We start from the raw sequence: 103,379 nt of genomic DNA, 5'->3' as shown, positions 1-103,379 counted from the left end.
ACTGAGAGTGAAGAGTCAGGAGTAGGAGGAATGATGGCTCGCCAGTACTTCACCTGTCTGGAAGGTCTGGGTCCAGGTCTGCTCAAGATCAGCACCAGGCACTCTTATGGGGGTGTCCTGTCTACAACAGTGCACAGAGGCCTGAAAATGGAATTGTAGAGCCTCACAACCAGGCAGGAATAGACATCATGGTCAGAGGGAGGCACTGGGCTATAAAGCAAGTCTTAGATAATAATAATAGTAATGATTAATAATAATAATAAACCGCCTGTCTTGTGCTAGCAGCAGAAGGAGGTCTCAATCCAGCACTGGAAGGGTAGTGGGAAGACAGAGGAGGTGGATAGGAGAAGCAGTTCACACCAGGCCACAGGCTTCTGAGGAAACTGAGTCTAGGTAGCTTTGCCCTTGACTTGAGCAGCTCAGGGACAGAGAACCAAAGCCCAGCATCACACAGCTTCATGGGGATGCTCAGAGCATCTGTGGATATCCGTCCTTTGTGTGACAACCATCGTACACAGAGCACCCCTCACCACTGGCTTCCCACAGCGAAGTGATCTGTGACTTCCTGTGACTGCTTGACTCCCGAACCACTCATACTATTTTATGAATTGGCAAATTTCCCTTATCCCATTTTGGTGGACAGTCACATACGGCACTGGCAGGATAGAATCTTGCCAACCCATTTAATAGAAAAGTAGGTCAAGGCTTTCAGCCTTGGGGAGGAAGCCAACCAAGACCCTTAATCCAGGCTTATGGAAGTGCGAGTCTTAGATCCAACAAATAAGAAAGTTCAGAGAGGAGAGGTGTGTGGGGTCAGGCTGATGAGAAGGAAAAACCAAGCAGATAAGAGAGTGGAACACCCAATCACTCCTGGCCATTCTCGAAGCCTTGGCAAGACTGAACTTCGAACCAAGAAGAGGCTTCTAAAGCACCCCCCTAAGCCTCCCAGGATAGAGACTACACACAGATGTTTTCTAAATAGGGCGACTAGGCCTAGGTCAGAGGTAGAGCCACATATGATGTTTAGAAGTCCTGATTATCAGAGCAAGCTGTGTGAAGATGGTAGGACTTCCTGGGCGGGTGTTCAGGGGAAGTTACTCCGTGGTGCGCGTTATGTGGCAGAGTGCTTGATGTGCGGGGCCCTTCTAGGCATTGGAGAATGCCTAGGGTACCATTTGGCACCCTAACTTCTACCAAGATACGGCCTCTTCTCTAGTCACGACAGCTACATGTTCCCAGTGTGGACAAATGTCCACTCGGTCCTTTACAAGGTGGGTTTGATGTCATCTCAAGGGAACCACTGTGCGTATAGCTGGATGGCACAGACCATCACCTGACGCTGTGTACACCTCTGAGCACATTCTCACCATGCCATGTGTAGAGGCCACAGTCTCCATGGCATGCTTTGCATTCAGACGCACATACTTTCTGCAGCCTACTCTCTGCCTCCAGTTGCGGTGGTGCCCAGATTGTACCAGATATTAGAGTGCAGCAGTAGGTCTAGCATGACCCTACCTGAGGACTCTATGGTCCAGGTCTGCACCCTCCATCCTTTCAGACAGGTGGGTTCCCAGCCTGTGTTCTTCCCAGTTCTCTTGGTAGACGGCAGACATTTTGTTTCTCGTGCCTACAGGTCATTGAGTCTTGGCTATAGCCTGTCTGAGGTTCTTTAGGGTTCACTCTCTGGGGCCAGAGGGGTGTTCCTATTCACAGGAGAGCAGACATGAGCAGTGGACTCTTCCTGACATGCACTGTGGCTCAGGGGTGGCTGGGACCCCAGGCCGTCTTTCAGCTGTTTAGAACTTGCCTCCCTGTCTCCAGAGCAGGGCTATGCCACATCAAATTTCTGGGTCACCCCAATCTCCTGACCCGGAGCTCACCTGCTCTGGGTACAAGGAAGGGCAGGTAGAGCTTAGACACCAGACAGTCACACATCTCATCTGCCTCACAGTGTGACTTTAAATGTTCAGCCCAGGCACATGCTTGGTTTCATCAATCTTGTAGTACACATTTGCTCTCACAGAATCTCACACATTGCTGCATGGTGAGCCACAGGCCTGGGCCTCCCGGGGTCCCAGGGCAGAGCTAGAACTTTAAGCACAAGTATTGAGATCACCACCAGTTCGGTGTAGAGTGGGGCCCACACCAGCCAAGGGGGTGATTCCGTGAATGAATATGGACTCAAGACCAGAGCAAAGTAAGCAAGGTGAGGCCAGTCACTTCTGAGAGTTCACTGGCTGTCAGACAGCACAACTGGCTACAGAGGAAGTTTTCAGCCTGGACCCATTTCCTCTGAATTCTGGAGGGATCAAAGGGAGAAGCATGTGCAACTTTTCAGGTTCAGGAAGCGAAGACCTTACAGGTTCCAAGGTACTCCCCGAGGTTATATAAGCAATAGCAGTTGCTGGGTTGAGGAGACTTTCACATGGAGCTCTCTGCAAGCTGTGCAGTGAACTCTCTGGATGCAGCACTCATGAGTCTTCATGCTGAAGGGGTAGCTTTCAGTAATGTAGCTGCATTTGAATCACCCTGGTCCTGTAAACAGCCCCTCACTTATGCTTCTGTAAGCAATTCCAATAAACCCACTTGTTCATTAAGACTTGGATGGCGTAGTTTCTTTGGTCTATGGTCTATGCTTTATCTGGGGTTAATAAATGCTTGCCCACATGCCCTTAGAAAAATTCATTCAGTCTCTAGGACATCAGAACTCCCTGCAGCAGCAGAAGAGCCCATGCCTGAAGTTTAACAGCATGAAGGGGGGAGACTATTCTTTGTGGCCACATACCTGGCTTTCTGAGACCCTCGCCATAGGATCCCAAGGCCATGGATCTGACTGGGATATCTTGGGACCTCATCTTTAGTATCAGAAATTCATGGATCAAAGAGTAGAACAAAGCAGAGGCAAGCGAGACTGATGTTTTTCTCACAAGCTTTCAAGCATTAGTTTCACTAAACAAACTAGAAAAACTCAGAGATCAAAAGCCAGCTGCACGCCCCACTGGATCCCTCTTCCCGAGACTAGCAGCTGCTCCTCCTTCACTGCATCCTAGGCACGCTCCCTCTTCCCCCTACTTTCTGTTTCTTCCTGTTAGTCTGTCTCTCACAATGGAGCTTATAACACGATTCCTAAATGTCAACAAGAAACCAAAGTTTGAGACAAAAAGACCTGAGCTAGATAGTTTATAAAGAACAGAAACTTACTCTCCACAGTTCAGGAAGTTGGAAGTCTAAGATCTAGCTTCACCACTATGCTTCCAAGCTGGCCCTGTATTGAAACTTTGCGTAGGGGCAGATGGCAAGACAAGAGAGTCTTTCAACCTGGAGCCCCTTTACAGGAATCCCATTTCCCAGGTCAGAGCCTTCTAATTCAGCCATCTGTCTATGAGCACACCTTAAAAGCTCTTGCCCTGAGGTTTCAGGCTTAGCATGAATTCTAGAGGAGACTCCAGCATTAAATCATAGCAGGAGGCACTCAGGAGGATGTAGAAATGATCCTTTCAGCCAGCAAACTCAGCTTCAAAATCACAATGGGCATTTCAGCCAGCAAACTCAGCTTCAAAATCACAATGTGGACCTAACTTTAATTTTGCAGGACAAAACACAGAGTACTTTTCCCAGGCTGTCTGTGTTGTCTCTCTGTGCAGGGCACCCCATTCTGGAAAGTACCCACCCCAGCAGCAACAATAGTAGTGGTCCCCACAGCCCCTGCCATCCTGCCAGCTCCTTTAATATCATAAAAGCCCTTGTGGGGCCAGGCATGGTGGCTTATGGCTTCAATCCCAGAGGGAGGCAGAAGCAGATGGATCTCTGTGAGTTTAAGGCCAGCCTGATCTATAGAGAGAGTTCTAGGACAGCTAGGGCTACACAGAGAAACCCTGTCTTGAAAACCAAAAGGGAAAAAAAGCCCTTGTGGGTTATTGTTGTATCTTCTTCCACATATAAGTTAGAAAAAGGAAGCTTCATCCTAAATGACCTTCCCAGAGCCTGCAGAAGACTGAGGCAGGATTTGATGCCAGGTTTCTTCAACTTCATAGTTGGACATAGATTTTAATTTTATACCAAAGAGATCATCTCAAGGCCCTAGTGGGCAGGACTGGGACAAAGAGTAGCCAGGAGGTGTCATGAGCAGCCTAGCGCATATCCAGAGAGAGGTGCACAGCCTATACTCTGCCTTAGGGACAGATCACACTTGTCTGGGCCTATCACCTTGCAGGCCTTCCGCTGGTCAGCACCACTATAGGTGCCAGCCTTGGTTAAATGGTTTTATGTGGACCTCCAATAGCCTAATCTCTACCCACTGATCCTGTTGGCCTTGGGGTAAATTTGAGTCCATTGCTGACTATCCCAATTTTCATCCAGCCCCATTGAGTCCTTTCTCAACGTCCCTGTGGGCACCAACTTCTCTACCCACTGACTCTACAAAGGCTCCAGGGTTCTGTCCCGTGGGGCCTCTACCCCTTCACAGATATTACAGTGCTCCTCTATTTTCTATGCAAACCAGCCCCGGGCTCATGGGTTTGGTGTTGGGATCTAGGTCTGGATATAAGTCATGGCTTCTACATTCAGTCAACTAGTCTTCCTGATTCTCCTGGCCTCCAGCAAGCTTTCCCCTGACTTCAGCAGGGATCTGACACCCTGTTTCTCTCTCAGGTCTTGGACGTGACAAGGTACAGCCACCACACCTCAGCCATCCCTCCTCCCAGGCTCTCTGGGACAGGGAGATTGAGAGACCCTTCCCTGGGCTTTCACACTGAGACTCTGGTACACATGCAGGGCAGTCCATGTATGTATATGTGTGTGTATGAACTGTTAGTGTTCTATGGATCTGCAAACTCCTAGCTGCTAGAGTCCATCACATGTCCTTCCGTGTCTGGCCCTGAAGGGATAGCCTACTCTAAGAAACCTGTAGAGAATAGAAAAGACCAACAAAGTCCCACTAGTCTGTCATCAGCATTTTCCTCAGGAAAGCTCTTAGCCTTACTGGAGCTGAGGACACAAAGAGTTAAAATTTCCCTTACCATGCAGGGAAAGTGTTGTTTCCCTATCCAAGGAGGACAGAGGAAGCTAGGTCTATACTGCGGGTCCTGGACTGTCTGCTCTCCATTGTCCAGCTTTCACCTGAATTAATACATTCTCTTCATTGTGTCCACCATTTAAGATTCTAGCAACTAGAATTAAGAAAGACTCCCATCTAAGACAGGAAAGGGGGGGGGCAAGGCACAGGGAATATTTGGGTCTTGACCATCACAGCCCACAGATCTGAACCGTTACAACTGCAATCTGAGGAGTTAGCCAGTCCTGGCATATTCTTAGCTACTGTGATCAAATGTGACCCAACACAGCTGCAAGTTCCTGGGAGGGTTGGGTTGGAAGGATGGTCCAAGACTACTGTCCAAGGACAGTTGTACTTCTGAAGCCTGCATGGCTTCTTGACCTTGGAGTGTTGCCCGCCCTGGCATTCCTCTAGTTCCCTCTGTCCCAGCTACATGCCCTCCTGTACATTACAGGCCTATGGTGGGGAGTTGACAAACTGGACTCTGCCAGGCCTTTCTCCATCAGGGCCACTCCCACCACCCAGGGGTCAGAGGCCACACTGCAGCAGCCTTATCTGGGTGGACCTGAGCCGACTCACATTCTTCTCTCCTGATTCAGGAAGGATCCGGAGGTGGTATGGTATCAACAGATTAAAAAAAGGAAAGCAAAGCAAAGCAAAGAAAGGCAAAGTCTTCAGTGGGGTACACACTGGGAGGTGGCACAGCAAAGACGGAAGCTTGCTGACATCCAGCAGAGGGGGACTGGTAAATAAGTGCAACTACGCTAGGCACTGGAACAATCCAAATTTCAAGGGGATGTAGGAGGCCCCTGGGAGAACGGAGGGTGTGATGCAGTAGGTATGTTGTCAGCTGGAGATCAGCCTCAGCTGACTCAACCCTGCTCACCATTGGGGGAGCGGATGCTTGGGCTGTTGGCTAAGGTCTGGTATGTGTTCTCCTCAGACCATATGTCTCCTCTTTGGAGAGAGGTGCTGTATGTCATGGGCACCAGGAAGGCCATGCTAAGTAAATTACAGAGGATGGAGGAACAGTTGGGCCCGCAAAGGCCTTGTGCTTTCTGTTCTGTCTATTTCAGGGTGTTAACTGTATAGTACACTTGCAACTGGGGATAAATAACAGGTCTAGTAGTGAGGACTCAGGATCGCCCACGATTTTACTTTTGTGAACTCTGAATTCCTCAGTGGGCCTGATACCGGAGGGCTTAGTTCTGTCCTCAAGCTGGAAGGGTTCCAGGCCAAGCAGGCTCCTTACTATGGCCTCTCGACACCAGGAACTTCGTAGTCACAGTTTATTCCAGTTGTTACACAGGGCAAGAGTCTTCCAGGTCTGGGCTCCAGGCAACTTGCACCCAGTCCATTCACCTTGCACCCACTCTTTGCATTCTAAACCTGGATGGTCTGCCAGAACTACCTAGACCTTCCATGGCAATGTTTTCTCCATAGACTTTCAGGATACTGGGAGGAGGGACTGTTGCTGATGAAACCCCAAATGGGCTGGCCTGCCCCCTGGAGGCCAGTCAGGGCTACTTAGTGCTTAGTGAATGCTGGTGGGAAACATCCTAGGTCAGGGAGCTGAGTCCACTGTGGAGAATATTTTCAGGGGAAGCTTAACACTCAAGGGCACTCACATCTGAGCCGGTTGATACAAACAAACAGTGGTGCTTCCTGGAGCACAATGACCAAAACCAATTTGGGTAGAAAAGGGTTTATTTGGCTTATGCTTCCACATCACTGTTCATCATTAAAGGAAATCAGGACAAGAACTCAAACAGGGCAGGAACATGGAGGCAGGAGCTGATGCAGAAGCCACGGAGAGGTGCTGCTTACTGGCTTGTTCCTAGTAGTTTCCTCAGCCTGCTTTCTTATAGAACCCAGAACCACCACCCACAATGGGCCAGGCCCTTCCATATCAATCATTAACTAAGAAAATGCTCTACAGGCTTGCCTGATTTACAACCTAGGGCAGCAGTTCTCAGTCTGAGATTCCAGTGGGGGGGGGGGGTCACATATCAGATATTTACGTTACAATTCACAACAGTAGCAAAATTACAGTTATGAAGCAGCAAATAATAATAATAATAATAATAATAATAATAATAATTTTATGGTTGGAGTTCACCACAGCATGAGGAACTGTATTAAAGGGTTATGGCATTAGGAAAGTTGAGAACCACTGTTCTAGAGGCATTTTTGTAGTTGAGGTTCCCTTCTCTTGGATGGCTACAGTTTATGTCAAGCTGACATAAAATTAGCAAATACAAACAGGGAGAAATGTCTTGATCAAGATGGGTATAGCCTGCAAAACACAGTCTACACTGGCGAAGATACTGCTGGATCTCCTATAGGCCAGGTCTGTCTGCTCTTGCCTGCCAAGCAGCAGTTTAGCCAACATGACCTGAAACCATGGGTAGGAGCAGCTCAAATCTGCACCTACGCTTTTGTCTGCCATAGAACCCTGGCATGTTAGTCCTAAGCCCTAGGTTGTATCCTTGGTAGCTGCACAATCTATACATAGCATAACCTGTTTTACAGTGGTCCTGAATAGGCACCTGCCCTCAGCACAACCAGTAATCATACCCATTGTCTCTATGCAGATGAAGGATGGTGAACCAGAGGCCTATGAGTCTGGAGGTGAGATCCTAGACATACAGCACCCACACACCACACACACGTAACACACCATTGGCTTCACACCAAGTGCATACACACACATACATGTACATATGTATGAACAAGTACATACATTTACAAGCTCACATGTACAAAATGTACACCAACACACCTCACCAGCCCTGTTTAGCTCTGGCTATTTTCTCCGTTACCCTTGCTGGGAGCCACAGGACCCTTTGGGTCATGCTGGTCCACATCATTGAGGGCCTGCGCTCAAGGCCTTTCCTACTTTTCTGTTATTTATTTTGCAGTGTCATCTGGGCATGACATGATCATCATGATCGTGAAGCAGAGCCATCTTGGTTGCCCTTAGCCAGTACCAAAATCAGCAGAGCAGCCCAAAGATGGCTAGGTCTGTGGTATGTTAATGGTGGTGAGGCCATTAACATATCCTCATAGGACCAGTGGAGTCAGAAGACCCTTACCAGAGGTTCCATCCACCATTTTCTTATGCCCAGGCTGTACATGGTTGTGTGTGTCTAAGTTTGTAAGTATATAAGAAGTGGAAGGTTGAGCCATCATATCTGGCTTTTTTGTTTGTTTGTTTACTTGTTATTAAAGGGAGGGAGTCTCTGTGTAGGCCCAGATGTCTCTGTAGACCAGGCTGGCCTTGAACTCAATGTGTCTGCCTCTGCCAACGAGCACTGGGACTAAAGACATGCACCACTATTGCCTGACTAGATCTTGTTAAAGAGCTTCCCGCCTGCATAGGGCAGATAAAGTTCTGAGACATCCTGGTCTCCGGAGTAAGAGCCTGTCTCACAAAAACAAAAACGTCATGTTATGAAGCAAGCCGGGGTGACTCATGTCCTTAATTCCAGAACGCTGGGGGCTGAGACCTACCTCCGGTTCCAGACTAAACTGGGCTACAGTGTGAGAGCCTATCTCAAACAACAAAATCAGGCTGTGGATAAGTCATCTAAGACTGTATTGTTACTCTATCTATACAAACCCCAACAGTCAATGGAAAAATGGGTCCAATTTTCCCTGAGTGATACAGGTCCCAGCTGTATGTATTTGACAAAACGCCTCATGGTAAGTTTCGAAGCAGATGGGTTTGATTTGACCTCAATAAAACATTAACTTCTGGTTAATTGGAAAGTCAAATGAACCGGTCTGTGGTGGCGCACGCCTATAATCCCAGCACCTGGGAGGCAGAAGCAGGCGGATCTCAAGAATTCTAGGCCAGCCTGTCTACAGAGAGAGCTCCAGAATAGCCAACGTTTCACAAAGAAACCCTGTCTCGAAAAACAAAAACAAAAAGACCAACTAAACAAACAAAGCAAAGCAAAACAGCCGATGATGAAATTCGTGGTACAGAGAGGCCCAAATTCAACACAAAACTAAAAATCACCAGCAGCTAACGCCACTGATTTGACCAGAACTGCTGGCCCAGGTAGCTACAGGAAGTTCCTTGCTCCCCTCCGGCCTTGGTCTGCACAGTGGATTTCCTAGAATCCCGGCCGGAGCGAGCGCAGCCCGGATCCACAGGCTCTGCGTCGGCAAACCGCACAGCCTAGGCTGCAGCGACCGAGAATCCTGCACGGAAGGCCGGGACAGACCACAAGAGGAACCGCGCTTCTGCACTAGCGCTCTGAGGCGGAAGTACCGCCTGGGAGGCCTCCCATGAGTCCTTGCATAGCGCGACGTAGCCGGAAGCTGCTGGCGGCTGATGGGGCCAGGATCTGAGCGCCCAGTCCAGCTTGGCAACTCGGCCGGACCCGACCCCCTGAGGGCAGCAGGTGAGCTCGCACCCAGGACACCGGGGACCCGCGGACCCCCAATTCCTTTATTTCCGGTTCTCAGATTATCCGTTTTCTGGAACTCTAAGCCTGGAGACTGAAGCCCTAGGCCCTAGGTCCCCTAATAACCAGACCGTCCGACGCCCCCGGTCTTCAGCCCTGACTTAACTCCCCGACTCATGGTTCCTCCCGCACCCTCTACTTCCCGTTCCCCAGCTTTCTGGCCCCGGACCTTCTACTCTTCCGACCCGTGAGGTCCCTGTTCCTCGGACCCTAAACTCCAGGGTCCCTGTGCGGCCGCCGTCCAGATCCCTCGGCCTCTGAGCCTGTCGCTCTTCAGTCTAGCGGTTATGCGGATCTACTGGCCCCTCAGGACTCTGATCCCGAGCGCTCTCAGACCCAGACTGGTCTGCACAGCCCAGTTGGCCCGGAACGATCTTTACTTAGAAAGAACATTCTCTTCAGAGGTTCTGGGAAGCCAGGTTTTCTAGCCTCTGTTTGTTCGTTTTACCTCTTGGCCTTTGAAGTGAGTGCTCCGCCGAAGGAGAAAAAAAAAACAAAACAGAACAACAGCAAACCCCCCCCCCCCGCCCCCAGGACGAGGCTTTTAAACTTTTTCGCAGTTTTACCTGCGTTTCGAAGAATGTGCTATGTTTGCCTCTTAAGGCACTCAGAAGTCGGAAATACTCTACCCTGTTTCAGTCTTCATGTTTCTGCCGTGCTGTGTTTGCAGCCATGGAGCCCTAACTATGGCTTTGGACAAGGTGATGTTCTGAAATCACCTGTTGTTCAGATTTAGGAAGCATAACTTAGACATGGGGTTTTGTGTGCTCGGAGAAGTTCTGAGAAAGGGAGTATTTCTCCTTGTTACCCATTCTGTAGCCGTAGGGCCGGGCTATGTCCCCAGAGGTTCATCATGTTCCAGATTAAGAACCAAGTGCTCTCTAGTGTGACATGTCATCCTTATTTGCCTCAGTATTTACTGGTTATTTGTGCTTGAAGGAAGACTGTTTTGTCATTTTTGTTTCAGCCATTAGGAATTCTTAGGGGTGGGTGAGATGCATTGCCAGGTAAGAGTACTTGCCACCAAGCCTGACCACCTGAGTTTGATCCCTGGAACTCACATGGTGGAAGGAGATAGCCAGCTCCCACCTCCAAACTTCCAGGCATGCACTTGTGAGCACATCATGGGCACACCCAAGAAACAAATGTTAACAACAGAAGAATTTTTGAACCTCTTTTGAGCCATATTTAGACTTTTGAGGAGATACATTTTATATTATTAAACAACATTTAAGATAACTAATTTCTTTTGAGTACCAAAAGGTTGCCACACAGGAGAATTTCTTAAAACCAAACCAAGCCAGGGATGGTGGTACCACCTTTAATCCTAGCACTTGGGAGGCAGAAGCAGGCAGGCTGATCTCTGTGAGTTTGAGGCCAGCCTGCTCTCTATAGTGAGTTCCATGACAGCTAAAGCTATGGCGAAAGACCCTGTCTCAAAAACAAACAAAAAACAAGCCAAGTCTTCTACTTGGCCACATTTACTCCTATAGCTGTGAATGTCCTTTACTTCACAGTTGGAAATTCAGAGTAGTCTTAGGAGATGCTGACTTGTTGCCTTGTTTGCCTCCATTTTGTCATTGTAAGCCTCTGAGGACAGGCACAGTGCCTTGGCCGTTGAGATCGAGTACAGAAAACCTGCATTGGTCTTGGTGACAGCTGTTCATGTGGCACCTAGAAGAGAATGCAGAGAGCTTTGGAAACTCAGCTCTCCCAGTGTCTCCCCAAATGCTCTGAACTGTCTGGGGGTGTGCATGAGTAGATGCCTGGGGTGCTAACTGTTCTGCCTTAATGAGTCATGCAGTGCCTGAGTCCTACATATAGGAGTCTGCATTTGTGTGTTCATGGTTTTAGAATGCCATTCTAACATAGTTAATATAGTAAAAGGAAGCTAGACTGAAGTAGGATTTGGTTTTAAAAGCTACAGAAAACAACTTTTTATCCTAACATCAGACGTAGAGAACCTCTGTCAGACTGCCTTCACACCATTGCCAGGGATGCTTCCTTGCCCTTTCCTGCAGCCCGAGGAGAGATGGCAGAGAGGGAGGAAGTGCAGAGGACTCTATTCCATCAGGTGTTGCCCTTTCAGGTGGGGAGACAGCTTAAGCAGCGACATTTCATGTTTTTTGTAAGGTTACTCCTTGTGAGTTTTACCACCAATGCCAGGGCTTTTTATCAGTTAGGCTGACTGGTGTCACATAGTGGCTGAATTTGTACTTCATGGCATTCCTGACTGCTTACTGCAGGTTGTGACCTGAGGCCTTCCTCATCCCCACCCCCAACCTCCCCCTCCCTTGTAAAGACCCTCCTTGGTAAGTCGCTCCAGTACTGTGCAGGACTACCACTATCAAATCATAGCAATTTGGTGCAGATCTTATGAAGTCAATACTACATAATGTTTTTGCACAATTCATTTTCTCTCTTGCGTAGTAAGCCATTGTAAGAGTTGTTTTCCTCCTTGCAGCACCATGGCCAGCCCAAGAACCAGAAAAGTTCTTAAAGAAGTCCGGGCACAAAATGAGAACAATGTGAGTGTGAACCTTGGGCTGGGCCGGGTGGGCTGGTAAATGTCTTGGTGTCAGATGCAGGTATGACTGTGTTCCTCCTTTGAGAGGCTGGGCCTGTCGTAGGGGAGCAGCCAGTACTTCCTGGTGCTAACTAGTGTGGCTGTAGGGAATGGGATTTCTGTCAGACTGCTCTGGTTGTGCGGAGGATGCCTGGTCTCCCTTCTGAGGAGTTTTCTCATGAGAGGTTCTTTATCTTCATACCAGTTTCTGCCGCCTTCATTTTTGTCCTGAACCTACATCCTTTGACCAACTTGTGCAGCCCTATTGGGCTTATTGGTACTTGCACGTGTGGCCTGCTCCTCTTCTGCATCCTTTTGGGGCATCTGTTGGGTGTTTAGGGTCCTCACCCTGCCCTGAGCTGCCTGGTGAGTTGCGTGTGCCTCCCCTTCGCAGGTTTGCTTTGAGTGTGGTGCATTCAATCCTCAGTGGGTCAGCGTGACTTATGGCATCTGGATCTGCCTGGAATGCTCTGGGAGACACCGTGGGCTTGGGGTGCACCTCAGGTCAGTGTCCTGCCACTTGCTGCTGCACACCCTGCATCTGTCCTACTTCCCATGTTCTGGGGCCTGCTGCCCAAACTGCTGCCTGACAGGATGTTAGGGGGCTGTTCTCCACCTTTTTAGGTGGTCTTCACTCCACTAACACTGGCCAAGAATAGCAGCTGCTGTCCAGCTTGCCTCTATGAAGCTTCTGGCTTTTGCCTCGATACAGGAAGCACCTATATCTAGCTCAGGATGTGATCTTGGGTTGGGAGGCTCCTTGGGTCCCCTCATACTTGGTCATCAGATCAGACATCTGGCTTCTAGCTTTGTGCGCTCTGTAACAATGGACAAATGGAAGGACATTGAGCTTGAGAAGATGAAGGCTGGTGGCAACGCTAAGTTCCGAGAATTCCTGGAGGCACAGGAGGACTATGAGCCTAGCTGGTCCTTGCAGGACAAGTACAGCAGCAGAGCTGCAGCACTCTTCAGGGATAAGGTAAGGACTCACCTGGCTTGCATCACACACAGAGTTGAACCAAACATAGTACACACCTTCAAGGTGGCCAGGATGTGGCTTCAGTGGCTTTGGGAGGCAGGTTTCTTTTCTCACTGTAAACGTGTGGAGACCATGCACTGTCTTAAGGACAGATGAGAACAAGTGGCCCTTACTAACCCTAGGGCAGGCTCTTCCTGCCCAGAGGGAATGCAGATTAAAGGGAGGAAAGGAACAGTGATGATCATAGTACCTTGGGATGGCTTAGCTGCAGACGCTCTGAAAATTTGGCCTTCCTTAGATTGGGGGTCAAATTAATGAATCCTTGTGCATTTGAAGTTGGAGCCACAGGGCCAGTAGCTCACTGGCACTTACATGGTCATGCAAGCCCTAGTTGTTGGTGTGGTGTGCTGGCTTGTGAAGTTAGACGTGATTGAGTAGATGGCATGTCTCCTCATTTCTTGTGTCATTTTGTTAGGTGGCTACTTTGGCAGAAGGTAGAGAATGGTCTCTGGAGTCTTCACCTGCGCAGAACTGGACCCCACCTCAGCCCAAGACGCTGCAACTCACTGCCCACCGGTAGCTCCTCTGGCCTGCTAGTCAGACCTCAGCTTGACCCTCAATGTTAGTGGAAGCTCAGGATCCCCATAGAAACCTCATTTCCTCCACATGTGGAAACAGCTCCAGTTGTGAGCTAATCCCAGAAGTCAGAGTAAAAAGTAGCTTTTTAGCATTTCTGAAAGGTAAAACCTTACCCCAATTAAGAAGTCTAATCTTGCCCTGATCTGTAGAGGGGTTGGTTCCTCTTTGTGCAGGTGTGTCATACAACCGGGTAAAGAGTGCTGTGGGGTGTTTTTGCCACGTGTGGGTCAGTCTTCTGCAAGCTGTTGGTCACAGCATAGTTCAGTCCCCAAGATGGTGCAGGTTCCTGTTGTACACACCAAGGTCCACTGTGAGGACTGTCCCCCGTGCAGGCAATGTGCCAAGTGACAGCACATCTGCCTCCAGGCCCTAGAGAACCTCACCAGAATGTCCTAGCCCCACTTCAGCGCTTCACTTCATATGCGTCGGTGTATTTCCTGCCTCTGAACCCTCGGCAGGTGTTAGGTTGGGGCAGAGAACCACTGGACTTTCAGCTGTGCCTGAGCTTCCTATGGGTCAGAGTTGGTACCTGTTTGGCCCCATATATGATATCAAGGTCCTTGTCACAAAGACTGTGGTTTCATATGGTGGTGTTGAGGTCTTACTGGCCTTTAACTTTCTGTTTTAGATCCTCTGGCCAGCCACAGAATGTGACTGCCTCTGGGGACAAAGCTTTTGAAGACTGGCTGAATGATGACCTCGGCTCCTATCAGGGGTAAGGCCTCTCAAACCAGGGATGGCAAACCCCAGGGATAACAGCAAGCAGTTGGGAGCATCTTTGACAGACCACCCTGCAGGGGTTCACTCCATTGGGTTGGGCTTCTTTCCTTTAGGGTAAGGTGGGCCCACTCCTTTTGTATGTGTCCACAGTGTGTGTAACCCGGGGTCCACTTGTGGCAAGCTCCAAAATGGCCTGTGTTTGAATGGAGGTTTTGAATGTAGAGAACATCCAATATTAAAGATGATGCATTTTCTTCCTAGAATCTGACTGGCCTGTAAATGATGCTTGATGTTTCCAGTTACCCTACTTACCAGGGTTTAGGTCTTGCTGGGAGCCTCAGGTCATGTGGTAGAAAGTATCTATATAGCTGCTATGCCCATTTTCCAGAATGCAGTGTGTCCTGTGAGGGGGAAGGGTACCTCTCTTGGTGCCCAGTGTCTCACTGTTGAGGAGTGGCAAGGTTCATGACTGTGGCTATGGCTGTGACTGGTGATGTCTTTTGTTTATTCTCAGGGCTCAGGAGAATCGCTATGTGGGGTTTGGAAACACAGTGCCACCTCAGAAGAGAGAAGACGACTTCCTCAACAATGCCATGTCATCCCTATACTCGGTAGGAAGGCCTAGGACCTGCAGAGTGCCTCCTGTGATAGACATAGCCAGGGTGGTTTCCCAGTGCCAAGATAGGGAGGCCCCTTCATGACCAGTGTGGGCACATACCCTTTGATCTGATTTAAGGCCCTATCTTGTTTACCTTCTTTTAAAAATGACCTTTTGTTCATATCCCAAATGTATTCAGCCACTTACTTACTGTGGCCATAAAACATGCATGTCAAATTTACCAAGGTAGACTTCCTCAAAGAACTAAAAGTTCTTTGGAGCCTGTATTCTTCTTATCTTCAGGGCATATCCTATGCCCAGCAGAGTGCTGACGTAGCCTCCTGGCCTATGCTGGGTAGGCTGACTCAGGAAACGAGGCCCTAAGCAAAGGCTGCCCAAGGCTTTGGCATTCTACTGGGTTGTGGTGCTTGGCTTTGAGGACATCTGTCTGATTTCAAGTTGGAAGCTCCAGATCAGAAGCTCAGGGTGTGACACCTTAGACTTGCTTTTCCAAGGAAATTAACCTTTAAGCTACTTTGTTCATTGCGGTGTTGTATTCTGTAGTGATCATAAATGCAAGCACCTGAAGGCCTGGCAGGGATTGCTGTTAAGTGGTCTGGATGCTGAAATTGAAAAGAGAAAGAGATAGGCCAGACATGATAGGGATACACCTTAAGTTCCAGCGCTTGGGAGGCAGAGGCAGACAGATCTCTGAGTTCAAGACTAACCTGGTCTACACAGAATAGTCAGGGCTACACAGAGAAACTGTGTCTCAAAAACAAATAAAAAAGGGGAAAGGCTTTTTATACTGGTAACAGATCTTTAACTAAGTGTAAATAAGCAGGGTGCATAGATACTGTGAAAGGGGCAGAATGCAAAAATCACGTGCACTAGTCGCTGACTTACTGACACAGATGGAACACTGACACCACCGTCGTCTTTTGTATCAAGAATGTTTATTCCTTAATGAATTTTTTACCTTACCTTTGTAGCTCTGTGTAGCCTCCTTGAGCTCATATGTAGAACAGGCTGGTGTTGAATTTTCAGTGGTTCTCCTGCTTCTGCATATCGGAATTACAAGCATGAGCCACCATGCCTGGCTCAAAATTGTTTTAAAACTGAAGTTGAATATTGTAATGTGCCTATAGCCCTGGCACTGGGGAAGCTGAAGCAAGCATGAAGATTGTAGTGCATCTGAAACCAGCTTGGGCTACATAGTGAGGGCCTATCTCAGAAACCAAAGATTAGCTTAAAATTGTCCTTTGCCCCCAAGGAATGTCACTGTTGTAGGACTATAGGAGCAGCAGTCATTCTCATGCTTTCACACTGGGTCTTCTTTAGGGCAGAAAAGCAGGCTTTTATCGTAAAGCCTGTTGCTGGTGTATAGTTCGTTCGTTCTTTTGGTTTTCTGGCAGCTCATTTTGTAGACAGACCTCAAACTCAGAGATCAATCTCCTGCCTCCCAAGTGCTGGGATTAAAGGCGTGCACCACTATATCAGGCCCTATAGAGTTGTATTTAAAGCCTCTCATCATTTGACATCTGCATTCCTGTCTTCTGCTGATGACATTTTCTAAGGAAGAACACTGAATATAGATGTCTCCTGAAGTGTAGTGGTTTCTCTGCATTATCTTGTGGGTGAAGAAAGCCATCTGTGGTTTAAACGGGATGTTTTTATGTTGAAGTAGTGTTAATTTGCTTTGGAAGGTACTGGTGAGGAAATAACTTTGAATTTAGAGGAAGGCCTGTGACCTCTGTCCACCACTGCCTGCTCCTCTGGGAGGCAGGAAGCAGTAAGGAAAGAAGTGAGCACAAGCTCAGTCAGCTCCCTTTTAGGTCTGCCCAAGAGGCCTGGTACCCATCCTGTGCTTCGGTTGGTGTTTGAGTTCTTGCTCCCAGGAAGGACAATGCTGAAGTGTGCTGTGTGCCGCAGCTGGCAAGGGAGTGTGGCTGTTGCAGCATTTGGCTTCTTTGGCAGGTCACAAGAGCTATAGAGGCATTTGAGGTACCTTCTATAGAGCCTTCCTGTGCTGAAGTGTCAAGAATGTGGCATGGACAGGATCTAGAAAAGTCATAGCTCATCATTATCTGTTGTTTTGTCAGGGCTGGAGCAGTTTTACCACGGGGGCGAGCAAGTTTGCTTCTGCAGCGAAGGAAGGCGTAAGTGACTATGGGATGCATGCTGTCCACCACTGGCCCACGGTCCTGGGAAACGGGTCCTGGGGTCCTTTCACATATTGATCTTCACCCTTCTAGCAGTGAAGCAGGGACCCTTGTCCACTGCAGGATGACCCAGGAACCCTTACTATAACAGAAGATGTTCCTTTTTGTGTCAGGGACAAACTCCTTGCAAAGGCTGACTTGATTTCATATGGGTGGAGACAGATGCAATCCCTAACGAACAGCTGATAGGTCTTCAGAGTAGTGTTGAAACAGTCTAGCTCCTCACCCTCACCTTTACTTAAAATGAGAAAAGAACTTGAGGGTTCTAGTTGGAACAGACCATGCTGTATGGGGAACATGTCTGGCTCTGGCAATGCCCTGGCAAGCAGAGATAGGAAGAAGCCCGAAGGTATAGACTTTTGGCTAGGGTTGGGCTGTGTAGCCATGATAATAAGAGGAACAGTGGTAGAGGTAAGGGGGCCCACTGGTCCAGAGGAACCAGAGCGGCAGTGCTCACAGTCACCCAAACAAGCTGGAAGCCATTATATCTGCCCTTCGTGCCCATTTGTCATGGAGCAGTTGCTGTCGACAAGATGTGTTTCCGCATCTCTAGAAAGGCTGGTGCCAGAGGAGGGCTAGCTGCCTTCTAGCTTGGGCATCTGTAGACAGGCCTACCTTTTCTCAAGTGTCAGCAGTTCTTTATGTCTAGATAAGCTAGCTACTGTACTGCACACATGTTGGAGAAGTAGTTTGGCTGCTGGGCCCAAACATTTCATATCCTCAATAGTTTGTGGGCTTGGTACAGCATCTGGTAAGCCAAACTCCCTACAGTAACCTTCCCTGTGAGCTGTTGTCAGGTTGGTGCTCACTACCTAGGTGCTTTCCCAGAGTTCTGGAACTAGCTCCATCGTATAAGTAAAGGCCTATGATCAGGGTCAAGACATTTGACTACAACGTGCTGCTTTTGTTTTCCTTTTAGGCTACAAAATTTGGATCCCAAGCAAGTCAAAAGGTAAAAAGGAGAAGCTCTTACTCTCTTAGTCTTGCTGGGTGGTGGTAGCAGATGCCTTTAATCCCAGCCCTCAGGAGGCAAAAGCAGGCAGATTTCTGAGTTCCAGGACAGCCAGGGCTACACAGAGAAACTCCATCTCGAAAAACCAAAAAAGTAAAGAACAAAACCCTCTTCAGTCTTATATGCAGTGTCTGGAAGCATCCTGGGCTCCTCATCTGAGGTCGTAGTGAAGAAGGTCCTCTTCTGTCTTCATGTGTCAGTTTCCTCACTTCAGTGCCTCCAGTTGCTGAGAGCAGGAGGCTTCCCCTGTTCCAGGCTTCCTCAGCCCTGTCTACCACAGCCACTGGTAGACATGAAGCCACTGTGCCATATCTGCCTCATAGGGAAAAGATTGTCTAGGCCATGGCTCTCAGCCTCAGTCTGTTGACCTGGAAAGGTATCCCCACGTCCCCACTTGGTGGCCTGGTTTGTGTGTCCAGCAGTGGCAGTCTTATGCTTGGCAGTTTATTTTTCTTTCAAGCTGAGTATAATAACTACCATGTCTAGAGCTCTGGTCAGCTCTTCTCCAGGGTGAGATGAGCAGAATTTTAGGCCTTTGTGACCTGCAGTACTCTATTCATGTGCACTTCTGCCTCCCAGCCCTGTACCCCTAGTGACCCACCTTGAAGAAGCCTACCTGGTTTGCCTCAGAGCTTCTAAGCTAGGATCAGACTCTTCAGGTATATGATGGAGTCTGGACAGTGATAGGTTTGGAACAGAGAAATAATGATGCCAGGGCCCAGAGCAGACTGGTGTGGGTCTGGTATAGGTAATAAAGTAGTTCAGGCTGGGCATGGTAGGGCACCACTGTAATCCAGCAGTCAGGAAGCTGAGGATTGTTCAAGGATTGCACCTTGAGACCCTTGAAAAAAAAAGTTAAGGTGAAGGGTGTGTTCTCTGGCACTTCTGGGCATTGCTAATGTGACTCCCACTACCTGCTCTTTCTCTGTAACTGCCTTCATGCCAACTGGGTCAAGTTTTGGGGTTACAAGCAGCAGTCAGAGCCGGTAAAACCCCGTTTCTACTGGTGCATGCTGCCCTATGGCTGCTGAGCATGTGCTTTGCTCCTGGTTGCCTCTCCCTTTGTGCTTGGGTCATCTGTGTGTTGTACTCACACCTTTTTTGGCCTTCTGGTGCTGGAAGCTCATCTCCCCCAAGATCCACAGCCCAGGTGTTCCCTGAGGAAGGTCATCTGGGCCCAGTGAGCTCTGGAGAGAAAGGCTGCTTAATTCAGTTTTCATGTCATGGCTTAATTATCCCAAACCAGATAACTCCTGGAATCATATCCTGCTGGAAAGGAGCCTTCTATGTTAATAAATTATCCCCCTTCAAGCCTTTTACCTAATCTTGCCTTGAGGTTATGGTCTAGGCAAGTCACATTCCTAAGGTGGCTCAAAGCTTCATGGCCATTACCATGGTGGCACCAGGAGAGCCTGTACCCCCTTCTGCTACTTCTCTTCTCCAACTTTTTCTCCATCCCTCCACTTAGCCTCCCACATAGGCTTTTCTCCCATCCAAGATTCAGTGCCTGCTTCAGGAAGTGGATGAAGTGGTGCCTGCAGTCAGATCCGTGTCTATCCTCCTGACTTGTGGACGAGAGCCAGAGCTGTTTCCAGCACTGTGAGGGAGCTCCCTTCATATCTTGGTTATTCCGTTCTGGTGTCACTTCTGTGACCATATGTATCCATATCTCACTGCCCTCCTTTCTGTTGGCAAAGCTTATGCTGCCCTTTGCTTACTGACTGGCAACTAATGCTGCTATATGTAAGGCCTACATGGTAACTCTTTCCACAGGCCTCGGAGTTGGGCCACAGCCTGAATGAGAATGTTCTCAAGCCTGCACAGGAAAAGGTATGGATGGCACAGACAGTTAAAGCTCTTGTGTGTCCCACTGAGGCATGGCTGTGTTGTGACAGCCAAATCTTGCGTATAATTTTCTGTGGTCCAGGTGGCCTTGGGCTCCTCCTTCATAGTCCTCCTAGTCTGTTTGCAAGGATACCCCAAGGGTATTGCACTTCCTTCTCTTTTACTTCAGTAGCCTGGCCACAGTCAGTTATCTTCAGAAGGTTATCAGTCCTGGGAGGAGTCAGTAGTCCCCAACCTTCCTCTTAATAGGAGTCTGGTCAGCAGTTGGCTTTGCCAAGAAGGCACAGGTCTTTTGGTAGTGATGAGGTTTATGAAGTTAAAGCCAGATGGGCTCCTGGTTAAACTTGGGGAACTTAATGTGACAGGTGTCTCTGCATTCTGAAGCTTCAGTCTTCCTAACAATTCCCTTTAAATTGAACAGGTGAAGGAGGGAAGGATTTTTGATGATGTGTCCAGTGGGGTCTCTCAGTTGGCATCCAAGGTAGGGCCACCCTGCTGACTTGCAGCACAGCCAAAGCCAGTCTCCATATTCCAGGCATGGAGCCCCGTAGGGCCTTGGGGCAGCAGCAGTGGCTGCTGCCCTCTGATTTCTGAGGGCATGAGGAATATGGAAACAGCTTGGTTGTTGGGGACTTGCCAGCCACTAACATGTGTTTCTTCTCTGTCTTGCTGCCATTGGCCTGTCCCTTGGTAAGTGTAGATGCCCTTGTTAGCTATTGCTGTTCTTGTGACTTCCTGAGAGCCTGGTGTAATGGGGGTGGGGCTGTCAGCTTTCCCAACACGATGACAATGGAGGATGCTTCCTGAAGACTTCCACTGCACTGTGGTAAAGACGAGGCTTGTGGTGGCTCACAGCTCTGAACACCTCCAGAGTGTTGAGTGTGAAATTGGGAAGGACATGCCTTTTACTATTGAGGTATTGACCCACCCACCACAGGAACTCCTTTTGCATAGAAGGGAGTGATGCTCACAGCAAACTAAGCCACCGACAGCCAGTGTTGTTTCAGCGCTGCTGCTCTGTTACTGCGCACGTGTGTGTGTGTGTGTGTGTGTGTGTGTGTGTGTGTGTATGTGTGTGTATGTGTGTGTCTGTATGTGACTCCCATGCAAATTTTGTCTTTAGCAGGGAAACATCTATTTTTGTTCATGTTTTAGAGTCAGAAGTACTATGTAGAATGGGGCCCCAACTTACTTTCATTATCTCCTTCCAGGTCCAGGGAGTTGGCAGTAAGGGATGGCGTGATGTCACTACTTTTTTTTCCGGAAAAGCTGAAGACACTTCAGACAGGTAGTCCATGTTCCCTCCCCAGGCCCTGGGTCCCTTGGGCTCCCTGAGAGAAAGCTGGTTACCTGGCGTAGCACCCTCTGCCTGGTGTTGTGTCATTGTAACAGTTCTTTACTAGAGACACAGTGACTATCCTCTTACCCGCACCATCAGGGCCCCTGGCTCATGGACAGAAGGCTATCTTTTCTTTCCCAGTGCCCTAGTAAATACCCTAATACTCTCCCCCCCGCCTTTTTTTTTTTTCTTGAGACAGGGTTTCTTTGTGTAGTCCTGGCTGCCTTGGACTAGCTGTGTAGACCATGCTGGCCTCAAAAAAGAGATCCACCTGCCTCTGCCTGCCAAGTGCTGGAACTAAAGGCATGCCTGGAAGCACCCTACAGTTTGAGTGATGGATAGGAATGGTAGATTGAGGTAGTGGGAGGCACTCAATCCCTTCTGAAAGGTCCATGTCCTTGGGTCCAGGTTGGAATCTTACCAAGGCCAAGGTAACTCTCTCAGAGAAAAAGGCCCCTCACTTAGTAGGCTGTTCTGACTCTACAAGGGTGGCTAGGGAGCACCTGAAAGGGCAGCAGCCTCTGTTAAGCCAGGAAGACCGCATGGAGCTCTTACGGGCATTGGCCACACCTTGGTCACATAGGCTGGATCTTGTCCTAGAGAGCCCCTGAGACTTGAGCAGGTTGGGCAGCTTGAGGGATGCAGGCAGCACAAGTGTCTTTCTGTGACAATTATTGAGATTTTGTCCCTCTCTGTAATAGACCCGTGGAAGGCCACAGCTACCAAAACAACAGCGGAGACAACTCCCAGAACAGCACCATAGACCAGAGCTTCTGGGAGACCTTCGGGAGTGCTGAGCCCCCCAAGGCCAAGTCCCCGAGCAGTGACAGCTGGACCTACGCAGATGCCTCAACAGGGAGGAGGAGCTCGGACAGCTGGGATGTTTGGGGCTCAGGTTCCGCATCCAACAACAAGAACAGCAATAGCGATGGCTGGGAGAGCTGGGAGGGAGCCAGTGGGGAGGGCAGGGCAAAGGCCACCAAGAAGGCAGCCCCATCCACGGCCATCGATGAGGGCTGGGACAACCAGAACTGGTAGGAGCCTTGCTGCACCTTGACCCCGGCCCTTCTGGGAGACTGCCGTGTTTGCACTTTACCCTCTTGTTCCTCCTTCATTTGACCTCAGTGTGAAGACAGTGGCTCAGGCGGGACTTGAGTTGGTGCTGCCTGCCTGGTGTGGGGTGGCTTTCTCTTAGGCCTCAGCAGACATGTCATCCACCTGCCTCTCAGGTCCTCTGAGCAGCTTCCCTGGACTCTGGGTTCTTGGGAACCAGGTACTTTCTCTGCAGCCCTAAGACTGCAGTCCTGTGTAATGTCAGCCAAGCCAGACATCTGATTTCCTTGAAATGTCTTTTAAGACTTGAAAGGTTTGCTCCAGTTCTTTCTTGAAGAAAATGCCTGGAGTCCTAGAGCTGGAAATGAAGTGACAAAAGCAATACTGGAGCTCACACTGCCACCGACACGCTCACCTAAGTCCACATCATGTGGTCTGTGCTGTGAAACTCACTTTGTGACCCTCTGCCTTTCCTGCATCAGCCTGTCCAACTCTCCACAGATGCTCAACACAAAGCAGATTGGGCTCTTGTCCTCCTGGACACCTGACTTGAACTTGGCCAGCCCTGGACAGCTCAGTAATAAGGAAAAGAGAGGAAAGGGCTGGGAGCATTTTTCAGCCTATCTGTGGCTCCTACCCGGTACCGGACAGCCTGAGCGTGGAAGGTGGGCTGCGGGGCCAACTGCCACTGCCAGGGTCAGGCATCTTGATGGGAACCCTCCATCCAGGCAGAGCACTTGTTAGTATTTTGCCGTGTACTGTGTCTGTGACAGCTCAGGCCGCCTCCCAGCCTGCTCAGGGTCAGAGCACACTTGGTCAAGTCTCCTCAGCATGCAGCTGTCTTTCTAGATTACCCCATTTCCCACCCTGTGGACTTTGTGGAACACCGCGGTTGAGACCCATGTGCTATCAATGGTTGGTGTGACAGCCTTTCCCTCCCAGGATTCCATGACCGCTGTGTGCTGTGGCTGGAGAGACCAGCTGCATCTCTTGTCTCCTTAAACCCACTCCTGTCTGACCCTCAGTTTGACCAGCAGTGCATGACCTGAAGTTCTGTGGTCTGTGTGTTTCGTGTTTGCTCCTACTTTCTGGTTTTGAGCTCTCTGGGCCCTAAAGTCCCAATGTTTGTCCCACCTTGGGGATTCATGGTTCTCTGCAGAACTGATAGGCTTTAGGGTTGGGCAGCTCTTCTGGGTGCTTTGTCCTCAAGTCGACAACACTACTTGGTAGTCAGGTCACAGGACATCTCTGAGCTAGGAAAGCAAGGGGAGATACTCAGGAAAGCAACCACAGGTAGGTAAGATCAGAGGTTAGAAACTTGGAATGAGAAGCCACAGTTTGTGGGAGCACACAGAAAGTCAACCTAAAGCCAAGGAAGTCTGAGCATGGAGGAAGGACCTTCATGGAATACGGGAACATTCCCAGAGCAGAGACCTTGATTCAGTGGACATAAAGTGCTATCAGTGGAATGGAACCTGCATTTGGTTCTGGTCTAGGAAGCTGCCTGCCCCAGGTCACTTAGGAGTGGGAAATCTACCTACAGTTTCTGAATATGGTGCTATGTTCAATAAATAGAGGGACTGTATGTTTTGAGGCTTTTTAACATAATCCAAGGTTCTCCATACCACTTTTACAACCCCTCAAAGGAAAGGGTGAGTAAGGCCCAGGGCAAGTTACTATGGCCTTTGGCTGTTTTTTGAAGCCTGTATATAGGGAACTTGCCAGACAGGCTCCAGGGAGGCCCAGTTAGACTTAAGTCAGACAATCTGGGCCTAGGTGACCTAGCAAGAGACTGAGCAGCCCTGGCTGCCTCTCTAGTTGGTCAGGTAGCTTGGAGAGGAGGTCTTGGACAGGCTCTCAGCCTGTGGCTTGGGTGGACAGCCATTCCTGGATCATGTTAGTAGCCTGGGTGGTGGACTCCTCCGGAAACTCCACGTTCTTGGGGCAGGTGGGGAGGTGGCCTCTGTCCTCCATCCTCTTGACTTTGGGTGGGAGATGGCCAGTGGGAAAGTATGGAGCCCCTGTGTGTGGCCTGCAGAGGGAGATTTGTGAGCCAAGGAGTTCTGATGCAGGGTCTCCCTCCAAGTGTCCTGCACGGAGTTAGTACTTGGTTTGCTGAGATTGATCTTAGCTACTGGCCAGCTGTGGGGGATGCATCAGTCTCTCGAGTCAGGCTTTGCTCCAGACTTCCTGCCCAAAACACCAGCCAGACCAGAGGGGCACTTTCTGTCAACCCTGGTCTTTTGAAACCACCAAGACAGTATTCTGAGTGCCTGCTAGCCATGTCATCACAGTCGCCTTGTTCACTTGTATTGTCACTCCCTCCCTACTGTGGTCCAGGAGGAAGATGAGCAAGCTTGAGGGCACTCCATTTTGGGTTTAGTATGCATGGGTTATGGTATGGATCCCCGAGCATGGGCATTGGGTGTACTCATGACATTGCTAGGTATAGGGGAAGCAGGACCACTGGGCTGGTACAAGGGCTTTCATGGCATTTCCAAGTAGCATGAGGTAGAAAATACAGTGTAGCCCACCTGAGGATCACAGTGCAGAGGAGTGCCAGGTGATTCTCAATGCACGTAGGTATTTCAAGGCTCCTGTGTGTTGTAGGCACACATGCATGTACCCAGAGATTGCTGGGATGACCTTTATCCAACCATGTGAGGGTCTGCAGAGACTGAGCCTAGATTCCAGATTGTGGGGTTTGTTGGGAGCCTTAGGAACAGAGCTAGGATCCCTTCCATGTGCCCCTTGCTTGGTTTTTTGTTATTGGCCAGAGTTGCCTGGGGCCATCTATAGCTCTGGTTGTCTCCTAGCAAGGGTGGTATTGCACAAGGGGCTACTGTGAACAATTGGCAGCCATGCATAGCTTGCAGGTGAGCAAATTCAGCTCAGAGAAGAATATATAAGAAGGAGATAACTGGTAATTGCTGTTCACACAGACATGAATGACCTCTGACCAGGTGGAACATAAGTCATCCAGCCTCAAGAAACATCCCAAGATCTGAGCAACTCAGCAGGGAGACCCACAGGGTCCTTCAAGACAGGAAAGGTTCTAGATCCCCTAATCAAGCTGGGCTGTTGGGCTAAGGGTGGGTAAGGATGAGGATGCCAGGACTTTGATCAGGCTAAGCTAGGGTGGGATGGAGCCAGTGTGTAGTTGAAAACAGCTGAGGCAGCACTGGACTCCCATGGGAACCATAGAGCTGGGGCAGGGGTTCTTTAATCCCAGGCCTGGTCTGCTGAGCCAGCTTGCCTAGAGTTGTAGGAGCTGAGCCCTGGGGTTTCAAAGTATATCAGGAGAGCTTTGCTGAGGGCAGAACTTTCCTAACCCAGGCAGGCTAGAGTGGCTCATGAAAGGAGACAGTGCAGGGGTATCCCAGGTAGGAGTAGTGTGGGCATGGCCCTGCTCCTAGTAAACACTTGTCGGGTTCTTGGGTAAACAGGAAGGAAGGGAACAGAGGTCATGGACCCCATCCCCAACTCTTAAGTGGTTCAAGGTCCTTTCCCCAGATGGGCTGCTGGCAGACTCCTAATGCTGCGTACTCAGGGCCGCACACACTGGCCTTTATTCTCAGGAAGCCTGTTGGACAATCTTGCTGTTCCCTACTGCCTCTGGTGAGACTCCCAGTGTGATGTGCAATGGGTCCTTTGTGCTGGGATCATCATCTCATTTTTGGATACACAATGCAGGCAGCAGCATATAGAGGGGAGGGGAAAAGACTTAAGGGCGGGCAGAGTGGTGACGTCAGGGAAGAGAGCCTTTCTTAAGCCCCAGCCTTGTCACAGCAAGACCGAGAAGTATTGGGACGTGAGGAACACTATTCTTGGAGCAGGAGGTTAGTGATTCATGTATGGCCCTGGGGTGGGGTGTATGAGGGACCACCAGAGAACCCGCTCGGGAAAGACTGGGGAAGTGCTAAGACCCCGGAAGCAGAGGAGCCAAATACGGTCTGGAGACCTAAGCAGGTTCTTCGGATCCTGTGAGGGTCTCAGGTGACATTTGGAATTGTGGGTATAAAAAAAGGGCTAGTGTCCAGCAGAGGGAATCTTATGTTCATTAACTGTGACCACCTTGGCTGTGAGGTAAGAAGGGGTCTGGCTTCAGAATGAGTCTAGGAGGCAGGGCCATTTGTTTGACGCTTTGTAGTAAGGGGACAGTAGGCCATAGCACTGAGAACCTGATGGATGTGCGCGCGCACGCACACACACACACACACACACACACACATATATATATATACTCTAGAGCAATGGTCCCTAACGCTGCAACCCTGTAATGCAGTTCATGTGGTGACCTCCAACCATAAAATTATTTTTGTTATTACTTTATCACTAATTTTGCTACTGCTATGAATCATAATATAAATAACTGTTTTCTGACTGACTTAGGCAATCCCTGTGAAAGGGTCGTTCGACAACCCTCCCTGCCCCCAAGCTCACAGGTGCACTGCTGCTCTTCCGTGTATCAGCCTGCAGCCTTCCTGCTGGTCTAAGCCCTGCTCACCGAGAGCTGGATTTGCTGCAGAGGGTACCCTTGAGCAAAGAGAGAAGTTGTGCAGCTGCAGGTCCTTTGCTCAGTGGGGGTGGCGATCTGGGTTCCTCAGGACTGACTCCTGCCACCTCAGGCTCATGAATTCCAGACTGGGTCACATTTGTGTTCCCTCCTTCAAAGTGCCGCCCCTAGGCAGTGGACTCTTGGTCTCTCTTTCAAGCATTGTCTCCCAACTTCTGAGAGGTCTCAAGGGTTCCCCAGTACTCACCATCCCTACTCAGTGTCTCCTGGTATGCCTGCTTCTGCTCTAATCAGAATTTGGTCTCTCCTATCCCTTTTGCTTAAGGGCAAGCCACCCAATCTGAGGACCTTGATGTTAAGATTCTCTCTACGCCAATCCCAGACATTGTGTGGGGCTGCTGGGGCCTCAGGATCTTATCACTTTTGCTGATCCCCACTGTGTATATCTGTTGTGGATGTAAACACCAGAAGGGGCATGGGCAGGTGTGCTGGACTGAACCTTGCTCAGGGAGAATTGTTTCCTGTAGAGGGTACCTGGAGTACACAGGAGGTTGTGCAGCTCAGGGTCCTGTGTTCAGCAGCACCCCTCAGCATGGCTCCAGTGCTTGTCTTAGATCCTGTCTTCATCAACATCCCATAATGACAAGCCATAGGCCTCTGGACACCATATGTGTCTGTGGGGATATCCTGCTGGTCTGTGGGAATGAGTGGGGAACTAGCTTTCTGGTTGGGGGGGCAGATGGATGGATAAATGGTGAAGGGCTGTGGCCTCTCCTCCCACAGGCTGCTCATTATGAGCCTCCAAGGCTCCCACCTCCACTTCTGCCTCTGGCTGCTGTTGGGCACCACCTTGGCACTGGGGCAGGGACAAGGTAAGGAAGACAATGCTCCCACTGCCTGCAGGAGGAACCCTGCTGCAAGCCTTTGGCCTTCCCTGTAGATTAAACGCCTACTTAAGACCTGTTACAGCAACAGACATGCTGGCAGAACAGAGGTGGAGAGTCCTCATTCTCAGCTTTTGCCTTGACCTTTGGCTCAGTGGTCTTTCAGTCTTGCTTAAGGAGTCTTTTTTTTTTTGTCTCAGCTTTCCCAAGATTACTGGCATACTCCAAATTTTATTCCTGTATCAGTGCTTTGCTTAGTTATTCTGTATTCTTTTCAGTGTGGTTTGAGACAGCACACACAGCCTAGTGGAGAGCAAGACTCCTGCCTCCTCCTTCCTAGGAAGAGAAAGCTTTCCTACACTGTCTTAGACAGTTGGTGCATCCCCCTTCTCTGTACAAGTCTTGGGACAAGAGTTTCCATCTGGTCTCTTCCTATTTGGCCACTCCAGTTACTTCCACTGGGAAGATCTCCCCTAGTATCTTCTCTGGCTTCCAAGGAATATGCACAGGGCTTGGGAAAGGTCTGTGTTGTAGACTCCTTCCTGTGGAGCTGCTGGATCATGTGGGTCCCTGGAAGGCGTGTTTCTGTGTTCACCACAGTATCCACACTCATGACTACATCTAGCTCCCAGGAGCAATATGTATGTTTCTCACGACACCGGACTGGTTTGAATCTATTTCTGGGGTTACACCAAGGTCTAGCCTCCTCCAGATTAAAAACATCTCTTCCACTACTAGAAGTGGTTCCAACTCAGGTTAGCCTGGAGACTTCAATTCCTAGCATGTCCTCTTGCCCAGGGAGGTGACTGACTGCCACTTGGCAGGTTCCTGCAACTCCCTTTGTTTAGACAGAGGAATCCCCAAGGTGGGGCTTCTGGGCTAGGGTTTCAACTAGAAGGAAGCTTTTGCTATATGACCAACTTAGAGTGATTCTGCAAGACCCACCATCGCGCTGTTCCCTCCACTTAGGTCTCAGCATGACAGGCCACCATTGCATGGCTGGGATGGCCTGGGGCCTCAGACTCCAAGTGTGGAGGCAGGACCCGCATGTTCAACCACCAGCTGGGAGGTGCAGCTGAGGTTAGGGAGGGAAGCGTGCCTGTGCTGTCTCTGAGAGGGAAGTTCTAAAAGCCCCTAAACATTGCAGAGAGGGGAAAAACAGAAGGCTCTTCATGACCAAGAGTGGGGGACGCTGCTCACAGCTGGCCTGTCAGAGCCCCCACCTCATCCTGACACATTCTTGCCTTTCAATAGGTCGCTGTCAGAGCAGCCAAGCCCATCCGGAAATAGTTCATTCTGAATGGGTCATTGTTTGATCCCAGACACCCTCAGTCTTTGCCTATCTCTCCCGTGCCCCAAGAGACTAGAAGGGTCTTCTGTCCGAGTTTTCCAAAAATAGCTGCCCGCACACAGAGTCCGGAAGCTTCCTGCGAGGTTAGCACAGACCCTACTTGGCCCTACCTTCTTAGGGATCATGGGTCCCCCTCCCCACCCTCACACCCCACTCCACGACAGAATTATCTTGTCTTTGTTGCTTTTCCTTTTGCTGTGGCAAAGTGCTGACAAAAGCAACTTAAGGGAAAAGGGTTTATTTTAGCTCTTGGGTCAAGGAATCATCAAGGTGCGAAAGTCAAGGTACGGCCACCTTGTATCATCCACCGTCAGAAAGCACAGACGAGTGAATGTACGCTAGTGCTCAACTCACTCTCTCAGTGATAGTCTGGGATCCCCTGACAGAGAAATAGCCTCATCTACAGTTAAGATGTGTCTCCCCCACATTGTTAACAAAACCTAGCTAATCCCCACAGGCATACTCAAGAGTCTGATATCCCAGGTGATTTTAGATTCCGCCAAGCTGACAGCATTAGCCGTCATACCGCTGTTCCCATTATGAGGGCTGGAGCACAGTGTGCATCCTCCACGTGCCCACATAGAGGCACAGGTGTACACAGACACACCGTGTGCACAGAAGCAGACAGCCATTACTACATTCCCAGCTGAGGTCCTTTGTCCAATCTGCCCACAAGGGATGCATCAACCTAGCATGACTTTGGCAGCTGGGGCAGGGATGGGGGAGGAGCGTATGGCTGCTTCTACATCCTTCTTGAAACTGTGAGACCCAAGACAGCTGTCAGGGCCCTTGGCAAAGGGCCGGCAGCTGCTGTTCCTCTCTGCAACTCCAGTCATCACAAGGTGTACGCTTCCCTCCCGGGTGCTGACGTGAAGCTCCTTTGCAGTGGGGGCTCCCCCTTGAGTGGAATTAGACTGCCTCCTCCTGACGCTATCAGTGTGGCCTTGTCTTCAAAGATCCCAAGGATGTGGGAGTTTCCCCCACAGATCTTCTTGGAGACAACAGGTGGGGCTGTGTCTCTCCAGACATCTTAGGGGAGGCCTCTCCCTGGAAGTAGGAGGTAGTCCGTTGGTTTCTGATGAGTCTGTCTTACTCCGATCCCGTTCTTACAGTAAGTGGCCGTCTGAGGCTGGCGGTACTGCCTGAAGACCAGCTGCAGATGAAGTGGAGGGAAACGGAGGGAAGTGGCCTTGGCTACTTGGTGCAGGTGACGCCTATGGCAGGTATGGCGCTCACATCTCCCTACTAGGCTTTCTCTTCTCTTCCCCCTGTTAGGACTGTTAGAAATGGGTCCAGGAGCTCAAGCAAATGACCACACAATCGAAAGTATTTTGGCAAAGCACAGTTTTACTTCTGCAGAACGGTGCGTAGCCAAGCTTAAGCAAGTGAGCACACCCAGCCAGAGGTCTCACTGCTTTTGTTTCTGACCAAAGAAATCTTGTACTTGACCCTGAGTGATCAGAGCTGGCTCTTACATTCTTACAGATTGGCTAACTTAAAGCAACATAGTTGATAAGCAAAGAGCAACTTTTGAGAGCAGGATGCAACCTTGAGCACAAACTTAGAAAACTGCTGAAGGCATGGACAGGAACTTTTTTCCCACATGCCTTTTTAAAAACAAAAACATTTCTTTAAAGATGGAATCTTTTAGCTGGGTGGTGGTGGCTCCTGCCTTTAATCCTAGCACTTGGGAGGCAGAGGCAGTCATATCTCTGAGTTTGAGGCAGCTGGGTCTACAGAGCGAGTTCCAGGACAGCAAGGTACACAGAGAAACAGGACAAAACAAAACAAGACAAAAAGATGGAATCTCCTTTGTCTCATTTAATGATTTGATATAAAAGACAGTGCATTTCAGTTACATCTCCTTCAGGACCAAGGCTTTCCACTTGAAAAAAGCAGTGGGAATGACACTTCAGATGGTTAGTAGGCAGTCGCTGAGCCTGCCCCAGTCGGCAGCTCCCCACATCATCTGTGGCTCCCACCCTCTGGCAGGGCTACATCTATCATTTCTGTGTTCCTTTCCTTTGTCAGCCATGATCACATGGAGCAGGTGCAGTTGGAAAGGCCTCTGTATTCTCCTGTATCTATCATGAGAACACAGAAAGTGCCTAGGACATAGGCTTTGAAAAAGTGACACTTTGCCTTCAGAATGAGTCCTAGAGCTTTAAGAGGCTTTAGGACCGCCTGGATCCTGCATGCAGTGAACATGTGAGAAGGAAGCCTGCCCGAACCCCAGTTAGTCCTCCAGTTACTGGGACAAGGTCATGATGACACAGGAAAGGCGTAAAACAAGCTGGGTGTTGTAAGGTTACAACTATATTCTAATACTTCAGAGGCTGAGTCAAGAGGAACCCCGTTCAAGGACAACTGGAGCTACATGGATGCTGTTTCTTTTTTCCTCCTGCGGCTTAGAGGAAGATTAATAGCTTTACCTCCATAAGTTACAAAAGAAAAATTATAGAGATGGAGATGGAGCTAAGTGCTAACATCTGTCTAGCATGAGGCCTGGTGTAAATGAAAAAAGGAAAAAAAAAGCTTAAGAATTTAAGTATCCATAGTAAGTTATATAGAAAAGTAAATTTAGGTAGACTAGAAGGAAATGATAGAAAAGAGAATACGTTATTAAAAAAAACATTAAAAAAGTGAATCAATAAAGCTAAAAGATATCTTTCTCTTTTTTGTTGTTTCTGAGACAGGGTTTCTCCGTGTAGCCTTGGCTTTCCTGGACTTGCTTTGTAGACCAGGTTGGCCTTAAATTCACAGTGATCTGCCTGCCTCTGCCTCCCTGAGTGCTGAGATTAAAAAAGGCATGTGCCACCACTCCCAGCTGCTAAAAGATATCTTATAAAATGCTAATAAAATAGAAACGCTTTGGAATGAATATTGACCCGGAGCATTCTTTTCAGTCAATGTGGCAAACTGTCTTTTTAAAAAATTGTGTACACACACACATACACACACACACAGAGAGAGAGAGAGAGAGAGAGAGAGAGAGAGAGAGAGAGAGAGAGTACAGGTGTCCTCGTAGGCCAGAAGAGATGGATGCTGCTGGATCTGAAGTTACAGGCAGCTGTGAGCCTCCTAGATTGGGTTTCGGTTCTCTACAAGAGTAGTTCATGCTCTTAAATGCTGAGCCATCTTTCCAACCTCAATCTTTGTCTTTGAGTTGAAACATTTTATCTATTTTTCATTAACAAAGTAATTTATTTACTTAAGTTTAAAAAAATGTTTAATTATTTTATGTGCATTAGTGTCAGGTGTCAAGATCCCTTAGAATTGGCATTACAGACAGTTGTGAGCTGATGTGGGTGCTGGGAATTGAACCCTGGTCCTTTAGGAAGAGCAGACAGTGCTCTTAACCACTGAACCATCTCTCCAGCCCCCTATTTACTTGAGTTTAAATCTACAATCTTTCAATTTATTTTCTTTTGATATACTTGTATTACATTTTTATTCTCTTCTTGGCTTCTTTGGGTCTAATATTTTTATGGAAAAATGTAAACATCTGGAAGGCAGCACAGTGTGATGGAGCCTGACGTTGGGCACTAAACCCCATGGGTAACATGTGGCCAGTACAACTTTGTTTTCCTCCTTGTCACCCTTCTGTGCTGCATTACCTTAAAGCAAATCTGAAACATGGCACAATTCTGACTGTAAATATTTTATTATGTTTACCTAGAAGAAGAAAGAACTCAAAACAAATGCCATCAATATCCCTCCAAATAAAACTACAACTCTTCAGCTCATACAATAATTGGAAAGTCTTAATTAGGACCCCAAACGATGCTACACATCCTCCTGCCCCCAAAATGGGGTCTTTCTGTGTAGCCCTGGTTATCCTTGAGCTCGCAACCCTCTTGCCTTAGCCCCTGAGTACTAAAATTGCCAGGTGTGGCCTGAAGCACCACATTCCTGGTGAAGCATACATCTTTCTTATTGTTGTTTTGTGTTTTGAGACAGGGTTTCTCTGTGTAACCTTGGCTGTCCTGGACTCGTTTTGCAGACCAGGCTGGCCTCAAACTCACAGCAACCTATCTGTGTCTGCCTCCCTGAGTGCTGGGATTAGAGGCAGGCACCACCATGCCCAGCTGAAGCATGTATCTTGCTGGTTCCTGTGCCTCTCATAATTTTCATCTCTCCCTTTCCCTTCGTATTTACTTGTAGGAGAAGCCAGATACCCATGTCCTTGTCTAGCAGTGGCATCTTTAGATGCAGTATGACTTGACCCTCTCTCTACCCTGTGTTTCCTGAAGATTGGTAGTTGGAACCTAGAGTTTGGTCAGGTTCGAGGTGGCCTATATTTGCTAGTGGGATGGGTCTTTCTACTGCACCACAGATGGCTGCCACAGTGTTCTACTCTTACTGTAAAGTTAGGATTGGCTAGCAGGTATAGGGTGAGGAGTTCATGTCTTCATGAGCTTGGTAGTTACTTATCTCCTCCTCTCCTGGTGCCCACCTTGGAGACAGCAGCAGACATCCTTATATATGTGTGGCAAGCCTAGCAGCTGTACCACCTTTCCTGGGTGGTGCTGCAACCACCAAGCATCACGCCTCTATCTGTGCTGCTTCATGAGTCCTGAGTCTGCAGATATATTGATTCATAACATGTTTTCAATGTGGTAGTTGATCATTAGCCTATATCTGTGAAGGTGGCTTCAGTCCTAGAAGCCTCATTTCATTTCTTTCTGTCTCTCTCTCTCTCTCTCTCTCTCTCTCTCTTTCTTTTTCTTCTTCTTCTTCTTGAGACAGAATCTCACTGCATAGCTCAGGTTAGACTTAAACTCAATAATTCTCCTGCCGTGCTCCCTGAGTGCTTGGATTTCACCCAGCTTGAGTTTATCTTCTGCTGCTAAAACGTATTATTATAAACAACAGAAACATGTTGGCCTGTGCCTCCTTGCATGGCTATGGCCTATTGTGGGACCTGGTGCAGGTCTGGGGACCGCCCACTGTGTGAAACAGTGTTCTGTTCTTCCCAGGTAGGAAGTGCTTTTATTCCCCATTGTTTGAGACACGGAAGCTTTGTGAGTATGTCCATAAGTCTAGGCATCTTTTGAGACTCCACTGCAAGGACATTTAGCTGCACCCTGCCTGCCCCTAGATAGAACAGGGTCCTTTTGGAATTATGTGATTTTTGTTTTGTTTTATTTTGAGACAGGGTTTCATTGGATAGCCATGGCCAGCCTGGACAAGACTAGTCTTGAACTCACAGAAATCTGCCTGCCTCTGCCTCTGCCTCTGCCTCTGCCTCTGCCTCTGCCTCTGCCTCTCAAGTGATTGAACTAAAGGAGAGTACCACTATGATTGGTTTTTAATGCTGAAATCCATCCCTATCTTTAGATGACAGCATTCCAAAGAAGGAACAGTAGATGCTCTCCCACAAGGCAGGTTCTTTTGCAGAACTTCTTTCCTTTTCCCATCCCTTACTCTCCTATCTGACCCTCATCCCCTTCTCTTCCCTGACTTCAAGAGGGATTAGTCTCGATGATTTCTTGTGCTGTGTATGTAATCCATGCACACATGTGCGCACATATGTGCATACATACTATATATACACTCAAGGCACCTAACGCACGTACCCATATGCACACACATTCATGTACACGTATACCCATATAGCACACATGCATGAAGGACACATAACTCCTATGTACCCACACACATTTGTGTACCTACATGCATGCAAAGCACACATGTGGTGCACACACTCACCTATCCACATGAACATGCATACATGAATACCACCTTAAGATACATACACAGCACATACATTCATACTTTCCATCTGTATATTTGTAATGTATATATGTATGGAAACACACACAGCACACAAACACAAACATTCACTCACATCCACATGTACACACATGCATGCCCCACACAGTACATCTGCAGATGTACATGCACAAACATGTGCAGCACACACACGTTAGCATGCACGCACACCAACCCACATATGTGCACTCATGTGTAGAAAAGTTAACAGCCTCAACAACTCTCCACACCCACCTAGGGGACTTGGAGCAGGAGCTGATACTGACCACCAAGACCCCCAAGGCCACGGTGGGTGGCCTCAGCCCTTCCAAGGGCTATACCTTGCAGATCTTCGAGCTCACTGACTCTGGGCCTGTCCTACTGGCACGAAGGGAGTTTGTGAGTAAGTCCTCCTACACCCAGAGAGGGGTGGACGTGGGTGGAAGGCCTCCGGGTTGAGAGTCTGTGGCCTGGGCTTGTGGCCTGAAGCGCTTTGCCTGTGAAGTGCTTGGGTCCTGTCCCTGACACTGCCACTCACCTCCTGTGAGGTGGACAGGTCTACGGATTGGCCTTCCAGGAAGCACACACACTCCCAAGCCCCTGCTCCCGCTCACAGTCCCCTTCTCCCCTTCTCCCCTTCCCCTCTCCGCAGTTGAGGATCTGAAGAGCCACTCCTTGGGCAGAGGCAGCCGGAGGCTGGTGGTACCCACCCTGGAGCCTACCTCCTTCCCTCTGGTGGTCCCAAACCCCGAGAAAACATCTGCTCCCAGCATCCCTTCCACCTCAAGCAGGGACCTGCCCATTCTTGGTGGGTCAGAGTAGAGTGAGAATAAATCCTGGGGGAGGGGAGAGCCCTCTGAAGCTTCTTGCATCCTTGTCACGTGGCCAGAAGTTCTTTTTTGTATTTGACCACATGTTCTAGCTTTAATTTAGGCTTACCCATCATGTTCCTGGACTTCTAATCTCATGTACGGGGGCCAGGTGGTCTTTGCTCCAGAGCCCTAGCTTAGATCTGAGAGGTAGCAGCTGTGACCCCTCACCCTACCTCCAGGAGTGGCCAGTAAGGATCTGAGGAAACTCAAGCAGGGCCTTGATGTACAAGATCCTACTCAGCCAACCACAGACCTGGAGAGGAAGAGCCATACTATAGACTCGGTGGGAAAGCAAGGGAAGCTAGGTAAGCTCCGTACTGTGAGGCAGGGTGGAGGGAGGCTCTCCACCTGTCTGCCACTGTATCAGGAAGATGCTTCCTTCTACATCAGAGACCAAACTTCTGTCCTCAGACTAGGGTGTTACCCCATCATGTCTAGTCCCTGTTCCCTGTTATGTTGCTATGGATAGAGTCTTCTAGTACAACGGTACCCACCACTGAGGTCCTTACAGTCAGGCCTGCACCTCCCTTTAGAACTGAGGATCAGAAGCCACAGAGGAATTACCTGGCTGGGTTCAGAAATCTCTTGAGGCCTAACCTGATGTCATCTTTGTCAAATTATAGAGGGCCTCACATAGGGGCACTTTATCTACAAAGAACTCTAGGGTGATGGAAGAGTCTGCGGCCACAAAAGTAGTCCTACCAGATAGGTAGGGCTCTACCTGATCTTCCTCCCAGTTTGCCCAGGTTGGACTGTCTGTGGTTCTGACACTCCCTGGCCACCTACAGGCATCTAGGCCTGGAAATGTAGGTGCTGAAGCCTGCTCAGCCCAGGAACTAAATTGCCAGGTTGAGACATAGTGCTGCCAGGGCCTTAGAAGGCAGAGGTGACTCCTAGACCTGAGACTCTGATCAGTCCTTTTTGAAGGGATTTAGAGGAGCTGAAACCCCAAACTGGGATGCACGAGGACTTTTCTAAGTCTGGTGGGACACAAAGTCCTTGGAAACCCTGACACCCCACCCCCACCCCAAGATCCCAGGGAAGGATATTTTGAGGGCTGCAGTCAGGTCTCTAATACCTCAGGTATCCTGGGGGAGGTCTGTGGCCTCCCCTAGTACCTCACCCCTTATTGCCTGCCTCAGCTGACCCTAAGTTCCACTGCACACCTCCAACACCTGCTGATATAATCTTCCTGGTGGATGGGTCCTGGAGCATCGGCCACAGACACTTCCAGCAGGTCAAAGACTTCCTGGCCAGCATCATCACACCCTTTGAAATAGGACCTGATAAAGTCCAAGTAGGTGGGTACCACCTCCTTTGCTCTGCTCTTGAGGGAGATTGGACTTCTTAAGTCCTCAGCAGCAGAAAGGTGGTAGTTGCTCTCAGAAAAGGATAAGGCATGCTACGGCCTCCCAAGGTCCATCAACCTGTCTGACAGAAGCCCACTTGATCTGGGTCAGCTCGTGGGACTGGCTCGCTTTCCCTGTGAACCAGTGTTGTTGTTATGGTCTGCAAGAATGGCTGGCTCCCAGTCAGAGCCTCTGATGATACCACTTGGAGAGACCTTGGGCCCAGAAAGTATGTCTTTTCCCGAGAGTGGGACTCCCAAAGGCTGTACCCAGAGCAGGCACTTCTGTGGATCTGGTTTTCAGAACTGAGCCCTGGCACTGAGGACGCAGTAGTGCAGCACTTGCCTAACACTCTTGCTCCACCCCCAGTGATGCAAAGCTTGGAGAACGACCCCTCCCCCCCCCAAAAAAAAAAAACCCTCAGCCCAGCAACCAGAGCCTATCCCCAGGTCTGACTCAGTACAGTGGAGATCCCCAGACCGAGTGGGACCTGAACTCCTTCCACACCAAGGAGCAAGTGCTGGCAGCAGTACACAGCCTAAGCTACAAGGGAGGAAACACGTTCACAGGTACGTCCCTGGCCTTGAGGTTTGGCTGTTCTGAAGCCTCTTGCTAACCTCCCTTTATGACCCTCCTACCCCTAAAAATTTGTGTGATGGGTGGGTGAGCCCACTTCACACTTTAGAGGGCAAAATCTGCCACCACCACACACCCCACCCTTTGGCAAAAGTGTGGAACTTTGGGCACCTTGTTGAGAGCAAGGGTCTGTGCTGACCATAGGCAGCTTCTGTCTGGCCCCACTCAGCTGCACTGCCAGCCTTCCAGGTGGCTTAGAAGACATAGCCATGGCCTTGCTGAACCATGGGTACCCATCACAGGAGGAGCTCTCCCTGATCCCAAGTGCTTTTAGCCAGGCAAGGCAGGACAGATAAGACATGTGAGCAGAGAGCCCAGGGATCAAGCGCCGGGATCAGCTATGGTTGAGAGGGCACCTGAGGAGGAGACACCACTATCATTTTGTCCCTTATGTTCCTAAGGCCTCGCCCTAACCCATGTGCTGGGGCAGAATCTGAAGCCAGCAGCAGGTGTGCGTCCAGAGGCTGCCAAGGTGTTGATTCTGGTGACCGATGGCAAGTCTCAGGATGATGTGCATACAGCTGCCCGCATCCTTAAGGATCAGGACATTGATGTCTTTGCCGTGGGTGAGCCTGGGTAGTGCCTGGGCCCTGGGCTGGAATGTTCATGGCTGGGGTGGGCTCTGGGTCACAGACACATGCACTCTGGCTTTACCATCTCTGCTGAAGAATTGGGTGCCTACAGCTTCCACCCATGGAGCCCAGAGGGTAAGTCCTGCTCCACAGAGGTGCACAGCTACACCACGCAGCACCATCCGCCCCTTCCCCCCTTGCTGTGACACTCCCAACTCCCTACCACCATCCAACTCACACTGCAAATAGCCCTCAAATGGGTCCGCTGCCTGGCAGCTGTCCTTGTGCCTGACAATCCTTCCTTATCTGCTTATACAGCAAAAATTGCTCCAGGCGCTCTCTGGAGTGCTAACCACACTCCCCGCACTCTCTTTGATGGGAAGGAAACGTCACATGTGTCACCAGCATGCACATAGCCTGGCCTGCCCCCCAGAGCTCCCAGAGCTAAGCACACTGGCTTCCCCTGGTCTAGTCCTGTGTTCCATCGAGACTCCATGGGATCTAGGACATAGGGCTTCAGTTTGTGCCCTTGAAAGTCTCAGAGCGGCCCGTTCCTGTTGCCACACACTTCCCCAAAGCAGGCGTGAAGAATGCCGATGAGTCTGAACTGAAGATCCTGGCATCCCAGCCACTGGACATCACTGTCCACAATGTGCTGGACTTCCCTCAGCTAGCCACCTTAGCTGCCCTGCTCAGCCGTCTCATCTGCCAAAAAATCCAGGGCAGGAGCCCAGGTAAGGACACAGCACCACAGTGACTGAGGGACAGGAGGGCTAAAGCTATATCGAGCCAATTTCATGGCCCATGAGGGTGTGTAACCTAAACCAGGGGCTTTTCTGTCCTTGGATATGTTGGGTGTGGGTATAGGGAGATCTCCCTGTATCTCCTTACATGGCCACCAGGGGAGGGGTAGATGGATGTGCTTGCTTGGTCCCTAACTACCTTTCCTCGTAGTCAAACCAGCAGCAGCTACTCCAGTCCTGGAGCCCCTCCCCATGCCCACCGGACTGATTCTGACCCACATCACCTCATCCAGTGTCCACCTGTCTTGGACTCCAGCCTTATACCCACCCCTCAAGTATCTAATTGTATGGCAGCCTTCTAGGGGTGGTGCCGCCCAGGAGGTAAGAGGGGGTCCCCTGGTTCAGCCTCTGCTAAGACCATCCTTGGGAGTTGGGGTAGCTGACAGGACTCTACCAGCATGGTTCAGGTGAGTGCTTCTGAGCTGTGGATGAGCAGTAGAATGAAGGCCTACAGATGATTAATGAAGGCCTACACATGAGGAAGGGGAGCCAAGGAGGGTGGGGTCAGGTGGGGTTGGGAGTAGGTAGCTACACACAGATGCGCCTCATCAGACAGAGTCAGAGTGGGGAGTGCTGGGCAGTGACTGCAGACACCAGATATGATTTTGATGACACATTGATAGATAAATGGATAGTTTCACAGTCTCACCTGTCTCCATGGTGACTGGTGCTGCTCTGCTCCGTGTGGGGACTCAGTCTCTCAGGATGACAGTATCATGTCTCCCAAGTCTACACCCTGTTGATGGGGTTTTTCTGCCCAGATGGTGGTAGAGGGGCCTGTCTCATCCATGGAGCTTCGAAACCTGACCTCCAACACAGAATACTTGGTCTCTGTGCTTCCTGTCTATGAGAGTGGGATTGGCAAGAGCCTGCAAGGCCGGGCAACCACAGGTAGAGGGGTAACCTTTGTCTAGTCCTACCCCTTAGGGATGTTACTAGCAGGGCATGACCATGGGTAACTATGGGTCTGAAGTGTTTCCACAAGCCAAAGGAGGCTTGAGGTCAAGCCTCTATTGCCCTGGTGTCCTCTTTTGAACACCATGGTGTCGCATCATGGCTCATCATTACTGCTGCTTATGATGTCCTAAGGCTCCCATCCTGACTGCCAACAGTACATGGTTGATGCCACTGACTTTCAGCTCCTGCTGGAACTGCAATGATTCCTGGTTAACAGCTCCACTGAGATAGAACTCATGTATCCACACTCACCCACTTACAGGGGACAATGGATGGCTGTTAGTCTATTCAGGACTTAGCACACAATTTTAATCACAGCCCTATGGGAGCAGGTAGATCTCTACGAGTTCAAGGCCAGCTTGGTCTACACAGTGACCTCCAGAACAGCCAGGGTTACATAGAGAAGCCCTGTCTTAAAAGACAGAAACATAAACTGGGTATGATGGCACATGCCTATAATCCCAGCACTCAGGGAGGCAGAGGCAAATGGATCACTGTGAGTTCAAGGCCAGCCTGGTCTAGAAATTGAGTCCAGGACAGCCAAAGCTACACAGAGAAACCCTGTCTTGAAAAACCAAAGAGAGAGAAAGAGGGAGGGAGGAAGGGAGAGAGAGAGATAGGAGAGAGAGAGAAAAACAAACAAAAAAGAACAGTATATTAAGGCTATTTACACCAAGGCCATCATTCCCAAAAGGAAACTGCACACTTCATTGACACTTCAGGTCCCTCTTCCAGCCCTTGCAACTCTCTGCTTCTAGATTTTTGTGTGAGGCTCTTTCAACCTACGGGCCACATCCCTCACCACCTTTGTAGCAAATTGCCTTAGGCCAACAGGGTGATCTGGCTCCCTGGGAACTGTGAGCTGAAAAGCACAGCCCACTGACATTTGGGACATGTGACTTAGAATCCTGTGCTCTGACTGGGGTTGCCTACCTGGCTGTGCCCCATCTGTGTAACCCTACCTGCTCAAAGTTTTATCACTGGAAATAGGCCTCCTTTGTCCATGTCTATGAGTTCTGCATGTGCCACAACTCCCCTGAGATTCCCCTGATGGTCATCCCCTCCTCAGCACCCCTGCCCCCTCCTGAGGCACTGACTCTAGCTGCAGTGGCACCTAGAACGCTACGCCTCACCTGGCAGCCCTCTGCGGGGGCCACTCAATACCTGGTGCGGTACTCACTGGCTGCCTCCGCTGGGGAGGAGCGAAAGAGAGAGGTAAGAGGTGAGGAAAGGGAGGCTGGGCTGGGGCAGGTGGTGGGGCTTAGTGCTAAGAGCAGACTTTGTCACCATGTCCCTCACAGGTACATGTGGGACAGCCTGAAGTACTGCTGGATGGCCTGGAGCCAGGCCAGGAATATGAGGTTTCAGTGCAGAGCCTTTGGGGACCAGAGGCCAGTGAGGCCCGGAGCATCCGTGCCAGGACCTGTGAGTGTCCGTCTGTTCCCATAGCACAGTGGTTCTCAACCTTCCAAATAATATGGCCCTTTAACACAGTCCCTCATGTTGTGTGACGCCAACCACAGAATTATTTTTGTTTCTACTTCATAACTGTAATTTTGCTACTGTTATGAATAGTAATGCAAATACCTGTGTTTTCAGTTGGTTTTAGGCTACCCCTGTGAAAAGGGTCATTCAACCCCCACAGGGTCTGGGACCCACAGGCAGTCACCCTGCTCTGTTCTTTAACTTTCTCCAGGGTAGGAGACCACAGATAACTCTGAACGACCCATATGCCCCTCAGGCCCAGTACTTTTCATCCTTTTCCTAGTCTCAAGGGTAGGGATGCCAGCTCCTGAGACCTCATGTGCTCTGCAGCTGTCCTGGGACCCCCAAGGCACCTGAGTTTCTCAGATGTGAACTACAACTCAACCCGTGTGTCTTGGGAAGCCCAGAGGCCTGTGCGCTTGGTCAAGGTCAGCTATGTCTCTGGTGATGGCAGCCACTCTGGGCAGGTAAGAGCTGGGGCCCAAAAGTTTCAAGAGTTCCTGGGGGACAAAGAATTCTAGATAGATCCAGCATTCACATAGGCACGGGGAGACTAGTCTCCTTAGGCTCTCACTCCACATCATCTTCCTCCCTCTTGCTCACACCTTAAGTCCATATCTGTTTAGCCTTCTTATCCATAGCCTTTGGGATGGTACAAGGGACACAGTGTTGATAGTGTCCCAGTCCTCTAGAAGCTGTGTCTGGTGGGAATTGGAGGGAGACCTAAAGTAAAGAAACATATACATCCATGGCACACACACATACACAGTGATGTCATGCTAAGACTGTGGCCACACCTGATTTAGAAGCAGAATGGTTGTGGGGTGAAAATGTGAGTCAGGGAGAGGAGTCCCCATTCATGGGCCATTCTGCGGATCCATGGCTGATGGCGTTTTTCCTACTTTGGGAGTCATAGGCTAGCCCTGGCTATATATAGGTCTTGAACCTGGGCCTCCACCCTGGTAGGTGCCTGACGGGTCTGCCTGTATACCTCCCACAGGTTCAGGTTCCTGGGAATGCCACCTCTGCCACCCTGGGCCCACTTTCTTCCTCTACCATGTACAATGTCCGAGTCACCTGTTTTTACTACGGGGGCGGTTCCTCCATGCTGACTGGCCATGTGACCACAAGTGAGTCAGTGAGGTCAAGTTTGGGGTGGAGCTGGACTGTGTCTTACTGAAGGGCCTGTGTTGGGTGTCTGTTCTGGATGTGCTAGGCCAGGTGGGAACAAGTGTCTGGACAGATATGATAGAAGGTCTGCAGAGAGACAAGAGCAGGGATATTCCTCCATTTGGCTGACCCTTGTCTGAAAGCAATAGCTTAGGTCAGTGCTCTATACTCCATTTATACAACCCACCTTCCAGAGAAAGCTCCTAGCCCTAGCCAGCTGTCTGTGATGGAGCTCCCAGGAGATGCAGTAAAGCTGTCATGGTTGGCCACTGATTTGTCTGGTGTACTTGTGTATCAGATCAAGTGGATACCCTTGGGAGAGGGGAAGGCCCATGAGGTAAGGAGACGGGGGCAGATGACCTTTCAGAGAAGTTCTTATGGCCACAGATCCTTTCCCATCCCAGTCCTGTATCTTGGGAATAGCCTGTGAGTCTATCTCTCGAGGTAAGGTTTCCTATGATCCAGGTGGACCCCTGGACTCTTCTTTCTCTAGATCTCTGTACCAGGGACCCTTGGCACAGCCATCTTGCCTGGCCTGATGAGGCATGTGGAATATGAAATCACCCTCCTAGCCTACTACAGGGACGGCACTCGCAGCGACCCTGTGTCTCTCCGCTACATCCCCTGTAGGTGGCCTATCCTCCGTTCAGATGGTCTTGGGGCAGGAGGAACACAGAGGGGGTCCAAGTTCTCCTTGATCCACATGCCCAGGACCTCATACTCTCAGACCCACCGGCAAGCAGGCTCCCTGAGTCCCCGAGACTCTGGGCTGGACCACTGTATCTGAGCCCACAGTGGGTACAGGTTCTTGGCGTGGCTGAGGTCCAAAATCTCCAGCATGGGTGACATATGCAACACCTTCTAGGAGTATTGGGGGAACTCAGCAGGGGCATTGTTTAGGGTTGGGCAAGGCAGGGCATAAAACATGATGCAGGATTTCTGGCTGTGGGCCCCTCCATTCTGGAGAGCCTTGAATTCCACATTGCCTGTGCCACTGAATAGCTGCAGCAAGCAGAAGCCCCCCGTCCAGCCTGGTCTTGTTCTCGAAGACCCCCAACAGCCTGCAGGTCAGCTGGACACCACCAAGTGGCCATGTTCTCCATTACCGGCTCAATTATGCACTGGCCTCAGGCTCTGGACCAGAGAAATCGGTGAGTCTGTAAAGGGCTCAGAGCCACTCAGGGGTTTAGGTACTGATTTTATATATCTGTTGAGCAGCAGCTTCTTTAAGGAAGGGAAGATGGGCAGAGGGAATACAGCCTTGAAAGGAGAAGGCAATCTAAGAAGAGAGGCTCAGGGCCAGCCACCACCACCCCTTTCCCCAGATCTCTGTACCAGGCACCAGGAGCCATGTTGTACTCCCTGATCTGATGTCTGCCACCAAGTACAGAGTCCTGGTCTCAGCTGTCTATGGAGCAGGCGAGAGTGTAGCAGTGTCTGGCACATACCGCACAGGTTAGTAGGCCCCAATGCTGCAGCTCCTTCTAAGCCCCAAGCCCAAGCCATACTCAAGGTCCAGCTAAATTCTAGACCTAGTCAGACTTCAGACCTGGTCAGACTCCAGAGCAGGCCAGATACTAGACCCAGTGAGACTTCATAACCAATGAGACCCCAGAATCAGTGAGACTCCAGAGCCAGTGAGACCTGATAACCAATGAGACCCCGGAAGCCAGTGAAACCTCACAGCCAATGAGGCCCCAGAGCCAGTGAGACCCCAGACCCAACACAGACTGTGGAGAGGCCATAGGGAGCAGAGTGCCCAAAGCAAATAAAGCAGGCTGGATCAGAGTGACTGGGAAATGGCTAGAGGAAATGGAAGGTTCTGCCCACAAGAGACCTGCCCTTGATGCCACAGGACATGAGCAGGTCTCTAGCGGCCTGGTATCCTCCAACCCACAAGGCCAGGCTCAGCAGCAAACAACCACCCAAGGGCCACAGCTACCTTCAGAGGCCAGGAATCCTACTACCTCAGCTATGGTGCCCCCTCTGGGCTCATCCCATTACAACCCAAGTGCCTACGCCGGTTAGCTCCTCATTGCTCATGGATGACCACTGTGCTGGAGCCCTGACTGTGACTTCATCTGCCCCATGTTTGGGTACAGGGTCAGCCTGTATCTCTGCCCCCACACCTGTGCTGTTCGCTGCATCCTGCCATCTCCCTGACCCTACCGTCTGCTGTCTGGGGTTCATCTGGGGTCCATAGTATTTTTAGGCAGAGTCCGCAGTAGGACCTTGGTTTTGGCCCAGGGTGCACAGGGTAGGCAGGGGGGCACCTTCTCACTCAGTGAGTTCCCAGGATGGCAGTGAGGAGTGGAGACTACAGGGTTGGTGTAACAAAAGGGAGGCAGGTAGGGCATGTGCCTACTTGAACATAGGTCCACCTGAGGCCTGACATTGCCCACCAAGTACTCCTTCTGGTAGTTCGGCTAGCTTTTGATGTGACTCACCGGACCCTTCTTGTCTTCTCAGCAGCCTGCCCAGCCCTACACCCGGACAGTCCCCTCTCAGGTAGGTCCTGGATATTTGTGTCAGCTGTGCTCTGTTGATTGCTCGCTTTGCTTTTCTTGACTCATCCAAGGTTGGGACTGAGCATCCATGATCCTGGATCAGCTACAGGGTGCTGGTCAAGGCCTGTTTCTTCTCAGGTGGCCCGCAAGGCTGGCAGGGAAGTATTCCTGCTTCACAGTGGGGAACTGAGAGGTTCCAAAGTTAGCATCAGCATGTGCAGGGCAGGGGCAGAACTGGCTAGGTACACTCAGGCCCTAGGTGACTCCCTATTACCAGGCATCTGGGGTAAGTCAAGCAAAGCCCCGGAGTCCTCCTAAGTACTATGCGAGAGGGTAGCGAACAGATGCTCAGCATGAGGCACGGCCAGCAAGGGAGGGTCCGGTGTAAAAGTACAGGGTAGGCAGATAGGCTCTGTAGTATGAAGGGCTTATCTCACCTGCATCCCAATAAGAGAGCCCTGCCTGGGGCTGCCACTGCCCCGAAGCTGGCAGGGATTGGTAGACACAACTGCTTCCTTGAAATAGGGGAGCCTCTGTACCTGGTGGCACACGGTTAAACACCAGATACATATGTGATGTCACGCTCTTATTTGTGCCAACTAATGCTGTAAAGGGAGTTTGCACTTTGGGGGGACACATGACACTGATCACCCCAGTGACTCATATACTAGCCTCAGCCTATCGCTGGGGTCAGGACCATAGAACTCTCAGGTTACAAAGAACAAAGGGGTCTGCTTGAGGCTTCCTTGCTGGCTAGAGGGATGCTCAGCAAGGTCTTCCTTAAACATGAAGCTTGTGGGGGCAGAGTGTGGTAGGTGTGTGAGGTGGGTGTCACAGGTTCCACTGCGCCTTTCCAAGCTACAGTATTTGGGGGAGCAATTTCCCCAGTGTCAGAACTGGAATTGAGGAAGGGGGACAGTGAGGAAGGGGGATAGATGTTAGCCTGGCTAGAAAGCGGCTAGATTCTTCTTTGGAGGGCAAGGTACTGCTGGGCCCATGGCCACCTTCAGGACCCTGTTCCAGTCTCTCACTGTTCTGGTAACCAAACCCAGGCCACCCTCTCAGGCCCTTTCTTCTACACCTTGCCACCCCTCTCCAAGTGGAATCTTTGCCCCACCCCTCCCTCCCTCTTCACTGATTGTCCCTGGCCATCATTCCCTGTTCCACCAGGGTTTGACCTGATGGTGGCCTTTGGCCTCGTAGCGAAGGAGTATGCCTCTATTCGAGGGGTAGCCATGGAGCCCTCAGCCTTGGGGATGGCCCCAACCTTCACTCTCTTCAAGGATGCTCAACTGATGCGGCGGGCCAGGTGCGAGTGGGCCAAGGGAAGTGGGAGTACAAGAACGGGCCAGGTAAAATTGGGTGGGAAGAGTTGGTATGGGGCCTGCCTCGTGTTTTGTGGCTCTGTCATGACCCTGGCCCAGGACTAACTAGCTTCTGACACCATGTCAGCAGACTGGCTTCAGCCCCAGATACTCCAGAAATTCTCATTGGACAAATGAATAAAATCTTGTGTGTGGGGTTAGGCCCCATGCCCAGCATGACTAGATGCCATGAATGGGTCTTTTCCCTACATGGCCCAGAGATCATTCACATTCACAAAACTGCAAATAAGTTATGGCACTGTTCCCTCTGAATGGTTGTGTATCTGCTCTGTATCCTGACTGGCGAATCTATGGTTTCACAAACCATCCTAGGTTTGTAAAAAGTCGGGGCTTTCCAAGAAGCCATGAGAAGGCTCGTGAGGCCCCTGGTATCTAGTCGGCACCAATACATGCTTGCCTCCCTCCTGCTTGAATGTTGGTGCAGTATGACTCACATCCTGAAAGAACTGAGGCCTGGGCATGTAGCAAAAATAAAAATATGTTTCACAGAGGTAAAAGCTCTGACCTTCCCACTACTGCCACATGCTCCTATGAGCAAGAAAGGAGGCAACCCACGGGCTCCCACAGCAACTTGGGGCCCGGGTGCAGGCAGCAAGCTGGAAATCTTGTCTTTGTTCATGCTCCTTCATGAGAAGAGCTAGAAGCTTTGGGCAGAAGCCTCCGGTTAAGCAGGAGAGAGGCTTGGGGCTGCCCTTCCTATCTACTCAGCTGAGGCCCATACAGGCTTACCATCTTTTTCTATAGATGTGTTAGTTAATGGCTAGCTAAGCCATTAATAGCTAAATATAGCTATCCCTTCCGACATTCATTATTTTACTATTATAAAACCTGAGTCTTTTCCTCGAACTTTATGAAGTGCATGGCCGGTGACCGTCTGCACCTGTCCTCTGTAGTCCCACACTCTGGTTCTTTATGTTCTTCCTCCCATGAAGTTTATAGCATCTCAATAGCTTGTCCCATTCATTATCCTTGCTGTTCCTGAGGTATATACATAGCACTCTGTCCTCAGAGCTTGGCTCCATCTCTCACTCAAAACTGAATGGACGCGTTGGTTGACTCCATCTCTTGGCTCCGGTGAATAGTACAGTGACCACAAAGTCCGATTTCATGTCCTTTGTAAGGAGGAATGGACTTGCCAGATCATCTGGTAGTTCTTTTTTTTTTTTTGAGAATCCTTCGTTCTGTTTTCCATAGTGGTAATACTAATTTACACTCTCAATGCTGTAAGGCTCTTATCTGCATGATCTACTTGTACATTTTCTTGTGAGAATTATCCTTTGAGGCAGGCACGGCCATGGCCACATGTACTTTGTGCTTGGCCTTGCCATCGAATGTCCCTGGTCCTCATGTGACGCTTGGCATATTTTGCTGTCCCCATCCTTTTTTTTTTGTTTGTTTGTTTGTTTGTTTTCTGAGACAGTGTTTTTTCTGTATGGTGCTGGCTGTCCAGAAACTCACTTTGTAGATCAGGCTGGCTTTGAACTCAGAGATCCACCTGCCTCTACTTCTCCAGTGCTGGGATTAAAGGCCCGTGTCACCACACCTGGCCCTGCAGCCCCTCATCTTAATGTCTGCCTCCTGATTTCCCTCACCATCCTCTTCTTTTCTCCCTTGCCCCTCCTTCCTGCTCTGCCCCACTTTGGTAATGTGAGATTTTCCAGCTTTGGGAGTAAATGGCATCTATTTCTTCCTTACAAGCCAGTTGGGCTCACTTGCAGAGCATAGGTGAGAGGGTACTCACAGGAGCCTAAAGCAGCTCCACCAGAAGCCTTTACCCAGTATGAGTGGTGACTTCCCGATAGCCACATAAACGAAGCTCCCCTTCAGTTAACTTCTTCCAGCCTACAAATTCTAGAGACCCAAGGCAACATGCAGTTAGGGCAGAATTACATGCAGGAGGGCTGTGCAGGAGGGAGTGGCTGAAATCTCAGGTGAGGCTCCAGTGATCCACCTCCTCCTCTGGGGGAATAGCAACAGTGTACAGGTCCAGTGCGTGGTGTCTTGTAAGCAGGCAGAGCTTGTCTGATGAAGATGGCAGCTGTTCTGTTTAGAGGACCATGATGGTGGGGGAGGTCTTTCACAGAGCACGTGGTTCCGTCCTTCAAGTCCAAGATCTAGCCTAGTGTTTCAGTTGGTCAGGGGACTAACTAATGGGCTGGTGAGGCGAAGCCACCAACCCGGAGTGCAGGCAACTGAGTGGTCTTGTTTTTGCCTTCCTTGTCTCCCCGTCTCTACTCTTACCACAAGCCTGAATCAAAGCTGTCTGCATCTCCTCAAATGAGTGACTTTTCCTGTAGCTCTCCGTCTATCTATTTGCCTTTCTGGGGCTCCAAAAGAAGGTGGGACAGCTAACTAGTTTCCCCAGAGTTCTCACTTAACCCAAATGGTCCCCACCGTGAGAGCTGCTGTGAAGGAGACTCCTTTCTTGTGGTGTAGTGGAGAGCTGCCAGAGGAAGGAAGAGTACATGGAGTCCTGTGATCATTGTGTTTAGAGAACTCTGTGTGTGGTAGCACCTGGAGTCCTAGAACTCAGGAGACTGAAAAAGGATCACTGTGAGTCTCATGCCAGCCCAGGCAATGACTGCCTGTATCAGCATGGGCATGTACTCATTGCCTAGTCTGATACCTCAGCATATGTACTCAGTGGGAGCAGCTCTTGAATCCTGGGACTGCTCAAGAGACCTTCTTACTGTAGTCTCCCTGGTCAGGGTCCTTTTAATCTACATTGCAGCTGAGCATAAGGATCTAGGGAGCCCTTGCCCAGTGACCTCAATTGTAGCCTTGGCCTGTCTTCAGGGAAGAGATGGTCTGTTGGCCCAGGGGCTGCGGCACTTCTTGTTGAACACTGACAGTTTGGGGTATGCTCTGCTATACCCCCATGTTCCTTATAGGGAAACTGAGACCAGAAGACCTTGGCTCGGTCCCTTGAAATCTGTTCCAACCCCTTGTCTCTCCAGCGACATCTACCCAGCAACCCTGCCACCAGAATACACCATTGTCTTCCTTGTGCGTCTGCTCCCTGAGACACCCCGAGAAGCCTTTGCACTGTGGCAGATTATGGCTGAGGACTTCCAGCCCATCCTTGGAGTTCTGTTGGATGGTGACTGTGGGCCCCATATCACCCTTGGAGCTTGAGATGGATGGGGCCCCCGCTTACCTTCCTGACCTCATAGAATGAATCCAACTGATGCCAAGCCCTACTTCAAGCCATGGTGCCCTTCAGGCAGCTAGGCCAGACACCCAAAATCAGTGAGAACAGATACCCTGGATAGCACCAGGGCTTTGCAGTGTGGAGGTCCTGCTCGGGTCTTGGGGAGGGCCTTTGGTCTGTCACTGCAGCCCTCTTCCAACTTACCATTTTCATCTCCTCCCTATCCTTCCCGGCAGTTGGCAGAAAGTCTCTGACTTACTTCAACCATGATCCCAGGGCAGGCTTGCAGGAGGTCACCTTTGACCTGCAGGATGCGAAGAAGGTTTTCTTTGGAAGCTTCCACAAGGTCCTGGGAACTGTCTGCATGAGTCCTATAGGCCCTGACTCTTTGGTCTGGCTTTCCCTGCATGTGGTTGTCTCCCCTGAGAGTCAAGCATTGGTTGATCTAGGGCCTTTGACCCTGGTGCTCCTTTGTTCTGATTGCCCCTCTTTAATTTGGGTCAGAGAACAAATTCTTCTCTTTGGAAGGCTCCTACAGCAGCTTTCCCTGGGGAAGGTGAGGCCCCAGTAGGTTCCAGAGTGGAGTCAGGATCTGACCCTATGTGTTGGGCCCCCTTAATCTGTCTTGGCCTGATCTGGGGTGGGAGATTTACTATGGTTTCTGCAGGTGCACATGGCTGTAGGCCACTCTAAGGTCAGGCTTTATGTGGACTGTCGGAAGGTGGCTGAGCGGCCCATTGGGGATTCTGGCAGCCCACCCACAGCTGGTTTCATCACGCTGGGGAGGCTAGCCAAGGCTAGGGGGCCACGGAGCAGCTCAGCCACAGTGAGTCTGGGCCTTGCCTCATGGGATGGGTAGGCTCTGCCTATGGGGCCTGACCTTTCCCCTGCCTCACAGTTCCAGCTCCAGATGTTGCAAATCGTGTGCAGTGATTCCTGGGCAGACAAGGACAGGTGCTGCGAGCTTCCCGCATTGGTATGTGGCAGCAAGGCCCTAGATACCGCCTCTAGGCCCTGTGAGAGTGTCAGTAAGGCTCTGTAATACAGAATCTGGGATAGATGGCCTGACTAGACCCACTGTACTGAGAGAGATGAAAGCATACCTTCTGAATGAGATGTCTGGGGGCCTGAATAGGAAAGTCCCATGGGCATTTGGAGGAAGGCCAAGAAGCTTCATCTGCAGCTACAACAGCTGCCATGGACTGGAACATATGCAGGACATCCAATTTCCATCAGTGACAACTATGTGCCGGTTAGAAGTCCCTGGTCAGCCCTAGAGAGAGGCTGTTCCCTCTTCTCTATAAGCCCCGGTAGAGACTTGTTCAGGGAGGCTGTAGAGTCATCCTAGTCCTGCTGGGGACCTAGGAACTATCCTCACTAATTCCCTGAGAACCCACACTCATACTAAGCTTGGCCATGCTAGGAGCCTGTGAGGACAGTGAGGAAAAGGAGATTCCATCATGTCGTAGAGCTCATGTGGGCATCCAGGAAGGGTACCCCGAGCCTGCTGCCTACACAGGACTTAACAGCCTTTACTCTGATCTGTCCTACTTCTGATGATGACTCTAGAGGCTTCCTGACCTTAGGTGTCCTTTGTTCATTCTGAGTTTTAAAATCAGAAGAGATCCAGGGAAGGGTCCATTGAGTAAATCATTTCTCTTCTTCCAGAGGGATGGCGAGACATGCCCAGCCTTCCCTTCTGCCTGTGCCTGCTCATCTGAGACCCCTGGGCCACCAGGGCCCCAAGGCCCTCCAGTGAGTCCAGTATCTTCTCCCCTGCTGATAACCTTCTCCCTTGGGGATAACCAGCGATTTCTGCTGCTATTGGTAGAGGTGGAATACTCTACAAATGCCTTTCACACCAGTCTTCAGGAATCCAGAACCACCAGCAGCCCTCCCTAAGCATTTTACACAGAGGACCGGCTTCCTTTGGTTTCTTCCATGGCTCTCAGGCCCACCAGCCCAGGCTGGGCAGCCCCTCTGCACAGTGGCTGAGCTTTTTTCTATTAGATATGTCCTCCCTCTGTGGGCAGATGCTGGCCTTTCTCTGCCAGGAAATCAAAGTTTCTCCAGTGTTCCTGATGGAATGAGCTGGTCTCCAGGACTGTACTAGTGGCGGCTGGTGGGCTATTATGTGGCAAGCTGTGAACCATAGCCTTGCAGGCAGTTCTGCCCTGGCTACTGGAAAGGAGTTGGCCAGCACCATAAGCCCTCTACCTTGGGCAGGCCGTGGCATCCTCAGAGGATGTTTATACCTCTTCTGGTCTTCTCCTGGGCTAATCTTGCAGGGTTGCAATGCTTCCAGAGCCAGTGAATGCAGGATGCCTGTCCAGAGCACTTACTCTGCACTTGGAGGTCCACATCCCTCGTTGTATATAGGCCCAGGGTGTGACCTCAAATCTGCCCTACTCCAGTGGGTGCTCATCACTGGGGAAGAGGACAGTAAAGGGTAACCTTGATCTTCGAGGATCCTTTTCCTCTCAGCAAATACAGATAGGAGGATCTGCTGGAGGGAGGCTGAGTGGGACTAAGGACTATGATGGGGCTGACCCTCAGTCCTAATCTGAATCTTTACAGGGCCTCCCTGGAAGGAATGGCACTCCAGGACAGCAGGGACACCCAGGGCCCAAGGTAGGTCTTATGAGCCTGATCTGACCTGCAGTGAAAGAACCCTGCACATTCAGAGCATAGGGAAGAGACCCCCACTGTAGGAAAGCAGGGATCTGACCTCACAGGGAAATCAGCAACTGTTACGTGCCCATTCCCACCCCACCTCACTCCTGTTTGACCTCTGGCCCTGAACCTAGTACTTAGTGGATATTTGACCTTCACCCACTCTCACAGGCAGGATCACCCACATGGCACAGGTCAGGAAACTGAGGATGGGGGGCAGTGGGTGTGTCCAGGCTACCTAGCTCCTCAACTCACTCTTCATTCTCCTCCACTGACACTTGCTAACTCCTCATCCACAGCACTCAGGAGACTGAGTTCCAAAGTGATTTCAAACATGATTAGTCTCTGAATTTGTGCCATCTACAGGGTCTATGGGTGTGTCGGAGAGAGAGTCTGACTCTGCAGAGGTTTGTAGGTGTGTTAGAGCACAGCATGACTTTCTTTTTTAATGTAAAATTAGTATCTGTATGAACAGAGGTGGCACAACAGCCCAAAGAAATGACTCATTAAAGTTGACTTTGATGGGTGAAATGAGTTTATAGGGGATTAGTCAGAGACAAATATAGACAGTGTTTTGCCCTCCATCTGAATCTGGGCTCAGAACACTGGTATTAAGGCAGCAGAGACAGCTACAGGTTCAGACAGTATGCGTGCCGCGCAGACAAAAGCAGGCAGACCCTGGGACAGTTGCGTGTGCTCCATCCTCACCCTCCTCAGCAATTGTGCTGGTCTCAGCAAACACTGTATGACTGTGGAAAGGACAGCGTTCTTGCTGTAGTTTTATAGCTAAAACAGCTAAATGATAGCCTGCTGCAGGGTGATTGGTCTCATTACACAGGGCAGGGTCTAGCTCGAGGTCTGGGTATGTTGGGAGGAGGGTCTTGGCCTGTGGAGCGTGAAGCTGACGGCAGTGTACTTCAGGTAGCGGCATTACCCCTGCAATGCCTGCAAGGTGCCAGTCTTGCTGGATTCTAGGTTGGTAGGCCACAATGCCACATGAGCAGATGTGCAAGGAGTGGCAGCTGCTGGGATATGCTCCTCCCCCTGCCCTGACACCTTCACCTCCCTCTTAGTCCTCCAGAGGCTCTGTCAAACTGCACCCCATACTCTGTCCTGCCTTAACCCTGGCACAGTGCCCCTTGGGAAGGACTGTGTGTTCTTGGGCAGAGCTGGCTGAGGCCTTTGTACCTTGGACATGTGTAAATAGTATCAGCCTTCCATCAGTGAGGGGAGCACTCAGCCCCTCTGAAGGTGCTGCAGTACTTCTCCCTGTCCGGGCAGTCTGCAGGAGTTCAGGAGTCCACTGGGATGGATCCTGTGTCCTTACGTGCACAATGCCAGCTGTCCCCCCTTTGGGAGCTAAGCAATGTGCACCTGCTTCCCCATGGTAAGCCAGCTGCTCTCCAGACCGCGCCTGGATAACTGGCTGATATTGGCAGGCTGGTGGGTAGAAATGTACATAGCTTTTGTTTGTTGTTTGTCTGGGAGAGGGTCTCACTATGTAGCCAGGGCTAGCCTGGAATTTGCTATACTAGCTCTGACGTCTTTCAGAAGCTGCCAGGCTTTTCTTGTTAGAAGTGTGTCCTGCAACCCTCCGCTGTGGGATGTTCTACAGTTTGGAGTCAGCGGTCCTGTGAAGTGACTTGTGACTTCCTCGTCATTTGTTGTGTGCCCTTTGAACTTGCTTGTTGACTGGTGTCTACATAGATTTTTTTTTTTTAGGGTAATTTTTGCGTAATCTACATCATTCCTCTGCTTCTGGGTTTTGAATTTTGTAGGCCATTTAAGAAAAACCTCCCAAGGCAGGCAAGATAGCCCAGCAGGTAAAGTTGCTTGTCACCAAGCCTGACTACATGATTTTGACTCTCAGGACCCACATGATGAAAGGACAGAACCGGCACACATACGTTGTCCTCTGACCTCTACACATGTGTTCACAAACACTAAATAAATATGTGTTAAATACAATTAAAATTTAAAAAACCTCCCTTAGTCTGAGAGTAGAAAGCAGACATCCTCTGGTTTCTCTGGAACTTTTGGGCCTTTCAGACCTGCACTTGGTTCATCCCCAGCTCGCTCGATATGAGGCGGAAAGAGCCATCTCCAGTCTGTGAAAAGCCAGCCTCTAGTCCCTGTCCCTGAGGCTTCAGCCCTGCTAATCAGTACCACCTCACTAGTCCTACCTCTAGCTTTACCCTTCCTGCTGGCTTGTCTATCAGGCCCATGAGTCCAGCCTGGCCAAATCGTTCCTGTCCACTGGACAGGTCCAAGCATCATGAATGACAGTGGGCCTCCATACTCCTGGCTATAGCCACTTATGTGTATATGCACGTGCAGGTCAGAGGACAACTCTGTTCTTCCATCTTTAGGTGAGTTCCAGGGATTGAACTCAAGTCACCAGGCTTGTGCAGTAAGAGCCTTTATCCACTGAGCAATCTTGCTAGCCCAGTCTGATCCTCTTCAGAACATCACTGGTTCTCCTTGCTTATAGAGCTCACTTGCCCATTTAGACTGGGAAATATTGTCGCTGTTTTTATTGGAATCAAGTTCAGGTTATAGTCGTATTTGGGAAGAAGTAGTACTTTTAGAATTTGCGTTTTGTCATCCAAGAGCATGGTATCCTGTTTGTTGAAGGGTTCAAGTTCATGCCTAAACATTGCTCCTTTTTGCTGCTAGGGAAAATGGTGGTCTCCTCACTACAGCTGCTCTCATGGTTTAGGCACAGGCTCTTTCCCTAAGGTTATTTTTGTAGCCAGCTTTCTTGTTTGTCTTATTATTTTGTTTTCGATTATTTTGTCTCCATGTTTTCCAGACTCACATGAGATCACATGCATAGTTGCTTTTACTTCCCCTGCCCAGTGTTTATAACTCTGGTTTCCTTTTCTGGCCTATTGGTGTTGGGGGGTAGTTCAGAACTTTGTCACCTGGTGTCACGAGGTAGTACACATGTCTTTTTCTTTCCTTTGGCATAATAGTAATTCATTAAATGCAGAGATGACTCAGACACTGAAACAGACACTCATTTTTATGTGATAACAAAATTCCTTTAATCTTAATTTATTTGAAATTTGAAAAACAAATCAAACAGATATTAAATAAATGTATCATTTGTTCCGTGACTAGGATGTGATAAAGCAATGTTTTTCCTTGCAGCTGCTCACTATTAATTTTGCTGGTTCCCCACATGCTAAGTAGTCTTGCCTCATTAAGAAGCCAGCACGGTGATGTCGTCATCACTGTTTAGTATGTGGCAGTGCGCTGCACGCTGGTGTCATATTTATAGTTGTGCATTGATAAAACCGAACAGTTTTCTTTACCATGTTTGAAGCATTGATTTGATTAATAAAAAAAAAAGTTCAGAAGTGCTTCCCCCCAATCTTAGTTTAAACATCTGGGGTCACCTGTCCCTTAGAGCTTGTGAGAATCAAGGTTTGTGTTTGGGGTATCAGAGATCAAGATTACCCTTGATCCCCTACATATCACCCCACTGAGCTCCTTCTCTCCTCTTGGTGATTTCTTCTCCAAGCCCCTTTGGCACCAGAGCAGAAAAAGAGTATTGGGGTGGGGTGGGTGGAGGAGCTAGCTTCAAATCCTGGCTCCACTGTGGCTTGTTTGTGGCTCTGGATAAATGACCAGGAGCTGGTTGTACCCTACAGATGTGTCCCATCAGGATCCACTCAGGGTAGGCATTAAGGGCACCTTTGTTCTGCAGTGAAGGTTCTTGTGGCCTCGTATGAAAATCACTGGGTGGTGGATACAGTGCTGAGGCAGATAGTGAATAGAAAGGGACAGAGAATATGTCTTCTCAATTTCTCCTTGTGTCTCCAGGGAGAGCAGGGGCCACCTGGACAAACAGGACCCGAAGGCCCTGGAGGTCAGCAGGGGTCACCAGGGACCCAGGGCCGTGCAGTCCAGGGACCCATGGTAGGTGCTACTCTGTACCCATCTTTCCTTTTGTCTCTCTTCCCTGCCTCTCAGTCCATCTTCCCCTGTAGGGGCCACCAGGAGTCAAAGGAGAGAAGGGAGATCATGGCTTCCCAGGCTTGCAGGTAATGACCAGGATCATGACAGGGCAAGAATATGGGTAGGACCTTCCTCTGCATATGATATTGGCCTCTGCCTGGTGGACTATCTCTATTCCTTCACAGGGCTTCTCTGGTCAGCAAGGCATCCCGGGGAAAACTGGCCTACAAGGACCAAAGGTACTGGCTCCAGGCCCAGTAGGTGGTGAGTGGGGGAGTAGGCCCCGGTAGAATCTTGGAGACAGAGGCTACAGGGGATGAGGAAGTGAAGAGGCTTCCTCCTCCTGAGGCTTCATCTGCCCTCCTCCCGAAGGCCTGGCTAGCAAGAAAGCTATCTCAGCCCACACTAAGGATAAATGCTGTTACTCTGAAGTGTAGTGAAGGGAGGTGGCTCCTCTAATCAGGGCTGGGCCAAGTTGTAGGTCCCGCCTTCCCAGGGTAGGTCACCTTCTTGGGGAAGTACTGGCCTGGACCCAAAGGGCATCAAGTTGGTAGAAGAGAAATGGCAGTGAGAAGTCTGTGTCAGGGGCTGCTGGGTGGTCACCGTAGAAAATACGGGCTGATATAAGCCCTCATCTCAATTTTCCCCTCCTCTGTTCATCAGGGAATGAGGGGACTGGAGGGACCTGCCGGCCTGCCTGGACCGCCTGGCCCTAGGGTAGGCTCTTCTCAGAATTCCCTGGAACTGGGCGGCTAGTTTGGGAGAGAGGCAATGACCACCACCTGCCACTGTTCAGACCACGCTGGAGGAGGGAACTGTTCCCGCTGCAGCCTTCCACAGGGCTCTGTTGGGCATCTGAGTGTCTGGACGCTGGAGCACCCGCTCTACTCCAGAAAAGGCCCTTGCCCCTAGACCAGGTTCCTATGGAAAGGAGCCCTTGTACAGGCCCAACCATGCCTAACTCTTCAGGGCAGGGGTGTCAGGGCTCCTGGCTGGGCTTGGTAGGGGTATGTGGCTAGACTGGCTGTGTCTGGATGCTACCGGACTCCCCAGCGGCTGGGACATCAAAGGCAGCTCCATGACCCTGCAGGAAAGCTGGGGTTTCATCACCTTCAGAAGGCTTTTCTTCCTCAATCCCGGAGGGTTGTCTCTGTGAGCTCTGTACCCAGCGAACCTCTGAGAGGTGCCTCAGGCCAATAGCTAAAACTCAGCAGGATATGCTACAAGGACTACCCTCTGGGTCTGGGGATAGCCCATTGTGTTTCTGCCAGAGTACCCAGAGCCTAGCAGGGAGTATTTCAGTGCAGAATAAACACTGATGGATACTTGGGTGAAGGGTGGTAGTCTATCCTGGATGCTGAGTTAGGTGTGGAGTGCCTGTCTGAGTACCGAGCATAGGTAGGGTTTTGTCCTGCATGTTAGAGGAGGGGCTTGGAGGGGCTGCCCTGGGTGCTGGATTCATGGTCTTCTACAAACAGTGGTTCAGGAACAGGATCTGAAGCATGAGGGCAAGGCCTGAGAGTAGCTAGGGTTAACCTTGTGTGGTAATGGGCCCCTGAATAGCAAACCAGGACAGGGGAAGAGAATAGACTCCTTGGGGCTCAAACTCTGATGCCTGCATTTTTGCAGGGGTTCCAGGGCTTGGCAGGGGCCAGAGGCACCAACGGGGAGCGAGGACCCCCAGGGGCTGTGGGGCCCACAGTAAGTATTTCCCCTACACTCCAGCAAGGCAGCCAAACAACAGGGACTGTGCAAGCACGGGTTCAGGGGCTGCCTGATTGAAGATCTGCCTTTTCAGAGTTTCCCATGGCTTCCATGCGGACCCAGAATTGGAAGGAGGCAGTAGTTGACTTTTGAGGATCCAGCTCCCTGGGAGGCCACCTCAGCCATCAGCCGAGAGGAGTAGGGTCTCAGCAGCTTAGCGCCCCTTAAGTGGGGTCCATAGTGTGGGCATGACATAGAGGAAGAAGCAGGGTGATGAGTAGGTGTTGTTGGCTCAGGCCTGCCTCTGGGCCAAGGGAGGGTCTTTTCTCTAGGCCATGTTTCGGCTGTTTGAGAGCTCTGCCCATACTCCCCAGCACAAAATGCACAGCTGGAGCTGGGTCCTCGGCAGATCACTCCCAGCTCCACTTGAGACTGTTTCTGCTGTGGACATCCAGTTCCACTTGCTCACCCTGGGCTGGAGCTGAGGGCACAGACTCCTGGAACTTGGTAGTTGGGTTGGTGCTTTGACGCCATGTCAGCTACACGCCATGCCTGTATCTCTGTGCCTCTATGCTGACAGCTTTTTCCCTTTCCCTCCTGCTATAGGGTCTACCAGGGTCCAAAGGTGAACGAGGAGAGAAGGTGGGTGAAGCCCACAGTATGGAGACTGGGACTCCCTTGTAGCACCTGCCATGGGTCCCCAAAGCCATGTCCTCCTTTCAGGGAGAGCCACAGTCCCTTGCCACCATCTTCCAGCTGGTGAGCCAGGCCTGCGAGTCAGCCATACAGAGTAAGTAAAGACCACCCTGCCCTGCCCTGCCTTGTCCTTACTGGTGAGGCCGGCACCCAAATGACATCTCCTTCCCCAGCACACGTGCTGAAGCTGAATTCCTTCCTCCATGAGAATGCTCGTCCACCAATGCCCTTCATGGTAGAGACAGCACAGCCGGGAAGACATGGATCTGTAGAGCCTCCTGGATCACACAATGAAGCTCTACTTCCTGGAGACTGGGGACATATCTACCACCCTGAGGACCAAGGTATCAGGCTTCCTGCTTGGAAAGGATTCTAGAAGTAGACAGTGGCTGGTTTCCTGCACACGCATGGGTGTGTGTGTGTGTGTGTGTGTGTGTGTGTGTATGTGTGTGTGTGTGTATGTGTATGTATTTCCTCCTTGTCAGCCCTTTTACTCCAAAGATGTCTTCATGAACCAGGAACAGCCTCAGGTATCCACAGGTGACCCCGCCTCATTTAGAAGTTGTAAAGTCTCTACTCTGGCCACTGAGCCCACACTAAGGTACTTGCTTGGATCTCAAAGACCTGATGAGCTCTCTCATGAATGCTTAGCCTTTGGCCAAGGGCTGAGCCTCATGCTCATCCCAAAAGGACCCAGCCTCCCTCTGAAAAGACAGGTCAGAGAACAGGAAGCCGAAGCTGCTACGTCCTCCGGTCCTGGAATGTCCCCTTTCCTCTCAGGTGAGCCTGCATCTATCAGCCACATAGGCAGCCCTGGACTACAGGAGGGGCAGACCCCCAAACCCCTGGAGTGAACAGGTAAATTTCTGTCATCGTGCCAGCCATGGGGCAAGAAGGAGGGATAGCTGGAGTGGAGGGTATCCACTTGGGCGGAACAGTAAGAGAGTGGGAGATGGTGCTGTCTCCATCTGAGAAGAGGCACTGCCCATGAGGGTGGGGTGAGGCTGGCTGTCCTGCAGACCCGGGATGTGCCAGCAAGGGTGAGGAGCCACAGACCGGAGCAGGGGTTGAGTGCAGGAGTACCGGATGCTCATGGATCTTAGAGGAGCCCTATAACGGCAGGCGGCTTACAGAGACGGGATCTCAGGTACACATTCCAGTGAACAGCTGGCCAGATGAGGGCTGCTGAGGTCTGAGACAGAGCACTCTGGGCATTCTGAGCATGGGCAATAGAGTTGATAGTAGGGAGGCAGGGGACAGCACCAGATGACCTCTTCCCTTTCTCGTGACGCCCCAAGTAAACTTCCCATGCGCAAACCGGCCTTAGGAGGTGTTTCCAGGTGCAAGTGTGGGGGAGGGTACAGTGGACACAGGTGGGGTGCGTGAACACAAGTGCAGGTGAGCACAGGTGGCGCAGGTGGGTTCAGGCGTGAGCAACAGCATTGTCTTCAAGTAGATGATGGAGCCGCAGACATCTGGGAGCAGACTCAGCAGGCACAAGGGCTTAGGGGTGCTAAAGCGTGTGTATGATGGAAAGTGGGTGGCAGGAGTGGGGACCCAACTGTGGACAAGCTGGAGCCCTGGGTGAGTACAACAGCCTTGTCCCTGGTTGGGAGATCAGAGAACAGCTCAAGGTTCTGCTGTTTCCATGTCACAACAGAAGCTACTGTGTGGAGCCTTCAAGTCCTCACTTTGAGGAAGCCTGAGCTCACTGTGCCAGGAGGCTGCAGTTCAGCTGTACCTGCCCTTCTCTCTTGCCAGGACCCTCCCTATGCCACTTCAAATCACCCATACTTCCCCAGCACCATCATCCACGTTTTTGTCTCAATGCTAAGGACAACTTCGGCCTCGAGGGACAGAGAAGGGGAGCCAAAGGCAGACCGTGAAGTGGCAGGAGTCGGAAGGGGAAAGGGTGGTGTTCCCCCCAGAGCCCCTTCTTTGTACCGCTCCCTAGTTCAGATAAACCTCTGCTTGCTCATCAGCCTATGTGAGGTGTCTGACCACTGTCTCCCACCACTCATGTCACCTTCAACTTAAAACTCTCCAGGATTCTTGGGCCTCCTCAAAGCCCAGACTCCTTCCTCTGGGCCCATCAAGGCTCAGCCTGGATCCTGTGCTGACCCCTTCTCATCCTCCACCTCACTTGCTCAGTAACTGCTCACCTTCACCCTACTAAGGTACAGACCTGTTCTCCACTCCATTTCACAGGACTACTTGTCATGCCAGGGGCAAAGCCAAGGCCTCCTGCCGATTTTAGCACACAACAGGCCATCTACTATGGCTACCCCTGGGCCTTTGCATGTGCTGTCATGTCTGCTGTGCTCTTCCCAGGGCTATATTCCGGACACTGTCTCTCCCTCAGAACAGTGCTGTCACTTCGGCCCTACTGTCCTTTTCAGTCCCCTTTGCTTCTGGGTCGAGCAGCGCCCACCTGCCCTGTCCCATCCCATCCCCAGTCTAGTAAGTCCAGATCATCTTCACGTCCCTCTGTGCTTGGCTCCCAGCATGGGGATGTCACTTTAAGACCTGGTATCTATGGCCCCTTGTCTTCTGGGTCTCAGAGCAAGGTTGTCCTCTCACAGCACCTCAGCCCTGGGTCTTTTACCACCTCAGCGAGATCATGTAAGCCTTACCCCACTGTGCCAGACAAGGGTCTGGATTGGCATGAACTCATGACACCTGCATTCCCAATCCTGGCCCAGCTAAGAGTCAGAAATGTCTATTTCCTTATTCAACAGATATTAAGCAACTGTTCCACTGCTCCCATCTGTGTAGCTAGACCCAAAAAGTCCAGAAACAAAGGCGGGAACCCACATCACTGGGAGGAAGGGTAAAAATTTTGACAAGGAACAAGAGATGTTTGATACCGACAAAAGGAACAGTCTACCATGACTCAATGTGTCATGCATATTGTGTCATGGGTATGTGTGTGCACATGTGGGCACACAGGTACATGTATGTATCAATGCCTGCATACATGTCTGTCTTTACACACGTGTCTCTGTATACATGTCTGTGAGCATTTATAGATGTATGTACATGTGTCTGTATGCCATGCTGCACACATGCAGGTTTCCCTGTGCCTGTAATTGCATGCATTTCTGCACAGGCACACATGTCTGTATGTGTGTTTGCACATGTGTGCAGCATTGATCCTCAAGAAGCTGTTATAAGACAATGAATAGTTTCCTTCTGGACCTGCATGCACACACATATGCATTCTAACACACAAGTACACATGTACATAGATGTACATTCACAGTCCAATCGTGAACAGCATTGTTATGCAGGTTCAGGGCACGTGCTGACAAAGAAAAGGAAGCATCCGAGGATAAAAACACTGGGACAAATGAACAGTCTGTATCAGATAAGGAGGTATTTGTGTTTACTTTGGTCTATTAATTTTTTAAAACTTACACTGCACCACAGAGGCAAGGAAGGCTATTAATAACATGAAGCCCAAAATAACAGGAATAAATGAAGGAAGGCCAACTTGAAGGATGGTATGTGGGAAAGAAACTGAGAGGCAAGTCAGCAGGAGACATAACAGAGATGGAGAATGCCGCTGAAACCATCACTAAGCGGCAGGATCACAGGGGAGAAGTGTCCAGGAGCTTGAGTCAGGAGAGACACAGGGAACTTGTTTGACAGCAGCCTCATGATGGGGCCCAGAGGAAAGGAGCAGTAATAAATGGGGCACTGGTGGTTTGAGGTAACAAGGCTTTGAAGATTTGAGCATCAAAGAAAGAACTAAGATTTCAGACCGATGACAGGGCCATGAGAGCAAATGGGTGGGCTGTAAAATGTGTCCTTAGTGTCACATGTGGCTAAGACAGTGGGAACACTCATCAGGAATCCTTCCTGAGGAAAACCTATAGCCCACAATTCCAGGCATCAGTGGGGTAGGAGGGCAGAGGGGGAAATGTGCACATTTCATATTGAGGATTATGGCAAAGGATATTCTGGGGACCACAACACTTCCAGGTTTAACACACAATCCCACTTTGAAATTCCTGGGGAGAAGTTTTTGTCAGGACAGAGTCCAGCAGACACATGAAGACCTCTGTAAAGGACTGGGGAAAGTGTGAGCAGGGGGACAGCAAGGTCCCTCTGCCTCAGGCAGTGACATAGCAGCAATGTGTGACTAAATGATCTAAACCAAGATCATTCCAGGTTATTCTAATGGACAAGTGCAAGGGCAGCAGGGTGTCACTGTCAGGAGCTGGAGGCACAGTGATGTTTGTAATCTCTCTCTCTCTCTCTCTCTCTCTCTCTCTCTCTCTCTCTCTTTCTCTCTTTATAAGTATTTGCCATAAGCAAGGACCATCTTCTAGAATAAGAACCAACAGAGTAAGTGTCCAGAGTTGCTGATTAGATAAGGCTTTCCTCTGTGGAGGGGTTAAAACATATTAAACAATAGATCTCCCAGTGTGACAGAAATTGCTGTAAATATGTTTCACTGATGAAAAGATGCAACTCTCCAAATTCAATTGAAACATAGACATGGTGTTCTAGTTGATTCCTTGCTAGTCAGGGAAATATACTCCTAACCCAGTTGTGAATTTTGTCACACTTGGTTTCAGGCCTTGCACATGGTCTGTCTTGCCCAGTGTCCCGTGTGCATTTAAAAAGAATAAGCATGCTTTCTGCTGTTTTAGAGAAAGTTCTAGAAATGCTAGCCAGGCCAGCAGATAACCATGCAGTTTGAGTTTTCTCGAGACTTGTGCATTTTCCCACCTGTAGTTATATCTTTAAATTATTATAATTAATTGTGTGTGTGTGTGTTATGTGGACAGGAGGTTGATGTCTATTGCTTTCCACATTATTATTTTTTATTATTATTACTATTATTATTATTATTATTATTATTTTGGTTTTTCAAGACAGGGTTTCTCTGTGTAGCCCTGGCTGTCCAGGAAGTCACTCTGTAGACCAGGCTGGGCTTGAACTCAGAGATCTGCCTGCCTCTGCCTCTCAAGTGCTAGGAATAAAGGCATGTGCCACCACTGCCTGGCTCCCATCTTATTTTTTGAGATGTGGTTACTCACTGAAATTGGAGCTTGCTGGTTTGGCTAGACTGACTAGCCAGCAGGCCCTGGGGACCTGCCCATCTGGGAAGAGATGCAGAAAGTGTTTGAGGAGTTATAGGTAGTCACCACCACTCTCAGCTTTTCCATGGGTGCTGGAGATCTGAACATGGGTCTTCCTGGCTACGTGGCAGACACTTACAGTACCGACTGAGCTACCTCCCCAGCCCTAGATATGTTTTTGCTGGCAATGTTCTGTTGAAGACAAAGTCTCACATAGCCCAGATTGCCCTCAAATTCAAAATGTAGTTGGGAGTGACCTTGAAGTCTTCATCCTCATGCCTCTACCTCCCAGTGTTAGGATGAGAAGCAGGAATGCACACCATAACCCCTCCACAGCAGCACTTAGACAATGACAACCCTGGACAATGTCCCAATGTCCACTGCAAAGAAAATGGATGGATAAATGGTGCAGTAGGCACACACAGTAAGCACATGCACATGAGAACTGGCTGTGCAGGGCGAGGAGATGAAGCCAGGCACAGCAGTACAGCACACACGGTGGACCCACATAAGCTAGAGGAGGAAATGGATACCCTCAACGAAAAGTGGTAACTTTTGGGTACTGGTGACATAGGCAACTGTAATCAGAGAGAAAGTGTATGCAGGCATGCTGACGGTCTGTGTGTTCTATCTGTGCATCACCCATGAGGCCAGCAAATAGCAAGAAATGTCAGGCAGGATTAAAGTAATGGAAACTCCTACCTGCAAACAGCAAGTGTAAACAGTACATCTGAGTCAAAAGTGTTTTCAAATCATCTAAATCCCAGTGCAAACTCCGGTATCTGATAATTCCACCCTTCCCTTTGGTATTATATCCTGAGCAGTGCGCTTCCAGTTGTGGCTCAGCAAATCAATTTGGGGAGTTGCAACTGGCATTTTTCTACAGATTGAACAGAAGAGACTAGAGTAGAGCAGCATGAGCTCAGGAGTGGTCTTGTGTAGCTTTAAAAAAAAAAAAAAAAAAAAAAAACCCTGTGTGCACACCGTGGACACATACCAAGGATCCTCAGGTTTTTCCCTACGAAGATCAGAATAATTCCAAGACCAGCTAGTGGCTTTGTGCTGATGGATCTCAGTTTGTACGGGTGGCAGGAGGCCCAGAGAATGAAACACTGGACTCGCAGAGGTTTCTAGTGGAAAAGGGCCAGTGTCTACGAGTTATTGCAGCAGAGAGGCCACTTCTATCCTGTAGAATGAGTTATCTACGTGGGATGGACCCGAGGGCTCCCTGCTCAGATCTAACTCCCTGGGGGGTTGATGGCACCACAGAATGGGTGTCAGTTGCAATTACCAAGAAGACGATGTCATGCCAGGCAAATTCCTAGTAGCAGGGGACACCGGGTCCATCAGTAGGTGGAAGGGCTGAGGGAAGGAGGCGGCATCACCCACACAGGGACTTCTGTGAGAGGGTCAGGCTGAATACAGGAAGCAGCCTGTCATGGTCTGGACACTTCCTCAGGCTCTGGGCTGCGCAGGGGTCCCCAGTTGCCTTGTGGCTGGCTCTGGTGTAAGTTCTGTAAGGAATAGGTACTATTGTAGATGGCCCCTCAACCATGAAGGTGGGTAGGCTCCCAGGAAGCTGAGCAGTAGAATTTGGTCAACTGTGGAAGTGGCAGTCTTGAGTTTGATAGGCCCCCAACATGTCAAGACATCATAGCATACAGAAAGCAAATAAACATTATTAACACAAACAGAAATGGCAATACACGCCCACAGAGATGAACTCAGGAATTCAACACCACCCTGACTGACAGCTGGAAATGAGGGCAGGGCCACACATTGATGGGAAGACACCACAACTCAGTTTATTCAGACAAAAACATCAACTAAGAACCAACGAGCACACAACAGCAATGGGTCTAGTGCACACAACACTGCAGATGAGCCTTGGCCACACAAGCGAAAGAAGCCAGACATCGTAGAGTCCAATATGAGATCCCAGGCATGATGACCAGGAGCTAGCCGAACTGGTCTCCAAGACTCACGCTTGAGCTGATGCTGTCCTTGGGAGGAGGTGGAATGGGAAGACTGGGAGCTTTGGGTGATGTCCACATATCAGAGGGGCTGTTCTCTAAACTCACAGGTTCAAAAGCCTCAGGTCAAGCATTCTGCCCTAACTGAACTTCATCTTGACCACAGATCAACACTGGAAGCAGAAAGACAAAAGGCCAGCTGAGTGGGAATGGGGAAAGCACAGTGCTTTATTTTCCTTTTCTGGCTTCTGGGTGGGGGTGGGGATAGCCTGTCAGGGGCATCCCAGCCATTCACTTTTTCTGACCCAGAAGAGAACAGCACAGCAGCCTTGTTCAGTGCATCACGGGGGCCTTGCCCTGATCTCTACTGTTGTCGGCACATCTTGTGGGTGGAGCCATGTATGCAACATGATGGTAGAACTCACATCTGACAGGTGTATCTGCTGCCTTCCTCACCGAGGCCTGTGTTCCACTTGGCTCCCAGGTTCTGGCACAAATCTCCCCACCAGGGTTATCTTGCAACAAGGATAGAGCTCCATTGTCAGTGCTGGTGACCCAGTCAGTTAGTGGAGGGCAAACTGAAACATGGCAGATGGGGTCCTTGATGCCCTTAGAACTCTAGGGAAGGCCTGGAACATCCAGGGTTCAGAACCCAAGCCTCTGTTTCCTCCTCCGGTACTATACTGGGGCTTCATCTCAGTTCCTTTCCCACCAGCACCCTGGGATTCCCAGCAGCTCTATGTTTAATGGTGGTTTGCCTGTAGGAAGTCAGGTAAAGACAATGCTGGCCCTGTGGCGCACCTCCTTCCTGACATCCTCATTCAGCTGGGATGGGAAATTTGTACCATGGAGGTGGCGGCTGTACCGACTGGAAGCTTGGTGTGTTGGTTCCAGACTTCATTAAGTTCTTCCTTCATCTCTACAGTCCCCAGGGCTACCCAAACAGGGACCTCAGCTTCAGGGCCTAGGACAAGCTGGCTGAGGGCACAGGGCCCAGCTCTTCCAAACCCACCTGGCTGGTGGGGACAGTGAAGAGACAACTGGGACCATGACACGGGATTTCTTGGGTGTCTCCCATGTTCTGCCCTTTACCCAGTAGAATCTCACAGAGGTGGACACAGCATGTTGTTCTCCCCACGCCACCACTGGGTATCTCCAGGTTGCCTGGTGCTCCCTACAACCTAACTGCAAGGCAGATGGGGTGAGGCACCCTTAACCCATGGTTTGTGGCCTTCAGACAATGAGTCAGGGGACCAGTTTTGCTAGAAGCCTCCTGGCAGCTCACCCTATTCTACAACTTTGCAAGGCTGCCCATCACTCCCGCTGGACTAGAGAGTCCCTGGTCCTTGTACAAGATGTGCTCAGGGGGGGACTGTGGCCTCAGCACAAGACTATGATGAGAAGTCTTACCTTCAGTCTTTTAATCCCAGAGAGGTATACAGAAACATACAGAGATATCAAGAAAGATCCATGAGGGGACTACAGCCCAAGGACCTGGACATAATTTGGCACCATCACAACCCTGAGACTCCCAATGCTCTTGCCCTCCTGGGGTTTCTCGTCCCTAGGAAGTGCTCACCACAGAGCCCTGTGACCCTGAGGTGGATGCAGGGCTCCCATGGCACCTTCAGTCTCGCTGTGAGGGCCTACACTAGCTCTAGTTCTAGGACCCACCCACATAGCACAGTGCTCTGCTTTTTCCCAATTCACCTCAATCTAAACAAAAAAGAACCACCTACGAGTCAGAGAGCAGGCCAGCCTGGAGGGTTGAGGGAGCCTGTCACGGTAGGGGAGGGGGTTGGCCAGCAGAGGCACAGTGGGAGTTTCCTGAGTCTGATGATTCCCACTGGATGGGGGGCTCTTGGTGCTGAAGGGGATGGATTCTTGTGGCCTCATAGGACAACAGAGACCAACACTGGGTCATTCTCTAAGACACAGCTGGGTGTATGCTGTCTGTAGGCCAGGGGATGACTGTCACTTGCTGTGGAGAAACTTTAATGGGAGGGGGGGGACTCGGCCTGCAACTGTATCAGCCCTCATTTATCCCCAACCAGGTCCATGGCCTGACTAGAATCAGGGCCATCTTCCAGCTCCCAAGAAGCAGCATCTCTCTCCTAGGTGTCTCACAGTAGGTTTGGAAGTTAGGAATAACTGACAAGTAGCATGGTCCTACAGAGTCCTGGAGCTGGACCAAGCAGGCCTGTCCTCTGCCAAGTCCCTAGATCATACCAGCCAACCAGGGAGGCAGGAAGAGGCCCACAGTGCCCAGTAGGCAGACAATGATGAACATCCAGAGGAAGATTCGGTCAATGACCATGGCCACGTACTTCCAGTCCTCTTTCACCTGCAAACACAGACATGGGTCACTGTAGCTCTCAGATCCCTCAGGCAGCCAGAGAACCTTCTGGAAGCTGGCGCTATGAGCCATAGTTTCTGCCTTTCCCATCAGACACACATCTGCACCCCTCCCTGTGGATGGTGACAAGTAGAGAAAAAGCATGTCCAGCTGTGGTCAGAGAATCTGCTGGGGCAGAGCAGCTGCTGCAGAGAAGAACAGAGGGAGATACCATATGGGGTGGGCACCTACAGAGCTCGGATCTAAGGCTCAATGTGTGGGGTCTTCGAATTCAGACTCATTTTAATGCTTTCCGGTGGTCCACCCTGGCACAAGAGACTTGAGGTTCGTGCTGTACTCTAGCTGGTCTTAAGCAGCTTAGCAGGCTGCCGAATATCATACTTTGGACCAGCACAGGGCCCATGGCTTCAGGATGAGGTTTGTCTTGAGTGTTCTAAAGCTGGCGGCACCATGGAGGCTTGTATCCACCTTCCCACAGTGCAGATGTCAAAGGTGGATCCCAGGGGCTGGAGAGATGGCTCAGTGATGAACAGCACTGGGTGCTCTTCAAGAGGTCCTGTGTTCGATTCCCAACACCCACCTGATGGCTCACAACCATCCATAACTCCAGTTTCAGGAGATCTGACATAGTCTTCTGGCCTCTCCTGGCACCAGGCATGTATGTGTTGCACAGACATACGTGTAATCAAAACATTTGTACACACAGCATAAAATTAAGTTAGCTTTAAGAAAAGGTAGATCTCAGAGAGATGTCAGCCATGTGTTCTAGCCCAGAAGGTTAGTGCCAGATCATGCTGGGTAATGGATTGATCGCCAAAGCCATCCCACAGTAGCTAAGTGTCCAAAAGCCAGAGCTGAGTCCACACTTGTGCCCTGGCCTGGCCCTGACCATGCAGAGCCACCTCTTACCTGGACAGGTGTCCACAGGCAGCACAGCCAGCCTGAGCAGGCCCTGGTATGGAGACAATGATGCTAGGAGATGTACCACGGAGGAAGGTCAGGGACAGAGGGTGAACAGTGGCAACAAGCACACATAAATGTGTACGTCCAACATCTGTGATCACTCAATCCTCATTGGACCATGCTTTCACATACGGTGACAGTGAGGTGCAAATGACTACTGCCTCTGTCCACAGGTTCTCCTGGATCGCACAAAGTGCACTCTAGCTTCTGACAGGGCCTGATGTAAGGTCGCCACTTCCTCAAGTTGTTCCCACAAGCAAAGATTCGGGGAACTGATGCCTGGGCCTGACTAGGACTGAGAACTAGCATTGTGTTGAAGACAGTGTCCGCCTGCAGATCTGACCTTGTACTCCAGGCGGGGCGATTGTCACGCCACTGTCTCACTCCTTCCTCCTCACTGCCCTGTGAGCCCGTCTGAAAGGGCCCGTGATAACCCTGAGGCTTGCTCAGAGCTGCACTGCGGACAGGGCGTGAAGGGGGAAACTGAGCCCGTCTGTGCACATTCGGGCAGCCGGGAGTAGGATGTGGCAAACAGAACTCAAGCCAGCTGAGGATCATTTGGACAGGCAGCCCCAGCTGCAAGGGCTTCTACCCTGAGGTTTCAAAGCAATCACAGGTGTCTTGTTGATTACCTTACCCAAGAGTTAGCCATGTTCACTTAGGAGACTTCAGGATGAATAGATCTCTGCTAAGAAGCTCCTCAGGGGCTCCTCAGGGCAGATGGCTGCTTGGTGTCCCTCTTTCCCTTCTGTGCCTGGGACTAAGCCTCCAAAGATGAAACACCACAGTCATGTACCAACGCCCTGCTATCCTGTCCCTATTAAGTCTGAGAGCTTACCAGGCCCAGAACCAGGTCAGGCAGCTGCAGCAGGCCAGTGGGGATGGAGGAGGTCACGAGTCCCAGCGATGGGACTCTGCTGCAGATGCACTGGTTCCAGAAGGATTTCGATTAAACTTGTCACGTCCATCCTCCCTCAGCGACCTCATCGCAGTGCCTGGAGTTCTTCCTCCCCCCTCGTGCTGCAGCAAGACACAGCCGCAGAACCAAAATTTCTCTGCAGTCTGGTCTCTGGGGTCCATAATATTCCTGAGACCTCTTCACAAGTCTCTGAGACTCAATGGAAAGAGCAGAGACCTATTCCTGGGACTTGGGAAATTAGCCTCCTCTCTTTCCAGGGCTTAGCAGCTCCAGGAGATAAACCACAGAGGTCTAGGAATAGGCAACAGGTAAGCCCCAGGTCACATAGGAAGATGAGCAGAAGGCTAGGTGTGGTGGCACATGCCTTTAATCTCAGTGCTCAGGAGACAGAGGCAGGTGGATCTCTGAGAGTTCGAGGCCACCTTGTTCTACAGAGTGGGTCCAGGACTGCCAGAGCTACACAGAGAAGCCCTGTCTCAAAACACACACACACACACACACACACACACACACACACACACACACACACACAAAGACCCAACAGAGATGGGATGGAGGAGGAGGCCTCAGCCCAATTGGAGGAGCCATTGGCAGGAGATACTGTTGAAAAAGGAAGATGAGCAGAAGCCAGCAAAACCAAGGTCCCAGACAGGACAGTGGCAAATGCCAGCCCAGGGCAAGGTCAATATAAAGGACAGGTGCCAGAGACATTTCAGCTGGCACAGCAGAGACAAAGGTATGGCAGCCCAGGCCTTCCCCTGATGACCTCTTCATCTGACCACTCACTGAGGCTCTGATTCTCATACCTCAATCTGGGCCCTCTCTTAGGCGGAGACAGATTTGGGAAGCAGCTTGCCTAGCACCAGGAGCCCTGCACCTCAGAACCACCTGAGCCCAGACCCCTGTCCTGGAGACCTTCATGTGTGACAGCCAGACAAGGATGAAAAGAAGACGAACCCATAATGCCTGGGTGGCAGGGTCAGGCAGAGCTGGCACTGCTTCACCAGAGCTACACTCTGTGAAAAGCGCAGGAACACCTGTGTTGGGTCAGGAAACCAACACCTACAGAGGGACACGGACATTCCTTTTCAGACCTCTGTAGACTCGGAGCTTGAAGCATGAAGAATGAGTGCAGGTAGGCTAGCTAAGCACCAGCTTTCCATGGCTCTGAGTTCCTGAGGGCCTTGTGGTGGGGCAGGCATTATGGCCTCACTCCACAACCCTCCAGAGGACTGATGGGGTGGGGTGAGCACAGCTCCTGGCAGCCCCACTCTCTTCTCTATGTCCTTTCAACCTTTCTAGGGTTCAAAGAACCACCCTTCATCAGGTGGAAACCCAGGGGAAAGCTGTTCTTGGGGTTACAGGGCAGTGGCAGCAACCAACTGCGTTTTGAGGAAGGCCAGTGTGAAATCTTGCCGGTCACCCAAGCATGACTGGACTGGAGTTCCAAGTAGCCAGGAAGAGTTTGAACACATCAAAGGAAGTCCCCGTGGGTGTTAGGATGACAGTGCTGGAAATGGTCTTTCAACCTACTGCTCCAGGGCTCATGAGTCCTGGCACCTGGATGAAGTGACGGAACCTGTTTATTCCCCACCAGCTATACTGGGCCTTGCCCAACCCCATCGTGGCCTGGGAACCTGTAAAGGATGCTAGGCAGACTACGTTACGCATCCTCAAGGTGTGCAGCTTTCGTCTGGGGCCTTGGTTTCTGGATGGTGTGTGGGAAACGCAAGACATCTCATCCCATCTGGGCAGGGAGACTTCCCATGCAAAGCCACTAGCAAGGACTTACCGAAAAATCTGTGTCTTCTGCCTTGAGGTGGTCGGCAATGTACTGAACACCCTCTACTGCCCGAGTCAGGGCTGGTGACAGGGGCAGGTGCTGGGGAGGTGCTTTGGTACCTCGGGCCTTGAGCACAGTGACTGGGGACACAGGAGATGGTTCCTTACAGGTGCATTTGCATGGAGAAGCCTTGTCTGACGGTGGGAGCTGGGATGGACGGGCCTTCAGGGAGGCTGGGGAGCCAGTTGGCTGGCTGTCAGCCAGGGAGGCAGCCCCATCTCGGGACACACAGTACTGGATACTCCGAGACCGGCAGCGGATACCACCCTCTACTGCTTCTTGGGAGCTGGGCACATGCTGGACACTCAGGGACCTGGCTTTGGTGAGTATTGGCACCCCAGTACTGTTGGGTGGGTGACAGGGGCCAGGTGATGGACAGGGACTGGACTTCTCAACCTCTGTTGTCTGCAAATCAGGGACCTTGTGGGAGGGTGACTTGCATGCAGGCTGGGTCTCCACTGGTGTGTCCATGGGGTTGCAGAAAGACGGGGCAGGTGGCAGGCCTTGGTTGCAGATGTCACTCAAGATGCCAGGCTCATTCTCAGGCTCTGGCCAGAAACGGGGGGCATTGGCCATCTTGTGCATGGACTCGATAAGTCTCCGGCAGTTGTCCTTGACCACGGACGGGCGCTTCATGAAGAGGAGGCGAGGCACGATGTCCAGGAAGACCCTGCGCACCCAGGCAGGCATGGTATGCGTGCGTGGTGAGCGGTGGTGGACGTTGAGCACAAAGACCGTGATGACAATGGAGAGGGTGACAAAGATCATGGTGAAGAGCAGGTACTCGCCGATGAGTGGGATGACCAGCGAGGTGGAAGGGATGATCTCGGTGATGAGCAGCAGGAAGACGGTGAGCGAGAGCAGCACCGAGATGCACAGTGTGACCTTCTCACCGCACTCGGACGGAAGGTAGAAGACCAGCACGGTGAGGCAGGAGATGAGCAGGCACGGGATGATGAGGTTGATGGTGTAGAACAGTGGCAGCCGGCGGATGATGAAGGCATAGGTGATGTCAGGGTAGACCTCCGCGCAGCATTCGTACTTCCTGGTGTTGTAGGTGCCCACGGCATCCACAATGACCCACTCCCCACTTTCCCAGAAGTCCAGCTGGTCCACGCGGCTGTGCATGCTCACCAAGTCAATCTTGGCCTTGTCATAGGTCCAGGACCCGAACTTCATGGTGCAGTTCTGCTGGTCGAAGGGGAAGAAGGTGACATCAATGCTGCAGGAGCTCTTATAGATGGCCGGGGGTGTCCACTGTACCCGCCCATCATAGAACAGGTGGGCTTTGGTCAGGTGGGTGACTGCAAAGTCCCCGTCCGCACTGGCAGGAGGAGGAGAAAGACAGCAGTGAGGTCCTACCCATCCCTACCCTACACCCATGAACATTCTTGCAGAGAAAGCCTCCCAGCCTGACCAGCCACCCCACCAGCCACACGCAGAGCGCAGGATCGTGTGGAGTGGTGTGTGTAGCCTGGGCCATCACTCACCCATGTGCTTTAGCTGTGAGTCGAGGTGGCATGTGGTTCAGAGGACAGGGCCGAATGGTTAGTGGGCAGTTAGTGTTACAGCTCTTATTCATTATTGCTGTGAGGGCACAGGGTGGGACCAAACTCCTGGCTCTTCTCCTGAGCACCCTCCGTGCAGATGGGCCTGAGTCACCCCTGTACCTTTGCTGATTGAGGCACCATGGGAATTTCCCTTTGGCTTTCACTAGTTACCACCTGTACTGAGGGGAGGTACTGGCGCCTGCCCTCTTCAGTTCGGGAGCTGACAACTGGCCCTTTAGTGTGCTATAGATATCCCAGAGGTTCCTGCAGGACCATAACAAGCCCACTGTGTGTGGAGTATGTGTCCACAGGGACGGGGCAAGTGGGCCCAGAGGCCTGATCCAGGAGAATGGGTCCCTGATGGGCCCAGGGGTAGAGGGGGTGGGACAAGCAGGATTTCTTCATCACCCACAAAAAAAAAAAAGGTCTCACACCAAGCAGTTGCTCATCAGGTCCCTGTTTAATGGATAATCTTGCGCTGGAGGCCAGTGGGCCCCTCTGCCCATTTTGTCCTTATGGAGGACCTTCAGAATGAAAATGGCTGTGCAGAGGTACCCACAGTGCCTTCCAGGACAAATAACACTACAACTTACCCCTGGATGGGGGCCCAAACTCAAGAAGGATCAACTCTGACCTTCTGCCACTGGAGACTGAGAAGGCCTCTTCCCCTCCACTGGCCCCAAGAACTTGGAGGCCACCTCTCTACAGATCCTGGCACACAGGCTAGATGTGGACTCCAGCTGTGTCGGATTGTTGGCTTCTCGCCTCTCTGCCTTGGGGGATATTTGTCAGGTTGGACAGTGGAGCATGGGGCTTCTGTCCTTCAGGCCCCTCCTCTTGAGCAGAGTTCCAGCCTCGACCTCTGAGCTTCATAAACAGTGATGGCATGGCTCATTTTACACATTGCTGGAACTTGGTGACACTGGAAAGAAGCTCTCAGGAAGGCTTTCTCTCTCTGTCTACCTCCACAACCTTCCCTATTTGGATCCTTGAGATCCCAACCTCTACCCTATTTGCCCTGGGGACCTGGAATGCAATGTGCCACTCTTTAGCTTCTTCACAGGCTCAGGCCATTTACTCTGGCCCTCGATTAGCATTCACAGGCTGTCTGAGTCAGCAACAACGCACTAACGCGTTTGGGCAAACCCTGCCAGCTTCAGCTCAGAAACACTGATGGGAAACCTTGATTTAAAGCTAACGAGCTCTGTGAGCCTGATTAAATCCCTCATTAATGGTACCAGCATGCATCACTTTGGTCTCACCACTCATAAGACAGTGTAGCCCTGAGCCTCAGGCTCCAGAACCTTCTATTTACCCAGCGCCCCAGATCCCTCTGTTCATGACTTCTCCTACCTCCTTTCACAAGCCCAGCTCATTGGCTAGTGTCCTTCAAGGTTCTTAGGCAGAGGAGGTTCCATGTCCCCTGAATTTCATCAGCCAACTGGCCCTGCTCCCCTGACCAGCTTCTCAGGTCCTGACCAGAGCCCACGGTGGCCTCCTGGGACCCTTAGTGGCCCTTCCTATGCTAGCCAATCTCCTGCAGCAACATCCACAAGGTCCAGAAGATTTGAGCCTCTCCTGGTCTCAGTAGGTGCCAACCCTGGACCTGCCTGTGGGTTAACCCATCCTGGGCCAACTCCTGTGTGGCTGTGCTGTGTACGAAAGATGCTGAAAAAGATGCACAAAGATCCTGGTGCGTGGCTGGGCTGCCTGCAATGCTGTCCCATGGACCACAGGCAGCCCAGCCATGCACCCCAATAAGGCTCCTGACTGCACACTGCACATCCCAGCTTCTACAGAAGCTGAGGTACCCTCCAGGTATGCTGGGGTGGATCCTTCAGCACCTTTCAGGCCATGTGGAACTGGGCGTGCTTTTGTTTCCTTCTCAGAGTCCCATCTCTCCAAAAATTAAAGCCTAGACACCCCAAGCACAAATTTAAATTCTCCCACAGCAAGTGTTACAGGGCAGGCAGAGGAGGCTGCAACCAGTTGGCAGACAAGGGCCCCTGGGGCTCACTTGAATCGGTGGCTCCCATCTGCAGCCTAGGTTGCTGGGTTTAGGCAGCTTCCCACCCTTGAGACACACTGGGGACTCGGCAGTCACAGCTCAGGCTATTGTGGCTCCATCTGCCTTCAACTGTACTCACAATTCTCTGCTCTTCCTGCTCTGCCTAGCCTGGCTGCCCCTCCCCTCCCTTGTTCATTTTTCAGGGCACCTAAAACTGTGTAGATGGTTCCCTCTGAGGTTGCTGTTGGTCTTATGTTTGCAGACATGTCCGCAGTGCGCTCTCTGAGGAAAATAGTCTCTGAGGGTGGCAGTGCAGCCCATCTCCATCAAATTCTGGCCTTGCTTCCATCTGACACTCCCACAAAGCCCCAGTTGTGGAAAAGGTGATAGTAGAAACCACTGGGCTCAGCACTCTGCATACTAGTTCTGGCTGCTTTGTTCTTCTCATAGTGCCAAGAGTAAGGTACTCAGAATGCCCAAAGGACAATGCTGTCCCATGGACCACAGGCAGCCCAGCCATGCACCAGGACAGTAGGATCCTCGAGTGAGCTGTCAGCATTTCACTGCCAAGGCTGTTGATGCAGGGTGAAGAATGATGGGTCCTCAGGTTCCAGTTCTGCACCGTAGAGCACCCAGGAAACCAGAGGAAGCAAAAGCATTTGGGTCCTACAGCCACCCAGTGTGAGTTAGTTCAGGACTCGGTGAGCTAGTCAGTAGCTAGGGGAGGGTGGATCCCAGATTTTGTCTACCCCTGAGAGGGCCCCACCACAGCAGCATTTCAGAAGCAAGTGGGACCCTCTGTTTGCCCTGTACCATATGGAGAGCTTCTGGGCTTCCAGAAGAGGGAGCCCCAAGTCAACAAAAGAGTGGGGACTCCCCCTGTCCAGCAATGGGACCAACCATCTGGCTAGCAGCTGCTGATTGCTGCTGGGAATGGCCTTCCTCTCTGCCAGCACCAGAGTCCTTTCAACCTTCACCAGCTCCAAGTCCTGTCCAGATAGACACAGAAAAGGCGGTCTGCACCTTTTGCATGTATCTGAGCAGGTAGGAGAGATACAAAGGTGACCTTGGAAGGGTGGGGACTTCTGAGTGTCTGTCCTCAGGAACTTGGTCCTGGGCTTCTTATTGGCTCCCTACCTACTCTTCTGCCTACCCAATACCACCCAGGAAATGCATGTCTTTCCTTGCCATGGGTCCAATACGCTGTTTAGAGTAGATTCAGTACTTGATCCCAAAATTCAAAGGTGGAGCAAGCAGGGTGTGGATCCCAGAAAGGCCCAGTAGCTAGATGCCTTCCAGGGCTTAAGGCTCAGCTGGATGGCTGCAGAAGACAGAGCCATTCAGAGGGAAGAGCAGGAACCACAGACCTTGCCATTCCCTGCCATCTGCTCATTCTTTAGCCCACCCTCAACAGAAGCCCGCCCACAACACATTCTGGAAAACCACCCGCAGCTCCTTCTACAACCCGAGGACGTGGCTAGCACTCCACTTAATTAAAGAGGAAGGGAATCCCAGTCATTCTTAATCAAATGGGAGCATTTGTAGGTCAGATGGGCACCCCAGGGCCTGGAGGGGGCTGTGGGCAGATGGCTGGGACTAGGGGGTGGAAGGGCTTCTGTTTGCTTTGTTTGTAAGCACTGTGGGAGCTGCTGCCCACCCAGACCCTGAGGGCTCAGAACATCACCTCCCCACCTCACCCCCCACCCCGGCAGACTCAGCTCAGAAAGCCAGCTGCTCCTAGCCTGGGTCTCCCTGTGAGGGTCTCCAGGAAAGGCAAGTGTGAGGATGCCTACCTTCTGCCTTCTTGTCACCTCTGCCTGGGGTTTGTCTCCATGCAGACTTCAGCTCCCAGGAGCTGAGACAGAGTCTGAGCTGCGCTTGAAAGCTGGGTTTGCCCACTGGCTCAATGCCCAGTATTAGGCACAGCGTGAAAGCAGGACCAAGAAGAGCAGAGGCAAAGCTTTGTGAAGCAGCCACTTCTCTTGCTCCTCTTTACCTACTCCAAAGTCCCCTGCATCATTGGTCTTCCAGACTTGCACATGGCAGGGGCGTTAAGGTTACCTGCCTGGGATGGAACCTGCAGTCACCGCTAGAGGAGGAGGTCCAATCCATTCTCTGTGAGGAGAGCAGCAGAACTCGATCTCCAGACCTCAGAGCAGGCGGCCCCAGGTGCTGGTGACCACACCCAGCCCACTGGGCTTCCACTCCATTGGCCTGGTTTCTCTTTGCTCCCAGCAGCTTCCTTGCCAGCCTGGGGCCTAACCTCACCTGCCAGGGCCCGTGGGGCTTACTTGTTGTAGAGGACGATGTCGGGCCTCCAGATGAGCTCAGAGGGGATGCGGATGGAGGTAACATTCTCGTAGTCACCAGGGTCCCAGCGTAGCTTGTAGTCATGCCACTCCTGGGTGGGAGTGGAGAGCCATGTGTGAGGGGAGTACGGGGCAGGGGGCAGAGGGCAGAGGTGGGGAAAGCCCTCCCCACTCACCTGCTTCACCCACACATTTGTCGTCATCATCTGGTTCTTCTCATCCTAGGGCACAAGTAAGAAAGGAGCTTGAGGTCCCCCTCAGTAACAGGTATGTTCCAGCCTAGATCTGCTCATCCGTAGCCAGTCACAGGTAGGGATAAGCCAGGGCGAAACGTCTGGAGGGAAGGAGAGCCTCAGCCCTGAAGGCAACCCAGCAGGGATGGCAACGTGAGGGGAGCTGGGGATAGGAGACAAGGACCCTGGTACCTTTCCAGAAAGACACAGAGAGCTAAGCTCAGCTCCAAATGCACCTCAGGCGGAGTCTTCTTCCTAGAAATCTGACAGGCGCGTCCACCCACATTGTTCCCTTTGCAGATGAGACCCATGTGGGGCTGTTCCTGTGGCCACTGGCTTGGGAGATCTTGACAAAACGAGGGCTAAGGTGGATGTCATGGGGGTGATTCTGGTGGTTTCACCTCAAGGTCACCATGTAACAATGATTCAGGCGGCGGAAATCTAGGCCATAGACTACTCCTGTGAGGTCTCTTATAGCCACTGCCCCAATACACCTACCCTCCCGATGCCTTTATTTCCCCTCTGTGACATAGGAATGGGCCCCTCTGCTGCATCCTGGGTGAGGAACAGCAGGTTGGAGACCCATGTTCTGAGCAGTCAGCACCTAAAACAGACAGGACCTTTGTGGAGAACAAGCAAGTCCTGGTGCAGGCACAGGGGGTCTGTGGAGACAGAAAGGCAGCCATAGCCATACCTTCTAGCCACTGAGTACCCAGGAGGGGCCTGAAACCTCACACCCATAGTCTGGGGAACACTCGGCCTTGCCAGACAGAATGAAGGTCTGATGTGTGCATCTGATACTGGGCAGCGTACTTCCCAATCTGGACCAACATTTCCTTCATCAGTCTACACATGACAAACAGGCTTCTCAGAGGACCTAACCAAGGAGATTCCAAGACACCCAACAAGAAAGCGTCTTGCCCAGAACAATGCATGTATGTGTATGACTCCTGCCACACAAAAATCATGATAGACTAGCAAGTGTGGGGAAGCTGCACCCCCTGAATGCCCAGCCTCAGGCCTGGGTCCTCTCCAGGGCAGTCACCTAGGAAGGTCACCCAGTTGTCTGAGTGAGTCCCCTCCCTGGAAGGACACTGAAGAGAAGATGGAACGCAGAGCACAATCCAAAGTCTGCTGCTTCCTGTGCTGCCTGCATGAGCTAGTCTGCAGCCACCTCATCCCTGCATGACCTTGACCCACACCCAAGGAAGCTGGAAATGGAAGACTGCCTGCTTCATGCCATAGGGCCTCCAGGGTCATCAGAACAAATGACTGTGGCTGGGCTGGGTCCTCCTGCCCTAGCATCCCTTCCAGCTGTATGTGGCCATCACATTCCAGGGACCTTTGGATCCCGAAGACATGCCATAGAGCTCTGGAGCACATTTTACAAGGACTCAGCATTGGGTTAGGAAATCACTGGGGATTCAGTAGCCTTCTCTGCAGCCGGTGCTGGGTATGAACTCAAACAAGGCACACAGTCTCCATTACTAGGTGCAGATCTCAGAGAGGGTATCAGTAGTAGAGACAGTAGCTCACAAAGGGACACAGGCAGGACCAGCACTAGGATGGGGCACCTGGATCCCAGCCCCTAGCGAAAGAAAGCAAAGTAGGCCAGACACAAGGTAGACCTTTCTACGTAAATGTGGCCATGAATCGCTAACATATACGGTGCTAACCTAGAGCCAGCACTTCCCTTTGTAGCAAAGTCAAGAGTAGGTGCCTGGAAGGATGTGAGCCTTTGGGACACCCTCCAAGGAGGCCTAGGAACTATCTGTGTGCATGTGTATAACATGTATCACATGTGGCCTTAGCTAGATCTAGGGCAGAGGTCAGGCCTAGAAGCCGGGTCCCTCATAGAAATCATGGTGTTGGGTGTGCTCTGAGCCTCAGTGTCTCCTGAGGCAGAGAGCATGAGACTGAGCTTGACACGCTTAGGCACACCTGGTGGCAGCAGAGCCAGAGGCTTGAACTGCCACCAACAGTCGCCTCTGCCAGCCACCACGTTGTAACTGTGTTTGCAAACTTCAGCAAGGTTGAGGGGCTTGTACATCCTGCACTGTCCTTGATGGCCCCCAGCCAGGGATACTGCAGGAACCATTTGAAGGAACAAATGCTAGGCCCTCCTGAGAATGAAAGTCTGAGTGGCTGGCTCTGCATAGAGCTCACTGGCAAGGGTCTCCGGGTCCAATCCCATCAGTCTGGAGCCTCGGGATTTTGCTGGCACTGTCAAAGATGGCATACTTGCTCTCAGCTCACATCAGGAAAGCACATGGAATGGCTGAGAATCAACCAACATGTTCAGTGCCAGCCTCGAGCCAACATTACAAGTTGTAGCAGGGTGTGCAGGGACAGCTCTCTTGCACATCGGATCCAGGCTTTGTCCCTGGACCCAGCAAAACCCAGTGTGGAAACCCCAACTTGCTAAATCAGATGGCTTTTGACTGCCCCCACCGGTAAGGTCACGCCTTCCCAGCATCACTCCTCCAGCCAGAAGAGAACCTATGCTGAGGCCCAGCATGACATGGGTGTGTCCAAAGGCTGGTCCCACACCATAAGGAGCAGCTGAGCCTGGCCAGGAGAGGCTGGGTGCTAACAGAACATATCAGCTTAGTCTCATCTCAGACTAGTCTCCTAGTGTAAAGTATACTTCCCTGGGCCACAACCTTAGAGGAAGCTCACCGCCTGGCTCACATATGTCCTCCCAGAACTCTTCCTGGACCTTCACTAGGAAAATGAACATATCCAGATAGACAGGACCTGTCTGCAATTCACCCAAGCCCCACTTTCCACCCTGGTTGGTAACCTGGTGGCCTCTGGGATCAGCCTGAGATCAGAGTACCATAGTGTACTCTGTGCCCCAGTGTACCATAGTGCCCACTTGAATGGTGTCACAGCCAAAGTTTCCACAGCCTGGCTGCTGAAGAGGGCACTGGCCCTCCTATACCCAGAAAAGCCTTTTCTGTTCTTTATTCCAAAAGATGCCCTGCTTTCTTCAGGAAATGTGGCCACTGGCTTTCCGAAGGAACAGGTCCTAAGCCGAAGAGCTCAGCTCCCTTCCCCAGTGCTGAGGCTCAGGACGACTCTCTGCTGTCAACCTTGGTTGGACCCAGCCACATGGAGTCTCAGGGTAGAACCGTCTGCAGTGACCCCATTTCCCCCTGTAACACCAGGCCACCCCATACCTACCACATCAATGAGCTGAGCAATGGACAAGCCAAAGCGGACAAGGACCACATCTGAGATATTGGCTACTGGCCGGGACCACTTGTTGTAGCCAGAGAAGAGTCTCTTCAGGAGCCGCTCCTCCGCATGGGCCCGGGTCTCTATGTGGCTGCTAGCTGTGGGGGAGGCAGGAGGTTTAGGGATGGGTGACCACAGAGGCTGCCTCTCCAGCCTCACACCACGCCCCATGCCATCACAGCCCCTTCCCTTTCCACATCACCTTCCACCTGAGGACCCCAGAGCATGCTGTCCTGTCTTCCCTGACTTCCTTCAGAGAAGCCTTTCCAGGGTTCTAAGAATGGGTCAGGCCCTCCTCCAGAAGAACAAGGCAACTGACAGTGAACACTGAATTAATTGCACGCAGCTCCCCTGCAGACAAGCACTTTGAATGGAAGTGCCCTATCTCCAGTGACCGGCTGAGACAAAGGACATGAAGTGACAGGAGCATGGGGAAGGGGCAGGTGTGTGAGGCAGCTAGGAGTGGGGGAATGAATGAAAGGGGACTGCGGGGAGCCTGAGCCCACGTCCACAGGAGTGGTCCTGCTGCCTGGCCTTCTAGTATACACCCTGAGGACGACTGCAAACCCTCGGGGCCACCAGTGCCCTGTGTTCTTAGACACAAGATGCCCTGGATAAGCTCCACACTGCTCCCTGGAGAGGGTGGCTCCTCATTCCACCAGCCAGCCGCTCATCTGTGTCCTCTCCACCGGCCCTCTACGTGGCTAGGGGGCCTCCCTGCCTCCATTTGTTGGGTTGCTGCATCAAAAAGGGGGTTGGGAAGAAGGAGGGGAGCCCCGGCCTGTCTGTTAACTCCTGCTCACCTGAGAGCCGCAGCAACTCTTCAGGAGGGGAATCCTAGAGTCTCCTGCCACCACCCCCACCCCCCAGCCTCTTCCTCCCTCAACCTCATTCTTCCTGGTCTCTTGGACCAACCAGTAAGGCACAGCCCCGCTGCTCAATGGGAAGGCCAGGGGTTAAATAACTGCAGCATGCCCCTCCACGGGTTATGGGTGAGAGGTGTCCGCTTAGAGGATGAGAGGTGGAGGAAGCCTGGGGGAGCAGAAAGGGTAGGGTGGGAGCTACCAGGGGCAGAGGCAGATCCCTGAAATTAGGAGCAGACACGGGGGCGGTCTGCTGCAAGATTTGGCAGGATGGAACCTCCCTCCCAGGTGGACTCCACCTCTATCCTAGTTCTGATTCCAGATGGGAAATGCAGCCAGACCACCCTCCCCCACCCCCACCCCCGCCTCCACTCAAACCCCATCTCCCAGCACTTAGAGGCTGATCCCTTCCTCACTGGCTCAGCTGGCACCGCAGGACATCGGAGCTGTAGTGGTGGAGGAGTCTCTGTGGCTATCCCGTTGCGTGCACCCGCGGCTTGGCACCGCAGCCCGGGGCCTCTTCTCCCCTGGCTCCGGAGTCCCAGGTGCCAGAACCAGGGAGAAAAAGGCCCGTTCCGCATTTCGAAACTTACCAGGCAAGAGGCCGGCCCCTAAGAGCAGCAGTAGCGGCAGTAGCAGCAGCGGCGGCGGCGCCCCGGGGCCCCCGAGCTCCATGGCGCACCGAGCGGGCTCTAGACCCGGGCGGCTCCCGACTGTGCCGCGCCTCCGCTCCGAGACCCGCGCGCACCCAACTTCATGCCCCGTGCCGCCGCCGCTCGTCCCCAAGCCGGGCTCCGCAGCTCGTCCCGCGGGGCGCGGCGGCGGGGCGGGAGCTCGAGGTTGTGGGCTCCGCGGCACGGCCCCGCCCGGACCTGCTGCCTCCAGCCGCGGGCGAGAGGAAAGGAGGGGGAGGGACTGAAGAGAGGAGGGAGAGGGCGGGAGGAGGGGGCGGACCGGGCCCCGAGGGTATGTGGAGGCCGTGCTCGGCCCCTCGTGGGGGTAAAGTTTCCTTGTCCTCCTGGGGCTCGCGACGTGCCGGGTGGGGTTAGGGACCTCCTGGTCATCCCAGCAGTCCCAGCGCCTTCTAGAAACAAGCCCCCAGCCCTGGTCTCCAGCCCTAACCCTGCCGACAGCGTGGAGACTGCGGGCGTGCATTCAAGGACTGTGCGCGCTAGGAGGGCTCCCTTCCTGGCTCTGGCTAACTCCATCACTTCACCCTGCCTTAGCGTGACTGTTTGCAGTTTGGAAATAACAAGTCTCCTTCCTTAGGCCAGCGTTGAGGAAAAAATCATCAGCCTGCCGCCTTCCTCCTGCACCGCAAGCCGATCCTGCGATCCTGCGACACCCAGCCTCCCCCCCCCCCCCCGCGCCACCCTTCTAATGAAAAGAACCTGGTGTCTGGACCTTGAGTCTTCACAGGGCCAGCCCGGGACCAGAGTCCATCTTTGTCTCTTTTGAGCGTGCAGGTTCTCTGCTCCATCGTGAAAGCAGCTCCCCACCCCAGCTCTGTGAGCAGTGAGCTACTGGCCAGAGAGGACAGGTGCTTGAAGAAAACCTATTGGGTGCTGGGGATGATCCTGAGAGATGCCACTAACGAGGAGGTGCTCAGGGGCTGTGGTTCCTAGGGCGCGAGGGGCGGGGGCCGCATCTGAACAGCAGGTGCTGAAAGGAGAAGCAGTGGCTTGTGGGCCTGAGTTTCCAAAGAAGGAAGAAACCCACCCACCGCTGTCCCATCTCAAAAGCCAGATGTGGCCCAAACTTACCTTGTCCCAAAGACTCTGCAGCCACCTCCGGACACCCAGATGGAGTGCACCAACTCCTGAAGTTGGAGGCAAGGAAGTGCTGTCTCTGGCCCTGTAGCACAAGCTCCTCTGTCCCCAGGCGTGATGACTCTGAGGGTGACTGTCCCTCCGGTCTTCCGTTTCTACCCCTCAACAGCACAAGGGCAGTTTTCATGGTTCAGTTCCTGCTCCCATGCCTGTCCTCCTCTTTCCCATCTCTCCGCCTTGCCCTTCCTCCTGTTTACCCCATCCAACAGTAGTGTTCCCAGCTCTCTTGCCCTCTGGCCTACAGTGAATACATATGTCACACACCTGCTCTGGGACCTTCAGACTCCTTCAGGTCACAGGAGCCATCTGCCTATGCTTTGTGAGCAGAGCCTACAGCACCGACTTCCAAAACATTCTCCTCCTGGGCAGACGACCTGAACAGTGACCATTGTTTTCCTGTGCCTTCCTAGATGCTGAGGATTTACAGGTAGGCCAGACTCCCACAGTACCCTCAAAGGCTAATTCTTACTTATGTCTTGTCTAAGAGGAAACGAATGCAGAACGATTTAAGCAAGATCACACATTCAGCAGTGAAATTCCAAAACAGCCTACTGAGCTTCAGAGCAGGCACCCTGGCCTCCTGTGGCCTTGTGCACCCATTCCCTTTCTGCCTGGACTCTTTCCAGGAGCCAAGGGAAGCCTGTCTTTCCCAATAAAACTCCATCCTTTCCACTAGGGCTAATCCTCACCCTCCCCTTTGCGCCTCCCCCCCCCCTTAGTTAATCCTCAGTCACATCAATCCCCCAAAGAGTCCGACCCTGGCTCACACTTCAGGTATTTTGTAGCCCCATCCCTCCAGTCTCTGGGTGTTTTCAAACACACTTGTAAGCTTGGACCAAAAATCAGCTGATGGCTGAGCACTTCCTGCGAGGCAGAGAGCAAGCCTGTGTACGTCTGGCACGGTGGACCCTGAGGCAGCTGGGGAGAGCAGCAAGGCTAGTGGGTCTCCTGTGAGAAAACTGCAGCTGCACCTGGGTCTGCAGTTCGTGATGTGACACACCTGCTTCATGTTAGCACAGAACAAAGGGATCACCCTGCAGGACCAGCTCCATCTTCTTTTATTAATACCAAAAGCCAAAGGTGGGTGCAGTGGAGGTGCATGCCTTTAAGTCCAGTTCTCAGAGGCTGAGACAGGGGGATTGCCACAAGCTCAAAGTAAGGCTGGGCTACATAGTGAGTTTGAGGTCAGTCTGGCCTACAGCGTGAGGTCCTCATAAATATATCGAAGTAGCCAACCATGATTCAGGTCCCGTGGAGTCTCTTTCAGCTACCCTGGAACTCTGACTAGGCGTTGTCATGTAGACACAGCTGTGGAGGAGAAAGGTAAGCAGAAAAGGCGTCTCACTGCCTCTGAGTGATACTTGCTTCCTAGGTTCGGTGATGAAGGCCCTGACTTCTGCCCCACCGCAAATCAAAACCTCCTTTAGGGCAAAGCTTCTTTGTTTTCTCCTTCCTGAGTCCAACCCTCAGTTTCATCTTTTGGCTGATTTGAGCTGGGCCTCCTTTGAATGTTGTTCTGGAGTCAGAGGGTGAGAGCGGTGTGGTGAGCTGGGTGAGCCCTCAGAGGTTCCCTAAAGAAAGCACATAGGAGCAGTGTGGTGGATGTTCTGGTATCCACTTATATCTGGGCATTTGTTTAGTGTATAGACTTTGGCACAGTGGGTGAGTCACTGAGTCTGTTGGCACAACCTCAGACCTGTGATTGTCCCCAGCCCTTTCCAGACAACTCAGATTCAGGAGCCCCAGACCAAATCTGAGATAGAGCCTGGCTTACCCCTGAGTCAGGGGTGACTTAGGGCTTCTTGGGGGCAGCTCAGCTCTGTTGCCTGTTTCTCTTCACAACCTCTAGAGACAGGCTTTGTGCCCAGCCTTCTAGGTTTAACAGTCTGGGACCATGGCTCTCATCAGCAGGCCATCTCTTCTGGGGCAAAAGGCCAGGTTGGGGTCAGCTCCACCCTCAGGGCATTGCTGACAGAGCCCTGTGGACCACGTGCACTGGCTCACACACATCTGCCTGGCTGGTTGACTTTCCCTGCGGATTTGCTAATGCAGCAGATTAATCAGTCTCACTCATTAATGTGTAGGGCCCCTTCTGCCCCACCTGCTGACTGACTAGAAAGCACTGCTAGGGACCCTGGGAATCCTGGCTTGAGTAAGGCTCTTTTTACTGCAGGCGCTAGGCAAGAAAAGCCCAGTTTGCAAGTCTATAAACCACTCTGGGAAGAAGGTTGGGGTGGCCCTGAGGCCAGAGACTTGTGTCTCTGAGGGTGGGAAGAGGAGCAAGCCCCTGAATATGCCTCCCTCCCTGGCTATGTTACCCCTGTTCCTGGATCGTGCTGCTCAACTGGACAGGTAGTTCCGAAGATACAGGCCTCTGAGGGGACTTCCCTCCCTCTCTCTCTGTCCTCTCTACCCTCCACCCTGTCCCAAGGACATTTCCATGGTAACCATCTGCTGGTATAAACAGGAATTCATAAAACGGTTGTGTCCGCTACACCAGGCCTCTATCCCACAAGGATGTGAATTCAGGAGGGGGAGGCTCTGGGCCTCACTCACAGGCATGAATGTCAGTGTGGCTGGGCATGTGTGTTGAGATGGAGGAATGGGTGTATGACAGGGGGAATGAAGGAGGGAAGGAGGAGGAAGAGGGAAGAATAAAGGGAGGGGGAGAGGGGATATCTGCCTCCAGGGCCTTGCCCTGTCACTCTCAACCCTGCCCCTGGTTCAGGCTCAAACAGACTGAGGGGTTCTCTGTTTGAGATGATTAGGGCTCATGGGCAGGTAGCTAAAGTGAGCAGCAGGAGCACAGGGAGGGAACCCAAGGCCAGGTCTTGTCAGGCAGGAGCCCGAAGGGCTCAGGGCATCCACTCCCACCATCACCTCCACTGTATGGGTGGTCATGAGTGCACTAGGCCTGGCTGTACTTCCTGCCCCGCTCTGAACTCATCCTGACCCCTGGCTGCTCTAGGTGTCCTTAGCCCAGAACACTAACAGTCACCCCAAGTGCTAGTCATGTGCTGAAACAGGGTGGGCAAGCTACAGGCTGGGCCCGGTGCCACGGTAGCAGCTCCAGGCCTGGGGGTCCTTGGCACCCTGCAGTATGGTTCTGGATTAAGAGGACTTGTTATCCAGGGTCAGCAGCTGCCAGGATGCTAGCCAGGACCATCTGTGGCCGTGGTTAGAGTTTGAAAGCCCACTTTTTTAGCCTCAGTAGCCTGAAGACCTGCCTCACCTGACTTCCTGTAGGGACTCCTCTTTGCCAATAGGACATTGATTTGCAAAGTTGGGGCAGTCAGTGCTCTGCCCCTCTGCCCCCACTGGCACCTCTGCACTCCACACGGAATTGTCTATAAACACTCTAAGGAGGGCTCCGACTCCAGGGAGCACTGTGGTGATGAATGAGAGTGATCACCCCGCTGGCTCCAAGTTTTACTGTTGGCCCAGAGACAGCATCAGGGCTGGCAGCCAGAGCTGATTTAAAACCCTCCCATGCAGTGACCTCATGCAAGCCATTCACTTCCCCGAGTCCTGGTTTCCTCAGCTGTTGAATGAGATAGCAATGGTCCTGTGTTCTCAGTGCTATGAGGAGGGTGGTAAGGACCAGGTGTCTGGATTGCCCTTTAGCTTCCTGGCAGTTTGGGGCTCTCGGGGAAAAAAATCCCAGTGCCAACACCCATGATCTACAACTCAGGTGCCTTCAGAGTGTAGGCATGGGGCAGACTAGGTATAACACAACCCAAAGGGTGGCCCTGTTACCTGGTCTGTGCCTCACCACTTATGGACCCAGAGCTGAGGAACATTGGCTGTGACCCCCATCAGGGACCACAGCCACACTCAGGCCCCATCCCTGGCAGCCAGAGCCTAAATCTCTCCATACCTGCTGATCCCCAGCCCTGAGGCACAGCTTGGGCTATGCAGCTGAAGCTGAGGCAGGTGGTGGGTGTCAGGCTCTTTGTGAAGAATTTTTGTCCTGACAGGCTGACAAAGAAAAGCCCTTTGTCCCCACCAGCTGGCTGCCTGCGAATGATTCCAGCCAGAGTCCCTCAGAAGCTGCTTCTGTGAAGGATGGATACAGCTTCCACCCTGAGGGACATGGATACGGGGACAGGAGGGACAAGAGACAGTGGTCACAGCTTCCTTTTCTGGGAGGGTGGGGGAAGGGCAGCCTTCTGAATCACTGCACTTGTCAGCTGCAGGGCCAGCCAGGGATTAAGTGACCCTCTGGGGAGAACGCAAGGTCTTTCTGGTAAATTCTCCTCCTTCTCCTCCAACTCACCTTGTTGTCTTATTCCTCCAAGCCTGGCCAAGTGGATTCCTGTGGTCCCACGTGGAGCTGATATCCCGAGACCCCTGAGGTCACTATGAACACCATGTCCAAAGTCGGCCCAACATTCCCCTCACCACCCATGTGGGCCAAACTCTGGTGATCTCCATGGTAGACCTGGTTCCCATTTGGATTTCATCACATGGCTTGTGACTCTGGAGTCTATATCTCCATACCATGGGACTTTCCTCCTATGATCTCCTTACAAGAGACAGGATGCATGAACTTTGTGGGTGTCAGCTCTCTCTGAGCCCTTCCTAGTACAGGCTTGGGGAGAAGTCACTACTGGGAGCTGAGGGAAGGACTCTCAGCACATATTTCCCAGACCATATGTCACCACTGGCCTATGAAGTCCCCTGGCCAGCCTCTTCCCTGGGAAAAGAGACCCCCTAGTCAGGATTGGACTCCCGGAAACTCCCAGCATTTGGTGTAATGTGAGACTCGGGGTCTGCTGCTGGGACGGACTCTGCTTCTCTAGTCTCTGGGCAGTGTTGAGCTCTGCCCCATGCTTTCACCCCTGGCACAGGCTTCTCGGGATCCCACTTTCTGGGGTATGTGAGAGTTACAGAAGCCCAGGATAGGAGACCTAGCTCTGTCAGTGTCCCGCCCGTCACAGATCTTGAACAGGTTCTCCTATCCTTTCAGATTAGCCTCCCCACAGTGAGCTGGGGATGCTCGTCCCCACAGCTGAAACTTTGAGGGGTGGTAGGCCTAAGGGAAGATGTTGTGGGTATAGAGAGCTTTTCCTTGGCAGACAGGAGTCAGAGCAAGTTTCCCAGATCCCTTTTGTACTCTCATCCTCCTGAGATCATTGCAACTTGTCACAGGTTCTCTGGGGAGCAACACAGCTCCTAGAAGCCATGTACCAGGCTGGGCTGGACCAGTTTCTTGGAGACCCACATCTCACAAACAACCTGGAAAAGGCAGCACTATGGCAGCAGACGGCAGATGATGTCTGCCCGACTATAGAGACTAGACAAGGGATCCCAGTGGCCACCTGCTTCTTCAGGGGTCATGAGTACTGGTGTCTCTCCATGGCAAGAGTCCATGCCATCCCAAGTGGCAGAAAAGAAAAGCCTAGGCAGCCCTCAGCCTTTTAATTTCTTACCAAAGCCATGAAAGAGTTGAAGCCCAGAGGCTGACAGAGACACATAAAGAACAAAGAAAGCATGTATGGAGTATGTGTACACGGCACATATGTGCTTAGGGCATGTGCTTACATAGGATGTGTGTGCATGGTGTGTGCATGGGTATATGTGTATGTCAGGCATGTGTACATGGGTATATGGGTGTATGGTGTGTGTGCCTGAATGGGTATATTTGCATGGGGTAAGCATGTTCAGGGTGTAAACGCACAATGTATGCATGTCTGAATAATGTACGTGGTATGTATGCATGTGGGTAGTGTGTGCGGCGTGTGAGCATGAGGTGTGTGTACATGGGGTGTATGTTTGCAGAGGGGGGGTGTGTACATGAGATATGCATGGTATGTGTGCACATGAGGTATGTGCAGGGTGTATGGATGCTCATAGGATGTGTGTTTATGGAGTTTCCATGTACGTGTGTGTGCACGGAATATGTGTGACAGGATGCATATGTGTGTGTGCATGAAATGTACATACATGGGATCTATATGCATGGGGTAAGCATGTACAGGGTACGATGTGTGGATGTATGCGTGCATGAGCATGTATGTGTATAGGCTATGTGTGTACACAGGGTATGGGTTCATGGTTTTCCCACCCCTTTGCTCTTGGGTATCCTTGGGCATCTTAATATTGGGCATTGGCAACAAAGACTCCCGAGGCCACTCTGGGCACCCACAGCCCGCAGCTCCGGCATCTCCTGCCCCATCAGTAAACTGAGAGACTGATACTGGAGCTCAGCATATGGGAGGCTCCTGACCACCGTCTCCAGCTTGGCTATCCTTACTCTGTACCTCTCTCCAGCACCCAACGCAGGGCTCTGATTCTTCCCGCCCTTCCCCGTCCTTCCCCATCCTCTGCCCTCCTTTCTCACCCACTTCCATACCTTCCTCTTCAGCGTTCCCAAGTGCCATCCAAGCTACAGTACAGTGGAGACTATTAATAAGTGTGTGAGTGACCTCTGTATCTCTGTGGCACTGAGGAATGCCCCGAGGTGCTAGGGGCTGATTCTGTTAAGCTGCAGTATTCCGCTGAGGGGACTTCTAAGACCCTGTAGAAGAAACTGACTCCTCTTAAGTAGGATGTCCTGGGGGACATGCCTCTCATAGAGGTGAACACTCATTCTTCCACAGGGCAGGAGGAACAAAGCTGGACCTGGCCCTCTGAGCCCCTGATGACAGCATCCAGGACTTTTCTAATGGTTAGGGAGACCTGTATAATCCTTGTCCGGGAGGGCTGGATAAGGGAGTGGGTCCATTCTAGCAGTATCTCCAGAGATCTATGTTGAAAAGGAAACTGAAGAATGGGGGAGCCCCAAGGAACAAGAAGAGGGCTCTAAGTGACCAAGTTACCTCCAAACTAGGTCCCAGATCCACAAGTGATGGATCTTACTGACTAGGACCCAGCTGGATGCTTCTAGGTAAGCATGGTCTACCCAGTGCAGCTGCCTGGGGGCTGGGGAACATTAAAGTGCCATTCTGCCAGCAGGTGTCGGGCAAGACTCCACCTGCCCTGGGTTTCTGAACCATCTCAATAGAGCTGTAAGAAAGGGGTCATTTGCATCTGGGAATACTTTTTTCCCCTTTAATTTCTGGCATGTTCTAACATTTGTCATACCAGATGGATTGCCACAAACATCTGGGGTGGCGTTGTTGTTGTTACTTCTATGCTATCAAGGCCAAAATCGTTGAAGAAGGAAGAGAGACCCAGCTCTGAGACCAGGGTCCACCTCCCCATCATAGCCTCTGGACACTTGATTTCCCAGACCTAGGATACCAACAACCTGGCAGCATCTTGAATCTCAGGCTGTTATCTTTCCACACCCATAGAGGCCTTGTCCTCCTGAGAATGTCTGCCCAGGGAAATGCTGCCCATGCCTTATTGTCAAAGACATGTCTACAAATAGCTCACATCTCCAAAACAAAGATCCAGCAATGTGTGTGTGGTTTCAAGCATGAGCCCAGAGCTAACTCGGTGCCAGCAGCTACCTAGGTAAGGCTATGTGACTCATCAATATTCATGGTTGAGGGTACATCCACAGCCTTTCTGTTTACTTCCAGTTAGGCCAGTGGAGCTTTCCCTGCCCTGCAGCTCTGATCACCAGCTTTGAGTTTCTCTCTTCAAATGGTTGTCTTTTAGCAGATAGGGTAGGCAGGCTTCACTGCCCTTTCTATTACTGGGCTGTTCTGGTGCCAGTTTCAGCTCACTGTCTCTGTGAAGCTCATGGTACATTCCTGCCCTGTTCTCAGAGAGCCCTGGACTTTGTCCCAGTCCTGGTGAAGATAATTACCCTGATGTCCGTTTACTGAGTTTAAATTCCTTTTCTCGGCATTGGAAACATGAATTTGGCTGTGGTGTGTTGATGGATTGGCATGTGTTCCCTCCCTCTGGCTGGGCCCCAGCTGGGATGGCCATCTCCATTGCTGAAGGCCAGGAGGTTTCTTTTCACTGAGCCATCAACACCAGCCCGCCATGGTCATCAAACATCAGTGTACAGGAGGAACCTGCCTACAGGGCACCTAGATGTTCCCATGGGCCAGTGCTGGCAAGAAGGACAGCTCTTCCTATGCTGTGTATGATGTTAAGGTCTGGCTGCCTGCCAGCTTTGCAGTCCTGAAACTAGACTCCATCTTGATCAGCAGAAGCGTGGGGAAGTTAGGACTCCAGAGAATGCGTGAGACTGTGCCCAGCCAGGGAAGTCCACAGGGCAAGTGTTGAGATCTCTGACAATTAGCAACGCCAGCCGTCCCATGGCTCTGCTCTTGTTCTATGGTGAGGACCTGCCCTCTCTGAAGCAGGTCTGTGATTCAAGACCCAGACTACCCAGGACGGGACTGCTATCCACCCTCCATCCATTCAGCCTGACAACCATCTGGCTGGCTGCCAGCCCCACCGGAAATATGAACAAAATAGTCCTACCCCTGTCCCAGAGCTCAGGTGAGGATGGCCTTTAGGGCTGACTGAGGAGACAAGCGGATCCATGATATAACTGTCCTTGGTCAAAAGGACACCAGTGCTCTGACCTGTCATCCCACCCCACCTCTCAAGTACTTGGTTAGTTCTTAAACATTCCAGACTCCTCCCCCTTCAGCTTTCCCATGGTGCACAGAGCCCTCAGCGCAGCTGGCCGCTTCACAGGGAGCCATTGCTGCATCACCCTTGGTTATCCTGACTCATGCCCAAGAACCACACCTCTGAAAGTAAAGAAGGGTGGGGGTGGGGTGAACAGGCGCTTTGGCTAGCCTGGAGTGTTCCACTCCCTCTGGCCTGATGGAGGAGCCAGCTGTGGCTGAGAAGGCTTAAAAGGAGAAACATGGAATTGACTTTTTTATATTGAAAATCCTGCCCTAAGAAATCAATCTGGCATTCCAGAGGGAGGCCCTGGTGCTGGGTATGAGCCACTATCCCCAGGTGCCTGACCCCAATCTTTTCAGTGAAGTGGCTCTGAGAGGCTTTACAGTCTAAGTACCAGCTTCATACTGGGTTTCAGCCTTTGTCTGCATCTGGACTATGCCAAGCAGTTGGGGCTCTGAGATACTACCCCATCTCCATGCCTCCTGGAACAGCCTAAGGAGCAGAAGCCATACTCTGGGCTCCCCACCATACTGGGCACTAGTAGAGTCCAGGGAAATCTGAGTTCTTGTGCTGTCCCCCTCAAATAGGAGGGTCCCCTTGGGAGCCAGCTAAGTATGCCTAACGGGCCAACCTGTTGGATCCATGTTGCCACCAGTCCCTTGCTACTGCCAAAATGTATAGCCAGAGCTGCCTCCTCTTACTGCTCTCTTTGGGAATCCCTGGCCCAGCCCTCAGGAGGGTACAGTCTTGACATGTGGGCAGCTGATGGGCAGCAGCCAGGATCCAGCCCCAGCATTCACCAGGCTTTGGTGCTTGAGCAGGTTTCTTCTGCAAGCCTGTTTCCTCATCTGTATGTGGGACAGTCAACACACGGTGCTCAGCTGTGGAATTAAAAACCCAGGACAGCAGGGCCTTGGCACAGAACATTTGCTTCTTAGAAGTGTCCTCATAGCCAAGCCCTAGAGCAGCACCTTCCAGGAAGCCAGAGAGAGCAGAGAAGTTTTCACACAGGCCTGCCGGATGGACTGGAGGACACTGCAGGGCTGGGCCAAAGAAACGTGTGTGCTGCCCCAAGGCCTGGAATTGGGGGCTCACAGAATGTTTCCCTCCCTATCTTGGGGCCAGTCAAGGAGGGCATCATTGCCAGGCTGTTCGGTAGCCATTGTACCGTGACCCAAGCAAGTTTGAGAATGAAGAGTTTCTCTTTCAAAGCAGGGCTGTTTAGTCCCTGACAAAAGCCCCTTACTGGTACCCCCTAGACACTAGGGCAAATCAATCCTCAGAAATCCTCACCATCCACGATGGAGATTCTGTGCCATGGGGAGGAGTGTGGGGTCAGAAGGGAGTGGGTCTGGGAGCCCAGGCAGGTTCCCAGCTATGCTAGCTATGGCAACTGCTTGTTCATCTCCCTTTTCCAACACCTGTTCTCATCCACATTCAACTTCTGTTTCATAAACCACCTCCATGAAGCTCTGGAGAGGCAGAGACTCCTCATGCTGCTAATTAAGGTTCCTGCCCCTTATCTCCCACTTAATTAGCAGCAACACCCACTCAGCCCCAGCGGGCTCCCTCTGTCTCCTACAGAGGTTCCTGGAGGCTCCTTCATCTCCCACAGCTCCGGATGCACGGAGGTGAAGGTGGGGTTTTGGGGGTTGGGTGGGCTCTGCTTGCCAGCCAGGCTGTAACTCTGTGGCAGAGACGCTTCTCTCAGAAAGATTTTAATAAGATTCCTATGCCTGGGGCTATACTGGCTGGATAGAAGACAGGCAAGTGGAAGGGGTCCCCAGGGATTATGGGGACCCCTCCCCTACCTCCCAGGGTATCCAGGGTCTCACAGAGATAACTTTTTGGCAAGGCAGGAAAGCACATCAGGCCACAGCTGCCAGAACCTCTAAGATAGAGCACATCCGGCATCCACTTTGGATCCCATCCAGTGGTCCCTGCCTGGGGCCTCTTCTCCACCAACTAGTTCCAGGACAGGCAGAGAAGTCACTGTGGGCTGTGGCCCCAGGTGGAGGTGGCACAGAACTTTGTTCTGTTCACAGGATTTGTCTTCAAAAGAAAGCTTGCATGGAAGTTCTATTTATAAAATAGGAAAGGCAGGGCTGCCTTGCTGCCAGCAGGGAAGTTTGAAGCAGGCCAAAGAGCCCCACACCCTCACCCTGCACCAGCCCTACATCCCCAGCCCCGTACCCTAATTCGGCATCATCTCTGTGCCCCCAGCTCTGCGCCCTACCCTATACTAGCTGTGTGCCTGCCCCAGCCCCATACTTCTACCCCGTATTAACCCACCGCATGGACTCTAGTATATGCCCAGAAGCCAGGGTTCCAGCAAGCAGGTCACATCCCATCAGCTCTGGGCTTTGCGACTCAGGAATTTGGATAGTTTTTCTCAGTCATTGGTGGTAACTCAGGTTTTGTGAACTAGGCACTTCCAGACGCTTGATTTCCCTCCTGTACCCATTCATCTAAATTTACTTCTATTCCATGGGTTGGCTATACATGCATTTTGCTTGGGAAAGATATCAAACAACCCCGGTAAAGGGAACGGCTAATGACTCTCAGTACTGACAGCATCCCTGCTCTGAAAGTGGCCTGAGAATGGCCAGCACACCGCATGCTCCCTGATTACCAAGGTGTGCATGCTTGTGGCATGAACACAGAGAAACAGACAGGTATGTGAGCAACTACAAAGGAGACAGAGTACAAAGGTTTGGAGGCCTGGAGACTTCTCCCAGACTCATCATTCACATGGGAACATTTTTGGCTTTGTTGGGAGCTCCCAAGCCCTGGTGGATTTTCAAAGCCTAGAACCTCTTGCCAGGTAGGCAGGTGTGAGATAAAGATAACGGCTCTTGGCCTAGGCTGCAGCTCCCACAATACCCAAGAAGGAAGCAGCCAGAAAGAGGCCTGGGTGCCAGAAACATTCATCTGGTGATGCAGATGACAGGGCTCTAGGAAAATACTGCTGGTGATAATAACAATGATGGTGCTATGAATGGCACTGATGGCGAATATGGTAAGGATAGATGGTGATCGTGGTGATAGTGGTGATGGTGAAGATGGAGGTGATGTTGGCGGCAGTGTGGCTGCCGGTGAGGATGGTGAGGATGTGTGATGGCTGTGGCCGTGGTAGTCTGGGTTCTAATCTGATTTTGCTGTGACCTCACTGGAGCTGCCTCACTTGCTCCATTCATATCTCCCTGTGTAGGCACAGCAGAATTTTGCAAACTGGAAAAGTGTGTCTCAGTCTCAGAGCCTCCCCAGCATCATGACATGACATGGGCAGCAGCTCCTGGGCCCCAGAAGACCCTACATGAGCACATTCCAGGAGGAGTCAGCCCTTGGGCTTTGGGTTCCCACCTTCCATTTGCCCTGATAAGGTCACTAACAGGTGGTGCTGATTGGTCAGCGTGCCCTGTGCTTTCCAAACCTGATTAATTAATTATTAATGCTAATAACAATTACGACTAGTTGCTTGCCCCTTCTCAGGACACTGTGCTAAGGTAAGACTTCTGCTTCAGATGGTTTGCATATGAAGAAGACAAGACTGGAGAGTTCATATCTATCCTACAAAAAGAGCCAGGGCCTTACCCTGGCAGCCCAGCTCAGACTCTTTCTAACCAGAGTCTGAGGATTATTGTAAATGGCACTTTTAATACTGTTTTTGTTCCTAACTGCTGACTGGTAGCACAAAGAAATACAGTGGGGTTTTATAACCTGCAAGTTTACTCCTTGCTAATTCTAAGACCTTTTTTATAGGTTGATTGGGATGTTCTGCATGAGAAGAGGAATAATTTTTTTTCTTTATCATCTACACAGTTTTTGTTTCTTTTTATTACCTTATTTCCCTAGATGGGACTTGCGATACGATGTTGGAAAAATAAATGAGGGGGCTGTCCCTGTTTGTTCCTAACTGGATCCAGGAAACGTTTAGACCATCCCTAAGTTGCAAATGAGCTTTTTGCCTTATGTGGATAGCCCTCACCAGCTCAAAAGACTGCCTTTCATTCCTAGCTTGCTGACAGGTTTTGTTGTGTTGTTGTTGTTGTTTAATCATGCCTGGCTGTTGAATTTTGCCAAATACTGTTTTACTTTATCTACACGGCCCTATGTTAATGTGATGAACCACACTGGATGATTTTCAGATTATTAATTTACTGTTTTATTTATGTGCTGGTGTGAGTACGTGCATGTGTGTGCAGGTGTCCATGAAATCCGCAGAGAGTGTCGGACCCTATTGAGCTGTAGTGGCAGGCAGTTACAAACTGCCCAGCATTGATTCTGTGATCCTCTGGAAGAGCAAGTTCTCCTAGCCACTGAGCCATCTCCACAATCCTGATTTTCAGATTGTGAACCAGCTACATGTCATGTTTTCCCAGCCGGTCATGATATATTGTCTGTTTTATATACAGCTAGAGTCTGTGCACTAATAATCTTCTTAGGACTTTCGAATCTCTGCTGCCATGATTCTGATGGCTGGAAAATCCAACAGACAGAACCAGGCTCCAGCCTTTAGCTTTGGGCTTTTGGCCTCTTCCTGGGATATGAGCTGAGTAGGAAGATCAGCTGGGTGCTTTCTCTGCCTCCCTAAGCGAGTAGGCAGAGAATCTGGCTCCTGGGTCTTCATTGGTAAAATAGAATAGGTGGGATTTCCTTCCTTCCTTCCTTCCTTTTTTCCTTCCTTCCTTCCTTCCTTTTTTCCTTCCTTTTTTCCTTCCTTTTTTCCTTCTTTCATAGCAGCAGCTGGGAGATTTCTGGCTGCTGGGATGGACTCTGAGCAGAACGCTAGAATTCAGCTTATCTATGCAGGGGATCCTAAGGGTGCATGCGTGGCAAGGCACAAGAACCTCAGTGGGTGCTGAGTCATTGGATCCCAGGAAAGATGCTCCAGGTCTAGCTGTAACACTCAGCCCATTAAGGCAGAAAGCAGCCAGTGTGATGTGAAGTCTGCCAAAACTCTACATAAGTAATTCTGCCTGTTGATGGCATTGGACTGGGTTGACAATCATCCAGGATTAGAAATAGCACCAGAGCAAATCCAAGCCTCGCATTAGCCACGGCACAGAAATGATGGGTAGAGACTCAAGGGTTCTAGAGAGAGGGGGAAATGGGAATGCTGGAGGAAGGTGAAACAGAAGGGTGGGGATGACTCTCCAGCTCCAGCTTCCAGACCTCTGTCCATTACTCCACTCCATCTAGCCACACCCATGCCCAGCAGGGTCCATTGTGCCCCTTAGGTGGGAGCCTCTTCTTAGCAACAGGAACTTTAGCTAAAACTTTAGCTTTGTGTCAGAGACTTGATTGTATTCTTTGCTGGGGCCAAAAAGGAGGAGAAGATGAAGTGGTGGGAGGGGACGGTTCTCATGTTGGTTGCTGTGGATGCTCCCTTAGGGGTGGCTTCACAAATCAGACCCACTGGAGACAGGTCTGAGCTTGTTGGTGGAGCTGTGTCCTGCAGGCATGCATAGGACAATCACACATAGGCCTTAACAACAAAGATGACGCTAGTCGAAGATGTGTGAGGGGGCTCTGCGCAGTGTGGCCGTTACTCAGGAGATGAGCGGCACTGCCAGCAGAGATGTCCGCTTTATGTCCTTTGAAACAAGCCCAGTCACCAACACAGTTAGGCCTGTCTCCATACCCAGGCAGAGAAAGACTCCTGGATCTGAGCTATTGTCCTTCTGGGGAGCAATGAGAACAACTAGGCTTTGGCTTCAAACCCTGAAGCACTCCAGTTCATTTGTGCCCAAGATTCCTGGCAGCAGAGGCAAAATGGGAGGCCTTGTTTCCCCAGTGATGAGGAGATGCCTGGTGCACGTTCTCAGGAATAGTGAAAAGCAGGTTATCTTCATGGAGGGGACATGAACTAGGATCCCTTGAGATCAAGGTCACTAGACTTCAGCACCTAGGCAAGCCTACCACTTGCCTAGGTGCTTTCCTCTCCCTCCAGGACACAAGCACTCTTCCATTTCTCCTGATGGAACTTCAGCACCCTCTCTAGTACCACAGGAAACCCATCATGGTCCCACCGTGTCTCTGCTCAGATCTTCTTTGAGATAACCCCCAGGTCTGACTATGCAGAAGACAGGAGTAGAGAGAGCTTGTCCCAGAGAAAAGGGAAGCAAGAGCCTACACCCCACCAGGTCTCTCCCTCAGACCCACCTCTTTCCTGAGGTCTAACTGCAACAGCACAGTTGCTGAAGAGAAAAAAAGAGCTGAGTGAGGCCAAAGGTAGGGAAGGAGGAAGGACATAGCACGTCTCTTCTGGGAACTTGCCAGATGACCCCAGACTATTTCTGAGGTTCTAAGTCCCTATATCTGGCCATGGAGGGACACCACTCCCCACTTAACTGCATCTGCTTGGGGAAATACAATACGGTTCAGAGCAAAAGAGTGTGCATCCCTTCAGAAGCTGGGACCTGGGACCTCCACACATGGTGGCACAGATGCAAGCATCCTGCTCCTTTCCCGAGCCTTGAGAGCTCAGCCAGACGCACGCTTCAGAGCAGGAGTATCCACAGATTACATATAAGTAGCCAGCAGCTCTGTCTCCACCACTGCAGCCAGATGAAAGGACTGAAAGTTTTGTGTCTCCCAGTCTAATGGTGGTTTGGCTAAGCACACCGGGAGCTTTGTGTGGACACACATGGTGGCCTCCGCCTGAGGTTTTCAAGCATGCAGCAGCTTCCTACTCATCCAGGATGTGTCCTCCACCCCCCCTCCACCCTGCCCTGCTCTGCTCAGAAAACTCATTTATCTTTCAACACCTCTTCTCCAGACCCTCCAGCTCCCATCCCCCACAACAAGTAGCCCATGTGTTTCCATAGTAACCTCCACATGTTCCCAGACACATCACTTCAGACAGTGAGCGCTTCTTTGAAGGTAACACCCTGACTTGAATTCTTCATGACAGTTCAAGGGTGGGGGCACCATGAGCTTGAACCAACAACGTGGGCAAGCAGGTATCGCCACATACACTTTTGCCCTAATCACCACCCATGTCATTACCTTAAGCACATCCTAAAGCAGATAAATGTTTAAATAAACTTAATATATAAAGAGGTCCAGAGAGAGAGAGAGAGAAACTCCCATTCAGATAAAAGGAATGAGAGCATCGTGATGACTAATGACAACTATATAGCAGGAGAGGACACTTGGTGTCTCACTGAGAGGCTAACTACTAGCTCTAGAAGGGAACTCTCTAAAAATGCCCCTTTCCGGTGCCATGTAGCCCAGGTTGGCCTGGAACACTTGATCCCCCTGCCTCAGCCTCTTAAATGCAGAGATTGGGGCACTTCATTCCCTCTGCCCCACACCTGTCTATCTGCTTCCCCACCGGCCCGAGCCTGGGAAGGCTGAGGACAGGATGGTGGAGGATCTACCTACTCTGGGAAGCAGTACCACCTTTCCCAGTGCTGCCAAGCTCTCTCTGATCAGCTGGCTTTCTGCCTGATGGGTGTTCCCACCTTTACAGCAAGACAATCAGGTTTTCTAGTATCTCCTTTGTCGATATCTAGGGCATCCTGAGATAGCACTGATTGAGCAAATGTTGACAAAAGGTCAGCCCTCAGACACGGGCTCTAACAGGCCCAGCTGAGGCCCAGCCCTGTGGCTTAAATCATGTCATGCATCCTGAAAGCAGCAACAGGAAGAGGCTTCTTGAGGGGCATCTGGCTGTCTTTCCTCCAGGGCAAGTGAATAACTTGTATTAATTCACATATTCCACACTCCACATTTCAATTTCTGGTAGTAAAACCATTATTTCTGATGCAAATTTCTCAGCCCAAATAAATCACTGGAACTTAGCCACAAGGGAATAAGAAGGGGAGACCATCTGTGGTTTTGTGTCCCTGCAACTGCCCAGGGACGCCACTTATTTTTCACATCTATATCTAGCCATCGCTCCTGTTCCAGCCCTGCCAGCTGACACTTGGCAAAGAGTGGTGGAGACCACTGGGATGCCACAGGCTTTGCCACGCCTTCATGGTAAGCACTTCTCTCTGAGGTTCTACCTTGGAAGGGGAGGCAGGAAGGTGCTGGGACAGAGAACTTCTTTTAAGCGTGCTGTTCCCTGGATAAAGGCTGCTAATCACAGATGCACACATGGCAGCGACCTTAGCTTCCAAACAGCTTACTCCCCCTGTGCACTGGGCTCCTGGCCCTACCTGCCACCCACGCTCGGGGCTAGACCTGGGCATACCCTGCCCCTTCACAGTGATTTGTTCACAGCTGACGCTCACAAGAGATTGGATCTACTATAGTTTTCTGATGCAGGAGAACACACTTGCTTGGTCTAGCTACAGTCAAGAGGCCGGCCAGCCACCATCCCTGAGTCGGTTGTTTGACCCCTTTGCACATTCCCCATTGCTTCTTCTTCCCTGCTCCTACATGGCAACAGGACCAGGTGTAACGTGGATTGGGGTATTGATGGGAGGCCTTGTGTAGAGGAAGTCAAAGGGTGAGCCGGGTTGCTGCCCTATGGGCAAGAGCCCCAGGCATGCTGGGCCCAAAATGTTGCCCCAGGCACCCTGCTAGGCCTATAGACTCCTGTAGGCAACATCTGCCTGTCCCCAGGGCAGCTCTTTCCACTTCCCAAATGCTTGGCCCTGCTATGCTTCTGGCCTCAAGCCCAGGCGTGGAGCTGAAATGATAGCATCAACCTCCCACAAATCCCGTACATCCCACCCAGAAGACTGGTGACTGAGAGCTGGTGGCCAGTGGAATGAAAAGATGTCCCTGCCCTCAACCCTCTCCTGACGATCCTCGCAAGGGGGAGCTGGGAAGCCTTCTCTTCCTGGATGACCCAGGTGATACCTTCTACCAGCCCCACATCTCCCTCCTTTCCAGCTCCCAGGTCATGCTGACACTCCTGGCCATGTTAAGGCCTGGGGCAAGAGGGCCCTAAGAGAATTCAGAGGTGCTTGCCTCCTCTGACCTGGAGACTGCTTTTGGGATGTACAGCCTTTTCTGAGGGATAACTGTGGCAGAGCTTTCTGCGGAAACAATTCCTCCAAGAGAGCTAAGAGCCCTGAGACCCAGGGTATCCTATGTAGATCCAGCTCGGATACACTATTTAATCTGGTCAATGTCAACATGAGAAGACAACAAATTTGTGCTGTGAAATGGATGTAACACAGGCCTGTTCTCTACAAAGGCCCCCTGGAGGAGACCCTGACCCAATCAGCCACTAGACTAACCATGCTTCAGGTTCACCAGAGCCAAAAAAGTAGGTGTGACTGCAGTGCCACCTGCTGGACATCTGTGGAAGTTCTGGGTGGTGGACCTGTGGTGACTAGATGAAGACACTAGACCGTATTGTTGGGTTGGTTGTCAATTCTAACCTCACCGTTCAACCGTGACCTCAATCCTGACCGCTCATCTTCACCCTAGATGTAATAACACCTAGTAAATCCATTTGAAGGGAGGACAACAGGCAGAGAGGATCTAGAAAAGACGCCCCCAGGAAGAATAGGTGCCTATATGATGTGAGCATCTTCAGAGAAGGGGTGGCTCAGACCCTGTGGTCCCGGTCTTGCTCCTCTGGAGATGAGGTGACCTCTTAGGCTGGCAAGAGATAGAAGGCCTAGACAGGGATTTCTATCTGTCTCCTCTTGCTCAGGGGAGGTGCTGGCCAGGCTGACGATGGACTTGGTAATGCCTCAGTTTCCAAAGTCTGCTCTGAAAGTAAATGTGCTCTTGCATCTGATGCCAGCAGGACCCCAGGCTGTATCCTGCTGTAGGCCTGGCCCCTCCCATAGGTAGTTCTCTTTCATCCTTGACTCAGTCTCTTCCTTCCCTTAGGGAAGAACCCACCTGCCTCCTGGTGTGAACCTTATAGCCAAAGGCTCCTCCAACCTGACTCCTCCCTGCCCCAGATGTACTGAAATCTACTGAGAGCCTGGCCAGACTCAGCTAGGCTCTTCCTGCCTTGACCAGATTCGGGTTCCAAGTCACTGTTCCATCAGCCATAGTCTCCTCTGACTTGCTGAATTGTCCTCTCAGATAAATTGTTAAGGTAGAAGATATTTCCCCAGATTGCTTCTCGCTGCCTGAAAAACATAGCACTTAATTTCACACCCTAAATTGCCACACGGTGTCTTTAGGCTTAGCATCTGAGAGATTGGTTGGAGTACTGATCACAAACCCAGGAGAAGGTGCCATGTGTAGCTTCTGCTTGGCCGCTAAGGATCTGCTTGGCCTTATCCTGCACAGGCAGTTCATCATTATCCTTTCTGCTTCACTTCTTTTTATTGTTTTTCCCCCTTAGTCTCGATGTACTTACAGCTCAATATAGCAACCGCTTTGTTGCTTGTTTAATTACGAAACTAATGCACAATGCTTATAACTGTCTCAAGAGTTACGCACATAATTTCAATGAGGAGGGCCTCCACATGTCTCTAACTTTTGAGACAGTAGCATACTGAAGTTTCCTCTGGCAGCATATCTTAACCCTTAACTTTTCCTGCAGCTGGGGTCAAAGAGCTGGGGTGCTTAGGATACTGGAGTCCAGAGGAACTCAGGGAGTGAGGGTGAGAGCACCTTCTGTGATGCCCCACACAAGCCTCCATTATCTCTTAACGAACTGGTCAAGGCCCACCAGCCCTGCCACCAAGCCCCACCAAGGCCCACCAGATCACAGCGATGGAGGAACAGGCAAATTTTACACCTGAGGTACTTGCCCTCAGAAACAGAGGGAGTCACATGGGTAGAGAAACCCAAGTGGCTTT

The 103,379-nt window shown here is 51.2% G+C and overlaps 3 protein-coding genes across 10 annotated transcripts; 2 read left to right on the top strand and 1 right to left on the bottom strand.

The window, feature by feature from the left end:
- Positions 1 to 9,371: 9,371 nt before the first annotated feature.
- Positions 9,372 to 23,551, top strand: Arfgap1 (ADP ribosylation factor GTPase activating protein 1). 7 transcript variants are annotated; one of them, XM_055596167.1, is made up of 14 exons: positions 9,391 to 9,465; positions 11,993 to 12,056; positions 12,489 to 12,598; positions 12,902 to 13,073; positions 13,549 to 13,649; positions 14,341 to 14,427; positions 14,947 to 15,043; positions 17,133 to 17,189; positions 18,172 to 18,204; positions 19,221 to 19,250; positions 20,038 to 20,094; positions 20,531 to 20,590; positions 21,327 to 21,397; positions 22,150 to 23,551. In XM_055596167.1, exons 2-14 carry the CDS (start codon positions 11,997 to 11,999, stop codon positions 22,484 to 22,486), a joined length of 1,272 nt encoding a protein of 423 aa, XP_055452142.1. In that variant the 5' UTR covers positions 9,391 to 9,465; positions 11,993 to 11,996; the 3' UTR covers positions 22,487 to 23,551. The 7 variants fall into 7 exon arrangements, with proteins under 7 accessions (XP_055452144.1, XP_055452146.1, XP_055452142.1 ...); XM_055596166.1 differs by having other exon boundaries at positions 21,321 to 21,397; XM_055596169.1 differs by lacking the exon at positions 12,489 to 12,598 and having other exon boundaries at positions 9,372 to 9,465; positions 21,321 to 21,397.
- Positions 23,552 to 26,334: 2,783 nt separating this feature from the next.
- Positions 26,335 to 60,824, top strand: Col20a1 (collagen type XX alpha 1 chain). The gene is made up of 37 exons (XM_055596200.1): positions 26,335 to 26,340; positions 27,801 to 27,889; positions 30,365 to 30,475; positions 35,266 to 35,409; positions 35,659 to 35,814; positions 37,021 to 37,179; positions 37,677 to 37,796; positions 38,265 to 38,429; positions 39,017 to 39,169; positions 39,390 to 39,559; positions 40,000 to 40,129; positions 41,265 to 41,410; positions 41,497 to 41,620; positions 42,011 to 42,147; positions 42,681 to 42,810; positions 43,045 to 43,187; positions 43,344 to 43,476; positions 43,853 to 44,001; positions 44,176 to 44,305; positions 45,320 to 45,358; positions 46,528 to 46,666; positions 49,700 to 49,842; positions 50,130 to 50,239; positions 50,561 to 50,719; positions 50,792 to 50,869; positions 51,562 to 51,648; positions 52,471 to 52,524; positions 56,395 to 56,490; positions 56,562 to 56,615; positions 56,715 to 56,768; positions 57,193 to 57,246; positions 58,159 to 58,230; positions 58,840 to 58,875; positions 58,957 to 59,023; positions 59,103 to 59,273; positions 59,710 to 59,787; positions 60,691 to 60,824. Exons 2-36 carry the CDS (start codon positions 27,811 to 27,813, stop codon positions 59,781 to 59,783), a joined length of 3,966 nt encoding a protein of 1,321 aa, XP_055452175.1. The 5' UTR covers positions 26,335 to 26,340; positions 27,801 to 27,810; the 3' UTR covers positions 59,784 to 59,787; positions 60,691 to 60,824.
- Positions 60,825 to 67,389: 6,565 nt separating this feature from the next.
- Positions 67,390 to 83,062, bottom strand: Chrna4 (cholinergic receptor nicotinic alpha 4 subunit). 2 transcript variants are annotated; one of them, XM_055596162.1, is made up of 6 exons: positions 82,870 to 83,062; positions 81,360 to 81,511; positions 78,117 to 78,161; positions 77,923 to 78,032; positions 72,023 to 73,397; positions 67,390 to 68,336 (listed from the first exon to the last, which is right to left on the bottom strand). In XM_055596162.1, exons 1-6 carry the CDS (start codon positions 82,949 to 82,951, stop codon positions 68,211 to 68,213), a joined length of 1,890 nt encoding a protein of 629 aa, XP_055452137.1. In that variant the 5' UTR covers positions 82,952 to 83,062; the 3' UTR covers positions 67,390 to 68,210. The 2 variants fall into 2 exon arrangements, with proteins under 2 accessions (XP_055452137.1, XP_055452138.1); XM_055596163.1 differs by lacking the exons at positions 77,923 to 78,032; positions 78,117 to 78,161; positions 81,360 to 81,511; positions 82,870 to 83,062 and adding an exon at positions 77,693 to 77,736.
- Positions 83,063 to 103,379: the final 20,317 nt, after the last annotated feature.

Source organism: Psammomys obesus, unplaced genomic scaffold, assembly GCF_907164565.1.
Source record: "Psammomys obesus unplaced genomic scaffold, mPsaObe1.curated_primary_1811, whole genome shotgun sequence".
NCBI classification, from domain to species: Eukaryota; Metazoa; Chordata; class Mammalia; order Rodentia; family Muridae; genus Psammomys; species Psammomys obesus.
This window is presented reverse-complemented; position numbering and strand designations above follow the sequence as displayed.

What these genes read in the sequence shown, in the direction of transcription:
- Chrna4 (XM_055596162.1), bottom strand. Translation starts at nt 82,951, where the DNA reads ATGGAGCTCGGGGGCCCCGGGGCGCCGCCGCCGCTGCTGCTACTGCCG. An exon ending in CAAATGTGTGGGTGAAGCAG is followed by an intron (nt 78,033 to 78,116) that starts GTGAGTGGGGAG and finishes ACTCCCACCCAG; the next exon opens with GAGTGGCATGACTACAAGCT. An exon ending in GACATCGTCCTCTACAACAA is followed by an intron (nt 73,398 to 77,922) that starts GTAAGCCCCACG and finishes TCCTCCTGCCAG; the next exon opens with TGCGGACGGGGACTTTGCAG.
- Col20a1 (XM_055596200.1), top strand. Translation starts at nt 27,811, where the DNA reads ATGAGCCTCCAAGGCTCCCACCTCCACTTCTGCCTCTGGCTGCTGTTG. An exon ending in GAGAGGGGAAGGCCCATGAG is followed by an intron (nt 43,188 to 43,343) that starts GTAAGGAGACGG and finishes TTCTTTCTCTAG; the next exon opens with ATCTCTGTACCAGGGACCCT. An exon ending in CCCGGACAGTCCCCTCTCAG is followed by an intron (nt 45,359 to 46,527) that starts GTAGGTCCTGGA and finishes CTGTTCCACCAG; the next exon opens with GGTTTGACCTGATGGTGGCC.
- Arfgap1 (XM_055596166.1), top strand. Translation starts at nt 11,997, where the DNA reads ATGGCCAGCCCAAGAACCAGAAAAGTTCTTAAAGAAGTCCGGGCACAA. An exon ending in GGGCACAAAATGAGAACAAT is followed by an intron (nt 12,057 to 12,488) that starts GTGAGTGTGAAC and finishes TCCCCTTCGCAG; the next exon opens with GTTTGCTTTGAGTGTGGTGC. An exon ending in TCAAGCCTGCACAGGAAAAG is followed by an intron (nt 20,095 to 20,530) that starts GTATGGATGGCA and finishes TAAATTGAACAG; the next exon opens with GTGAAGGAGGGAAGGATTTT.